General features: G+C 52.0%; 4 protein-coding genes across 9 annotated transcripts in view; 2 read left to right on the forward strand and 2 right to left on the reverse strand.

The window, feature by feature from the left end:
• Positions 1 to 7,344, reverse strand: part of ERI1 (exoribonuclease 1) — a 14,990-nt gene extending 7,646 nt beyond the window's left edge. The window contains exons 1-3 of one of the 2 annotated variants that reach the window (XM_029073897.2): positions 7,279 to 7,344; positions 2,532 to 2,710; positions 1,272 to 1,482 (exon numbers count right to left, since the gene is read on the reverse strand). In XM_029073897.2, the coding sequence (XP_028929730.1) occupies positions 1,272 to 1,482; positions 2,532 to 2,584 (264 nt within the window). In that variant the 5' untranslated portion in view covers positions 2,585 to 2,710; positions 7,279 to 7,344. Of the gene's footprint in view, positions 1 to 1,271; positions 1,483 to 2,531; positions 2,711 to 3,507; positions 3,526 to 7,278 lie in introns of those variants that run through there. The other variant, XM_029073898.2, reaches the window with a different exon arrangement.
• A 27,085-nt stretch (positions 7,345 to 34,429) lies between these two features.
• Positions 34,430 to 63,170, forward strand: MFHAS1 (malignant fibrous histiocytoma amplified sequence 1). 2 transcript variants are annotated; one of them, XR_003762404.2, is made up of 4 exons: positions 34,430 to 37,878; positions 57,693 to 57,819; positions 60,153 to 60,998; positions 61,387 to 63,170. XR_003762404.2 is itself a non-coding variant. In XM_029073456.2 (3 exons), the coding sequence occupies exons 1-3, from the start codon at positions 34,467 to 34,469 to the stop codon at positions 60,184 to 60,186; spliced, it is 3,573 nt and encodes a 1,190-aa protein (XP_028929289.1). In that variant the 5' UTR covers positions 34,430 to 34,466; the 3' UTR covers positions 60,187 to 63,170. The 2 variants fall into 2 exon arrangements, 1 of the variants encoding a protein (XP_028929289.1); XM_029073456.2 differs by having other exon boundaries at positions 60,153 to 63,170.
• Positions 63,171 to 67,916: 4,746 nt separating this feature from the next.
• On the forward strand, positions 67,917 to 104,764 carry LOC100077928 (low-density lipoprotein receptor-related protein 2-like). Of its 4 annotated transcripts, none has more exons than XM_039913366.1 (33): positions 67,917 to 68,149; positions 70,489 to 70,602; positions 71,385 to 71,504; positions 71,701 to 71,928; positions 72,442 to 72,555; positions 75,591 to 75,710; positions 76,314 to 76,439; positions 77,674 to 77,883; positions 79,963 to 80,131; positions 80,650 to 80,815; positions 81,361 to 81,586; positions 82,284 to 82,409; positions 83,884 to 84,102; positions 84,594 to 84,905; positions 86,119 to 86,334; positions 86,814 to 87,032; positions 87,325 to 87,540; positions 89,055 to 89,293; positions 90,109 to 90,238; positions 91,194 to 91,378; positions 92,470 to 92,656; positions 92,967 to 93,182; positions 93,988 to 94,168; positions 96,019 to 96,223; positions 96,336 to 96,500; positions 97,195 to 97,395; positions 98,174 to 98,720; positions 99,387 to 99,518; positions 100,192 to 100,302; positions 101,085 to 101,318; positions 102,465 to 102,951; positions 103,821 to 103,890; positions 104,683 to 104,764. In XM_039913366.1, exons 1-33 carry the CDS (start codon positions 68,056 to 68,058, stop codon positions 104,704 to 104,706), a joined length of 6,309 nt encoding a protein of 2,102 aa, XP_039769300.1. In that variant the 5' UTR covers positions 67,917 to 68,055; the 3' UTR covers positions 104,707 to 104,764. The 4 variants fall into 4 exon arrangements, with proteins under 4 accessions (XP_039769300.1, XP_028930167.1, XP_039769301.1 ...); XM_029074334.2 differs by having other exon boundaries at positions 103,821 to 103,935; positions 104,683 to 104,754; XM_039913367.1 differs by lacking the exon at positions 71,701 to 71,928 and having other exon boundaries at positions 103,821 to 103,935; positions 104,683 to 104,754.
• A 4,787-nt stretch (positions 104,765 to 109,551) lies between these two features.
• On the reverse strand, positions 109,552 to 111,235 carry CLDN23 (claudin 23). The gene has a single exon (XM_029073783.2). It carries the CDS (start codon positions 110,928 to 110,930, stop codon positions 110,055 to 110,057), a length of 876 nt encoding a protein of 291 aa, XP_028929616.1. The 5' UTR covers positions 110,931 to 111,235; the 3' UTR covers positions 109,552 to 110,054.
• Positions 111,236 to 130,186: the final 18,951 nt, after the last annotated feature.

The raw sequence follows: 130,186 nt of genomic DNA on the forward strand, positions 1-130,186 counted from the left end.
ATATGGCCACTTGACAACGCGATGAGGCATGACAGGAATTTGGGCCCACCCTGTGGCTCAAAAGGCTTCACACTAGCTTCAAATAGCTAAATGCGTTCAATTATTCAGTTTTCTAAGATGGTGACTGTGTCCAGTACGCTGTCGGCATTCGGCTAGGGACAAAACACCGGCGGGCTTTTACAAAGCAAAAATGCAAGAATTTACTCAATGGATTAATATTTTTTCTAAAGTGGCTCACTTAACATTTCCCTCCTTACTGACCTTTATATATCTAAACCGTTTAAGCAACTGAATCAATAAGGCGGCAGTTGGCCATCGTCAGGGAGAAACAATTATGTTCAGAAAGATTAGCTGAGGACGGCTGCAGCCTTTCCACAGATGACCCAGTTGCACAGAGAACAGATCTGCCAAAAAAAAGTTTACAATGTGCATTTCTCAAGAATGCCACTCGCCAGAGACCTCCCTAAAAAGGCACCCCCCACCACAGCGTGGGCTAGCGAGCTCGGGCTCCGTGCCAACATGTGGTGGGACTGACACTGTGGCTGGCCGTGTCACTCACTTTTCTGAGGTGATGGGGGTGGGAGGGGTGGGGGTCCGCTGTCCGGGAGCCGTGGCATCGGGACGGGAGACGTGAGATGTAAGGACCACAGGCTGAAGCAACACTTGGTTGAAGAGGGGACAGCACGCGTGCAAGGCCCCTTTCCCAGTACGTCGACTCAGCCCAGGCCGGACTCTTGCCATCGGACAAACTATGCTATAGTAAGTAGTGGGAAAATGAGGCGGTCGGTCCATAAAATCATAAAGTCACCTTTCTGGAGCCCCCACTAGAGGAATGGCAATATGCCCAGAGAAGTCTTCACTCCCACCCAGTGTCCCTTGGCCCGGTCGGGCCCTAGGGTCATTTTCAAGGCTGGCCCGGATTAGGGGACCGACTGCAGATGGCTCTGGTCTCCACCTCTCCAGAGGAAACAAACCAAGGTCCCAAGTCCACAGGGCCTGCTTCTCCAACTTGTCCTCTCAGTACTGCTGGAATCAGCAGGCGGGCATGAGCAGGGGGTTGGGGAAAGACACGTCTGGTGGCCACTGGGCCCTCTGCCTTTGGCCAGACAAGATCCATCAGACCTCCCTCAGCTCCTACAGAATGCACCCCATTGGCGGTGAGCAAGAGAGAAGCATTCCACTACTGGAGAAAAAATACCTCCTTGCATCAACGCTAGAGTGAAAGCACCGTGGGGATGAACATGGGGAAGACCCGGTGCCATTTCACTTACAATTTCTAGGGTGTGCGTATTTAAGAGGACAATAGGAAATTCGATGATTTCGTGGATGAACTCCGGGGGGTTGCCCTCTTCACAGGTGGCCTCGAAGTCAATGACACAGATGTAGTCGTAGTAATCGGCAGTGGGACTGTCCTCCTTTTGCATCAGCTTCTGCTTCTTGTAGTAGTTTTTTAGTCTCTTTTTCAGCACATCTTTTACTCCTCTAAAGAAAAATGGGACAAGAAGATTACTCTTCACTCACAGACATGGCTAATCACCACCATCTGAACTAAACATGCTGCTAGTCAGCCCAGGCTCAGACTGCCCTGAGAAAACGTCACCTCTAGACACCGAGAGGCAGTGGGTTCTCCAAGAGAGCTAGTGGGGTCTATCAGTGTGATCAGCAGGACAAAGCACAGGCTTAATCTGGCCCGCAGACGGTGCCGGGGGGAACTGCAGAGGAGAAGATAGAGCTCGATACTGATACAGGAGGTAGAGTCAAGAAATCCTCAAATAAGGAAAAAAGTAGTTTTTGTTTACATTTTCCAAATTGCTTGTAGATGATAACACACAAAAACTATTTTCTCTAGTATTGACTCCTATTCAAATCCAAAGCCTCTTTAACCTCAGCCTGAACCACCAAATATAGAATTGCTTATTTGCCTTCATCACTCCATGCCTTTCTCACAGATTAAAAGAGATAAGAATAATTCTGATGTGTTTGGGGATGCCAGAGATGATACAAGGAATCATGAACCTCTGGAAAAGGAAGATTCAGAAGCGACTTCTGTAGAAATACAAAAATCAAGCTAAATTGGCCAAAACACAGCTCTGTTGAATTCATGGCTGCCTTGAAATGTTTTCAGATGGGAGCTTCAGGCCAGAGAGCTAGTCCTTCTTTAGAAGACTTATGGGCCCTGTGTCCAGGCCCTTAGCCAACTGCAAAGTCCTCAGGCAAGATCAAGAATTAGTTAGCAGTAATGGGATTTACTGGGCTTCCACTGCATGCAGTGCACTGCACTAAATGTTTATCTTTACACAAGGAATAAAAAATTGCAGTGGCTCTAGGAAAAGTATGAATACAACACAGTATTTGGCAACCAACTACTACCAGTATGAATTTAGCTAAATAACATTGTTTGCAGGGGCAAATGCTGGAAGATCGCTCCAACAGTCTTCCGTTTTCTTTTCTTCTCTCTTCACTCAAAAATACCGGGACAGTCATTCTGGCTGCCTATATCTCCTAGCTGCTTAACTGTCGAAAAAACTTACCTGGTTTCAAGCTTAAATTCGGAAAGTTTAGCTCGCAGTTCTTCTTTGCTCATTCGATTAATGTGCCCGTTGGTAACAGCTATCTCTTTGTAAACTGGATCACTGAAGTCACTCGCGCCGGGGCTAATGGGCTCCTTTCCATTTGTTTCTCGGTCATCAAACTGGCAGCACTGTTTGCCCTGAGGATGAAAACATCGCAACAGGTGTAGATCTACAAGCCTGGAATGGGGGAAAAGTCAATGTCTGAACGACAGTTGACGGTGGAACCTGAACCTGTTTAAGATGGAGCGGTGCCACCTTCCTCCAGACGCTACAGCGTCAGAGCCGGAGGGGCTGCCGGAGCGACGTAGTCACCTGGGTCCTTGGCCTGCTGGCGGGGTGGGGAAGACCGGGCACCCGAGACTGGTGGCCAGCTGCTGGCACCAAGATGTACTTCCTTGCATTTAACTAAAATCTTTTCTGGGTCAGATTTCAGCCCGCTTCCTCTTCTGCACCGGGACAACAGCAGGCTGCCATTCTCCCTCAACAGAATCCCTTTCACGTTCTTTGAGCCTGAGTTCTCTCCTTTTTTCTAAATGATTTTTGTTAAGTACTTCCTTATTTGCCAGGCACTGTTATAAGTGCTGGGGTAGATACAAGATAATCAGTTTGGACACAGCCCATGTCCCACATGGAGCTCACGGTCTTAATTCCCATTATACAGATGAGGTAACTGAGGCACAGAGAAGTTAGGAGAGATGCCTAAGGTGACACAGCAGACAGGTGGCAGAGCTGGGATTAGACCCCAGGTCCTTCTGACTCCCAGAACCATGCTCTATCCAATAGGCCATGCTTCTCCTCTAGGCTAGACAGCCCCAGGTGGTTTATTTTTCCCTTTCCTCACAAGATCGTCGCAGTAATAACTGTGACATTAAATGCTTATGCTGTGCCAAGCACTGGGGTCAATACAATGCAGTCAGATGGGCCACAGTCTCACCATGGGCTCAGAGACGACGGAGGATGAAGAATAGGTATTCAGTCCCCATGGAACAGGTGAGGAAACTACAGTCCAGAGAAGTTAGTGACTTGCCCAAGGTCAAAGAGCGGAATCAGAACTCAGGTCTCCTGAATCTCAGCCCCCTGCTGCTTCCCACTCTTCTTCCAATATCCTTAGTCTTTTTGGCCCAACGCTGTGGCCAGTTCTTAGCACCGTGAAAGGGTGACTTCGCCCTGAAAGAGGTTAGAGATGAGCATTGGGCACTGTACTAGACACCAGGGAGAACACAACCGCAGCAAGACTCACAGTCCCCGCGAGACTGACCAATGGCCACAGCCTCTCCCAGCAGAGGATGCCTCCAGCCGGCTGGGGAGGACAGCGGGATGTGCCCTCGGCTTGTTTCTACAGTAGTGGCGATGGTCTGCGCTGAACCAAGCACACTCTCGCCTGTCTCCCTGCAACTGAGTGGGGAGCACGCATTTCAGGATGGTTGACTGAGGTTTAGGGGTGCTGGCTGTGACCACGGGACAGAACAGCTCTGTGCGGCAGTGGGCACTACTGGGCCCTTGTCTGTTTTTGATGCTCTGGACAAGTGTGGTGCCGATTTCTTTTGCTGAATGTATCCCAACAAGCCTTTCCCCACATGTCTCATTCCCAACCCCATCCCCTGGGATTCTGAGCTCCCTATATGCCAGGAATCCTGTCTGAATAATTTATGTGTTACTTGTTAGGTGATTACTAGGTGACAAGCACTGGACTAAGTACTGGGGCTCGAAAAGGAGATAATTGTCCACACAGTCAGCTCTGTGCTTTTCGGAGCACTTATTCCAGGGCCTTGACCTAAGTAATAAATGCTTCCAAATCACAAATAATACATATCCATGATAGTCTCACTGGACAAATGAGAGTACTTTTTGGAACTGGAGAAACTCTCATTCATACAGATTTACCTGTTCCCTCTGGCTAAATCAGAAGTGCTCACTGTAAAATGGATGCAAGGGACGCCACTGGCATAACAACTTTTTTTTAAACTGGTGACGTCGACAGAGCCTGCAAAAAGTACTTTCGTTATCACAGTGCCTGAAGAGGCATACGGATTGCCAGGGAAAGGTTCAAGGCGGGAATGCTAAGGCAACTCAGCCAAAGCAAACCTTAGCTCTCCCCCTTGCCGGGCAGCGAAGAATGCTTCTTGTCCCAGCCTGGCTCCCTTTGTGGGGGCTCCCCGGTTCCCCCTGCCTCTCTGCTCATGCTCCGCTCATCCTCCGGCCGGTGGATGATCTTGGATCTGGGGGCCTGGGTCAGGAGCCCCGCCAGCCCCGCCTCTGCTCCCCCTCTACCTAATGCAACCTGTCACTGGGGCTGAAGCTGGGTCTTGTCCCTCGCTGGACTGGATAGGGCAGGGCTGGCCACCCTGACCCCCCAGGGGCAGGCCCACCGGACCCCATCCTGACAACTGGCCCTGACAATCAGCCTGCCTGGGATGGCGGGGGGGGGGGGGGGGGGTGGGTGGGGTGTGTGTGTGTGTGTGTGTGGTGATGGGGAGATATGGGGGTGTGTGTGTGGAGTGTGTGTGTTGGGCAGGGACTGTCTCTATCTGTTGCCGAACTGTACACTCCAAACGCTTAGTACAGTGCTCTGCACATAGTAAGCCCTCAATAAATACTATTGAATGAAAAAAATACTGTTGAATGAATAGGGAGGGTGTGTGTGTGGGGGGGGTGTGTGTGTGCAGGGGGAGTCCGCCTGACATTCATTCATTCATTTGACCATATTTATTGAGCGCTTACTCTGTGCAGAGCACTCTAAGCGCTTGGGAAGCACAACTCAGCAATAGAGACAGTCCCTGCCCACACCGGGCTTACAGTCTAGAAGTGGGGAAACGGACATCAAAACAAGTAAGGAGGCATCAATATACATACATCGAATTATAGGCATAGGCACAGCAAAACAAGTAAGGAGGCATTGGTATAAATGAACGGAATTGTGGCGCTGTAGAGATATAGGCAAGTGCTGGAGGAAACGGAGCAGAGGGAGGGAGTTGGGGGGGGATGAGGAGGGGAAGGGGAGCAGAGGAAAAGGGAGGCTTAATGTGGGAAGGCCTCCTGGAGGAGGTGAGCCTTTAGAGAAGCAGTGTGGCTCAGTGGAAAGAGCCTGGGCTTGGGAGTCAGAGGTCATAGGTTCGAATCCCGGCTCTGCCACTTGTCAGCTGGGTGACTGTGGGCAAGTCACTTCATTCCTCTGGGCCTCAGTGACCTCATCTGTAAAATGGGGATGAAGACTGGGAGCCTCATGGGGGGCAACCTGATGACCCTGTATCTCCACCAGCGCTTGGAATAGTGCTCTGCACATAGTAAGCGCTTAAATACCAACATTATTATTGTTATTGTTACCTTGTATTAACCCCCGGGCGCTTAGAACAGCGCTCTGCACATAGTAAGCGCTTAAATACCAACATTATTATTGTTATTGTTACCTTGTATTAACCCCCGGGCGCTTAGAACAGTGCTTGGCATAGTAAGCGCTGCTCCCCACTTTCCGTCTGCTCCTCCCCCTCCTCTCAGCACTGTGCTCATTTGTCTATATTTTTATTACCCTATTTATTTGATTAATGAGGTGTCCATTCCCGCAGTGTGGCTCACTGGAAAGAGCTCGGGTTTGGGAGTCAGAGGTCATGGGTTTGAATCCCGGCTCTGCCACTTGTCAGCTGTGGGACTGTGGGCAAGTCACTTCTCTGTGCCTCAGTTCCCTCATCTGTAAAATGGGGATGAAGACTGTGAGCCTCACATGGGACAACCTGATGACCCTGTATCTCCCCCAGCGCTTAGAACAGTGCTCAGCACCTAGTAAGCGCTAAACAAATACCAACATTATTACTTTTCTGTGCCTCAGTTCCCTCATCTGTCAAATGGGGATGAAGATTGGGAGCCTCCCATGGGACAACCCGATGACCCGGGATCTCCCCCAGGACTTAGAACAGTGCTCAACACCTAGTAAGCGCTGAACAAATATTAACACGATTATTAATCTTGATGCTGTCTTGTTTTGCTCTGCTTTGCTGTCTGTCTCTCCCGTTTGGACCGTGAGCCCGTCGAGGGGCAGGGAGGGTCTCTCTCTCTCTGTGGCCCAGTTTTCCATTCCGAGCGCTTAGTGCAGTGCTCGGCACATAGCGAGCGGTGAGTAAATACTATTGAATGAATAAATATGAATCCTAAACAATCATAATAATGGGGATGGGGGGAGGGGGGGTGTGAGGGGGCGGAGGGATGGCGGGGGGATGGAGGGGTGGAGGGGGGATGGGGGGTGGAGGGGGGTTTGGAGGGGGTTTGGAGGGGGGATGGAGGGGGAGGATGGAGGGGGGGCGGGTGGAGGGGGGATGGGGGGATGGAGGGGGGGATGGAGGGGGGAGATGGGAGGGGATGGAGGGAAGAGATGGGAGGGGTGGAGGGGGGGAGATGGAGGGGGAAATGGAGGGGGGAGATGGGAGGGGGTGGAGGAGGAGAGACAGGGGATGGAAGGGGGGAGATGGGGGGGGTGGAGGGGAGGATGGAGGGGGATGGAGGGGGAGATGGAGGGGGGAGATGGAGGGGGGAGATGGAGGGGGAGATGGGAGGGGGTGGAGGAGGAGAGATAGAGAAGGGATGGAAGGGGGGAGATGGGGGGTGGAGAGGGGATGGAGGGGGGGAGATGGGAGGGGGTGGAAGGGGGGAGATGGGGGGAGGTGGAGGGAGGGGTGGAGGGGGGGTGGGGGGGAATGGAGGGTGGTGGGCTCACCCCGGCCTCCGGCGCGCGCTCCCCGCCGTCCCGCGTTGGCCGCCCCTCAGGCCCGCGCCCCTCAGGCCCCGCCCGCCGCTGGTTCTCCTTCTGGTCCGCCATGCCCGCCGCCCGGGGGGGGGGACGACGGGGGTGGGGGGACGGGGGCTCGGCTCCAGGGGCGCGAGACCAGCGCGAGACCCGCCCGCGCGCGCGCGCGCGCCTGACACTTCCGGAGGCGCGCGGGGCGGGGCCGCCCGGCGCAGGCGCCCAAAGCCTGGCCGCGCGACCCCGGGAACAGCGCGCGGGCTGTGGCGGGGGGGAGGGGGAGGGGCAGGACGGGACGGGACGGGACGGGACGGGACGGGACGGGACGCGCGGCGCCCGCTCGCAGCCTCCGTCATTCAGTCGTTCATTCATTCATTCATTCGTTCATTCATTCATTCATTCATTCGTTCATAATAATGATGTTGGTATTTGTTAAGCGCTTCCTATGTGCCGAGCCCTGGTCTAAGCGCTGGGGGAGAGCCAGGGTCATCAGGTGGTCCCCCGTGAGGCTCACGGTTAATCCCCATTTTAGTGGCAGAGCCGGGAGTCTGACCCCTCACCTCTGACTCCGAAGCCCGGGCTCTTTCCACTGAGCCACGCTGCTTCCCGTTCGTCCATTCGTTCATTCAATCGTGTTTATTGAGCCCTTCGTGGAAAGAGCCCGGGCTTTGGAGTCAGAGGTCATGGGTTCGAACCCCATCCCTGCCACTTGTCAGCCGTGTGACCGCGGGCGAGTCACTTCACTTCTCCGTGCCTCAGTTACCTCATCTGGAAAATGGGGATTAAGACGGTGAGCCCCACGTGGGACAACAAGATTCCCCCCTGTCTACCCCTGCGCTTAGAACAGTACCCTGCACCTAGTAAGCGCTCAACAAATACCAACGTTATTATTATCACAGATCCGAGCACAGACCGTCCCAGTAGTTGCATGCTGGAGCTGTCCCGCTAGTGGGGAAAGTTCCTCGAGGTGGGCAGGCCCAGGAGGAATCCTGAAAAGTAGCTGGATCCTAGAGGCGAAGACAACCACGGTGGCTGCCCCGGCAACTGCCTACCGGGTCATGGTGCGATGGCCCAGGCTTGGCCCTGCCTTAAGGTCACCTTGGCCACAAGGCTTTATTTGTGGAAACCTTTGCATGCGCATCACCATTTGCTGCTTCCCTGCCCACTTCCTCGCTCGTTGTACTCCAGGCCCCAGCCGGAACATATTGCTGAGATGAGAGATGAGATGAGGGATGAGAGAGTGAGGAGCCGCTGAACCACAGTGCTAGAGTCAATTCTTCCGTGCGGTGGCTCCTTGCTTAAGTTTTAGGATGGGGCCTCGTCCATCGTGCTCATCGTGGAAGTCCATCACCACTTGAGCTCTCACAGGATATACAGGCCAGGGAATTCTCCTAGAAAACTAGGATTCTCCTAGTGGTTTTCGTTCTCCTCTTGCCTTTGCAGTTGCTCTGCTAGTAGACAGTTGCCACCGTGCAAAGGGACCCTCACATCCAGTGGCAGGATGCCCTGGTCAGCAGCCCCCACCCCTGAAGCTGCTGCCGGTAGGGATCTCAGACCTGCCTCGAGGACACTGCTCAGGGAGCCAGGCCACAGGGGTTCAGTGTGCAGTGAAGGGGTTTGTTTAGACTGTGAGCCCCTCATTAGGCAGGGATTGTCTCTAACTGTTGCCGAATTGTACATTCCAAGCGCTTAGTACAGTGCTCTGAACATAGTAAGTGCTCAATAAATACTATTGAATGAGTGAACCGGACAGGACTGCGCTCTGGCTGGGCTCACAGTGACCCCCTCTCACAGGTCCCTCCCCCTCGTCCCTACTCCTTTCCTCTGCTCTACCCCCTCCCCGCCCCACAGCACTTGTGTATATAGATGTACATATTTATTATTTTATTATTCTATTTATTTTATTAATGATGTGTCTATATCAATAATTCTATTTATTTATTTTGATGCTATTGATTGATGCCGGTCTACTTGTTTTGTTGTCTGTCTCCCCTCTTCTAGACTGTGAGTCTGTTGTTGGGTAGGGATTGTCTCTATTTGTGGCCAAATTGTACTTTCCAAGCGCTTACTACAGTGCTCCGCACACAGTGAGGGCTCAGTAAATAGGTTTGAATGAATGAATGAAAGGTCCGGGACGGCAGCACTCCCAGCTGGCCCCGTGGGTCACCCCAGGCAACAATCAGCTACCAGGCTCCCCGACAGTCCCGCTTTGCTGGGCCAACAGCTGAGGAAGGCGAGCCCACGCAGGACCATCTGCAGTGATCTGGTCACAGAAAATTTCTTATCCAAAGCCTCTGAAAACGCTGCAGTCGGCCCGAGTCGGCTTAGTGTGGCCACTGGATGGCAGCGAATAACTCCGAGCTACATAATAATGTATTGTAAAGGAATAAACAGTATTCATTCATTCATTCGTTCAATAGTATTTATTGAGCGCTTACTATGTGCAGAGCACTGTACTAAGCGCTTGGAATGGACAATTCGGCAACAGATAGAGACAATCCCTGCCCAATGACAGGCTCACAGTCTAATCACAGACAAAGCAGAGCAAAACACAACGAAACAAAAACAAGAGGAACATTATCACGCTAAATAGAATCAAGGGGATGTACACCTCATTAACAAAATAAATAGAGTAATAAAGACATGGCATAATAGTACTAGTGGTGGTAACAGTAATAATAGGGTAAATTAGGTGTTTACACAGTACAGAGCACTGTACTAAATGCTGCAAAATAATACAGGTGGGAATTAGTAGGTAAGCCCCTTGTGGGCCAGAAATGTCTTTTTTTCTTTTGTATCGTACTCTCCCAAGAGTTTAGTAAAGCGCCCTCCACACAGTAAGTTCTCAGTAAAGAAGACTGAGTGAATGAATGAACTGAATGAATTAGACACAAACCCTGTCCCTTGATGTGGCAACATGGATGAAATAAATAAGTAATCCTAAATTAGGCCCAGGCAAATTTCCAGTCAATGGTATTTACTGAGCATGTAATAATAATAATAATGACGAAGGCATCTGTTAAGCATTTACTATGTGCCAAGCACTGTTCTAAGTGCTGGGGAGGATACGAGGTGATCAGGTTGTCCCACGTGGGTCTGCTTCAGACCCAGGGCCACGAAGTCTTGATCTGCCAGGGAATCTAATAATAATGTTGGTATTTGTTAAGCACTTACTATGTGCAGAGCACCATTCTAAACGCTGGGGTAGATACAGGGTAATCAGTTTGTCCCACATGAGGCTCACAGTCTTAATCCCCATTTTACAGATGAGGGAACTGAGGCCCAGAGAAGCGAAGTGACTTGCCCACAGTCACACAGCTGACAAGTGGCAGAGCTGGGATTCGAACCCATGAACTCTGGCTCCCAAGCCTGGGCTCTTTCCACTGCTTCTTTGTAAATAATAATGTTGGTATTTGTTAAGCGCTTACTATGTGCAGAGCACTGTTCTAAGCGCTGGGGTAGATACAGGGTCATCAGGTTGTCCCACATGAGGCTCACAGTCTTCATCCCTATTTTACAGATGGGGTAACGGAGGCACAGAGAACTGAAGTGACTTGCCCAAAGTCACCCAGCTGACAAGTGGCTGAGCCTGGATTTGAACCCATGACCTCTGACTCCCTAGCCCATGCTCTTTCCACTGAGCCACGCTGCTTCTCTAGGTGAAGAGCACTGTCCTAAGCACTAGGGAGAGTACAATAGTGTTGGTAGGCACATTCCCTGCCGATAAGAAGCTTAGTTTAAAAGAGGAGACAATCAAAACAAATTGTGGTTATGTACATAAGTGGTGTGGGACTGAGTGAGGGTGGGGTGAATATCAAGTGTGTAAAGTCCACAGCTCCAAATGCAAGGGTGACGCAGAAGAGAGAGGAAGGAGGGGAAATGAGGGCTTAGCCAGGAAGAGCCTCTTGAAAGAGATGTGATTTTTTAACAAGGTATTGAAGGTGGGGAGAGGGGTAGTCAGTGGCATAAAAAGGGGGAGGCAATTCCAGGCCAGAAGGAAGACATAATCAAGGGGTTGGTGACTAAATAAGTGAGGTTGAAGCGCATTCATTCATTCATTCATTCAATAGTATTTATTGAGCGCTTACGTGCATAGCACTGTACTAACCACTTGGAATGTACAATTCGGCAACAGTGAGTCAGATGGCATTAGAGGAGCAAAATGAGCATGATGGGTTGCAGTAGGAAATCAAATGGAAATGGGCAAGGTGAATGAGTGCTTTAAAACCATTGGTAAGGAATTTTTGAGGTGGATAATAATAATAATACTAATATGATATTTGTTAAGTGCTTTCTATGTGCCAGGCATTATACTAAGCACTGGGGTGAATATATGCAAATTAAGTTGCACACCAGTCCCTGTCTCACGTGGGGCTCGGAGTCTCAATCCCCATTTTACAGATGAGGTTATTGAGGCACAGAGAGGTGAAGTGACTTGCCCAACGTCACAGAACCAACACGTGATGGAGTCAGGATTAGAACCCTTGATCTTCTGATTATCAGTCCCGTGCTCTATCCACTACAGAGGAATAAACTCTGGAGGTTCTTGAGGAGTGGGGAGAGGTGGACCGAGTAGTTTATAAGAAAAATGTCCCAGACAACAAGGTGAAGTATGGACCGGAGTGGGGAGAGAAAGGAGGCAGGGAGGTCAGGAAGGAGGCTGATGCAGTAGTCAAGCTGGGGTATGTATGAAAAGTGCTTGGATCAGTGTAATAGCAGCTTGGAGGGAGGGGAAAGGGTAGATCTTAGCAATGTTGCGAAGCTAGATCTGACAAGCTTTGGTGGCAGATTGAATATGTGGGTTGATTAAGAGAGAGCTGAGGATAATGGCAAGGTAACGACTTGTGAGATAGGGTTAATGGTGTTGTCTACAATGATGGGAAAAGTGGCAGGATGCTGGGACTGGGAATGGCAGGGAAGATGGAGGAGTTCTGTTTTAGACATTTTTAGTTGAGGTGTTGCCAGGACATTCAGTAGAGATGCCCAGAAAGCAGGTGAAAATGAGTAGAAAGAGTGGTCAGGACTGGTAGTGCTTGGCACATAGTAAGCGCTTAACAAATACCAACCTCATTATTATTATTATTTTGGGGGGAATCATCCATGCAGAGCTGGCAGTTGAAACTGGGGTAGGGAGGCCAAGTTCTCTGAGAGAGTGGTTGGAGATAAGGAACAGAAGGGGACACAGAACTGACCCTTGAGGGATTCCCCCAGTTAGAGGGTGGGAGGCTGAGGAGGAGGCAACAGATGAAGGAACCAAGGCACAGAAAAGTTGAATGATTTTTCCAAAGTCAACCAGCAGATAGGTGGCGGAGCTGGAATTAGAACCCAGGTCCTCTGACTCCCAGGCCCATGCTCTTTTCACTAGGCTGCTCTGCTGACCTGGTTTAAGGGTACACTAATTCAAATAACTGAAGACTTGATCTTTACAGCTTTACAACTATGAAGCCGTTTGCCCTCATCTACCTCGTCAAAGGTTGGGGAGTAGGGGACGTTTTAAAAACAGGGAAACTCCTCACTATTGGCTTTGGGGCATGGAATCATCCTCCCCTTGTCCAGCTTCTCCTCACTGCTCTCCTATCACACATGACTGGATCCATGTCTAGATATCTGTATAAATAACCAAGTCTGTTGCTATGTGAGAGCTCAGCGTGGGGATCGCCGGGCCCCTCGCCTGTTCCGCTCCTCTGACAGGGAGACCTGGTTGTCCCCATGCCCCTTGGCTGCCCCAACAATGTCCCAGGGTCTCCTCCCTACCTCCCCTTCCCACCGGCCCGGGAGCTGGGTAGTCCCTCTAGGGCGGGTGGCGGGCGAGGTTGGGGGCCTGTCCCAACGTGATTGTGGCCCTTGTCTGCCTGACATGCCCCAGCTGTGCAGCTGTTGGGTACAGGGAAGAAGGCTGATGATGTCTTCCTCTCATTCCACACGTCCCAGTCCCATCGCAGGCCGGCCCAGCCCAGCCCAGCCTGGAGGGTTTGCTCTTCCTAGTCTTCCTCCCCGCACCCCCAGGGCCGTACCCTCCCCACCCTTCTCCCCTGCCCCCCCCCAGTGACCGCTGCCTCAGATGGTGGTTCTGAATGCCAAGCAATCCGCCAGCCTTCTCCGCCCAGGCGCCGGGAATTCTTTGGCTCTTCAGGCTCCTTGGAATTCCTTGGCCCTCCAAGCTTCCGAGGCATCTGTCCAAGACTCGACTCCCCTCCTTCGGTCTGCTCTCCCCTTGGCCCTGTCTGCCTCACTGGCCCCTATCCTTAATACTCGCCGGCTGACTCAGTCAAGAAGTGTGTGCACTCATGGGTCTAGGTCTGCCCAAGTCATCTATTTTGACAGTATTTTCACTATTGTCTCCCCCTCTCGGAGTGAGAAGTAGGGGGTGAGGAGCCAGGGAGGATGAGGAGAGAAGATGCAGAGCAGGGGTGAGAAGTGGTAATAAGGAGCAGGGTTGCGGAATAGGGGTACAGAATGAGGGTGAGGAGTGGGGAGGCTGAGTGGTGGTCCCAAGTTGGGGCAAGGAGGCAGGGTGAAGAGCAGGGGAGCAGAGTGGGGTGAAACAGGCTGAGAGTGTGGGAAGTCCCCAGCCCCAAACATCAGATGTTACATCTCCCCCAGAGCCAGTGCTCTATCGTCAGCCTGGTTCCTAGACCTCATACCTAACCTATTTCATTTCTGTCACCTACTTAAGGCCAGTCCAGGAGGGTTGAAATTCAGGCGAATGACCTTGTAATTTCTTTTCGATCTGTCTAAAACAAATGGAAGGAAGTTAGATCGATGGGGCCAGATGGCTTCAGCCGGGGGCCCAGGCTGGTTTTCCACTTTTGTCCTTTTTTCACATCTCTCATTTGTGGGAAGTGCAATAAAACCCAAATAAATTACCTTTCTCCCCCTCCCCTCCAGCTCTTCTCTGCCTGTGTTCATACCTTAGCCCTTCTCGCAGTAGGACAGTGTTTGAGCTGCTGAGAGAAGCTCTCTATTGTGGTATTGAACGGCCAAGCCCTGGACTAATCTCTCATCTCTCCAGAGGGATGGGATGACTCGCACCCTGACCCTGACCCTAACCCTAGCCAGGCTGAGATATGGGCTGAGCTGCAAGGGGATTCTGGCCCCAGCTGGGAGGCATAAGATAGCCAATTTTTTTTATGGTATTTGATAAGTGCTTTCTATGTGCCAGTCACTGTACTAAATGCTGGGTTAGACACAAGTTAGTCAGGTTGGACATAGTCCCTGTCCCACACAGGGCTCACAGTCTTAATCCCCATTTTACCGGTGAGGTAACTGAGGCATAGAGAAGTTAAATGACTTGCCCAAGGCTACATAGCAGATGAATGACAAAGCTGGAGTTGGAACCCAGTTCCTTCTGACTCCCAGGTTCATGCTCTTTCCCCTAAGTAATGTTGCTTCTCAATTTTCTTATATTTGTTAACCAGACTGCCAGCCCTTTGCGGGCTGGGACTGCACTTGGATTTGTAACTTTTATTGACCTGAGCTGAAGCACTATTTTAGAGGTGGCTTCAGGCAGTGACTTCTGGAGCTCAGCCCTCTGCCTTTCTGGCCCAATCCCTCCCTCCCTCCACCCACTCCCTCCAGGGCCAGGCGGGATCCAGGCTCCCCTAGTTAGGCTGCCTAGTCCAGCCGGGCCAGGTCACTAAGCACTTACATTGGCATGGAGAGAGTGTGGGGGGCCCAGGAGGAGACAGGCAGTTAGTCCTTTTGGCAGGTCTTGAAGAAGCCATCAAAGAGGCAACATTTGGGTCCTTTGGCCGCTGGCAAGGCACCCCCTTCCTAGGGCAGTCTGCCATCCACTGGCCCCTCCTGCCCGCCCCACCCACCCACCTACCTGCCAGTCCTCCCATCTGTCCCTCCTGAGCCGGGGCAGGGGCTGCAGGTGATGTAGCTTCCCTTCCCTGCTCTGGTGAGTCAAGAGGTTCCACGTTGGACCTCTTTCTATTGGAGGTGCTATCTTCCTTGATACAGATTTCCTCTCTCAATAGGGACATTGTCCTTTACTTTCCTAAGTGCTTAATATAATGCTCTGCACACAGTAAGAGCTCAGTAAAAACCACTGATTGATTGATTGATTGATTTAAACCAGAGGTCAGGAGTTTCTGCTTGATGCAGAGAGGAATGGACAATAGTTGGAGGTTTTTTAGGAGTAGGGAGACTTGCGCAGAATGATCTTTTAGAAAAACGTTCTGGGCAGCAGAGTGAAGCACGGACTGGAAAGGGCAGAGGCTGGAGACAGAGTGATCAGTGAGGAGGTTGATATAGAAATTGAGTCGGGATACGACAAGTGCCGGAACCAGCATGATGGCCATTTAGATGGAGAGGAGATGGCAGAGTCTGGATATGATGCTGTGGGAGAAAAATCAATGGGATTAGAGAAGCAGCGTGGCGCGGTGGAAAGAGCACGGGCTTTGGAGTCAGGGCTCATGAGTTTGAATCCCAGCTCTGCCACTTGTCAGCTGTGTGACTGTGGGCAAGTCACTTTATTTCTCTGTGCCTCAGTTCCCTCATCTGTAAAAAATGGGGATTAAGACTGTGAGCCCCACGTGGGACAACCTGATTCCCCTGTGTCTACCCCAGCGCTTAAAACAGTGCTCTGCACATAGTAAGCGCTTAACAAATACCAACATTATTATAACTGACTGACTACGTGGGTTGAAAGAGAGAGGAATAAAAATAGTGATCTTGTCTCCTCTGTTACAGTGCAAGCTCCTTGTGGGTAGGGGATGTGTCCTTTACTTGTTTTGAACTCCCCAGTGCATAGTTCAGTGTACTACCCCCAGAGGGTGTTCAGTAAAGGTTATTCCATCTAAGTTATTAATTTTGTGTCAAAGAAGATGCTACAGAGGGTGGCCAGCCCATGGCGAATAGGGTAGCCACTTTCTCCCTGGCTCCTGGCTCACTTAGAATGTTTATCCCCCCCATCAGAACTCAGAACAGAGTTGGTGAATCCTGTTACCCAGTCCCATCTCGAGTCATCCCAGAGAAAGTGGGAGCCACCGAGTGATTGGCCTGACAGGCTGACGGACTGGGGGAAAGCGTTGTAGGGCAGAGGGAGCGGAAGTAATGCCAATAATTACTTGGCAAATGAAATCACTGCATGTCCTAAGATGCTGGGAAGGATTATCATGGTCTTGGAAAATAAGAAAATAAATGAGAATAGGAAACCAGAGGCCAGCAAGACCCGGCCAGAGGAACCGGGAGGTTAGGCCCTTTGAAATAATCGGCCCTACTCAGGGTGACCTTTCTTGGCCATAGGCTATAAGGGGCTCCCTGGGTTCCCTCGTTATAGATTCCCCCTGTGGTCCGGGCCTCGTTGAGACCCCAAAGGGCCCAGTGACCCCTGACCCTCCCCCTCCCCCCACCCCCCGCCACCCCCGGGGGCCCCAGCAATGGGAAGGCTAGCAAATCGGGGGTTTTCTGCAGTAAGGGAATGTTGACTCAGTTCAGTGATTCTGTCGCAACCAAAACTCCCTGGCAGGGCCCGGCTATTTCGCAAGACCTGAAGCATTGTTTCAGGCAGCGTGGGCTTGTGGTGGCGGCAGCAGCAGCTGTGTTGCTGCCTGTCCCATGGCTTTCCCGGTTCTAAGCTGGGAAGTTCCACACCACAGAGAAAAGGCTCAGACCCTGACCGGAAGGTGCTGGTGTTCTAGAGGAGAAGAGACAGTGGCACCAAGACATAATCTGCCAGGTCCTTCAGGGGCCATATTGGGAGTTGGGTAGGTGGGGGGAGGGAGGAGGGAGGAAGAACAGGGGAGACAGAGGGGTGAGAGTGGTATTTAGGGTTAGGGAGATCTGGGTGGGCGGTTAGGATTAGAGAGATCTGGGGTAGGGGGTAGGGTTAGGGAGCAGTGTTGCCTAGTGGATAGATCCCAGGCCTGAGAGTCAGAGGGATATGGGTTCTAGTGCTGGCTTTGCCACTTGTCTGTAGGGTGACCTTGGTCAAATCACTTCTCTGTGCTTCAGGTACCTCATCTAAAAAATGGGGATTAAGACTGTGAGCCCCATGTGGGACATAGACTGTGTCCATCCTGATTAGCTCGTGCCCACTGTAACACTTAATTCGGTGCCCGGCACATAGTAAGCGCTTAACAGATGTCATGATTATTGGCAGTGTGGGGGGGAAACCGTAATGGGGTTCAGAGCTGAAGCTGGATGCAGGAGTGTAGGAGTTGAATAGAGCTTGGGACCCCTCTCCTGATCTGTCTATGCTTCCAGTCCTGAGCTCCAAGGGGTAGGGGGGGTGGAGGGTTGGGGGGCTCACTGGACATGAAGGGCTGTTTCCCCTGATCAAGTGGAAGTTTCTTGTGGGCAGGGAACTGTACTAGGCACTTAGAGAATGTGCCAGAGAAGTAGAGAGAGGCTGTGTGGCCTAATGAAAAGGGTACAGGGGTGGGAGTCAGGAGACCTGACTTTGAGTCTCAACTCTGCTACTGGCCTGCTGGGTGACCTGGGGAAAAATCACTTAACCACTTGGGACCTCAGTGTCATCACGTGTAAATTGAAGATAATAATGCCTGCCTTTTCCTCCCCTCACAAGGCTGTTGTGGGCACAGCAACATGATGAGTTGTGCAAAAGCACTTTGTGGATAAAAGGGCTCTATTGAAAACCCCAATATGTTGTTATTAAAGTACACATCCCCTCAAAGTGCTTACCCTCTAATGGAGGAAAGGGCAGATACAAATGGACCAAAAGGGAAGCAGAGATATAAATAATCAACACAAACGAATCAATAACAAGATAGATGCAGGAGTGCTAAGGAAATGGATGGGATCCTGGGGCTGGGATGCTGTGGCAGGGGACGAGGGGAGGAAGGGGGAGGGGGGAGGGGAGATCAATCAGACCACTTCCTGGACAGAATGGCCTTTCGGAAAGACTCTGGAGGAGGAGAGAGGGAAGAAGAGAGACTGGGAAGGAGGGAGGGAGGGAGAAACACATCTGAGGAGGACATACAGGAAGCATGCAGGAAGCAGGGAAGAGGACGGAGGTGAGTGAGGAGCCAAAACCCACAAGTTGAGAGCAAGGGACGGTTGAAGAGGTGAACTTCAGTGGAGCATCAAGAGTGGGAGTGGGACAGCAGAGTGGACAGGCAAGAGGCTGGAACAAAGAGCAGGAGTGGAGTTGGAGCGGGAGAGCAGAGCAGAGAGGTAAGCGAGTGAGCCGGGATCTAACGGGAGAGCAGAGCGAATAGACACGAGGGAGGGGCTGGTGGAGGAGTTGGTGTTTTACTCCAGAGGCAACGGGAAGTCTTGGGGAGGGCGCTATACAAAGCCGTTCAAGCAATTGGGTGTTCAGAGCCTGGGAGATCCGGGAGAAGGACTGAGCTGAGAGGGAGTGGGCTGTAGGGTGGTGAGGAAGGGGTGGTGCATCTCAAACCCAAGACCAAATGATCATCATCTCTAGCAAAGCAAAGACTGCCTTGAAGGCAGAGCTCCAAACAGACTGCATGGTCTGTGTGACCTATGTAGTCTGCGTGGGCTACAATCTGCGTGGGCTACATGAACTGTGTGGTCCGGTGGGTCTGTGTGTACTAGCTGGTCTGTGTGGTCTTCTTGGTTTGTGTGGTTAGAGTGGTCTGCCTGGCCTGCATGGTTTGTGTGGTTGGTGTGGTCAGCGTGGTTTGCTTGGTCTGAGTGGTCTGCATGCTTTCCCTGGTCTGCATACTCTGTCTGGTAGCATGGTCTGTGTGGACTACTTAGTCTGTGTGGTTGGTGTGGCCTCCCTGGTCTGCTCAGTCTGTGTGGTCCACTTGGTGTGCACGGTCTTTGTGATCATTCTGGTCTGCCTGGTCTTCGTGGTGGGTGGTCTGCCTGGTTTGCCTGGTCTGCGAGGTCGGCATTGTCTGCCTGATCCACGTGCATGGTTGGGGTGGTCGACCTGCTCTGCATGCTCTGTGTGGTTGGTGTAGTCTGCATGGTCTGACTAGTCTGTGTAGACTGCATGGTTGGGGGGGTCTGTGGGACATGGACTGTATCTAACCTGATTAGCATGTAGCTACCCCAGCACCTAGAACAGTGCCTGACACATAGTAAGCACTTAAGAAATACCATAAAAAAATGAGAATCACTCAGGGCGTTCTGTGAGGAGGACAGGCCCCGGGGGAATCTTGAGAGGGAGTTGGGAGTGGCCGAGACCACAGCAGTTACCAAGGTCCCAGCCGGCCGGGTTCTGGTGCTGTGGCCCAGCATGGTGCCTGGCTGTGGTCATGTGGCCATCTGTGAGTTTTGGAGGTGAAATCCTTCAGGTGGTTCTCCTGACCAGACAGAGGCTCACCCGTCCTTCCTGGAGGGAGGGCCTGTCCATACAACTGTCTAACCAACGTGGCCTTGATTTTGAGGGAAAGGAGGGTTTCCTTTCCCCTGCTGCTGTTTGGTGCCTATTGCAGCCTCCGTAGGCTTCCACAGCTTGTGGTGCTGCCATTTCAAGGACACAGTGGAGATCTCCAGCTGGCTACCATAAGCGGGGAAGCTGCTCAGGAAGTTACCCCTGACCCACTGAGATCCTTTTGAATTTTGATTCTTCCTGACTTCCCCCATCTTTTCCTTTATCACCTGGGCAGTTCTAAGGTCTGGATGGGAAAAGAAGAGCTTGATCGGAGTCCTACCGTGGCCCCTCTACCGCCAGCACTCTTGCCCAGATTCTCTGGTGTGTCTCCTTGGCCCCTTCCACCACCGGTGCCTGCGCTACCCTGAACTCGTAGGGTGTGGTGCACGGTGAACCAAGCAGAAGGGCAAGTCAAGGGGCGAGTGGTGGGGCAAGTGTGGTGAGGTAGAGTGGAGGGCAGGTGGTGGGGCGAGTGGCAGAGCAGAGTGGTGGGTGGAGGGGCCAGCCGGGGGGCAAGTGGCATTGAAGCTGACTTGGATCTCGTTGAGGCCCTGTCCCGCCTAGACTGAGCGTGCCCAACACCAAGCCATGACTAACTCACTGACAGGGCCCTAGCAGGGCCGAAAACCGGTCGAGCCGGTCTCCAGCTGGAGAACCACAGTCAGCTTGGACTTGGCTTTCCCTTTCCGCTGCCCAGATTTCCTAGCTCAAACTTCTGGAAGGCACCATGCCAGAGGCCCCAGTCCCTGGGGTGGGGAGGTAGGGGTGAAGAGAGAAGCCAGGGGTGGAGGGACAGAGAGAGAGAAGGGGGGGGGGAACAGGAGAGAAAGGATGGTGGTTCCTACCTCCCCCTCCTCCCTCCACGCTGCTCACTTGGCAAACATACTTGTAAACTCAGGTCATACTGACCTTCTGCATTCAGAAGACGATTCCTACTCTAGTCTAGAAGTAGAGATCTGGTTAGTCAATAAGGGGGATGAGTAGTCCAGGAGGGAACTTTGTTACTCGGCTCTGACTCTACTCTTTTTGTTTCCTCTGGGGAGATTTACTTTTCTTTGCAAACCTAGTTCTGGCCCACTTAGACCATCTGGTAGAAGATGTCCCAATTCTGAGACATTCCCAGAAGGGGAATTAAAGGGGTCCCTTTAATGAGCTTCCTCTGTCAAACACAACCAGCCTTTTGAGGGGAATCTGGACTGTGCATGTATTTTATTGAGTGCTCACTGGGAACAGAGCAATGAAGTAGGTGAACCGCAGAGGAAAGTGTCTTAGGCATGAGCCCGACCTCTAGAGAAAGACATTAAGGCCATAAGAAACAACCCATCCAGCCAGCATCGTGTCTCAGATGACAGGTCCAAAGGATGTTTCCAAGGAATCAAATGAAGTTTTGCGTCCTTGACATCCATCCTCCAAGTTAAGAAGGAGGGACTTTCTTTCCTTACCTTACCCTTTCTCTCCTTACCCTCTAGGAACTCCCTTCTTATCGTTCTTCATCCCAGCCAAAGATAGGCTAACTCAGAAGACAGTGCAAATCAGAATACTGTTATACAGACCCAAGTCTGTACAACACAAAACTTCAACTACAAAACTTCTTCATTCATTCATTCAACTGTATTTATTGAGTGCTTACTGTGTGCAGAGCACTGTACTAAGTGATCGGAAAGTACAATTCGGCAACAAATAGAGACGATCCCTGCTCAACAATGGGCTCACAGTCTAGAAGGGGGGAGACAGACTTCAAAACAAGTAAACAGGCATCAGTATAAATAAATAGAATTACAAATATATATACACATCATTAATAAAATTTCATCATCTTGAAAAACTCTTCCTTTCATCCAAAATAAATCTGTTCATCTGAGTATTTCTGAGGAAGCAATAAATGATTATGACTGGTGGACCTTGGAGAGATCGAATAATGTCTCTCTCATCTCTCTCCTCCTCAGAGCCGACATTGGTGGATGTCTGTAAATGCAGCCGACCCACCCAGCCAGAGCCAGAGAAGAGGCAGACCGAACAGAGGGTCGGCTGAGATAGTGGAAAGATCAGAAGGGATTCCCCAATTTTCCATCCATGGAGCTGAGGCACTGATCTCTGAAATCCATTAGGATTTTTACAGCTGGACACTCCTGAACGTGACTTGCCACCCAGGGAAATCCACAGGCATTTGCAAAATATGCCAGAAAGACTCTGGCCAGGTTTTTATGGTTCACTCCTGGCTCTGCTCTTCCTAGCAACAGCCTGGGAGAGAGCGGTTGCCAGGAAACCATTTTGAAAATGGACACCTAGCAACGCAAACTGCTGTTGTCCATCCTCCTCTGACACGTTCTTATGGAGGGAATTCCGCAATTGAAAATCTGGGTTCACAGTATGACATTCAGGGCGAAACCAAGGTGGAAAAGCTTGGTATCTTTATGTTCCACATGCACTGTTTTCTTAGAAATAAAACTGAGGTAATCACTCAAAATGGCCTGAGCAGCAGACAAACTGGGAAAGGTCACTGGGGAAGTTGGGAGCATTTTGTTGGTCCACTGGACTCAGGATTTGGTCGATCAATCAATTGATAATATTTATTGAGCACTTACGGTATGCAGTACACTGTATTAAGTCCTGGGAAGAGTATGGTCCAGAGTGCTGTGGGGAGGGTGATGAGGGGCTGAGGGGGAGCAGAGACATGTGGAGGTCAGTTTTGGAAACAGATCATTTCTCGGGGAGCTGAGCTCAACTGGCTCTGACCTTTGATTTCCTCAGGGCCTCTCACCAGAGCCCTTTGTGAGCGGTGTCTGACCTCCCTTCCGGCCTCCATTCATCAGTGAGACATGAGTCAGCTGTGGGGATGGATGAAGGGAATGGACTTCATGTCCACTCAACCCTGGAACCAGAGAAACAGAATGAGCAACTTGAAACCCAACTGAAAACTGGGCCCGATCTTATTGTGTCTACCTCAGGGTTTGGTCCAGCACTTGTGGCCTGGGCGAGTGGGTGAGGCCACCCCAGAGAGACCTGGCTGCCTCCCCTGCCTTGCTGCCCAATGGGGGTGGCTAGTGGAGAGTTAGGTTGGGGACTGGAGAGGGACACTGGATGTGGGCCCAAGGACAGAGACTGGACTAGGAGTTTGGAGGCCTGGGTGTTGTTCCTGGCTCTGCCTCTCCTTCCCTCTGCAACCTGAGGTGACTCCCTAAATCCATAATTAATTAAGCTCACTTACTGTTTGCAGAAGCAAGTCTGAAAGAGACACAGTCCTGCCCTTTGGGGAGCTCACCCACGCCAGGAAAAATCGCCTTGTCTGCACGGACAGAGATAGCAGCCGAGTGAGGTGTTACCCTGAAACACTTCAGTCAGGGTACAGCTGTTGCAATCATTGACCAATCCCTGGATTCCTCTTTTTCACTTACAGAGGGGCAGGGCAAGAGAGAAGGATCATGGCTGTAAAGGACTTTGAGAGCTCCCTGGGCAGGGATCGTGTCTACCACGTTTATGGTACTGGACTCTCCCAAGCGCTCAGTACAATGCTCTGCACAGAATAAGCACTAAATTTTCATCGTTGATTGATTGGTGAGGCTAGCGGAGGATTCAGAAGGGGGTGGTTTCGGGGATTTGGAGTTGTTGTGTGGGCCTGTGTGGAGCTGCGTGGATGGTGGCCGACCCCTTGCAGCCCCATCAGTCCTTCTGCTCTAGGCTGAGGAGCTGGTGTTGATGCCAATGAGCAGGCTGGCAACACCCAGTCAGGGAGGCTCCTCCACTGCTGATCCCTGTCAGCGGGTAGAGCCGGAGCTGGCAGTGCCACAGCTGGCCCAGCCAGTACTGGTCAGTCGATTACTAAGCAGTGTCTGAGCCCCGGGTGCCTGAGAAGTGACTCCTTATTCCATCTCAGCTGGAGTGGCTGTTCCCATGGGGATTTCTTGGGGATAGCAGAGGGATAGGAGGCAGAAGAGGCTGGGGAAAAGCAAAGTTGATGCCAAGGTTGCTTTTACTTGAAAAAAATGTAGATGGTAATGGGGGCGGGGCTAGGAGTGATGGTCTCTGGGAAGTCTGGCTATGACTGTTCACGCTTTTAACAGTTGGGATGGTGCCCAGAGCTTGCATGGGCCCAGTGCTTAGTTCAGTGCCCAGCTCTTGGCAGAGAGTATTAATAAATACAGTTACTACTTGTACATCGGCAGGGTCAAGAGATCTCAGAATGGTGGCAGACAGTGGGTGGTGGCCTGCTGAAGCCCCCAGCTCCCTACCTCTGGCCTTGTGCCCCCTCTCCCACCTCTTTCCCCCGCTCCACCCTAAGCAGGACAGGAGAATGTCTAAAAGGGCGTCAGCCTCTTGCTTTCTGTAGGGAGCAAACTCAAACCCTTTGCCACTCTTGTTTCAACCTGTGCTGTTCACGTGACTCCTGCTGTGATTCAGGACTTTACGACGGGGCTCCTGCCTTCGGCTAAGAGCTTTATATCCTTAGCTGCCGAATCAAGATTTGCAGTGACACACGGGGATTACCGGCACAGTTGCTGGAGCTGAAATCTAGCCGCTTAAATAAACCTTAGCCTAGCCAATGAAATGCTGTCTCATAATTTCAAAGAAAATGATGGAATTCTTTGAAGTAGGTTATTTTTCCCCTTATGTTCCTCAAAGCAAACTATCTGTGTTGTCTCAATTCACACACACATGCATTTGGGTGCACATACCCCCCCCCCCCCCCCCAAACACACACAACAGCAGAAAGAGAACATTAATTGTTCCCTCAAAATGAAGAGACAAATTTGAATAGTCCAGTCCAGTGCTACCTGACCTGGCATAAAGTCCCATTGTCGGATGGAATGGGACAACCTAAATTAATGCCTGAAAGGACAAAGGAGTCCGCAATTTCAAATTCTACCCCATTCCCAGAGATGGTTTTGAGACCTAACCTTTCCATGAAAGTCCCATCCAACTGTAGCCTGTAAACTCCTTGTGGGCAGGGAATGCGTCTACCAACCCTGCTGTATTGTACTCTCCCAGGGGCTTAGTACAGTGCTCTGCACATAATAAGCGCTCAATAAATATCATTGATTGATGAAATATTCCCCAGCATCTGACTGCACTGAGTCCCATTCTTGGATCACTTGCTTTAGATATCCCTTTTGGGCTCAATGATGCTTGGTCCACATGTATTCTGGTGCCAGGGTGTTGTGGTGACAAGGAGTGTGCATTCGAGAAAGTCGGAGATTTTCCAGTTAAACAAGGGTGGGCTGATCTCACCTCACTGGGATAGCCATGTTGCCGCATGGATTGGCAAAAACATCTATGTCTGGGAGAAAAATGGGCATCTCATATTTAAGAAGCCCCGTCTCCAAGCCCCTACAAAGCCACATACGAACTGTGTACCTTGCAGCTGAGCTTGAGGCCGTGAGAAGAGGTGGGGGCAATGGACCATCAGCCCATCCCCAGGATTGGCCCTCTGTAGGCTGAGCCAGAGGGGGAGAGTGGAAAGTGGGAGGAGAGTGGAGAGCAGAGAGAGAGAGAGAGAGAGTAAGGGAGAGCAGAGAGTGGGAAGGGAGTGAGGAAAGAGGAAAGGGGAAATCGGGGAGAGAGGGGAGAGTCGGGAGAGCGGGGAGAGTGGGGAAAGCAGAGAGTGGGGAGACGAGAGCCAGCAGAGCTGGGAGAGCAGAGAATGGGGAAAGTGGGGACAGAGGAGAAGAGGGAGAGTGGGGAGAGTGGGGAGAGAGAAGGGTGGGGAGAGGTCAGAGAGTAGGGAGAGTGGGGAGAGATGGAAGAGCGAGGAGAGTAGGAAGAGTGGGGAGAGCAGGAGCAAGTATGTGACGGTGGTCTGTCTTCCCAGAAAAGGTATCTCCAACTCTTCTGTTCCTGCCTGCCAGCCGAGGGCATGTTTCTCAGTCGCTTCCCCCACGCTCACCCTACAAGGTCGCTGCTACTCCCCTCGCCCAGCTCCCCAGGTGATCACTGCTGCTAGCTTTCTGCAACAGTATAAAAGAACAGAGATTGAGCCCAGTGGTTCAAGGGTCAGGAACTCTTTGGTCTAGACATGCTGGTTGCATAATGAGCCAGCCTTCAGTATTTCCAGAACAGAGTTCAATTCTCTCTGTGGACAGGTTTTCTTCCCTACGACCTTACGGCCCTATGGCATCACTGTTGTTTTTCTCTTAATCATAATTACAGCATCTGTTAAGCTCTGAGTCTGCACCAGGAGCGATACAAGATCATCAGCTCAGACCCAGTCGCTGCCCCACCCAGAGCTCACAGTCTAAGAGGGAGGGAGAGCAGGGATCTTATCCCCATTTTGCAGACAAGGAAACTGAAGACCAGGGAGGCCAAGTGACTTGGCCTCATTCGCTCTCACGGCTTTGACTACCATCTCTACGCAGATGACATGCAGATCTACATCTCTGCCCCTGTCCTCTCCCCCTCCCTTCAGGCTCGCATCTCCTCCTGCCTCCGGGACGTCTCCACCTGGATGTCGGCCCGCCACCTAAAACTCAACATGAGCAAGACTGAGCTCCTCATCTTCCCTCCCAAACCCGGTCCTCTCCCAGACTTCTCTATCACCGTGGATGGCACGACCATCCTTCCCGTCTCTCAGTCCCGCGATCTCGGTGTCATCCTTGACTCGTCCCTCTCATTCACCCCACACATCCTATCCGTTACCGAGACCTGCCGGTTTCACCTCTACAATATCGCCAAGATCCGCCCTTTCCTCTCCACCCAACAGCTACCTTACTATTACGGGCTCTCGTTATATCCCGGCTAGACTACTGTGTCAGCCTTCTCTCTGACCTCCCTTCCTCCTCTCTCGCCCCGCTCCAGTCTATTCTTCACTCCGCTGCCCGGCTCATCTTCCTGCAGAAACGATCTGGGCATGTCACTCCCCTTCTTAAACAACTCCAGTGGTTGCCTATCAACCTCCGCTCCAAACAAAAACTCCTCACTCTAGGCTTCAAGGCTCTCCATCACCTTGCCCCTTCCTACCTCTCCTCCCTTCTCTCTTTCTACCGCCCACCCCGCACGCTCCGCTCCTCTGCCGCCCACCTCCTCACCGTCCCTCGGTCTCGCCTATCCCGCGTCGACCCCTGGGTCACGTCCTCCCGCGGTCCTGGAACGCCCTCCCTCCTCACCTCCGCCAAACTGATTCTCTTTCCCTCTTCAAAACCCTACTTAAAACTCACCTCCTCCAAGAGGCGTTCCCAGACTGAGCTCCTCTTCTCCCTCTACTCCCTCTGCCATCCCCCCTTTACCTCTCTGCAGCTAAACCCTCATTTTCCCCTTTTCCCTCTGCTCCTCCACCTCTCCCTTCCCATCCCCACAGCACTGTACTCATCCGTTCAACTGTATATATTTTCGTTACCCTATTTATTTTGTTAATGAATTGTACATCGCCTTGATTCTATTTAGTTGCCATTGTTTTTACGAGATGTTCTTCCCCTTGACGCTGTTTATTGCCATCGTTCTTGTCTGTCCGTCTCCCCCGATTAGACTGTAAGCCCGTCAAACGGCAGGGACTGTCTCTATCTGTTGCCGACTTGTTCATCCCAAGCGCTTAGTACAGTGCTCTGCACATAGTAAGCGCTCAATAAATACTATTGAATGAATGAATGAATGACTTGCCCACAGTAATTCAGCAGCAGGCCATTGGCGGAATTAGGATTAGAACTCGGGTCTCTTCCCTCCCAGTCCTCTGCTCTTTTTTCCAGAATACACTGCCTTCACCAGGCTCGACCTCGCGGTTTGAGTTAAAACCTCTGATGGGAAACAGAAACTGAGAAAAAGTGGTCAAATCAAGCAGTGATGGGTAGGAAAAGCCTGAGGTCAGAGATGCCAAGAGAGGGATGAGAAGAGATGGGGTCAGGGGGTGGGGGAAAGAGAACTGAAGCATTCCCGGGGGCCAGCAAATAGTCCTGGAAAGGGAAGAAAGAGAAATGTAGAGAAGCAGCATGGCCTGGTGGAAAGAGCACAGGATGGGGAATCAGGAGATCTGGGTTCTAATCCCAACTCTCCCACTTAGTAATATTTATTGAGTGCTTACTATGCATAGAGCAGTGTACTATGCACTTGGGAGAGTATGATAGAACAATAACCAGACACGTTCCCTGCCCAAAGCGAGTTTACAGTCTAGTTGGTGGAAAAAAGCAGACAGCACGCCAGCTCACATCACCAGGAGAATTTTAGGTAGGGATCTGTGCAGTTCCCTGTCTGGATTTATGCTGCATGGGCCTAACTAAGGCCCATACCGAGCTGAGCCAAGGGGATCGAGGGGTGCCAGTCCCGAGGGGGCAGTGACCGCCCAGGGCGTTCTGGCTGTGGGGGTCTCCCTGTGTGTTTAATCCCTATAATCTGTAAACCCGACTGCAGCCTGGTCTCCTCAACTCCCTGCAGGAGTTTCCTCCCCATTGAGGGAACTTCCAAGAACCTTCAGAGATGGGAGCAGGTCCAGGTTCACTCTGGGGGACAGGGAACATGGTAGTTCATTCATTCATTTAATTCAATTGTGTTTATTAAGCGCTTACTGTGTGTGCAAAGCACTGTACTAAGCGCTTGGGAGAGTTTGCTATAAGAATAAATAGACACATTCCCTGCTGTGGTACTCCACCCCCCCAAAAACCTCTGTATCTCTCTGGGTCAGCCCTATTTGGGCAGTGAAAAATTGTGGGAGGAAGGGGAAGCATTGGAAGGGTAAGGGAAAAGAAGGATGAAAAAATGAAAATGATAAAGAAGCAGAACAACCCCTTCCTTCATTTCCTTCTCCCATCTGCCCCTTCATGCTCTCTTTTATGGATTAATAATTAAAAAGAGGGAATTTGAACCTCACCCTCAGCTCCACATCACCTATGTACCTACCTGTATTTTATTTTACAGTCTCCCACTCCAGACGACAAGCTCCTTGTGGGCAGGGAAAGTATCTGCCAACTTAGCTGCCGCATGACCTTAGGCAAATCACTTAACTGCTCTGTGCCTCAGTTTCTTCATCAGTAAAATGGAGATAAATACTTGTTCTCCCTCCCGCTTCCCTCTGGGCCTAGCATGGAACCAGGAACTGTGTCTGATCTCATTGTACTGTAGCTACCCCCTTGCTTAATATAGTGCTTAATAACTACTGCTGTTGTTATCATTATTATTATTATTGTTTTTAAAGCTTAATGGAGGCAGAAGCAAATGGAGAAATCTGAAGGGGGAGAAGTTGGCAGCCAGGGTTGAGAGAAACACCACCAGGCAATTCCCAAATGGGAACTCAGACTTGGCAAGACCAGAATCAGCCCAAAGGAGGCAACAGTAAGGGCGAACTCCTAAACCGCTAATTTTAGTCTCAAGATGGAAGACAAAGGGGAAAGAGATAGGGAGGAGATCCGTCTTTGGACAGTGAAACGCTCGACCCTGCAACTCTCAAATAACAACATTCCCTGGGCAATCCCCATCCCCCACCAGGACAAGGCAGCTTTGCCCTCCATTTGAGAGAGGAAACATTCAGGAAATTGAATTTCTTTTGCAGCATCCCCTTCCTCTTCCCGCCCGCTTGCCTCCCCACTGTCCATTTCACAGGCTCTCCACTTTGAATTTCTTTTGCAGCATCCCCTTCCTCTTCCCGCCCGCTTGCCTCCCCCCGTCCGTTTCACAGGCTCTCCACTTCTTCCTCCACCTCTTGCTACCGAATCCTAGGACCCATACAGGAAAGGGATCAGGCCATCTCCTCCAAGAGACCTTCCCAGACTAAGCCCCACTTTTCCTCATCTCTCACTCCCTTCTGCATAGCCCTGACTTGCTCCCTTTGCTCTTTCCCCCTCCCAGCGCCACAGCACTTATGTACATATCTGTAACTTTATTTATTTGCACTGATGTCTGTTCTCCGCCTCCTCCCAACCCCCATCGAGACTGTAAGATCACTGTGGGCAGGGAATGTCACTGTTTATTGTTACAATGTCCTTTCCCAAGCACTTAGTACAGTGCTCTGCACACAGTAAACGCTCAATAAATATGACTGAATGAGTGAATGAATGAATCAAGCATTCAGTACAGCGGACTGCCTACAGTAGGTGCTTAATAAGCGCTATTGGTGTTGATGACTGCCTCCTGGGGAATCACAAGGCTTCTTCCATCACAGTGTCCTCTGAATATCCTCTTCCCCCCAGCCTCACCCGACCCTGGCCTGGAGGAGCACAAACTGGCAACACCTCCATGGGCTGCTGCCCTCCAAAGGCTAACACAGGGAGGGAGGAAGGAAGAGTGTTCCCTTTTCCTGGAAGCTGGGCCTGGATGCCTGGGGACAAGCTGGATCACATGGATTATTGGGTATATTGTAACGATCATAATCATAGTAATTGCGGTACTTGTTTAGCGCTTACTATGTGCCAGGCACTATACTAGGCACTGGAGTAGATACAAGCCAGTCAGGTTGGACTTGGCCCCTGTCCCACATGGGGCTCACAGTCTTAATCCTCATTTTACAGATGAAGTAGCCAAGGCCCACGGTCACACAGCAGACAAGTGATGGAGCTGGGATTAGAACCCAGGTCATCCTGACTCCCGGACCCATGCTCCATCCACTAGGCCACCCTGCCTCCCAAGAGCTCGACCAAGAGCTTAGTACGGTGCTCTGCACACAGTAAGCACTCAGTAAATACAATTGATTGATTGATCGATCGATTGGTGGGGGGGTTTGGCTGGAAACTGGGAATTAGTGGGACAAGCAAGAAGCAGCTTGACCTAGTGGAAAGGGCACAGGCCTGGGAGTCAGAGCACCCGAGTTCTAATTCTGGCTCCACCACTTGTCCGGTGTGTGGCCTTGAGCAAGTGACTTAATTTCTCTATGTTTCAGTTACCTTATCTGTAAAATGTGAGCCCTGTGTGTGTCCAACTGATTAGCTTGCATCTACCCCAGCACTTAGTAAAGTGCCTGGCATATGGGACAAGCACACAATTAAGAATTCTCCATGTGACCCAGTGATAGCTAGAGCACATCTGCTCTGAGAAGCCCCCGAGAAGCAGTGTGGCCTAGAGGAAAGAGCAAGGGTCTTAGAGTCTGAGGACATGGGTTCTAATTCTGGCTCTGCCATTTGTCAGCTATGTGACTTTGGACAAGTCACTTCACATCTCTGGACCTCAGTTGCCTCATCTGCAAAATGGGAATTCCACACATGTTCTCCCTCCTACTCAGATCATGTGGCCTAGTGGATAGAACAAGGGTCTGGGAGTCAGGATGACCTGGGTTCTAATCCCGGCTCCCTCACTTGTGTACCATGTGACGGTGGGCCTTGGTTACACTCATCTGTAAAATGGGGATGAAGACTGTGAGCCCTATATGGGACAGGGACTATGTCCAACTTGACTGGCTTGTATTTATCCGCTCCAGTACTTCGACTGTGTCCAACCTAATAATCTTGTACCTATCCCAGAACCTAGTACAGTTCCTGGCACAGAGTAAGTTCTTAAAAAAACACCCCACAATTATTTTTATCTGTTTCAGGTTTTGTTTTTTTTAATGACATTTGTTATGCTCTTACTCTTTGCCAGGCACTGTACTAAGCACTGGGATAGATACAAGCTAATCAGGTTGAATACAGTCCATGTCCCATATGGGGCTCATAGTTTTAATCCCCATTATAGAGGTGAGGTAACTGAAGCACAGAGAAGTTAAGCGACTTCCCCAGGGTCATGTAACAGGTAAGTAAAAGAGCCGGGATTAGAACCCAGGTCCTCTGACTCCCAACCCCATGCTCAATCTGCTAGACCACACTGCCTCACAGGGAAAATCTGGGAGTGTAGCAACGGAGGCTCAGAGAATGCATGTTCTTTACCAGAGAGGCGAAAATTGGAGCTGAATGACCCACATTACCAGACTACACCACCCAAACACCACTACACTGTGAGCGTAAAACCAGCTATAGATGGACAATAAGCCCCGTTTATGTTTTCTTCAACACTAATCAAAATATTTTATTTTTGAAGTCAAATTGATAAATATTCTTCTTTAGAGAAATGGAATAAATAGTGCTGCCCAAAGGCTAGATTTTCAGTAGACTTTCCCCAAAGGAAAGGAACATAGTGCCATTGAGCCCCTTGCTCCCCTGCTCCACTGCAATGGCCTTATCCCCCTTCAGCCACTAGTTGGATAAAAAGTGACCCACATCACAGGGATTTTTAGCCAAAGGCCTCGGGGGCAGTAGCAAGCAAAGCTGTTTTAGAAGGCGGAAAAAGGAGATGAAAAGAAAATGTCTCATTTTAGAAGTTTTGAGGAAGGAAAAGTTGGGGACCAGAGTTCATTTGGAAAATGATATTCATATATTCAAATCAATGTCTGTCTCCCACTCTAGACCGTAAGGTCATGATGGGCTGAGAACATATCTGCTAATTCTGTTATATTGTACTTTCCTAAACACTTAGTACAGTGCTCTGCACATAGGAAGCTCTCAATAAATACAACTGATTGATTGGTTAATTGAAAGGTGACCTGTTTTTTAGAAGAGCGATTTGTTTGAACTCTGAGCCTAGCCCACCAGCCTCCCTTGTCTACCTCAGGGTAGAAAGTAATAGAATTTATGACATGCTCACTGTGAGCAGAGAACTCTACTAAGTATTGGGAAAGAGCACACAGGTGGGAGTAAGTCATGGAAAGGGAGCCAGGCAGCCCAGCAGCACATGGCCTAATGGATAGAGCATGGGCATGGGAGTCAGGAGGTCATGGGTTCTAATCCTAGCCCTGCCACTCGTCTGCTGTGTGACCTCGGGCAAGTCACTTGACTTCTTTGGGTCTCATTTACTTCCTCTGTAAAATGGGAATTGAGACTCTGAGCCCCTGCTGGGACAGGGACTGTGTCTAACTCATTTTGCTCCTGTCCACCCCAGCACTTTTAGTAAAATGCCTGGGACATGGTAAGTGTTTAACAAATACCATCATCATTATTAACTCAGTTAGTTAATCAATGAATGGTATTTATTGAGTGCATACCATGTGCAGAGCATTGTACTCAGGGCTTGGGAGAGTCCAGTAGAACAGAGTTAGTAGACAAGTTGCCTGCCCACGGGGAGTTTACAATCTAGAGGGGGAGGCAGACATTGAACTGAATTATGGAGATGTACGTGAGTGCTGTTGGGCTGAGGATGGGGGTGAATAACCTGTGACCTTGGGCAAGTCACTTAACTTTTCTGTGCCACAGTTACCTCATCTGTAAAAGGGGGATTGAGACTTTGAGCCCCATGTGAGACAACCTGATTACTTTATATCTACCCCAGTGCTTAGAACAGGGCTTGGCACATAGTAAGCGCTTAATGAATACCATCACCATCAGCATCAGATCCAGTGCATAGGCATCTCAGGAGAGAGAGAGAGAACAGGGGAAATGAGGACTTTATCGGGGAAGCCCTCCTGGAGGAAATGGGATTTTTTAAATAAGACTCTGAAAAATCCAGTCATTTCATTTCACTGGGCCTCAGTGAACTCATGTGTAAAATGGGGATGAAGACAGTGAGCCTAACGTGGCACAACCTGCGTCTCCCCCCAGCGCTTAGAACAGCGCTCTGCACATAGTAAGCGCTTAACAAATACCAATATTATTATTATTCTCTGTGCCTCAGTGATCTCAGCTATACAATGGGGATGAAGACAGTGAGCCTCTCGTGGGACAACGTGCGTCTCCCCCAGCTATTTATTTATTGCTATTTATTGCCATTGTTCTTGTCTGTCTCCCCCGATTAGACTGTAAGCCCCTCAAACGGCAGGGACTGTATCTGATGCCGACTTGTTCATTCCAAGCGCTTAGTACAGTGCTCTGCACATAGTAAGCGCTCAATAAATACTATTGAATGAATGGATGAATTATAACAGTGCTCCGCACGTAGTCAGCACTTAACAAATACCAACATTATTATTAATCTCTGGGCCTCGGTGACCTCAGCTATACAATGGGGATGAAGACAGTGAGCCTCACGTGGGACAACGTGCGTCTCCCCCAGCGCTTAGAGGAGCGCTCCGCACATAGTCAGCCCTTAACCAACACCAGCATTATTATTATTCCCTGGGCCTCAGTGACCTCAGCTATGCAATGGGGATGAAGACAGTGAGCCTCACGTGGGAGAACGTGCGTCTCCCCCAGCGCTTAGAGGAGCGCTCCGCACATAGTCAGCCCTTAACCAACACCAGCATTATTATTATTCCCTGGGCCTCAGTGACCTCAGCTATACAATGGGGATGAAGACAGTGAGCCTCACGTGGGAGAACGTGCGCCTGTCCCAGCGCTTAGGAGAGCGCTTCGCACCGAGGGAGCGCTCAAGGTAGAGCAGCAGCAGCAGCAGCAGCAGCATCACCCTGACGGCACACCCGGCTCCTGCCGCCCTCGGGTGGCGTGGGGCGCGGGCCGGGGGGCGCGCAGGATGGGCGAGGGGGAGGAGGAGGAGGGAGAGGGGGAGGAGGGAGAGGGGGAGGGGGCGGAGGCGGGGCTGCGGCTGCCGCGGGAGCGCGCGCGCGCGGGGGCGGGGCGGGGGCGCGCTCGGCGGTGGCGCGCTGGCGGGTGGCGCACCCCCTCCCCGGGGCTCCTCCGGCCGGGGCCGCTCCCCCCGCCGGGGCCGCTCCTCCCGCCGGCGCCGGGGCTCCCCTGCCGCCGGGGCTCCGGCCCCCATGGCGCGGGAGGACGGAGAAGCAGGGCCGCAGCGCCGGCGCCCGCCCAACGCCCATCCCCGCCCCGCCGCCGCCGCCGCCGCCTCCGCCTCCTCCTCCTCCCCCTCCCCGCCGCCGCCGCCGCCGCAGGAGCCCCGCCGAGGCCCGCGCTGAGGACCGGCCCCCGCCCCCGCCCCCGCCCCTGCCCTCCATCCCCCTCCATCCCCCTGCCCTCCCCCCCGGGCATGTAGCGGGGCCCGGGCCCGGGGTCCGGCGGCGATGGCCGGTCCGGACGGCGGGAACCTGCGGACCGCGCCGCTGTGGCGGGACGCCGCCCTGCGCGCCAGGAAGCTGCGGACCAACCTGCTCCAGCTCACCCTCGGCCCCGCCGGGGACCGCCCGGGGGACCGGCTCGGGGACCGCCCGGGGGACCGGCCCGGGGACCGACCCGGGGACCGTCCCGGGGACCGACCCGGGAACCGTCCGGGGGACCGTCCCGGTGACCGACCCGGGAACCATCCCAGGGACCGGCCAGGGGACCGACCCGGGGACCGTCCTGGTGACCGACCCGGCGACCGTCCGGGGGACCGTCCTGGCGACCGACCCGGAGACCGTCCTGGTGACCGACCCGGGAACCATCCCAGGGACCGTCCAGGGGACCGAGCCGGGGACCGTCCGGGGGACCATCCGCGTCCCGGAGACGGCCCCGGGGTCCGGGGACATCCCCCCGCCTCGCCCCGGCTCCCTCCGCCCGCCGCCCTCGGGGCCGTCGAGGTGCTGAACCTGGGCCACAACGGTCTGGAGTGGCTGCCCGAGGGTCTGGGGCCGGCCCTGGGCGGCCTGCGCGTCCTCAACCTGCGCAGGAACCGCCTCCCCCGCCTGCCCCCGGCGCTGGCCGAGCTCGGGGGCCACCTCACCGAGCTGGACCTCAGTCACAACCGGCTGAGCGGGCTGGGCGACGAGGCGGTCGGGGCCCTGGGCCAGCTGCGCAAGCTCTGCCTCGGCCACAACCAGCTGGCCGCCCTGCCCGCCCGGCTGGGCGCCCTGGTCCACCTGGAGGAGCTGGACCTCAGCTTCAACCGGCTGGCCGGCCTGCCGGACTCCCTGGCCTGCCTGCGGCGGCTGCGCACCCTGGACGTGGACCACAACCAGCTGACCGCCTTCCCCCGGCCGCTGCTGGCGCTGGCCGCCCTGGAGGAGCTGGACGTGTCCGGGAACCGGCTCGGCCGGCTGCCGGAGGAGATCGGGGCCCTGCGCGCCCTGAAGATCCTCTGGCTGAGCGGGGCCGAGCTGGCCGAACTCCCCGGCGGCTTCTGCGAGCTGGCCGGCCTGGAGAGCCTCATGCTGGACAACAACAGGCTGCGGGCGCTGCCGCCCCGCTTCAGCCTTCTGCACCGCCTCAAGACCCTCGACCTCTCCTCCAACCTCCTGGAGGAGTTCCCGGGGGCCCTGCTGCCCCTGGCCGGGCTGGAGGAGCTGTACCTGAGCCGCAACCGGCTCTCGGCCGTGCCCGCCCTGATCGCCGGCCTGGGCCGCCTGCTGGCCCTGTGGCTGGACCACAACCGCCTGCGCTACCTGCCCGACGCCATCGTGGAGCTGGCCGGCCTGGAGGAGCTGGTGCTGCAGGGCAACCAGATCGCCGTGCTGCCCGAGGACTTCGGCCAGCTGACCCGCGTGGGCCTGTGGAAGATCCGCGACAACCCCCTCATCCAGCCGCCCTACGAGGTCTGCATGAAGGGCATCCCCTACATCGCCGCCTACCAGAAGGAGCTGGCCCACTCGCGGCCGGCCGTGCAGCCGCGCCTCAAGCTGCTGCTCGTGGGCCGCAAGGCCGCCGGGAAGACCCTGCTGCGCCGCTGCCTCACCGAGGGCCCCGGGGAGCCCGACGGGGCGGGGCCCGGGCCCGACGGGCGCCCCCCGGCCCCTCCGCCGCCCCCGGCAGGCGGCGGGGGCATCGAGGTGACCAGCTGGGCGGCGGACGCGGCCCGGGGCCTGCACTTCGTCGTCTACGACCTGGCCGGGGACGACAGCTACGAGGTCATCCAGCCCTTCTTCCTCTCGCCGGGGGCCCTCTACCTGCTGGTGGTGGACCTGGCGGCCTACGAGCCGCGGGGCTTCCCCGCCGCCGTGGGCTCCTTCCTGCGGCGCGTGGGCGCCCGCGTGCCCCACGCCGTGGTCTGCATCGTGGGCACCCACGCCGACCTGTGCAGCGAGCGGGAGCTGGAGGAGAAGTGCCTGGACATCCACCGGCAGATCGCCCTGCAGGAGAAGCGGGACGCGGAGGGCCTGCGCCGCCGGGCCCGCAGCCTGGACGAGGCCCTGGCCCGGGACTTCGAGCTGCGCTGCGCCAGCCCCCGCGTGGCCTACTACGGCGTCTCCGACAAGAACCTGCGGCGCCGCAGGGCCCACGTCCAGTTCCTGCTGAACCACCGGCTGCAGATCCTGTCGCCGGTCCTGCCGGTCAGCTGCCGGGACCGCGGCCAGCTGCGCCGCCTGCGGGACAAGCTGCTGTCGGTGGCCGAGCACCGCGAGATCTTCCCCAACCTGCACCGGGTGCTGCCCCGCTCCTGGCAGGTGCTGGAGGAGCTGCACTTCCTGCCGCCGCAGGGCCGGCGCCTGTGGCTCAGCTGGTGGGACTCGGCGCGGCTGGGCCTGCAGGCGGGGCTGACCGAGGACCGGCTGCAGAGCGCCCTGTCCTACCTGCACGAGAGCGGCAAGCTGCTCTTCTTCGAGGACAGCCCGGCCCTCAAGGAGCACGTCTTCCACAACCTCACCCGCCTCATCGACATCCTCAACGTCTTCTTCCGGCGCGACGCCGCCCTCCTGCTACGCAAGCTGCTCCCCGGAGAGGCCGGCGGCGGCGGTGGCGGCGACGGCGGCGGCGGCGGCGAGACCTGGGACGGGGGTGACGACGGGGTGGAGGACGGGAGGGAAGCGGGTCCCGCCCTGCCGCCTCTGCCTGCCGCCGCCTCTCCCACCTCCTCCTCCTCCTCCTCCTCTTCCCGGGACCCGCTGCGGGCCGCCCAGCTGCGCCACTACGTGGAGGGCTTCCTGCTGCACGGACTGCTGCCGGCCCACGTCATCCGGCTGCTGCTCGAGCCCCACGTGCAGACGCCGCAGGACCTGCAGCTGCTTCTGGAGCTGCTGGAGAAGATGGGGCTCTGCTACTGCCTCAACAAGCCCAAGGGCCAGCCCCCGCCGGGCGGCGGCGCCGGCGCCTCCCCCGCCGCCTGGTACAAGTTCCCCTGCTACGTGCAGAACCGGGCGCCTCCCGCCGAGGCCTGGGTGACGGGCGCCGGCCCCGCCGGCCAGGCCTTCGTGGCCGAGCAGCTGCAGATCCGCTACAGCTTCCCCTTCGCCTCTCCGCCCGGCCTGTTCGCCCGCTACAGCGTCCAGATCAACAGCCACGTGGGGCAGCGGGCCGACGGCAAGTTCCAGATCTTCGCCTACCGGGGCAAGGTGCCCGTGGTGGTGAGCTACCGGCCGGCCCGGGGCGCCCTGCAGCCGGACACGCTGTCCATCGCCAGCCACGCCTCACTGCCGAACATCTGGACGGCCTGGCAGGCCATCACCCCCCTGCTGGAGGAGCTGAACGGGCTGCTTCAGGAGTGGCCCGGCCTCTACTACACCGTGCACATCCTCTGCTCTAAGTGCCTTAAGCGAGGCTCGCCCAATCCGCACGCTTTCCCAGGTAAGGCGGGGGCCGGGGGCCCCGGTGGGCTGGGGCGGGGGGCCCAGGGCGTCAGGACTGGAGGGGCCGTGGGAACTGGGGTGGGGGTGAGTGACCGAGAGAGAGGACTCTCCTGTTCCGGCGGGAAGCTCTGGGGCCCGGTCAGAGATGGGGCCCGGCACCCCCGGGCAGCCCATCCTGGCCGGCGTCCACAAGCTCAGAACCTCTCGGGTTGGCGGTGGTGGGGAGGGGCGGCAGCTGGCCCAGGCTGACGTTTCCCAGCCGCCCCTGGAGCTCGGAGTGGTTCCGAGGCTCGTCGGGCGGGGCAGCCCCCAAGCTCGGTCCCGGGGCCTGCACTTCTGTTGGCATCCTTCTAGCCCCCAGGGAGGGGGCATCCCGGACCTCTAGAACGGGGTTAAGAAGAACCAAGTTTTTCGGCCTAGGATTTCCAGCTCTTTCTTCCTTTTCACCACACTGTGAGGCAGGGAAATTCTCCCGGGTGCGAGAAGGGGGCCCCGAGCATAGGTGTCCACCTCTCGAGTGATATTCAGGAGGCTCCTTGGGGCCGCGGCTCTGGGTGCGCTGCCCCGGGGTTCGCGGCCTGGAAATCCACCTCCCACCGGTTGGGCCGTCTCTTGTTCCAGAGTCTGTGTTCCGGACCCCGGAGAGGGGTGTGGGCCAGCTGGGCGCAGGCCGCATTGTTGGCACAAAGACAGGAGCTCTCCGTGTCGGGGCGGCCGCTTCACCTGGCATCAGTCAGCCAGTCGGTCGGGGAGTAAGTACTGAGCGCCTGCTGCATGCGGGTCACTGTATCGAGAGCTTTGGAGCTGTACAGATTTAGTAGATGAGATCCCTGCCCTCTAGGGGCCTCAGGTCTAGCTGGAGAAGGAGATGCTAAAGTAATTTCCAACAGGAGGACTAGGGGAAAGGGGACCCGTCCTTGAGGGAGTGCTCGAGGAACGGGGCGCGGGAGATCGGGCAGCCATGCTCGGGGAGGTGAGTGCACCGGTGCTTGGGTGGCACGGAAGAGAAGGGGCCATTCTTGCAGAGAACTGCCCTATCGCAGGCCGCATCGATGTCGGCTTCTCTTTCCTGCCCACTCACCCTGACGGCTTCACCTTGCGTTTGTCAGAGGGGGAAAAAAGAGCGGGCCGAGCCTAGAGCCAATCGGACCCCAGAGCCTTTTCTGAGCTAACGCGCTCCTCCCCGACACCGAATGCAGTTGGCAGCGGTATCTGGGAGGAACTAGGTCCTGGTGTTCCGGATGGTCACCGCTTTCCGCTGCCCCAGATCCGGACTGGGTCATTCATGGATTGAAAAGAGCTCTGGGCTTTGGACCCAGGCTCCGGCCCCAGTTCCTGCGCTTCAGCTCCCATCTCCAGGCTTCGACCCCCATCCCCAGGGAGGGCCTCGCCGGCAACAAAGGTCGATGAGGGAGTCTAGAATTTGTTCTCGCCATGTTCCCGCCGCGGTGGCGGCTGCTGAGTATTTGTTTACCGTCCTGGGCGACTGAGTTCGACCAGAATGATTCACGGCTTGAAAAGCCTGCCCTGAACAAAGAAATCGCCCGTGGTGGGTACGAGATGTTTGTAATTGGCTTTACTGAAGAAAATACCCCAAGTTAATTCTTCACCAGGGAGCCAAGGCTGACACAATAACCTGCTTGTGTTATGGTAGAAAGGGGAGAGATGAACCGCTGAGCAAGCGGTCTCCTGCGCCCCAATCAGTCCATCCATCACTGGTTTTTGGTGAGCGCTTCCTGTGTGCGGCACCCTGTCCCGAGCATTTGGGAGAGGACAATACAGTGAGAAGAGACAGTCCCTGCCCTCGAAGAGCTCTCAGCCTAGCAGGGGGAGCTTACGGTCGTCAGGAGCACGCAGGATCGTTTGCAGTAAGCTTGGACTTCAGACTGTAGAAAGGGATCGGTTGTGGCTATTGCTTTGCTTTTTAAATGAGTGGCACCCGCCAGGGCGGAGAGGGTGAGCGTAGACTATAAACTTGTTGTGGGCGGGGAATGTGTCTCTTTATTTTTGCATTGTCCTCTCCCAAGTGCTTAGTACAGTGCTCCGCACACAGTAAGCGCTCAATAAATACTATTGAATGAATGAATGAATGAATGAATGAATGAATGAATGAGGAGAGTTTGGGACATCTCTCCGGGGACATATGTCGGTCTGTGGCTCAGGAGGAATGACGTGAGCTGAAAGACTGGCTGGGATGAAGAAATGCCAATCCCGTCACCGGTGTAGCCTAGAGAATTTAATCTCATTTGCTCATCTCTTTTGGTTTCTAATTTTGTTTGTTTTTTGCTGTTGGGTTAGATGGCTTTCAGTCGATCAGTAGTATTTATTGAGCACATACCTGTGCTGAGCACTGTACTAAACACTTGGAAGAGTACAGCAGGGATAAGAGACACGATCCCCGTCCTCAACAAGAAGCTCATGGTCTAGTGAAGGAGACAGACACTTGCTGACAGGAGGAAGGAAAAGAGGATGTGGACATGATATAGTGTTGAAGTAAAGTGTAAAAGTCATATTCAGAATGCCTTGCATATATCCGAGGGTTCAGAAATATTGAAGCGGTAGTTGGAGGAAGATAACCTGGGGGCTGGCCGGGAGGGGAGAAATTCATTAGGGAGGGCCTCCTGGAAGAGAAGTGATTTCAGAAGGGCTTTGAAGACGGGAGAGTCACTGTTGGCAGATGGGGGAAGGGCCTGAGCAAGAGATTGGACATGGAAGAGATGAGAAGGCCTAGGAAGTGGGTTGGCTTGAGAGGAACGAAGAGTGCAAACTGGTGTGTAATGGGAGAAGCGAGATGATCAGGTCCCTAAAGCCAACGATCAGGAGTTTCTGCTTGATGCAGAGACAGTGGAGAATACTTTAGCAGAGGCTTTATGGAATGAGAGCCAGTTGATTTCAACCTGGAGAAAAGAACAGCGCCGGTCCAGCGGGATATATTTTTGCCAGTCTCCCTGTCTCTCTGCCCCAGACACTCTTAAATAGTCATCTTGGACTGTTGGTGAATTAGCTCAAATGTTCCTCCTAAAACAGAGGGCCCGGACGGTTGGTTCTGCTTTTCCTGGGCCGAGGGTAGCAGACTGCCCGCCCGTCCCACCCCCATCTGCGTGAGCCGCCCTTGGACTGCAGACGGGCAATTTGCTCACATCCTGAAGCCCCTTGCAAGAGGTCCCCTGGTCTTCTGCCCTGTTTGACTCCTTCGATCCCAGCATTTCTCATTCTCCCCATGATGTACCTGGCCCTTCAGTGTCTCCCCTGTTCGTCTCTGGGGTACCAGAGTGGGAATTCTTGCGAGAGAAACGTTGATCTTTTCCTTCATTTTCTCTCTCACTTGGGTCGTCCTCATGTCATACTCTACGTGCCGGCCACTGAGCTTAGTGACTTTATTTCAGGCTGAGAAGAGAGGGCCGGGGCTCTTGGCTTTGGGTGGTTAGTCTTTCCAGGAGGAGATTACAAGAGGGATCTTGGATTTTCTTTCCTTTGTAAAAGCTGTATTTGGGAAAATGCTTTTCAGGCTCACTTCCCATGCCCGATTAAGTGTTGAAGCAGGGAGTCACCTAATAACTATGGTACTTGTTAAGTGCTTAGTATGTCTAGCAGTCTACTGAGCGCTAGAGTAAATTAAGTTAATCGGGTTGAACATAGTCCTTGTCTCACATTGGGCTCACAGTCTGAGGAAGAGGGAGGAGGATGATTTCATCCCCATTTTACAGATGAGGTAACTGAGGCACAAGGTCACATAGTGGATATGGGGCAGAGCTGGGATTAGAACCCAGGTCCCGACTCCCAGACCTGCTGTCTTTCCACTAGGCCTGACTGCTTCTCACTGAGGCCTGCTGTGGCTGCTGTTCATTGTTCAAGGGGTCCCTTGTGTCCAAGAAGACCTGTCTGGCAGCAAGCTCTGGGAATTCTCTTGGGGAAGGCACCAGGGACTGGGGGCGGGGGTGGCGATCCGTGTGTCAGTGGTGTGATTTGTTCACCTGGGTTTGTGATCGGATGGGTTGCCATGGCCTCTGTCCCCTGTCCGAGCCATCGCGCCATACTGCCTGCCTGGGGCTGGTCAGCCCCAGCCTCGGGCTGCCTGGACCGGCTTCCGGCCTACTCCGCCTTTCTGCTTTTGCCCTTTCTCTCTCTCCCCTGGGTAGGTGTCGGTCCTGGATCTAGTCTTTCTCCAGGAACCCAGCTCAGACGACCGAACAGACGGAGGGAGGGAGAAAGAAGGGGAAGTGCCAGATAGAAAACATAAGGAAAAGACTCCATCTCTCCAACTAGCTGCTTCTCCACAGTGTGTCTCTAAGATCGCATCAGAAGAAACTCCTCTGCGCCCCCATCTGCCCCGCATAAGGCACCTGGGAGTCTTTTCTGGAGCTTGTAAGAAAGAAGAGCTGGTTAGAAATGGATCTTGTCTTCCCAGTGATTTGTCAAGCCTGAAGATGAGAAGGCTCCTGTTTGGGTGCCAGCTCCAGCTGGCGCAGCCTGTGCACTCAGAGGGCCCCGGGACCAGAGCCCGGCTAATAGCGTGGCGTCCTGCTCACCCTCCTCCTTTATTCACTGCCCCAATTTCTGTTCAGTTGTCGTCCTACACCTCGGCTGCCAGTGGCACTGGCGTTTGGTAGGAGCAGCATGGTTTAGTGGATAGAGCATGGGCCTGGGGGTCAGGAGGTCATGAGTACTAATTCCACCTCTGCCATGTGTCTGCTCTGTGACCTTGGGCAAGTCGCTTAACTTCTCTGGGCCTCATTTGTAAAACAGGGATCAAGACTGTGAACCCTATGTGGGGCAGGGACTGTGTCCAACCGCATTATCGCGTATCTACCCCAGTGCTTGGAACAGTGCCTGGCATATAGTAAGTGCTTAACAAATACCATAATTATTATTATTATTGTTATTTGGTTGGGTTTTTTTGCATATTTGTTAAGCGCTTACTATATGTCAAGCACTTTTCTCAGCTCTGGGGTAGATGCAGATTAATCGGTTTGGACACAGTCATTCTGCCACGTGGGGCTCACAGTCTAATTAGGAGAGAGAACGGTATTGAATCCACATTTGACAGTTGAGGAAACTGAGGCCCAGAGAAGTGAAATGACTTGCCCAAGGATCACACAGCAGGCAAGTGGTGGAGCCGCGATTAGAACCAAGAACCTCCCACTCCCAGGCCCTGGCTCTTTCCCCTAGGCCATGCCGTCTTTCCGGCTCTGGGTATAGAGCCGAGGGGAGGGGGCGTAGGCTGCGGAACTCTTGCAGTTCCTTAGAAGCTTGCAGCTACAATAACGTTTGAATGGAACTACAAGGAAAACAGCAAGATTGAAAATACATGCTTTTTGTTTTACTCTGGGGTGTTAATAAGAGGAATTGTGGTATTTGCTAAGTGCTTACTATGTGTCAAGCACTGTACAAAGCTCTGGTGATTTTGTGAATTTCCAGGGCTAGAAGTCAAACATCATCTCTACCTTGAATGATGAAATTCTGAACCTTAGACAGGGTATTAGATGTTGTTTTCAGCTTCCAGATGGTTTAGTTTTGTTCTCTCTGTCCCACTCTTTCTTCTCCTTCTCCCTCTCTCCCTTATCTGCTCTGGCCCTTCTTTTCCTCAGTCTCTTCCTGTCGCCCACCTTCCCTATCTTGGTGCCATCAAGTTCAAGGATTGGCAAATAAGCCTGGTGAGGAAAGGTTCTGGGAATCTGAGTTTCCTGGGCCCGGAGGAGGAGAAGACCGAGTGAGGCATGACTTCTGATATGGTCCTTAATCTCAGATGCTGGGAAGCCGTCATTGCACAGCAGGGGCAGGAGAGGAGGACAAGGAGGAGGAGCAGCTGGTCTGGGTCTCGGGGAAAGGGAGAGCCGTGGAGATCTGACAGGAGGGAGCTGACGCTCCGGCTGGGAGCAGTTCCTCCTGCTAAATCCAAGGATGGGTCCCTCTTGCGGGTTGGAGAGTTCTCCTTTCCCAGAGATTGCTGTCTGTGAGTCTAGGACTGAGCCACATTCATCGTGAGTGGGGAAAGTTCAGCCCAGAGGGTGGGTGGAGCCATGGGCTCTGGGGGCCCGGGGTCTTCACTGGGAATTCCTGAGAAGTGGGAATGAGGAGAAAGATGATCTGTCCAGGACCCCTTCCTCCAATTGGTTGTTTTTGAAAGTATCCTCGTTGCCTATTTCGCTATCGGGTCACGCTGGCATTCTTTCTGTTTCTTAGCTTCCCGTGATGAGATCGGGTGTGCTGTGTGGTGGAGGTTCCTTTCCCTTTAATCATCACCATGTGAGCAGCCCCTTTCTCCTGAGGGGGCCTTTCCATGGTGCAATGGGAACAGAACCAAACTCTGAAACCGAGCTGGTCTGGCAGGGCCGGGGCTGGTGAAGGCAGGATAAGGGACTGGCCTGGCGGTAAGGCTGGCTTGGGCTTCTGTTTCCCAGGGGTTATCAACCAGATCCTCCCCCTTTTTATTACTTCGTGTTATTGGTGATCACAGTTTCTATTCTTGGTACAAGGATGATGAGCTCTGCATTGTCTGCATTATGGTGTGTGTGTGTGTGTGTGTGTGTGTGTGTGTGTGTGTGTGTCCATGTATGACGGTGAAGGTGTCGCAGGTTGGATCAGGGTTCTTTGTGTGTGTTTGTGTGTGTCTGCATATGATGGTGAAGGTGTCCCAGGCTGGACCAGGGTTCTCTTGAGAGTGACCCCTACTAACACTGCGGGAGAAAGACTAAGAACTGGAGAGTTGGAAGAGAGCAGGGGGGGTAGGCCTGAACCCAGGCCATTTCTGGAAATTTCTCTTTTCCTCTAATCTCCAGAGAAAACCTTCCAGCCTCCCTCTAATAAATAGTGAGAGCTCAAGTGTCTTACATAGGGGGAATGGGAGCACTGAAAATTTTATGATAATGCCTCAAAACCACACTCCAGACAAGAGACAGCGTGGCTCTAGTCAGAGGTCACGGGTTCTAATCCCAGCTCTGCCACTTGTCAGCTGTGTGACTGTGGGCAAGTCACTTAACTTCTCTGTGCCTCAGTTCCCTCATCTGTAAAATGGGAATTAAGACTGTGAGCCTCATGTGGGGCAACCTGATTACCCTGTATCTACCCCAGCGCTTAGAACAGTGCTCTGTACATAGTAAGCGCTTAACAAATACCAACATTATTATTTAGTGGATAGAGCATAGGCCTGGTGGGAGATAGAAGGATCAGGGTTCTAGTCCCCACTCTGCCACTTGTCTGCTGGGTAACTTGGGCAACTCACTTCACTTCTGGGTTTCAGTTACCTCATCTGTAAAATGGGGATTAATATTATGAGCACTACGTGGGACATGTACTGTGTCCAACATGATTAGCTTGTATCTACCCCAGCGCTTAGTACAATGCCTGACAGGGTACTATCTGACGAACAATTACTCTCCCCACCTTCAAAGCCTTATTGAAGGCACATCTCCAAAAAGCCTTCCCTGACTAAGCCCTCATTCCCTCTTTCCCACTTCATTCTATGTTGCCCTGACTTGCTCCCTTTATTCATCACCCCCACCCCAGCCCCAAAGCACTTACGTACATATCTGTAATTATTTATATTAACATCCGTCTCCCCCTTTAGACTGTATGCTCATTGTGGACAGGGATATTTTCTATTACATTGTTGTGTGGTCCTTCCCCAAACGCTTAGAACAGTGCCCTGCACACAGTAAGCACTCGATAAATACAATTGATTAATCGATTAGCACATATTAAGCACTTATTAAATATCGTTAAAAAAGAAATGCTAGAGTTTTTTCCTATTGTTTCTCTCTGCCTCCTCCCTTCCTTTCTGCCTCCTCTCTTCCCTCCCTGTTCCTCTTCCTTTGTCTCTTCTGTACCTCCTTTCTCTCCCTGGGGAATGTCCTAAAAGATGGGAAGGGAGTGAAGCCCTGAAACCTGCTTTAGTCATTGATGTCCAAGTGTCAATGAGTAATTTCTGATTCTCCTCCACTGCCCCCTCCCCCCACCCCAACCATCCACCCATAGGTTTATGACATGCATTCTGGGCCCAGAAGAAGAGAAATCTCCCAAATTTGAAGTTCAAATTCTTAAACAACTCCAGTGGTTGCCTATCGACCTCCGCTCCAAACAAAAACTCCTCACTCTAGGCTTCAAGGCTCTCCATCACCTTGCCCCTTCCTACCTCTCCTCCCTTCTCTCTTTCTACCGCCCACCCCGCACGCTCCGCTCCTCCGCCGCCCACCTCCTCACCGTCCCTCGGTCTCGCCTATCCCGCCGTGGACCCCTGGGTCACGTCCTCCCGCGGTCCTGGAACGCCCTCCCTCCTCACCTCCGCCAAACTGATTCTCTTTCCCTCTTCAAAACCCTACTTAAAAATCACCTCCTCCAAGAGGCGTTCCCAGACTGAGCTCCTCTTCCCCCTCTACTCCCTCTGCCATCCCCCCTTTACCTCTCCGCAGCTAAAGCCTCATTTTCCCCTTTTCCCTCCGCTCCTCCACCTCTCCCTTCCCATCCCCACAGCACTGTACTCGTGCGCTCAACTGTATATATTTTCGTTACCCTATTTATTTTGTTAATGAATTGTACATCGCCTTGATTCTATTTAGTTGCCATTGTTTTTACGAGATGTTCTTCCCCTTGACGCTGTTTATTGCCATCGTTCTTGTCTGTCCGTCTCCCCCGATTAGACTGTAAGCCCGTCAGACGGCAGGGACTGTCTCTATCTGTTGCCGACTTGTTCATCCCAAGCGCTTAGTACAGTGCTCTCCACATAGTAAGCGCTCAATAAATACTATTGAATGAATGAATGAATAGTTTTAGATCTGAGAAGCTTGTTTTTGCAGTGGAAACACAAAGACTCTTTTCCCTCTGCTGAAAGGCAGAAATGGCCAGATTTTTTTTCTCTGCCTTAAAAAATTATCCTCAGGCTCTAACGAATGGTGTGAAATCATGTGTGAAATTCCCTTTTGGCTGACCTTTGGAGCAGCTGAAAACACTGTTCTAATTGGGAAACGTTTGTGACCTTAGCTACTGTGTTCATTGCTGCATTCTTACCTTTCGGTCAAGTACTGAAGGTGGCTACATTAGAATTAGTAAATTTAAAAAAAGTCCCCTGGGAATTAAAAGATGTAAAAATTTAGTTTTGATTCTTTCGTTCATTAGTATGTGTTGAGAACCTTGCAGTGGACAGAGCACTGGTCTAGGTATTTGGAAGCATTCAAGGAGAGCGAAAGACACGGTCCCTGAGCTGATTTTGGAAACTCAGCTCAAACCTTAGCATGCCAAAGTCCTTTTCAATGTGCTCCAAAACACGTGCCTCATTTATTTTTTCTGCTGGCACCTCCTGTCTTTTGCCATATATATATATATATATATGCGTCTGGCAAAAAATCCAATTGTAAGGAATAGGAGAAATGGATGGACAGAAAGAGTTCCTTTTTTAAGGAAGGTGGGCGACTGCAGTCACACCTGTCTAAAAACAATCCACGTCCTCCAGGACTCCATACGCATTTGGAAGATGTTCTGAGAGTGGGTTTTTCCCAAGAGCTTCAGTGAAAAGGCTTTGGAAGAGAGAGTGAGTCCCCTGTCCCCTCCACGGCTGAAGATGGAGAAGGAACCTATGATGCTGGTTGAGGGGTGGAATGCGGTGTGGTGTATGTCTGCAGGCCGGGAGGGCAAGCACACAGCCCGGCCACCCTGTGCCGGAAGCCTGAATCCCCTCAGCTTTCCTAGAAGGCAGTAGTTCCTAAGTGGTTTTGAGCCAAGCTGAGAAGCCATTCGTCGGTCAGCAGGTTTCTACACCATAGGGACTTTCTATAGTGAAAGATTTATGTTTCCAGTCCGCCCGGCGGGATCGATGTCTCCCTCTGAACAGGCCCCGTTTTTCCCCCAGTGGAGGCATTCTTGGTTTCCAGTGTGACCATTATGAGATTTATTTAACCCTTAGTAGGGGCCAAACATTGGGCTAAGTGCTGAAATAAAAACAGATGAAGCAGAGCAGTCACAGTCCCTGTCCTGCTCAAGGCTTTCAGTTGAAAAAGCATGGACAGCCAGTGTTTTATTCCCATTTCACATTTCTGAAAACTGAGACACAGAGGGATTAAGTAACTTGCCCCAGGTCAGGCAGCAGGCCAGAGGCAGAGCGTGCATAGGCCTGGGAATCAGAGGACATGGGTTCTAATTCTGGTTCTGCTACTGGTCTGCTTTGTCACCATGAGCGAGTCACTTAACTTTTCTGGGACTCAGCTTCCTCATCTGTAAAATGGAATTCAGTGCCTGTTCTCTTCCCTCTCCTGCTTTTTTATAAATTGTACTTCATTCAGTCGTATTTTATTGAGTGTTTACTATGTGCAGAACATTGTACTAAGCACTTGGGAGAGTACAGTATAACAGTAAACAACATGTTTCCTGCTCACAACAAGCTTACTTATTAAGCGCTTCCTATGTGCCAAGTACTCTACCAAGTGCTTGGTTAAGTACAAGATAATTGGATGGGATGTTAATAATAATAATAATAATGGAATTTAAGTGCTTACTCTGTGCCAAGCACTGTCCTAAGTGCTGGGGTACATACAAGGTAATCAGGTTGTCCCAAATGGGGCTCACAGTCTTAATCTCCATTTTATAGATGAGTTAACTGAGGCACAGAGAAGTGAAGTAACTTGCCCAAGGTCACACAGCAGACAAGTGGCAGGGCCGGAATTAGAACCCACGTCCTCTGACTTCCAAGCCTGTGCTCTCTCCACTAAGCCTCGCTACTTCTCCAGTCCAGTCCCTGACCCACCTGGGACTCCCAGTCCAAGTAGGAAGGAGTAGGTTTTAATCCCCGTTTTGCAGATGGGGTATCTGAGGCACAGGAAACTTAAGTGAATTGCCCCTAGTCAAACAACAGACAAGTGATGGAACCATGATTAGAACCCATGTCCTCTGATGCCCAGGCCCATGCTTTTTATAACTAGGCCACACTGCTCTCTTACTACTTAAAAACTGCAGGCCACGCGTGGGACAGGAACTGTGTCCGGCCTGATTATCTTGTATCTATCCCTGCACGTAGTTCAGTGCTTGGCACATATTAAGCTCTTAAAAAATACCACAGTTATAAGGTTTACCGCCCTCGGTCCCTGTTCTTGAATGGGAGGAAGGTGGAGCTGTATTACTCCCCAGGTGGGTGCTTGGCTGGTCCAGGGGGTGGCCAGGGGTTGGGGCAGAGGGGGCGTGGACACTTGCTGCTCATCAGGTATGTGTGCTAATGTCAGTGATGGGGTCTGCCATAGCCCCGGACTAGTTATACCTGACTCCCAAGCCATTTCTGCCTGGGCAAAATGAATCCCGATCCTGCAGGTTCAGGTCCGGAGTGAAATCTTCTCCTCAAAACCTACACCTGACCCCTACAATTCCAGCCAGCATCTGGGAAGCTGGAGAGCGGGGAGCTGTCTCCCAAGTATCGGTGTCTAAAGTGTTAAATTGACCGGATTATTTTACTCTGGTTATTTGACATTTTGGCAGTGGAAGAAAGCGGGACTTGGGGAGTTCCCAGATCATTTCCCCAGGACTTTTATGGTGATTCCAGCACAAAATGTGGCCATTTCCTCCTCGGGGAAGAATTTTTAAAGCCCATAGCTGCTTGGTAGCTGCAGGGGAAACAGTCAAACCCCAGCAGCGAAATTCCTTTACTGATTCCAAATGTGGCTGTTTTCTTGGCAAGGTGGGGAGAGAGTAGCCAGGATGTGAGGGCTCGGAGGAGGCTGGGTTTTCTTATTCAGACTCTTAGGAAAACTCAGTTGCTTTTACTGCGGGCGTTGCTGTTTCGGTTTAATCCTGTTGTCAGCGTCCGGGCAGCCGGCTGCTGCCCCGAAGTTCAGCCTGGTCCACGCACACACACGCCGCCGAACGTTCAGAAACCAGACCAAACAAGGCAACGCTGCCCCAGCACTGAGAATGCAAACAAACGGCTGCGAGAGCAGACTCAGGGCGGCGGGACAGGCTGGCGTCGCAGCCCCACCCCCCGCCCCCACTCGATCGGAGGGTAGAGGCCCCCACCGGGGCTCCGGGGATCTCTTCTGTCTGTCACGTCATCTCTGGGGTGCCCTTGTAGAGCAATGGTGAGGCGGGCAGGGGATGCAGTCTCGGGGCCGAAACCCACTCGAGCTCGCATCAGGGGTGGCCCGGGGCCAGAATCGGGAGTGGGCAGCTTCCTCTGTCCCAGCTCCAGGCTCCGGGGGAAAATGCTGCTGCCTTCGGCCCCCCAGGAAGCCAGTGACGAGGGGCCGGGCTGTCGGTCTCACCCCAAGGCTGACGGAGTCCTCTTGGACTTGGGGGGCAAGCCTTAGCATGGCTGGCCTGGTGGAGATGAGGGCAGAACCCTCCAGCTTCGCCCTGCAGGCCGCAGACCCCAGGCCAAGGGCCAGGCCCCACCACTGACACCAAGAGAGATCAATAGCTGTAAGTGAGAGTCACTCACTTCCAATAGAACTTCAACCGGGAAGGCTTTTTTCCCCATCAGTCAGTAGTACTTACTGAGTGCTTACTCTGTAAAGGCATTGTACTGAGCACTTGGGACAGTTCGCTAGGGAATTCAGTGGGGTCTGGAGGACAGGGGTCTGGAGAACTGGGCTCCGTCCGGGCTCAGCGAGGCCATGGGCCCTCTCAGCTGCTCCCACAAAGGACACCCAGGCTCTGCTTCTGCCTCTGTGCCGGTTTGCTTGCGTGGCCTGTCCTGACCATGCCGATGATGTTCTCTGGAACCCTGATGTTACGCGTGGTTGGAGCCGGATTGCCCACTCACACGGCGCCCAGCACAGCCGCAGGGCAGGGATGTGGGGGGGGGGGGGGGCCCTGTGCTCCCTGGCTCCCCTAAAGGGCAGGGGATTGGATGCACCCTCCTCCGACCTTCCCTCAAGTACATGAAGCAGCCTCATTCATTCATTCAGTCATATTTATTGAGCGCTTACTGTTTGCAGAGCACTGTGTGAAGCTCTTGGGAGAATATGGCCTCCCACCTGCTCTATTCCATTCAATCCCTTGCTCCTCCTAACCATCCTGGAAGGTGAGTTATTAGTTAAGCTACCTGCAGAGTACTGGGATATCAGGACAGAGGCAACCCCTGTCCAACACGGGACTCGCAGTCCGAGAGGGAGGGAATGCAAGGATCTTTTCCCCATTTTACAGATGAGGAAAACCAAGGCTTGGTGAGGTTAAACAACTTGCCCGAGGCCACACAGCAAGCCAGAGGCAGAGCCAAGCCTAGCCCTGCTTCCTTCCCTCCCTCCACCTGCCCAGCCTCCTGGTTCCCAGTCTCATGCTCTTTCCTCTAGACCACACTTCCTCCACATGGATGGTGAGGAGACCCTGCACAAAGGGGTAGATCTATGCCCGAGGTTCCAGCCCAGGTGGGCGGCTCTGGACCTCGGTGACCAAGGGCAGCTTGCCCACATCCCTCCGGCTCCCTGGGACTTGGCAGCCGTCCAGGATGAGGGAGAGAGCGGACCGGGAGACTGGTGCCCTCAGGTGGCCTGCTGGTCTGAACTGTCCTGAGACCCCCCGCCCCCTTCCCGTGAGCCCATTCTGGGGCCGGACAGAGCCTTGCTGGGTTCCTTAGACCCGATGGTCAGCCAGGTTGTCGAAATGTTAATTTCTTCATGGCCATGACTGACCCATGACCCTGGGCGGTTCTCCTGTGCTGCATTTGCTTACGATCCTTCTCTCCACCAGACCCAGGGAGCATTGTGTTCCGGGGTCTGGAAATCAATAATGATAGTGATGATGATCACAAGAATAAGTGTGGTATGTATTAAGTACTTATTATGTGCCAAGCCCAGTACTGACTGCAGATATAAAATAATCAAGCTGATCACAGCCCCAGCCCCACAGAAGGTTCCCAGCCAAAGTGGGAATGAGAACAGGTTTTTACCATATCCCTCTTTTACAGACGAGATAACTGAGTCCCAGAGAAATTAAGTGACTCTCCATAGTTAGGGGGTGGCCCAAGGACCGCGGAACAGGAGCCCGCCAGCAGGCTTCCTCACTACACAGGCTGGGGAAGTAGGGAACCTGAAGAAGAGATTAATGTGTCACATGATCTTGAAACGATATCCTGAAAATCTCCAGCCACAGTTTGGAAGCAGGTCCCGTTGGGACAAGAAACTGTGCCCAGGCCCTTGTTCCTGTTCCTGCTGCTCCCAGGCGGAGCCGGATCTGGGGCCTGCGTGGCCCGCCCAAGCCAGTGTTTCCTGTGGGTCGTGACCGGTATGTGGGAGGCCAGGCGGGGGCGGGGGGGAGGGGGGGGCAGGCAAGCCACCCCGCTCTGATCAGGATTCAGGCAGGCTTTATTTCTGAAGTAAACCTGCTCAAGTGCAAGTCAAAAAATGACCTTTCGGGCAAAAGACAGCAAAGGCGTAATTTCCTGGTGTGACAAAATACTGCACTTTTAAGTGTGCACCTGGCAGCAGGGGGAAGCACCTGGGCTTTTATGGCTGCTTTGTTCCCAGAAGAAAAGGGGCAGTGTAGCTGAGGGGCCGGGTTGGGGGGCGGGCAGTGTTGTGCCTTGTCTTCTTTGGGCAAGTCAGCCACCTGCTTCTGGGCTTTGGTGTGGGGCCCATTGGCAGGCCAGTCCACCCTGTCCTGGGCTCTGGCATGGGGTTCTTAGGCAGGTTGGCCCATCCTGTCCCGGGCTGTGTCATGGGGTCTATGGGAGAGGGAAGCTGGAGCAGTAATCCTTAGAACCAGCCTCCTGGGGCCTGGTGTTGGGGGTCTCTGAACCACTTGGGCCGGGGGACCTTGGGGAGGCGCCAGCTGGGGACGGACTGCTGACATTGACAGTGGACCCCAGTGGAGCCAGAACGGGAAGCTCGGCTCCAGGTGACACGGTGGTTGTTCAGGAGTATGTGAGATTCCGGTTCCCTTATCGTTACAACATTTCTAACTGAGTGCTGGCAGAAAGCTAGATGAAGCTGGGCTATGTGAAGGGCAGTGAGGGAGACCATGTTGATCCAGAGGGATCTCTTTTCCCAGACCCTGGCCTGTGGCCCCCCATTTTCTGGGTCAGTTAAGGCACAGAGACTGAACCTGCACTGTAGACACTAGGCTGTAAATGTTGTGGGCTGGGGATATGTCTTTTTTATTGTTGTTTGAACTCTCCCAAGTGCTTAGTAAAGTGGCCTGGACACAGTAAGTGCTCAGTAAATACGATTGATTGAGCTCACCTGTTAGGACAAATTCAGCCTTAGAACAGTGCTTTGAACATAGTAAGCGCTTAACAAATACCATTATTATTATTCAACCCTCTCACTTTCCTTCCCACTCCGCCCAGTTAGTGCACACTCTCCTTCTTCTCTCCTTCACTCTCTCTCCTCTTCTCTCTTCCCAATGCCCCCCCCACTCCCTTTCCCCCACCTAAGACCCTACCTGCTCTAAACTGGCAAAGTCTGATGGCATGGGGGTGGGACTTTGTTCAGCATTGTTTTGGCAGACATAATTTTGGCTACATTCACACAGTTGTAAATTATGTTGCCAAAATAGTATGGCTTATTTCCCAGAGTTATGCAATCTTGTCATGAAAGACTCTATTTTAATGGGGAGGCAATCAAGTGGCAGTGTGGTGGTTGCTGTGAAAACACAAGGGCCTTTGAATGAACATTTCAAACATATATTGTGTGTATGCCTAGACAGAGTATGGATTTTGTCTGGAGAAGGAGAGAGTGTGTGTGTTTGTGTGTGTATGTGTGTGTAAAAGCATGTGATGAGATGTGGGTGCAGTTAGACTGTAGGTGGGGTGTGGAGAAGTGGTTGTGATGGTGATTTTGTTAAGCAGGTGGCTTGAGCAGGCAAGTACCAGTTGCTAGCCACGAAGCCCAGGTGAAGCTTGACTGGGCCCGAGGCCAGTGGCTGCAGGAAACTTTGGCCATCAAGGTATTTGGATATCCAGACTGTAAGCTCCTCTCCTGTTTGTGAGCTCCTTGTGGTTGGGAACGTGTCTACTTACTCTGTTATATCGTACCCTCCCAAGTGCATAGTATACTGCTCTGCACACAGTAAGCACTCAATAAGTAGGATTGATCGGAAATAGCCAAAGTGCAAGGGGAAGCACGCACTAAGGCAGCAGGAAGCAAAAATGCAGAAAAGTGAGGCATTTGGGTTCCAAGATGGTCCTACATTCTCACAAATGCAGAATTTAGGTTCAGGTTTAGCTGAGTTGTCGTTCCCAAAACAGCCCCCAAAATAGCAAGGAAAAAACTGTAGAGCCTACAAAGTCTTCAGGGCTGGGCATCTGCCCCCACAGTTTGGTTTTAGAATTGGAGCTGTGTTTTTCTTAGCACTAAGCAACTACTGCTGGCAGTCTGTAGCTGGATAGATCTTTTTAACATAGGGTTTTTAAGAGGCCTGTCTTAAGCAGCTTTGGTAAAATCCCCGCAAGTATATAGGTTCACAAATGTATTTTGAAGGTATTTATCTGCAGCAGTTGGGAACAGCAGGAGAAAATTCAGGCAGCATAGCTAGTGGCACACTCCAACTGTTTTTATGGACTAAGAGGCACCATCTGGATAGGAGGAATGTTATCCGGTGTTTCGGGAAAATGTTCTGTTCTGACAGAGAACCCCAAGGCAGTAGAATTGGCAGGGCAGTTCGCTACTTTGTGAAGTTACCCCTTTCCTGTGATCTGCCTTCACACGAGGAACCTCCAGAGCCCTCTGTGAGGTCAGAGGTGAGCCCAGTACCGGCTCCCTCTGAGGTCAGAGGTGAGGCAGGTCAGAAAGAGGTTCATCCCCTTTCTAGGGTGGAAATGGGTAGGAGCAAGCCCCTGTGATCACCGTCTTGACATATGCCCTAATGTGAGCTACTGATTGGCTGTCCTGTCCTCTCCCGTGCAGAAACGTTTCTGTGATCAGGAGCCATAAGGCAGAGCTTGGCAGAAGGGCTCTGCACATAGTAAACATTCAGTAAATACCATGGATTGATAGATGAGCCTGTTTAAGCCGACAGTCGTCGAGGCTCACTGTTGCTGAAAACATTGAGGGTTAATTAAGCCACATCCAACTGCAAACTCCTCAGGGCCCCTGGTCTGCTAAGTAGGGAAGCGGTGCGGTCCAGTGGAAAGAGCCTGGGCCTGGGAGTCAGAGGTTCTGGCGTCCAATCCCGGTACCGACACTTGCCCGCGGTGTGACATGGAGCTAGTCAATTCACTTCTCTGGGCCTCACTTATCTCATCTGCAAAATGGGGATTCAATACCTGTTCTCTTTCGTACTTAGACTGTGAGCCCCATGTGGGACCTGATTATCGTGTATCTACCCCAGATCTTAGAACTGTTCTTGGAACATGGTGAATGGTGAGCACTCACCGAATGCCATTATTACTATTATTATTAAAGCAATTTTGCTTATGTGGAAAATGAAATTTTGCTCTTTTCTTGTGTACGATAGTATAGCACCTGGCATATAGTAAGCGCTTAACAAATACCATAATTATTATTATGAGGATGATGGCATGTCCTGGTTTTCTCTAAGGAACATTTTCTTTGATGTGAGAAACCGGACTATCTGACCAGTACACTAATACACATTATAATACCAGTGTCATCACTCTCTCTCTCTCTCCCCGCCTCTTTGTAGCTCTCTCTCTCTCTCTCTCTCTCTCTCTCTCTGATGTTGGAGGCTGGACAGATGTCTTCTTGCTTGGCCGGTTCCCAACACTTGATCTGAGGCGCGGGAGCCCTGCGGCTCTGATCCGTCATTTGTGGAGTCAGGGTTGGGTGCCTACCTGGGAGAAGTGGGTACATCTTAGAAACTGAAGAATAGGAGAGAGGGACTGTCTTGGAAAAGCAAGGCTCTTACACCTGTCAGCTGTATGACCTTGGGCAAGTCATTTTACTTTTCTATGCCTCAGTTTCCTCATCCATAAAATACGGATTAAGATTGTGAGCCCCAGGTGGGACAGGGACTACGACCAACCTGATTAGCTTGCATTTACCCCAACGCTTAGAACAGTATCTGGAACATAGTAAGCGCTTAATAAATCCTGAGCTCATTGTGGGGAGGGAGTGTGTCTGTTTATTGCTGTATTGTACTCTCCCGAGCACTTAATATAGTGCTCTGTACACAGTAAGCACTCAATAAATGTGATCGAATGAATGAATGAAATACCATTTTTAAAAAAAGCAAAGAACAATATTACAACTAGAAAATAAACTGCTTTCGGTTGAAGGCAATATGGTAATGAGGGGTAAACTTTCAGCTGACCATGCCTACCGATGTGTGTGTGTGTGTATTTAGAGAGAGAGAGCGCGAGTACGCACACGAATGCAGGAACCACTGTCTCGGGCAGGTGAGCACATACACACACACCCCCCTTTATTGTGCTGTTTTTTGTTGTTTGTTGTTTTTTTATGTAACACTCTGCACTCTTTTTGCTTTGGCTTCTGTGTCTTACAGTCCTTAGAGAAGCAGCGTGGCTTAGTGGAAAGAACCCAGGCTTGGGAGTCAGAGATCGTGGGTTTTAATCTTGACCCCACCACTTGTCTGCTGTGTGACTTTGGGCAAGCCACTTCACTTCTCTGTGCCTCAGTGACCTCATCTGTAAAAATGCGGATCAAGACTGTGAGCCCCAAGCGGGACAACCTGATAACCTTGTTTCTATCCCAGTGCTTAGAACAGTGCTTGGCACATAGAGAGTGCTTAACAAATATCATTATTATTATTATTATTCATATTCAGCAGTTACTGTGTGCAAAACACTGTACTAAGCCAAAACTTTCACTCCAAGAACGCTGCCCTGGAGCTCTGTCAGAGGGGTTGGTGTTCAGGCCATAAAGCCAAGTGTGCAAGGAGGCTATTGCTCCTACTGCTGTTCCATTACCAAGCCCAAACTGGGGCAGGGGCACCCCTCTGCCCACTGGGCCCAGCAACAGGAATTGCATTTGGGGTGTCTTTCTGCTCATCTCTCTTGCATATACAGTCTCTCCTTTGCTTTGTGTCTTTCCCATTGTCTCTGGTTCTCTGCTGGCCCCAGACAAAAGAGGGTTGATGGAGGGAGGGAGGGGCAGGCCAGAGAGCAGGAGTTTTGGTCCCTGGGAAACCCTGCGATTCTTGAGTGAGGGAGACTGGGACAAACCGGCCCCGCACTTGGCACCCCCGACCCTGAAAGTCTCCGCTTGCTTCCTTCCATCAGTCAATCTGCCAATGGTGTGGGGAGCTGGGGCAGAGCGAGGAGTGTGAGCTGGGGCTGTGTGGGTGAAGGGGCGGATGGGTAAGCTGGACCTCTCGTTCCACCCAGCAAACTTGGGGAAAGGGAACCTCGCCCGACAGGCTTCATCCAGGACCAGGATTTCTTGCCAGACTTTGGGGATCTCTCTTCCCCGCGTGGCTTCCACTGGGTCTTTTCTTGTGGGAGATGAGTTCTCCAACTTTCTTCAGCTCTCAGCCAGGGCTTCTCACTAATGTCCACAGTTGCCGGCTCTGAGAACTGGCTTCTGCCCAGCTCGGCGGACAGGCGACGGCAGACATTTTCAGATCATCTCGTCGGCCCCCAAGGCCTCATTATGGACAGAGTCCTCCCCAGCTCGGGCTGCACCTGCCACTGGGTAGAGAAAGCTCCCTGGAGGCGGGCTGAAGAAAATGTCAGTCTGACAGGAGCGTAGCAGATGCCGCCCGCTTTGTCTGGAGTGGCCGGCCGGCCTTCCTGCTCCCTCCAGCGGGGCCCTCACCATGGCAACAAAGATGAGCGTCTCTGGGAAGGGGGGGCGGTGATCTCTGTTATTAGCTGACATCACCCTGCAAACTGTCAAGCTTGGGAGTTCAGCTGACGCCATTCTCCTCCACCTTGTGGATCTCACGGTCGTCTGCCTCTCCTTTCCCTCTCCCGTCCCATCGCAGGGGAGTTGCTGAGTCAGCCGAGGCCGGAGGGCGTGACCGAGATCATCTGCCCCAAGAACGGCAGCGAGCGCGTCAACGTAGCCCTGGTCTACCCGCCGACGCCGACCGCCATCAGCCCCTGTTCCAAGTGAGCTTTGAAAAGCGTGCTGACACCTTGGTGTGGCTCCCAAAGCCAAGAGAGCGGCAGGGTCGAACCCCCGTGGGGAGCTGGGAGCGAAGGGGCGCCAGCCCGGGCAGAGGCACCCTAGGAACTGGGGGGCAGCAGTGGCAGAGGTTGAGGATGAAGGTACAGTATGAGTATGACCTAGCATAGCCTGACTCTTGTCCCTTTCCAGCTTAAAGGAGTAGCCTCTGGTTCAGCACTGGGCCTGGCTAGCTCAGTCGGTAGAACGTGAGACTCTTAATCTCCGAGATGAGGGTTTGAGCCCCACAGTGGGCATCATTCTTTGAGAAGCAGCGTGGCCTAATGGAAGGAGCACAGGCCTACGAGTCAGAGGACCTGGGTTCTAATTCCGGCTCTGCCACTTGTTTGCTGGGTGACCATGGGCAAGTCACTTCACTTCTATGGGCTACCTCATCTGGAAAATGGGAATTAAGACTATGAGCTCTGTGGGGGACATGGACTGTGTCCAAATCTGATTCTCTTGCACCTAACCCAGCACTTAGTACAGTGCGTGGCAATCAATCAATCATACTAAGCGCTTGGGAGAGGACAGTACAACAGAATTAGTAGACATATTCCCTGCCCATAACAAGCTTGCAGCCTAGAGGAGGAGACGGACATTACTATAAGTAATTTCTAATATATTATTTAAAGATGCGTACATGGCACAGAGCAAGCACTTTACAAATACCATTAAAAACAAAAAAGGGGGATCCCCCTAGCTAATCACCATGGGGGCTGCTGGACTCCAGCCCCAAGCTGGCCCCGGCACCCACGGGAACATTTCGTGGTCGTGGGTTCTAATCCCGGCTCCACCATTTATCAGCTGTTTGACTTGGGGCAAGTCACTTGCCTCAGTTTCCTCATCTGTAAAATGGAGATTAAGACTTTGAGCCCACGTGGGACAACCTGAGTACCTTGAATCTCCCCCCAGCGCTTAGGCACATAGTGCTTAACAAATACCATTATTATTATTATTATGGTGTCCCTTCACTCTGGGCTCAGGTTCTGCCAGGATCCTTGTTGCAGGCTTCCAGAGAGAGGACAGGCTCATGGAGCTCCCCATGGAGGCGTTGTGCCTTTGGCCGGGGTAAGGACAGATGGACAAGATCTGCCATTGGGTGGAGTTTATAGGACAAGTAGTGGCTTTGCCTTTGGTGGACTCGGGGAACCCCATCCTTCCCTGTCCCTCTTCCTAGCTGATGTCTTCAAACTCGGTGTTTTCCCAGCTGTTCCCAAACCCAGAGTGGGCTCCCCCTCGGCCAGGGCCTAGGACATGGCCTCATTTACCTTCCTCTTTAAGTTAGGATATTCATTGGCTCTCAAAATAGCTGTCTGTTAGTGACTGGAGGCCCGGGGCACCACAGCGATGGCCCTTGGCCCAGATGAGCCCGGCATGGCCACTTTGGCCACCAGTGCCGGCCTGCTGAGCTTGATGGTATGGGACCACTCTCTGAACAGGAGCCCTGAGAGTCCCCAGTACCTTAGCAGCCACGTGACCCCAGCCCCCAGGATCCAGACTGGGCCATTGGAAGGGCGTGGAAGCCACCGGTTAGTGATCGCCAGAGGGCAGGGAACCCTCGCTGGCACACGGCACAGGGCTCTGCACAGAGTGGTAACCTGCGAACCTTCCACAGGGGCATGGTCAGCTGACCCCTTTCCTTGGCGTGGGGTCAGTGCTTAATAAATACCATCATCATCTTAATCAGATATTATTAGTAGAATTGTCATTGGCCCCATTCCCACCTGGCCCGTGGCTGCAGCACCCACCACTTCACCATATAGGGCCGAGCACATCCAGTACATGGTGACCGTTTGGGGGGCAGCCTAATAATAATGATAATAATAATTAATCCAGTGATGGGAAAGTGAGGGCAGAAGAGGCTTGGAGGCAGGGGGAGAAGTTGAGCCACACGGAGGAGAGACCAGTCAAGGCGACCACTGGAGTTTGAGCTCTGAGCAGATGGGGAACGGTAAGGAATGGGTGGTTACTGGGCCTGTAGAACCTCCCCCTAGCAGCAGCAGTTTGTGCTGAGCGTCCACTGGGAGCAGGGCACCAGCCTGTGTGTTGGAAGTACAGCAGAAGCGTAACATGCGTATCTTTCCCCATAGTAGGCTTACACTCTTAATGGGGAAATCAAAGAACAGGAAGCCTATGGTTCTACTATCTGAGATGTCTTAGGGCCAGGGGATCAGTAGGTTGCAGTGGGCTGGGGGGGTGGTGCTGCTGCCAAGGATCGGAGAGGTTACCCCATTTCTTGGGACTGATGAGCCGTTTTTCCCTTTTCTCCCCCCAGGAAGAACGTTGGCGAAAAGCACAGAAACCAGTGAGCCTTTGGTTGCTGCTGTGAAGTTCTGCCGAGAAGAGGGGATGCCAGAACTGGCTTGGAGGAGCAGGGGCACCAGGCGGGCACTAGGAATGGTTGAGGAGGAGGTGCCATTAAGTGCACTGCAGGCACCAGATGGGCTCTGTGGCCCTGCCCTGGCACCGGGAATAGCTAATGAGGGGGCACCATCATGGGCACAGGGTGGACTTTGGTCCTGCCTTGGCAAAAGGAATGGTGAATGAGAGCACCATCGTGGGCCCTGGGTGGGTTCTGTAGTCTCACCCTGGCATTGAGAATGGCTAATGAGGGGGCACCAGATGGGCCTTGTAACCCTACCCTGGCACCAGGAATGGTTACAGAGAGGTGTCATCTCGGGCATCAAGGGCACCAGGTGGTCTCTGTGGCCCCACTCTAGCACTGGGTGTGGTTGATGAGGGGACACCATCATGGGCATCGTGGGCACCAAGTGGGCTCTGTGGCCTCACCCTAGCACTGGGTGTGGTTAATGAGGGGGCACCATCGCAGGAATCAGGTGGGCTCCGTGACCCCCATCCTACCCCTGGGCATGGTTAATAAGGGAGTGCCATGGAGCACTCAGACAAGAGAAAGAGGCCCTGGCTTGTGAAGATTGCAGGGGAGCTGGGGAAGAGGGGGCGCAGCAAACACGGAGCCAACAGTGTCCACCCCTAGCCTCGGCCCCCGGCCCAGCCCGTTCCACTCCACCCTGGGTGGAAGAGCTGCTGGAGAAACAGGAAGGGCACGCGGCTTCTCAGGGATCGTGTTTGCTGGGCAGCACCACTAAAGCCATAGTTCAAGGTAGGCACCGGGCCGGCGCACCCGGATCAGATCGCAGTTTTCCGTTCACTGCGTGTGAGGAGAGAGGGCGGCCCTGACGCTCGTCGCTGTTCAGTAATGACTGTAAAATATGTATATGTTTATCTTTATTTTTATAATATGCAAATACATTTAAATTTATACAGGTTCAAGCTTTTAGCGTTAGTTAACACTGGGTGCAATATTCTGCATGAGAACCGTGCCAAGATGGGGCTGGTTTCTTGTCTCCTTCATTTTTTTTTTATCATTGAGGTTTTTCTTGTTTCTGGTGTCTTTTTGTTCGGTTGACCATCATGGCCGGCACTCCTCACGGCTGGCCCTCCTCTCGGCCGGCCCTCGCTGCCCTCTTGTGTTTCCACTCCTGGGTCAGGATCCACAAGTGCAGCCCCGGAGCAGAGAAGCAGAGAGTCGGAGCCTCTCGGACCGCTGTCTTCTGCCCACCTCTCACCCACCCACCCCCGCCGAGCCGGAACGGACCCCAGAGGAAATGGCCCCTCGCCTGGGGCCGAGACCCACCGTGGCCTGACGAAACAGCCGCTGCGGAGCCCGGAACTGAGACTGCCGCCCACCTGCCAAGGTGCTTCCAGGGCAACGCTCTTGCCCCCCGGGGCTGCCGGAGCCAGGCTTGGAGAAGGTGGGGAGAGGACTGAGGCCCAGAGAAGAGATCCTGACCACGAAGCTGTTCTCACTAGCAACGGGCTGGGGCCCGGCCAAGCGATGTCTCCCGATCTGTTTGTGGCGAGGGGTGCCGGCCTTCCTGCGCCCGAACCCACTGAACGTTGTGCGAGCCGGGGTCTCAAGGTGTTTGTCAGCTGGGAGCGATTTGCTACAGGACGAAGTACGGTCCTTGAACGCTAGCAGGGTCTCTCCTGCTCTGTTCCCTGTGGGCCGGTCAGCAGACGAACGTCTTGGTCTTCGTAATTGTGGAGGGCAGTTTTGTGCCACTCCAAAACCCCCAGGGCCTTGGGCAGCTCCTCCAGCCCCGCCTTTGGAGCTTCCAGAGAAGCTGGGAAGGGGAGCTCAGTGAAGAGACATACTGATTTCCATCCCGGCAGCACAATGTTTCGGGGAGCAAAAAAGACATTTCCCCCCACCACCCCCTGCTTCACCGGAGCGGAGATGGGAGCGTTGCAAAGCCCCGCGTCGCCGCCTGGTGGCAGGATGAGGAGCGGCACGTGGCGGCCGCCATTCAGTCTGCCTCAGTTTCTCCAAAGCACGTCTCCCGGAATGCTGCAGTCTCCACAGACTCTAGATGTCTGTCCCTCCTGGAGGCCTCCCCCTGCTATTTCAGACCATCCCAAGCAGCTTTTCTAGAACGTCGTCCTCCCCCGGGGGGTGGGGCAGGGCTCAGCCCGTAACCACCAGTGACCACGTTGAGCTCGTGCACCACACGTATTTTATCGGAGGAATCATCTGCTTTCCCCCCAGTTGCAGGCTTTGTCCCGATGTGTGATGGCTCCGGTTTGGGATTTGAATTAACTAGAAGACCACTGGATCTTGGTAATCCTCGTCCCCCACCCGTGTTTGTGGCTGTGGGATCAGATGAATGTTAAGCATGGTTGGGTTGCCGGGCTGTACCCGTGGGGGATTCGTGGTTCAAGGAGAAGGTCGTCGGGCTCCAGCAGAGATGGGAAAGCATCCAGAAAGCTCGGCTAACTGTGGGGGTGCCATCGCCCAAGCAGGAACTCCATCGCCACCTCAGCCTGTGGGAGCCATCGAGCCTCCGTCGCCTGTTTGGGGGTGGGGGGTCGCAGTGTCACTCCTCTAAGCAGAAGAGGGACCAGTCCAACCAAGCAATCCCCCTGCCTCACAGAACAGCTGTCCTCCATGCGATCCATGCGACCTTTGGCATCCACACCACTTCCTGGAATCATCAAAGTGCCGTCAGAATGAGTGTGATTGTGTTGTGTGTGCGTGTGTGTGTGTATGTCTGCCTCATCCCTCTGCAATCCACAGAGGTGGGGCCTGGCTCCTGTAGGATGGACCCTTATGTGTTGTATTTGTTCTTGGGTGGCTGGGGGAGATGGCGGATTCCCTCCCACCTGCGGTTTGTGAAGTGCAGTTGTGGTTGCCCATTCACTCTGCATAACCAGGCCAAGAGGAAGCCAGTTGTCACCAAAACAATCGAAATAAAAGCAGAAGGATGGATCCTCACCGTGTTGGCCGTTCTGATATTTCTTGTTTCCAGTTCTTGGTGCTCCCATCGCCTGGGCAGCACCGGCTGTCTGACTGCATGGATGGCTGCCTGGAGCGGGTGGACGCAGCAGAGGGTCTCCCTGGGGCTCTGTCCTCCAGTCATCTTCTGCCAGTCAATCGTATTTATTGAGAGCTTACCGTTGCAGAGACTGTACTAAGTGCTTGGGAGAGGACAATATAGCAGATACATTCTCTGCCTGAAATGAGCTTAGTCACAGGCTGCCCATTCCACAGCCCCACCTAGCTGCTCACAGCGCTCTAGTCCCCAGGACCTCACTGATCTGCCCACCAGAAACCTGTGCAAGGTGGGCCAGAGAGATGGGAGGAGACCCAGGGGGAGGACAGTGTTGCTAAAGCTGAAGGTCGATCACTTCCATCGGCCTGGATGCTCCATCTCAGTTTCCCCAGCAGCTCTTCCTCTTCCCACCATCTGACTCGGGGGATCCCTCAAGGTTCAGTTCTGGTTCAGAAGGGGTTCTGTTCTCCATCTTCACCGCCTACTCCCTCAGAGAACTCATTTTCTCCCACGGCTTCAACGACCATCTCAATGTGGATGATTCCAAAATTTACCTCTCCAGCCCTGACTTCTCCTTCTCTGGAGTCTCACATTTCCTCCTGCCTTCAGGACATCTTTATCGGGATGCTCCGCTGACACCTAAAACTAAACATGCAAAAGAACTCATCTTTCCACCCAAACTCTCATTCTCAGCCTTTCCCATCACTGTAGACAGAAACACCATCTTCCCTGTCTCCCAAGCCTGCAACTGGCATTATCCTCGAGAAGCAGCATGGTCTAGTGGTTAGAGCATGGGTCTGGGAGTCAGAAACGCCTGGGTTCTAATTCACCACTTTTCTGTGTGACCTTGGGCAAGTCGCTTCACTTCTCTGGACCTCAGTTACCTCATCTGTAAAATGGGGATTAAGTCTGTGAGCCCCCACTGGGACATGGACTGTGTCCAACCAGATCAGCTTGTATCTCCCGCAGCACTTAGTACAGTGCCTGGCAAATAGTAAGTGCTTTAAAAAGTACCATTAAAAAATGAAAGATAAATCTCTGTCATTCAACTCATAGTCCATCACCAGATCATCTTATCAATTCATCCTTCACAACATCCCTAACTAAACATCTCCAGCCAGACTGCTACCACATTAATCCAAGCACTTATCCTACCCTGCCTTATTACTGCGTCAGCCTCCTTGCTGGCCTCCCTACCTTCTGTCTTTCCCTGGATCCTTTTCCTATAAAACCGTTCAGTCCATGTTTCCCACTACTTAAGAACCTCCAATGATTACCAATCCACCTCTGGATCAAAAAGAAACACCACTGACTTTAAAGCAGTCAGTCACCTTGGCCCCCTCCTATTTCATCTCTCTGGTTTCCTACTACAACCCAGCCTGCACCCTTAGCTCCTTTAATGCCAACCTACTCAAGGTATCTCAGTCTTGTCTATGACCGGTTTACTCCTAAACGCTGGTCCCTTTACTCTCGAGAACCCAAGGACCTCCATACAATTCAATGATTTACTCAGGAATCTACCGTTTAATACAGTTATTGCTGTTATTGCTGTTGATAACCTCACCTACAACCCTTAAATTTTCCTGACCTCCTATGACTCCTCAATCTTCATCCTCCAGTCAGCAAATTTCTGTCCCCCCTTCCCAGCACATCCCCTTCTACCCCTCCATCCAATCCCTTCTGGACCCCATCCCTGTCATCTTGTCCCAGTGCCGCCCCTCATCCCCCTCCCCCTGCACCAGTCTCTGTCAGCTCCCTCCTATCCAACCCCTCCCCACCTCTTACACCGTCCCCTCCCTCAGCAACCCCCTCCCCGACATACACAGCCGTAGCCAAGCGTATCCTGTGGACCCCCCCTGCTCCATCATGGGAAAGCCCCCCTACCTCCTTGACCTGGCTCTGACCCTGTCGCTGCGCCTCCTTGCCATCACTGAAACATGGCTCTCCCCAGTTGACACCGTTAACCCTGCTGCTCTCTCTAGAGGGGACTTCATCTTCACCCAATCCCCCCGACTTAATGGGAAAGGAGGAGTTGGTGTCCTTTCTCCCCTTTGCTGCTTTTGCATCATTCCACCTCCCTCTTCCCTCTCTTTTCCTTCCTTTAAAGCCCATATCATCCACCTCTACCACCCACTCCAAATACAAGGCAAGGTCATCTCTGCCCCCTAAGCCCCGCCTCCAACTTTTGGAACCATTTTGATCCCCTTCTCACATTCCTTCTTTCTCCTTCCCAACACTGATACTTGGGGCCTTTACCATCTCTCCCTGGGACAAACAGCAGGGCTAAAAACTGACAAGAAGAGACTTTACTCCACTCACACTTCTGGTTTTAGGATCTGATCTACACATAACCCTGGGCATCCCCCACACCCTGCCAAAGCTCAGGGGATCAGGGAATTTCCCCCCCCCCCCCCAAGATAGTGCCATCTAGGGAAGAGAGCCCAGGACAGGGAGTCAGGAGACCCAAGCAAGTTAGAGTCCCACTTTGGTCCCGGGTCTCCTGTGTGGATAGGAGCAAGTCACAACCTCTCCAGGACTGAGTTTTCATCTCTGTAAAATGTGAATTAAGTGCATATTTCCCTCCCTCTCAGATTAGGAGTCTCATGTAGGACAGGAACTGTGTCTGATCTGGTTACTTTGGATGTTCCCAATGTTTAGGACAGTGCATGACACTGTTCTGATTGTGATAAAAGGCAGCCACGGTAGTCGCTTAGGTTTACAGAATACTGTAATTAACCAGCAACATTTAGCAGGATGCAGCCAGCAGCGGGCACGGGGACCTGGATTTTTAACCCTGTCCTGCTCGGGTCACATGGCTGTGATGGGTTAGTTAATAGCAGTGCAACCCAGACTCAATAAAAGAAAATGTCCCAAAACAGCTATCAAAGGATGGGGACGGGGGAGGCGGTTAGCTGTACCTCACAAGGGGGCGGGGAAAGAAAGACTGTCCCTCCTACAACCCCGGCCCCGCCCAGAACCCCCCTTCTTCCCCTTGCGCCCTAGTTCCGATCCATCCCGCACCCGCCTTGACCCCCTCCAAACCTGCGGTCTCCCCCACTTGCCGCCAGGGTTGGCCTTATTTTTTTTCAGCTCTGAACAAGAGTTGAGTTCACATTTGATTGCTTAGTACAGTGCTCTACACGCAGTAAGCGCTCAATAAGTAGGATTGATAGATTAAGAACACTTTTTTTATCATCAATGATATTTATTGAGTATTTCCAGTGCATTCATTTACTCATTCAATCGTATTTATTGAGCGCTTACTGTATGCAGAGCACTGTGCTAAGTGCTTGGAAAGTACAATTGGGCAACAAATGGAGACAACCCCTACCCAACATCAGGCTCAGAGCATTTACTAAGCGCTTGGGAGAATACAATAGAACAGAGTTGGTAGACATGTAGTAAATGCTGAGGTAGATACAAGATAATCAGGTTGGATACAATCTATGTCCCCTCTAGACCATGAGCTCGTTGTGGGCAGGAATGTGTCTGTTGTTATATTGTACTTTCCCAAGCGCTTAGTACATTAAGCGGTCAATAAATACGAATGCGTGAATGAATGAACAAACATGGGCCTTACAGTCTTCATCCCCATTTTATAGATGAGGTAACTGAGACACAAGATCAAGATGAGGATCAACTTCCCTGGGGGCATAACCGAGATACCCCCATAATAATGATGGTATTTATTAAGAGTTTATTATGTGCCAAGCACTGTTCTAAGCCCTGGGGTAGATACAAGCTAATCAGGTTGTCCCACGTGGGGCTCACAATCTTAATGAGCAGCAGTGTGGCTGGGTGGAAAGAGCATAGGCTTGGGGTTCAGAGGACGTGGGTTCTAATCCCAGCTCTGTCACTTATCAGCTGTGTGACTTTGGGCAAGTCACTTAATTTCTCTGTGCCTCAGTTACCTCCTCTGTAAAATGGGGATTAAGAATGTGAGCCCCACGTGGGACAACCTGATTACCTTGTATCTACCCCAGCGCTTAGAACAGAGCTTAACACATAGTAAGCGCTTAGCAAATACCATAATCTTTTGTGTAGAGAATAAGTGTGGTTTAGTGGAAAAAACACAGGCTTGGGAGTCAGAGGCCGCGGGTTCTAATCTCGGCTCCGCCACTTGTCAGCTGTGTGACTTTGAGCAAGTCAATTAACTTCTCTGTGCCTCAATTACCTCATCTGTAAAATGGGGATTAAGAATATGAGCCCCACGTGGGAGAACCCGATTACCTTGTATCTACCCCAGCGCTGAGAACAGTGCTTGGTACATAGTAAGCACTTAACAAATACCATCATTATTATTATTAATCCCCATTTTACAGATGAGGTGACTGAGGCACAGAGAAGTGAAGGGAGTTGCCCCAGGTCACACAGCAGACAAGTGGCGGAGTGAGAATTAGAACCCACGCCCGCTGCCTCCCAAGCCTGGGCTCTTGCCACTAAACCACAGCACTTTCCCGCCCTCCCCCCCCCCCTTCCATCATCATCATCATCATCAACAGCCGGGAGACCCAGGGCTTTGTCCGGCACCGCCCAATGAGGTCCGCCCAATGACCCCACAACGCCCCGCAACACCAAATGAATTGCACCCCTCCTGCCTGCCCAATAAACCCGCGTCTCCCCGCCCCGCCCAATCATCCCCGCCCAATGAGCCCCGGGTGCGGAGGATAAAAGCATCCTTAGGGTGGGGGGTTTCCTTCCCCGCGTGCCTCTTCTCTGGCCCGGTCTGGCCTCGCCTCTTCTCCTCTTCTTCCACCATCTCGGACCCCAGCAGCCACACCCTGCCCGGACCAGCTACCCTTCTCTACCCCCAAACCCGGGGCGGGCATGGGGCGCCCTGTGCTGCTGCAGCCGCTCCTACTGCCCGTCTTGTTGCCCATGGTCCTGGCAGCTCTGGGCAGCGGAGGGCCTCCTGCACCAGGTGAGGGGGTTGGCGAAGGAAGCTGGACGGTTCCTCTGCCGCGGTTTGTGCTTCCCGGGCACTCAACTGAGATCTCCAAATGCAGTACTGTGACATGGTCCTGAGCCTGGGTGTAGGTGGGGGTTGAGGGGAGGGGGCTCTTCAGGGTTTACTCTCCCTTCTCGGAGTGCTACTTCTGCCCAACTTTGCTGGGACCCTGACCAGTGACCGGGTGGGCAGTCAACCAGTGCTCCCTGCTGGGGGAAACCGGACTCTCCGTCGTGCCTACCCCTGGGCAGCCTGGACTAGAAGGGGGCTTCCCTGCATGGGATATTGATGGGCCAGAGGGGCATCTTATTGGGAATCAGTTGCCCTCATCTCTTTCCCACAGGGAAGGGAAGCAGGCACTGCATCCTGTGAACTGGTGTGGTGCTGGGGCTCAAGGCTTCAATGCGGTGGGGAGTCCCTGCTTTGAGAGTGGGCATGGGCATCTGGGAATGAGGCCCTGAACCTGCTCTGGCTGTGCCCAGGGGTGGCAGCCTAGATCCTGCCCATCTACCAGGCTGGAACTGGGAGGGAGAAGGGAAAATGTGGATTGAGGTGGGGGCCAGGCCCTCTCACAGGGTGGAATGAAGCCAGCAATATGTGACCTCACTGGTGCAGCTGCCCCCTCCTTCCCTCCAATCTCCCATGTGGCTCCCTTCTCCCTTTGAGCCCAGTCACATACCACCCCCTCCCGAGTGTGGTGTCAGAAGAGCAAGGGCAAGAGTTTCCCCTCCCCTACCCAGGTTTTTGCTCTGGAAGTTTAGCTGGAGAGAAATAGCTCTCAATAAGCAAGAGGACTGGTTAAGTACGTGTTGAGCCCTGAGAAATAGAAGCTTGAGCAACGTTGAGGTAGTGGAATTGTCCCTGGTTTCTAAGGTTACTGCCACCTGTGGGACTGGCCCTGCGACATAACCACAGTGCCTATGAAGATACCTCTGGCTGCTTGGGTGGGCTGGCTCAAACACAGAGTTGAGAAGAAAGGGATGTCCTTCTGTCAAGAGGTCCTGTGCTGGAGCTTTTTCTGCAGTAGGGGAGATAGTTTATGTTGTCATCCATACTCTCTCACCTGGTCCTCCTCTGCTCAGAGCCTGCACTATGGGATGGCTGGTAGGGAGAGCAGGATATATTGTCTGGTCCTAGAATGGTTATCTGAGACCACCACAGCAATTTCGAAGTGGTATCTACTGTGTGTGCTGAGCACTGTAGTAAGCACAACAGGTAGCTGCAGTATGGTACTAAGCACTTGAGTGAGTGCAATAGGTAGCAGCTGTGATCCCTGCCCTCAAGGAGCTGTAGCCTCCCCCACCTGCTAAATCATCATGGAGGTGACTGGTGGAATGGTTTAGGGAGAGATGGGGCTAATCCTGGAAGGTGTGGTCTTCCCAGATAGCAGGACCCTTTAAACACTTCCATACTTACCCCCACCCCCATAGCATTTAAATACTTATCCTTATGCACCTGTAACACATTAACGTCTCCCCCATTAGCTCTGTGGATAGGGATAGTGGCTATCGATTCTATTGCACTGTACTTTCTCCAATGCTTAGTTTAGTGCTCTACTCACAGAGTAGGGGTCATTGATTTCTCCCAGGAAGAAGTCTGGTCCAGATTGTGAGCCCATGATTGGGTAGGGATTGTCCCTATCTGTTGCCAAATTGTACTTTCCAAGTGCTTAGTACAGTCCTCTGCACACAGTAAGTGCTCAAATACGATTGAATGAATGAAAGGAAAATCTACACCAGTCTGGTATTGAAGGCTCATCCTGTAGAGAAACTGGCCATCCATTCTTTGCATGTGTAAGCCTCCAGCTGGCTACCTGCTGAAAACAAGTCATGTTTTAGCTTGTGACCTTTAGACCAGCTTGCAGGGTGTCATCTCTGGAGAGATGCAGCACTGACACCCTCTGGGAGGGTGACACCCTCTGGATCCATTTATCAGCTGTGTGACTTCGGGCCAGTCACTTAACTTCTCTGTGCCTCAGTTACCTCATTTATAAAATGGGGATTAAGATTGTGAGCCCCACATGGGACAACCTGATTAACTTGTATCTACTCAAGTGCTTAGAGCAGTGCTTGGCACATAGTAAGCTCTTAACAAATACCATCATCATTATTATTATTATTACTCTGCACCCAGCAGGCCCTCTAAATGCTACTGGTGAATTTCCCCAACTTGTCGCAGCTAAGTAAGCTGGCTAACAGCCTTTCTGCCTGCTGGATCAGGATCCCAAGGATTTCCCTAATGGGCTGCAGACTGTCCTTCTGTGGCCCGATAGGAACCAGCCCTGCTGCCCATGTCCCATCTCTATCTTTCAGATGAACGAGCCTGTAATGTCAGTCGGCAGGCCTCTTGTGGAAGACAATGCATTCCTCTGGCATGGTTGTGCAACGGAGAACAGGAGTGTCCTGAAGGGGTGGACGAGCAGTGTGGTGAGTCCTTGGAGAGAGCCATCTCTTCGTACCCTCCACTCTCTGGGAGCCCTTTCCTTTGTGCCTTGCGCCCCTACCAAAGCTGGGCTTGGTGCTTGACTACCACACTCAGAATATCATGCTACTTCTGCCTCCTCCCAGACCAACCCAAGGGGCAGGGCCAGCCAGCCTCCCTCTGCCCCAGCTGGAGCTCCTCTGGGCCAGAACACAGCTCTCACCTCGGGGGGGGTCCTGGAACGTGAGGGTGGTGAATGGTGGCCCACTGGATGACTGACCCCACCTCTTCCCCCAGGCCTTGAGTTCTGAGAGCTCAAAGGCGATTTAGATGATGAAAGACCTTCCTCAAGTTAACCATGAATCTCCCCTTCCTCTGTCCACTCTCCTTGGGGCCCACCTACCTTGACTGAGGGCCACCCTGAGCCATCTCTCAGAGACAGCATGGGGTCAAACTCACTTCGCTGTGGCTCAGACGACATTGCTAATGGTGAGGCAGCCTTTCCTGCACACTCACCCTCCCTTCCATCAGGCCTACTTGGCTGCAAGTGGCCCGGGACAGAGGCATCTCATGGCAGTGGACCCAAGCACACAAGAGCAAGCAGCTGCCTGGCAAAAAGCTGGACCTGACCTGGGGATGCCCCACTGGTTGCTTTTTTTTTTTTTAAACCTTAAAGATATGTTCATTCCTTGGCCACTTGCAGAGGGATATTCAAGGAATTAGACTAGGACTGAAACAAACTTTCCATGCCCACCCTGACCTTCTCAATCCCTGTCAACTTCTGCAGATGCAGCATGCCACGGTGACCCCCTTGCCTGGCAATGTGATGATGGGAAGTGTATTTCAGTGCACTGGGTCTGTGATGGTGTTGGCGATTGCCTAGATGGCTCAGACGAGATGGACTGCGGTAGGTACCGAGATCCGGAAACCTTCCTCTGCCCTAGCTCCTGGGGATGAATCTAGCCAAACCACACCCACATCCCAGACCTGGGCACTGGGGACCCTCATCCAGGACTCCAGTGGCAGTCACACCTTGCTCCCGGGGATGGTGTCAACACTCTGGTGGTGCCAGGAGTTGGAGTGACACTGGCCTTCTCTGTCAGTGTGTTCAGACCAGAAAGTCCAGTGCCCCGGGAGCTCCCAGTGCATCAATGCCTGGGAGATCTGCGACCTCCATGAGGATTGTGATGACGGATTGGACGAGGCTGATTGTGCCAAGGATCACTGCCAGCCCGGCCAGTGGCAGTGCAGAAATGGCATGTGTGTGATGGACTACTGGAAGTGTGACGGCGTGAACCACTGCGGGGATTCATCTGATGAGGATGTGTGTGGTATGTGTCCTTGGGGCTGGACCAGGGAGGGAGCCATGGCCTACCCAGGGAGTACAGAGACCACTGGGGAAGGTACCATGTGGCCATGGCACCTGGCTCCTGCCCTCAGCCTTCAAAGCACATCCACTTAAAGTGAGCTGAATTTCCTGGGACTGTGGGACAGCAACAAAGCCAAGTGGGGCCCATAACCCTCTGATTTGGGCTATACCTGACTTAGATGAGGAAATTGAGGCACAGAAGTTAAGTGGCTTGCCCTAGGTCACACAGGAGATGTGGCAGAGTTAGGATTAGAACCCAGGTCTTCTGACTACTAGGCCCATGCTCTAAGCAGGTGTTTTCCAGGTTAGAAGTAGACTGGTCATCCAACAGTAAGCCCTGCCTCAGCCTGAGGCTGTTATACTGGAACTCTGAAATTCCCTCCTTTTACATCCCAGAAGAGTTTACTGACAGGCTGCTCTCCGGATGGCCTCCTCCCCTGGGTGTGAGTCACTGACCACCTGTTCTCCTTCCCAGCCTTGTGTCCAGGCAACATGGTCAGGTGCGATGAGGGCAAATGTATCCTGGAGTCTCTGTTCTGCAGCGGAGTCACGGACTGTCTGGACGGCACAGACGAGCCAGTCACTTGTGGTGAGGAGCTCGCAGCTTGGGGGGGCGGGGAGGGGACACTGCCACACTAGCAGCTCATGGTATGTGGTGGGATGCTCACTGTCTTGGAGGGGACTACAGACTCGAGTGCTGCTGGTGCCCTGGGTACAAGAGCCTGCCTGCTAGCTGGTGGACTGGGACAAGCCCTCAAGCAGTGGAACTTTCTAAGCATCTACTACAAGTAGAGCACTGTCCCAACCAGTAGGGAGTGTGCAGTAGTTCCACATGATTCCTGTTTGGTTATGTCTAAGATTAAAGGGTCATGTGATACCAGTTGGTGGTATTTACTGAACACTTACTGTATGCAAAGCACTGTACTAAATGCTTGGAGTACAATTCAGGAGTTGGTAGACATTCCCTGCCCACCAGGAGTTTACAATGTAGCAGGGGAGGCCAACAGTAAAATAGAGAGGTACATACCTATGATATCCAGTGTATAGGTGATGCAGGAGGGAGTCGGTAAACTTCATTCATTCAATAGTATTTACTGAGCGCTTAAGTGCAGAGCACTGTACTAAGCGCTTGGAATGTACAAATCAGTAACAGTCCCTGCCCTTTGACGGGCTTACAGTCTAATCGGGGGAGATGGACAGACAAGAACAATAGCAATAAATCAAGGGGATGATCGAGGAAGGCCTCAGAGATGACATTAGTAAGCCTTTGAAAGTGGGGAAAGTGGTGGTCTGTTGGTTATGAAGGGGAAGGGAGTTATAGGTCTGGAGGACCTAGTTGCCTATGTAAGGGTTCGGTGTTGAGTTGCTTGTTGTGGGCAGGGAATGTCTGTCATACTGTATTCTTCCAAGGGCTTAGTACAGTGCTCTGCACACAATAAGCGCTCAAATACAACTGAAGATAGATGAGCTTGAGGTCCAGTGAGTAGGTTGGTGTTGGAGGAACAAAGTGTGCAGGCTCTGTTGCAGTGGAAAAGCAGTGAAGTTAGGGGATGAGCTGATGGAGTGTTTTTAAAAGTAATGGTAAGGATTTGGGTACAGGGTTGGATGGGCAACCCCTAGAGGCTCTTGAGTAATAAGGAGGCATGAATTGAATAGTCATCTGTCTTTTTTTTTATCCATGCAGAATAAACAAATTTATTTTTAGAAAAGTGATCTGGGGAGCAGAGTGAAGTAAGAACTGAAATGGGGAGAGATTAGAGACAGATCAGTGAGAAGGCTGCTACAGTAGTCAAGGCAGGATATGAAATGCTAGTATCTGTGTTGCAGCAGTTGGGATGAAGAGGAAAGGGGCAGACTTTTACCGATGTTCTGAAGGCTAAGTTTTGACTATACTGAATATGTGAATTGAGAGATGAGTTGAGGATAATGCAAAGATTTGGGCTTAAAGGACAGGAAGGATGGTGGTATTTATGGTATTGGGACAGATTCAGGAGGGTAGGGTTTGGGTGGGAAGAATTTTTTTGTTTTGGACATGTTAAATTTGAGGTGTCAGCAGGACATCCCAAAACATCCTATGGAGATGTCCTGAAGGCAGGAGGTAATGTGAGACTGCAGGGAAGGAGAAGTCAGGGCTGGAGAGAGAAATATGAGACTCACTTGTTTGATCACTGAAGTCATGGAAGCAAATGAATCCTCCAAAGGACTAGGTATAGATGGAGAATAATAGAGAACCCAGAACTAAGCCTTGAGGGGCTCCCATAGGGAGATGGTGAGTGGCTGAAAGAGCCAGCCCAAGAGACTGAGCAACCAGAGTGATAGAACCAGTAGAGGACAGTGTCTACAAAGCTAAGTTTGGATAATGTTTCCAGGAGAAGGGGGTGGTCTGCGGTATCAAAGGCAGCTGAGAGGCCAAAGGATTAGGATGGAGTTGAGACGATTGAATTTGGCAAAAAGGTCATTGGTGACCTAAGAATGTTTTCATGGAGTGAGCTGGTGGAAGCCAGATTTGGGGGGGGGGCGGGGGGGGTGGAAGGGTTAAGGAGAAATGGAGACAGTGGGTGTAGACAACTCACTCAAGGAGTTTGGAAAGGAATAGTAGGAGGGAGATGGGGCAATAATTGGAGAGCTATGGGATTAAGAGGGGTTTTTGGTTTTTTAGGATAAGGGAGACATGAGCTTGTTTGAAAGCCTGGGGTTGGGGGAGAATGTCACTGGAGAATAAACTAAGTTGAAGATGCTGGTCAGAGGGGAGGGTAAGTATTTTGATAAGCTGTGGAGGGGGAATATTTTGAGAGGATGTGGGGAGATCTCTTGAGATTTCTGGGAAAGGGGGATGGGAGGGACTAGAGAGCTACAGGGGAGATTCTAGGGAGATCAAGCCTGGTGATTTCAGTGTCCTCAAAGTACATGTTTAGGTCACTAGGGGCAAGAGATGGCAGAGGTCAGGACAACAAAGTGAGGAAGTTGAACATCTAAAGCAGCAGATGGGCAATGGGCACAGGAGTAAGGGAGAGAATGTTGCTGGGCAGAGTTAACAGGTGAGGATGAATGAAATGGATGAGGTTGGCCAGATGGTGGATTTCCACCAGCAGTGCTCATGCATAAGAGCAATGGCAATCTTTACCCGATCCAGGGCATTAGCGCAAAGTCTCTGCTGGTGCTGGCCCCCAGGAATAGCTAGATGTTAGCTAGGTTTAAGGAGTATGCATGTATATACACACACATACATGTACATACTTGTGTGGCTGAGTGGGTCTCATGTTCTCTTATTAGAGGATTCTGTGACTTGCACAAGAGGCATGTTCCATCTCAGGAGTGGGTCTCGGAGCCAGTAATCATAATCATAAATAATTGTGGCATTTGGTAAGCGCTTACTTTGTGCCAAGCACTGTTCTAAGCGCTAGGGTAGATACAAGGTAATCAGGTTGTCCCACTTGGGGCTCAGTCTTAATCCCCATTTTGCAGATGAGGTAATTGAGGCACAGAGAAGTTAAGTGATTTGTCCAAAAATCACACAGCTAAGTGATGGCGCTGGGATTAGAACCCACAACCTCTGACTCCCAAGCCAATGCTCTTTCCACTAAACCACACTGCAAATCATCTTACACGGTCTCCTTTGTCTAGGTAAAAACTGCTCTCAGAGCAATGGGGGCTGCATGGGACACTGCAACAATACAGACTGGGGTGTGCAGTGCTCCTGTGGGCCTGGGTGGCAGCTGCAAGCTGATGGACAGAGCTGTGTAGGTATGTCTGAATGCACCAGGATCTGGGGCTTTCCTGCCTGTGTGGGACAGCTGGCCAGTAGGCCCCTTAACCTCTGGGCCTTGGACTTTTCACTTCTACCATGGGAATACCCCTGCTCCTCTCTCTAAACCGGAGAATGTTGAAGTATGTGTCCTGCATTAGGTTTGGGAGGTTAGGTGTGTCCTGGGAAGCTGAGCCCTGTACCTGTGCTGTGTGTTATATTGGACACTCTGCCATCCAGAGGGTAGCCCAGACACTCTACTTCTTGTCCCTGTCCCCTCCAATCAACAATATTTATTCATTCAATCGTACTTACTGAGCACTTACTATATGCAGAGCACTGTACTAAGCTCTCGGGAGGGTACAATGCAACAGTTTTTGAACTAAAACATCTGCTTGCAGTGCTGTGGGGTTGACTTTATGTGCTCTTCCTTCCTCCCTTTCTCCCTCCATCCCACCCCCCCCACCACCTGTGCAATCCTGGACCATGGCCAAGAGAACCTGTCCCAAAATAACAGGCAGAGGGAAAAACAATGGGAGGCATGGGGAGGTGGTCTGCAGGGGTGGCTCACAGGGCCTAAAAGGGTCATCTCTCTTGCACAGATGTTGATGAGTGCTCCGCAGTGTACAGTCCCTGTGGCCAGCTGTGCCACAACAGTGTGGGCTCCTTCACCTGTGACTGTGTCGAAGGCTATCAGCTGCTCAGTGGCAGAGACTGCCAGGTAGCAGGTAAGCTGCCGGAACCCCGGACAGCCACATCCCTTTGAGCGATAGTGGAGGAGCTGGGAACCCCAACTCTGAACTGAGAAGATGTGCCCTGCCCATGGGAACCAGAGGGATGAAAGCCATTTGGGGTGGTGTGCTCTCCTGGTCCAGGAACCTACCCTGGCCATGGTCTCCAGAAAAAACATCTTAATGGGTTTTTTCACTGTTGCCTGCCTCATGACTTCCCTCTGATTAAGGAAAGCCCCAACTTTTCCCAGGATAAACTTCACCTCATTCCTGTGTGTGTTCGCAAGCAATATGTTACTCCCTAAGAGGAGGCAGTCTGACTCAAGTGGAGACACGAGCTAAAATTGACTGGTACCCTGCTGGTCCATCAGTGGTATTTAAGTGCTTACTTTGGTGAAGAACACCATACTAGCTGCTTGGGAGATTCCAATAGTGTACCTGAATATGGCCCCAGGGAGGGGAGAAGTAACTCTCCTGCTGGTGATGTGTTCTGAGTCCACACAAAACCAGCCCCATTTTATAGAACACAGCAAGAAGATTAGTGGTTTGTGGGTGAGGCCCAGGTGGCAGTTAAGTGGCAGCACACCTGCTGGCTCCCTTAACACAGCTCACTAGCTCAGGTGGGTGGATGACCCCCAGCCACTCCGCCTAACTTCCTACTCATGTTCTAGGCAAAACTTGTACCCAAAATGGGCACTCTGGCACCTCCCATCTAATATCCCATCTGACTGTCCCCCTCTAGACTGTGAGCTCGTTGTGGGCAGCAGTGTGTCTATTCTTATATTATACTCTCCTAATTGCTTTGCACACAGTAAGCACTCAATGAATGAATGAATGACTAGAAATCTGACTCACTAAGCCTGACCCTTCATCTCCTCTCTGGCTAACTTTTGCTTCTCTGGGATCCTGCCCACTCAACACCTAGAATGCTATCTAACTTAATGTCTTCCCCCTATAGACTGAGCTCCTTGTGGGCAAAGGTCATGCCTACCAATTTCATTATGTTTTATATTGGTTATGTATCCCTTAAGCAGCTTGATGCTCACTCCAGCCCACAATGTTTATGTAAATATTCTTAAACTCTTTCCCCTATCCCTAATCTATTATAATGTATGCCTTTCCCCCCACCTCCCTTCCCATATAAGCACTCAAATACTATTAATTGATTCTTCCACTCTGCCTATGTGTGCCAACTCCATCTTCCACCTGTTCCTCTTATGTCCTGCTGCAGACAATGCGACCAAGATTCTGGTAGCTGCAGATGAAGAGCTGGCTATCCTGGATATCCAGACTGGTGCTTACCAGTCCCTTGCGGCCACCAAAACCCATCCTGCTGCTGTGGCCTATGACCTCAAAAGGGGACTTTACTATTGGATTGACAAAGAAAAAATTGTGAATGTGTTTGTGCTTGGAAAAACTAACTCAATACCTCTCTACCCAGGTAAGCTGTTCTAGAGAAGCAGAGTGGTTTAGTGGAAAGAGCACGGGCTTTGGAGTCAGAGGTCACGGGTTCAAATCCCAGCTCGGCCACTTGTCAGCTGTGTGACTTTGGGCAAGTCACTTCACTTCTCGGTGCCTCAGTTCCCTCATCTGTAAAATGGGGATTAAGACTGTGAGCCCCACGTGGGACAACCAGATTCCCCTGTGTCTACCCCAGCGCTTAGAACAGTGCTCGGCACATAGTAAGCGCTTAACAAATACCAACATTATTATTATCAAGAGCACAAACTTGGCAGTCAGAGGACATGGGTTCTAATCCCGACTCCTCCACTTGTCTGCTGTGTGACCTTGGGCAAGCCACTTAATTTCTCTGTCCTGAGTTACCTCTTCTGTAAAATGGGGATTAAGACTGTAAACTCCACATGGGGCAACCTGATTACCTTGTATCTATCCCAGTTCTTAGAATAGTGCTTGGCATATAAGTGCTTAACAAATACCATCATTAATTAATCATCCCAGGCAAAGGCTCAACATCCAGAAAACTGGCTAATTTAAGCCTCTCTGAATTGTTTTAACCATTAATTATTATAGTATTTAGTGCTTAACTGTTTCAAGCACTGGGGCCAAGGAGGCAGCTGCTGATTTTTTTTTCTTTCTAACTTTTTTTTTTATGCTCTTAAGCCCCGTTCTGAGTGCTGGGGTAGATGCAAGTTAATCAAGTTGGACACAGTCCCTTTTTCATATAAAGCTCACAGTCTAGGATGGAGAAGAGGTTTAAAATCCCCATTTTACAGTTAAAGAAAGTGAGACATGGAAGTGAAGTGACCAAATTCACATTAGGTAAGTGGCAGAGCCAAGTCAGAATCCAGGTCCTCTGACACCCAGGCTTGTGCTTCTTCCACTAGGCTGTCCTCTTTCCCAGCAAGGCCTCCTGTGGCTTTGTTGAGCTCCTCCTCCACTGCCACAAATGCTGAATTGCACACATCTCCCCACTGCTCAAGCCTCCACTGGCTGCTCTTTACTCTGCATCATGCAGAAACTCCTCACCATCAGCTTGAGAGCATTTGATTAGCTCTCCCACCACACCCAGTCTGCATGCTTTGCTCCTCTCATACTAACATCCTCACTGTTCCTCCATCTTGTAACTCATGACCCCTTGCTCAATCCCTCTCCCTTCACATCTCCGCTTTCAATTTCTCCACTTTCAAAGCCCTTCTGAAATCCCATCTCCAAGAGGCCTTCCCCAGTTTCTCCCATCTCTCTACCCTATTTTCCCATTTTACTGCCTCTTTAGTATCACCTAAGCACTTGCGTTCTGATGCAATACTTAGCTACATTTCCTTAGTCTAATAATTCCCTCTACTTATATCTTATTTTAGTGTCTCCTCTGCTAGATTAATTCCTTGAGGATGGGAATTCTATTGTACTCTCCTAAGCATTTAATACAGTTCTCTAAACAAAGTGCTCAAATACCATTGGTGGATAAGGTGAACTCTAGGAGGCCAAAGACTTGAGCAAACCTGAGTCTAACACTAGTGTCCACTTTAACCTCTCTGATCAGTAAATCAATATCTGATTAGTGCATGCAGAGTATGGTACTAAGCACTCAGAGTACAACAGCCTTGGTAGAAACATTCCTGTCCACCAGGAGCTTTGAAGTCTAGAGAAAACTCTTCTTATTTTCCTTCCTCTTTGTCTCCTTCCCTGTACCTCCTAGCCCCGCTAGTGGGACAAGTCTTGATGTTCTTGCTTAATTGACCATGGGGTTAAACCTCTCAAAACCTAACTTATTCCCTAGTCTGGGAGTGCCACTCTTCTGAGGTCACCCTCCTAGATCTGGGTCTGTGATCAGGCACTAGGTCTAGAGGGGCCCCAGTGTCCATATTAGTGACTCTCTCCTCAGCAATGCAGCTCTTCCACACTCCCTGAATGGCAGGGAGGGGGGCAAGGTGTTTCCTTAATACATCTTAAAGGCCGAGCGCTGTGCTGAGCACTGGGATGGTTCCTTGAAGCATCCTGTCCTGGGGACTTGGGGAACCACATGGCTGTCTACAGTATCCAAGTTGCTCCTTGTCCACAGAACTTAAAAGTGTGAACAGCATCGCAGTGGACTGGTTCACGGGGCAGCTGTACTGGGCCAGCAGTGAGGCCAGAGTGATCTGGGCGGGGCTCCCGGATGGCCGGGGCTACGTCAAAATCCTGGAGAAGGATCTCACCCCTGAGCAACTAAATGTCTTTCCTGCCAAAAGGTAAGAGTTTCCCACATAAGCCTCTGTGTTTCCAGCTCTGTTTGGACCATGGGTGGGTGGCAGGGACTTCCTCACCTAACCACAGGCCTCTCCCCACCACAGAAGAAGTTGCTTCTGATATGGCAATGAGGCCAGACTTGTCTGCAATTTTCAGGATAATTTCAGCTCAGAGATGTGGGTGGAAATGAAGCCTGGGGGCAAAGCAGGAAGGACTGGTGTGGTCTGAGAGGCCATCTCCTCAGACACTGCCTAACAACTGCTACTGCTGGGTCAGGCCTGGACTGTTGGCTGGGTTTGGGTGGTAACCAGCACACTTCATCCAGAGGGTGGTCTACTTCTTGGGTTGGGGGATGGAAGGGCAGGTCAGTGTCAATCATTGACCACTTACTGCTAGCAGACCACTGTACTAAACACTTGGGAAATTACAGTATCAGACACATTCCCTGCCCATAACAAGCTCATGCATACATGCTTTGCCAGGCAGGGTTCTTGGGGTCACAGTAGGGCTCTCTCCCCAGGTACCTGTACTGGGTGAACCGCGAAAGAGGCAGAATGTGGATCGAGGCGGCTGGTATGGACGGGTCGGACCGGCATGTGCTGGCCGTGGTCACCATGGAGGAGCCCTTTGGCCTGACTCTCGACTACATCACGGGCCGGTTGTATTGGATCAGCGAGTATAAGGAGGTAGAAAAGGCTAAAAGACTGTCTCTGCTGGGCCATGCCAACAGCCTGGAAACTGAGCATTTGCAGGAAACCCCCCGCGCCCCCTTCCCCCATCCCCAAGCTCTTTTCTAGTTGTTGGTTCGGTGGTCTCCCTATCTGGTTGAGGCCATATCTGGAGTGGGTGTAGCATAATCAATGGTATTTGAGCATTTAATGTCTGCAGAGTACTGTACGAAGTACTTAAAATACAACAGAGTTGGTAGGCACATTTCCTGCCCATGAGTAATAAGGCTAGGAGGCAGAGCATAATCATGCTTTGCCCACTGTTTACTGCATGCACATACCAGCTTGTCCTATGTCAATATGTGGGTGGTGACCTCCCTATACCATGCATCATCTGTCCTGGTAGATCATAACTTCTAACTCCTCTCTTGCATCATGTCCAGACAACAGTTGTTCTAGCGGAACTGGGAGTGCCAAACTGAAATTAACAATTCCTTTCCCCCTGTGCTTTGGCAGTAAGTCACTGTGATTCCAGTGGCCACTGCTGACCCCTGACCCTTCAGTCCCTAGAGACAGTGAAAGTGGATGGTCGTGGACGCCACTCCTTTCCACAAATGCCGCTGGAAGAGCAGGACCCAGTGGGCCTGGCTGTGTTTGAAAACTGGGTCTTCTGGGCAGACAAGCTCCAGGTGCTGGGGGCCCCCCGCCGTGCCCTGGGGGAGCGGATGGTGCTGCTGAATGCCTCCATCTCCGCCTTGGCCGTGCTCCACAAGCTCCAGCAGCACCCAAGTGAGTCATCTGCTTCTTTCTTCTGGCAAGGTGGGCTGGCCATCTGGCTGCGCTGTGGGGAATTTGGGCTGGGCCACAGGGGAAGGGAGGGACTTGGTGTAGGATTTGTGGAAAGGGGCCTGCTCCCAAGGGAGCTGTGAAACCTGCCCAAAACACACAGGGGCAGTTGGCCAGTCCACCCAAGGGCAGACAGAGTTGGTTAAAGCAACCCTCCTGTGGTGTTGGGTAGCAGACCTGGTGACCACCAGCATTAGCCCCACTGGTCTGACCCACATAAGCAAGAAATGTCAAAGCTTGCCTTGACCTGGAGAAGCCCAACCTGGGCCAGATTCCAGCCCAAGTAACATTCCCAAGGGTTGCCTGGGGTGGGGGTGGCAGGGAGAAAAGTGTGTGACTGGCCTCCTCACTACTCACCTCCATGAGTTTGGAAGTTTGGCCTGGATGGGGCTGGCCTTAAAAGTGAGGCTAAACTTGTAGCCATTTTTCCAGGGCCCCCTGCTCCCTTTCCCAGGAATTTTGATCCTTAAGATTCTTCCTTTAGTTGAGAGGGAAAACTCCCCTGGAGCATAAGATCAAGTTGGGAGCAGCAAACACCCAGTCCCCTCCACAGAGGACCTGGTTCCCTGCCTCAGTCCTCTCACAGACTGCTGTGGAGGGGTCGGGCAGCTGGTCACTTGGACCTTCTCCTCCTAAGCAGACAGCCACCCAGTCTGTATGCCTGGGTCCTGCAGCCACCTGTGCCTCCTGTCGCCTATCCACCCACAAGGCTACAAGTGTGCCTGCCCTGAGGGCCTGTTCCTGTCACCAGCTGGCCAGTGCATTGGTGAGTGTGCCCCCTGTGATCCAGGTCTGTTCCAGACGGAGGCTCTGGGCTGTTGGACAGAGGCTGGGGTCCAACGTCTGCAACAAGAAGGATGGTGGGTGCATGCTCCTGCCACGTGTGTAGCTGGCAGGGGTGGGTGGTGGGCAGAGCCTGGAACAGATGGCAGCACAGATGACCAACAACTCTCCAAGTTCTTATCTTAAAGCTCTGCCCGGGGACAAAGTACTCAGATGGTGGGCAGGAGGCAGCCATCAGTTCCCCAGGAGAGGGACTTAGCTGATCTTCTGGTCTGCTTTCTGTTCCCAGTGAGAACTGTGGTAGGGGAGGACTCCCTGGGCAGCCTCCACTCAGAGAGCTGCCCCATTGGCAAGGAATCTTGTACTGCTTTTGCTGGCTGCCTACAAGGTGGAGCCAGGAGTCCCCACTTCTTCTGCAGTCAGGGTTCTATTGCTCACTGAGCATCCCCACCTAAAGAACAGCTTTAGGATGCTCTCATCTGTTTGTCCTGTAACACTGGAAGACATAACTCTCTAGGGAGCAGCCTGGTGGAAAGAGCACAAACCTGCAAGTTAGAGGACCTGGATTCTAATCTAATCTGCTAGTTGCCTGCTGTGACCTTGGGCAAGTTTCTTCTCTGAGTCTGTTTCCTCACTGGTAAAGTGGATTTAATACCTGTTCTTCCTCCTACTTAGTATGTGTACCTTATGAGGTTCATAGTTCATACTCAACCTGATTTATTCATTCAACTGTACAAACTTACTGTTGGTAAAGTGCTATGCTAAGTGTTGTTTAGGTTTAGTTACTTAGTGTTGGTATAAACAGGCACATTTGCTGTCCACAAGGAGGTTTCAATCTAGAATGGGAGACAGACATTAATATGAATAAATTAGAAATATGTAGATAAATGCTGTGGGACAGGGAGGGGTGATTAATAAAGGGAGCAAGTCAGGGTGATGCTGAAGGGGGTGAGAGAAAAGAAAATAGTCCTGTTCTACTGACTCTCACTCCCATAAGTTGTAGCAGTAACCACACTGAGAGCCTACTATGTGCAAAGCTTTGTACTAAATGCTGGGGTGTGGGGATAAACAACCCCTGGCCCATGTCCTAACACTGTCCTGGAGTGCCCTCCCTCCTCAAATCCACCAAACTAACTCTCTTCCCCTCTTCAAACCCTACTGAGAGCTCACCTCCTCCAAGAGGCCTTCCCAGACTGAGCCCCCCTTTCCCTCAGCACTGTGCTCACTTGTATATATTAATTCCCCTAGTTATTTTGTAAATGAGGTGTACTATTTATCTTGATGATGTGTTGCTGAATTGTACATTCCAAGTGCTTAGTACAGTACTTAGCACATAGTAAGTGCTCAATAAATACTACTGAATAAACAATTGATAACTAGGCACAGAATCCAGGGGCTCGCTGAATCTCAGAACCTGAGTCAAGTAGGCTCCTCTAGTTTCAACTTTTCCTTTGTAGAGCTGAAACTTGTCTTCTCCTCTGGCAAAAAAATCTTCTTGCTGAAAGTTGGCTTCTTGGGTATGACTGAAGAGAAGACTCTGCTCCAGGAACACCCAAAAACCATTTCTCTGTTGGACTATGACTGGAAGAGGGACACTGCTTACTGGATTGATGACTTTGGTCATCTCATGTACTCTACTGGTTCTTCAGGGAAGGAGATCCTGACTGACCACCCAGGTGAGTGAGGTCCCATGGGCAGTGGATGTGCACACACCTCCATCCCTAGACACACCATGTCCTTCCAAAAGTCTCAAGGCCAAATGTGGATATGGAGTCTTGGAGGAACTGAGGGATCTTGTTCTCAAGTCTGCCCAATCACATGCTGCCCCCATGGCTTCAACCCCTGCCCTGCTTCCCTAGGGACTCGGTGCTCTGCTGTGGCAAGGTCAAGGGGTTGGGACTTGATCCAGAAGGACAAGCTGCCATGATGGGTTCCAATCATCTGGGCTAGACCACTGGTGGCATCTCGGGGCCAGCCTGACAGAGGTTTGAGGCAGATGTTAGGAGGCCCATTCTGTACTGGGCTAGCAATAATCATGAAGGGGCCCAGAGAGCTGACGGGCAAAAGGGCAGGTGTCTTTCTCCCCTCCCCAGCTTTCTGAACCCTGGGATGTATGAGGGGCAGGGTGGGGAGGGGCACCGATGACGGGTTATACATCTTTCCACAGTGTGCTCAGCCAGCGTGGACATATCCACTGGGGACCTGTACTGGCTCCCATGTGACAGAAAAGCCATTCAGGTGACCAGAGCCACAGACCTGCAGACCAGGATGCTCTATCATTCCCGCAGTGGGGTTCTGCGTCTCCTCCTGGACTGGCCCAGGGGGTGGCTCTACTGGGTGGAGAGGGACAAGCCCCTCCAGGGGATGCAGCTGAATGGCCAGAATGTGCAGGAAATCTGGAATGGCACCTGGCAAGCAGACACTCCAATGGCCCTGGACATGAGGTCATCCAATATTCTCTGGACCACCGAGGACTCTGGTGAGAGGTCAAGGAGGTGGTGACTGCAGGCCAGGCTGAGCTGGAATTACTTACTTTCTCCCATTCTAGGGGAACTGAATCAGTCTTACCCTAGAGCAGCCCTTGGTATTCATGGAGAGGCTGGGCAACCCATCTCCCAGGGAGTTGGGGGCCTCACACACCATGACCTGTATACTACAGTCCTGGGCAGGGATGGATTTTGGGAGAAGGGTACAGAGAAGGAATGAGGCCCAAAGGAAGAGAGCATGTGCCTAGAACTCAATAGACCTGTGTTCTAATTGAGTTTCCTCCAGTTACTCGGAGCCTCAGTTTCCTCATCTGTAAAATGGGGATGAGAAAACTATTCTCCTTCCCTCTTAAACTGAACCCCATGTGGGAAAGGAAATTGTACAACATGATTTTTGTCTACCCCAGTGTTTAGTATGGGGCTTGCCACTTAAGTGCTTGACAAGTGTTGTTATTCTGACACCAATCATGTTAGTCTTTTCCCCAGAGGGCCAGTTTCCCATATGGGGTCTTCCAGACTCTGTTTTCCCCTTCTCTGCATCCCTCCCAATCAGCTGGAGTTAAGCTCTGGTCAAGGATGGGAAAATTGACCTCATCTCCTTCCTTCAAGTCTTCCAGAGAAGCTAGCAGAGCACTGACTATCCTTAGCTGCCCCATGCCAAACTCAGTGGGGCCCTAACAGTGACCTGCTAACTTTCTAATGGAATAACCTAATGATGGTCATTATGGATCAACCAACCACTAGCACTTATTGGGCACCCCCAGGTCAGAGCCCCATAAGAAACCCCAAGCAGAGCCCAATAGTTAATAGACCCAATCCTGGTACTCAAAGTGCTTACAATCTAGCAGGGGAAGCAGTGGTGGCTCTGTAGGGGATGGTGAGTGCTTGAACAATAGGATGCATCACTGGGTCGGGTCATGGGGGAGGGGACTAGAACCAAGTGAAAGGAGAAATTAGGGAAACCTTCCTGGAGACAGAACTCTCAGGAGGGCACTTTCCCAAGGTTCTCTAGTAAGATACCTCTGACTAAACTAATGTGGGCACAACGTAAAGCCAAAATAACTGTTGCTTAACAGTAGCAATGGAATTTATGGAGCCCTCTCTGGGTGCAGGGTACTAAGCGCCTGGAGGCATGTCAGTCATTCAAACCGGAGAGGGTGGGAAGGGGGTGCCAGAGGGAGGGAGCTCTAAGCCCACCATCCTCAGGCCTCCAGGTTCTGAGCCTTGCGAAACGCCGTGCTTCTGTCCTGGACAAGAGCTGGACTCACAAGCTCGCTGCAGCCTATGCCCCCTACCTGGTATCGGTGAACCAAAGTGCTCTCACGCTGTGGGACCGCCGCACCATGGTGCCGTTCTCTGCCCGGAAGGAGCCTGGCATCGGGACAGTTCTCGCCTGGCACTCTGCAGACCTACAGGCACCAGGTGGGTTCACCTCTGCTTTGTGCCCCTTTCCACTGTCCTCAGGGGATACTACAATGTCCGGGTAGCCTGTCCAGAAAACAATGGCGAGGATTCATCCATCTGGCAATGGGCACTTAACAAATGCTTACTGTGGGCTGAGAGAGTGAGGCTGAGTACCACCTATGTGTTGAGTTCTGTATTAAGCTCTTGGCAGAGTACAATAGCACAGGCTTTTCAGCTCCTGCACTCTCGTCTCCTGGGGCCCAAGCACTGTTAGCTGTGGTCTGCAGCAGTGCTCCAGGTCCACAAAGCTGGATCTCACGATGGCACTTCCTGCTCCGAGGTGCCGATGGTTGGGGTTTTGCGTGCTGCTTCCAAAAAAGGGAGAAGCCAAATGTCCGCCCGGCCGACTGGAAGGAGGGGACTGTCCCTCCCTGTGGTTCTGCCAATGTGCCTGGGACGTGGGGTCAGCGCTGACCGACTGCCTTCCTTTCCTGCAGCGGCAGAGGCCCGACAGCTGACAGCCTCGCAGCCCCCAGTGTCGTCCCCCCCATCATCCCTGCCGCCGCCACCACCACCACCCCTCTTCTGCCGTCGCTCCTTCTTCCTCTGCCACGATGGGAACGAGTGCGTCTCCCACGAGTTTCTCTGCGACGGGGAATGGGACTGCAGGGATGGCTCGGATGAGGAGAACTGCTCGGAGCTGTGCAGTGGCCCAGGTGGGGCCTGGTGGGGGCTTCCGAGCCATCGGCTGGTGGGGTGCAGGACACACATACCACCCCTTGGGCTGGAAGTTTGCATGGTGCCACTTCCGCTTTCCTTCTGTGGCATGGCCCGTCTTGTTCCCACTGGGACCCAGAGTGCCCCAAGAGGGTCAGGGTGTGCAGGGTTAAGCTTTGGGTCAAGGTGGGGGTCTGAGGTCGGGTGTGTTTGGGGGGGTGGTTGTAGAGAGAGATGGGGTCTTTCTCCTGGTTGTATATGTGTGCCCTCGCCTCTCCCTCCTCCTCCAAGGCATCTTCCAGTGCCTGAATGGCAACCAGTGCGTGGAGGAGCGCTACCGCTGCGATGGGGTGCAGCAGTGCCCCGACGGCTCGGATGAACACGATTGCTGGCAGCCCACGGAGGACTGCGCCCTGCGCTGCGACAACCACACTCACTGCGTCCCACGGAGCTGGCTGTGCGATGGCAGCCCCGACTGCAACGACTGGGCCGACGAACGAGAATGTGGTCAGCCTTCCGCATGGGCCTCGGGACCCTCTGGACGGGGAGAGTGGGTGGGAGGATGGTTGGCTGAAGAATGAGGTGTCTGGCGGCCCCTCTCCATGTGGCCCCACCAGGGCAAAGTATGCAGGTCAATCCATTTTTTTTTTTAAACGGTATTTAAGTGCTTACTATGTGCTAGGCACTCAGTAGGTAGATACAAGCTGAGTAGTGTGGCCTAGTGGTGTGACCTTGGGCAAGTCATTTCACTTCTCTGTGCCTGTTACCTTATCTTTAAGATGGGGATTGAGACTGTGAGCTCTAGGTGGGACGGGGACCATGTCCAACCTGATATCCTTGTCCATCCCAGTGTAATAAGGTACAGTGCCTGGCATGTAATAAGTGCTTAACAAATACTATCATTATTATTATGACCCTGAGAGTCAGAAGGACCTAGATTCTAATCCCAGCTCTGTTACTTTTCTGCTGTGACCTTCTCAGTGCCTCAATTACTTCATGGAGATTAAGACTGTGAGCCCCATTTGGGACGTGGACTGTGTCGAACCTGATGAGCTTGTATCTACTCCAGTGCTTAGTCCAGTGCCTGGTATATAAGCACTTAGCATACCTTACAAAAAAAGACTGGGAGAGTAGTGGTCTGTTAGATATGAAGTGGGAGGGAATCTGACACAGAAGGATGTGAGCAAGCGGTTACAGGTGAGAGATAAGATCAAGGCACTAAAGTGGTGTGATAGATGATTGGAGTGGGAGTAGGGATAGGTGTGGGTGAGGGGAGTTAATTGGTTTAAAACTGAACTCTCCCAAGTTCTTGGAACAGTGAGTGGTCTGCACACAGCATTCAAATACCATTGATTGCTGAGGTTGAGGAGTGGGGAGACAAGCACAGAACAACTCTGTAGAAAATTGATCCAGCTAGTAGAGAAGTATGGACTAGAGGCAGGGAGGCAAGGAGGCTGATGCAGTAGTCAAGGTGCGACATGACAAAGGCATGGACCCAGCATAGTGGCATCTCGGGTGGAGAGGAAGGGGTGGATCCTAGAGATATTGTGAAGGTAGAACTGATAAAATATGATGACTGACCGTAAATCGAAGGGGAGGGACTGTTTAGCATAATGCCAATAGCTCTGTCCATCCTGGAGACAGGAAGGATGGAGGGGAAAGAGGGTCTGGACAGAAAGATGGGGTCAGTGGGACATCCAAGTAGAGACCCTGAGATTGCGGAGAAGTGGGGTTAGTATTGGAGATCAGTTTGTGGGGTGGGTCTAGTGCTCAGGAGTGTGGTGGCCACCAAGGGATCCCAGGAATCTGGGCAGAGCCACCTTCTGCCATCCCCAGGAAGGCTTTCTCCATCCTTGATGTCTACTCTGGCCATCAGCATGGTGAGCGAGGCAAGGACCAAGTGGGCTCTGGGAGCAAGGACTTGGCTTAAGCTCATGTGCTCAGATGCTTTCTGGTAAACTGAGGTTCTCCCAAGCCCTAAAGGAATGGCGGGGGTTGGGGGGGACTCCCTCTCCCCACAGGCCACAAAGGCTGCAACCCCTTGGAGTTCCGTTGCACAAATGGCCAATGCATCTCACTGTCCCTGCGCTGTGATGGGGACCGGGACTGCGGGGACCACTCGGATGAGGAGGGCTGCCCGGTCCGGGGGCCGCACCAGTGCCGCCCAGGAGAGGGATCCTGCCGCTCCAGTGGGGAATGTGTGCTCAGTGCCTGGATTTGCGATGGGGACGTGGACTGCAGAGATGGCACCGATGAGCAGGTAGGTGGGGGCGCGGGTGAGCTAGTGGGTGGGGGCTTGGACTCCGTGGCCTTGGGAACTGCCCCCAAAGGCCAACACCTGGTCTGTCCCTTCTTCTGACACTCTACTAGTCCCTGGTGCCCTGGTCCCTGGCCTGGATAGAGTGCACTGAAATGCCCGTGAGTGAGGAGTTTTGAGTGACACTTGCAACAATCTTCTCCTTCCATCCCGAGTCTTAAAATGTTATTGATTTAACACTTGATGTGTGCCAATCATATTTATTGAGTACTGTATTAAACACTTGGGAGAGTACAATATAAGAATTGGTAAACATATTCTCTGCTCACAATGACCATAAAGTCTAGAGGAAGCTTAGCCTTAGTGCATACCAGATAACAGATCAAGTGCTGTGATAAGCACCAGGGTAGATACAAAATAATCAGTTAGGACACAGTCTGTCCCCCACATGTTGCTCATGGTCTAAGAGTGGGAGGAAGAATAGGTATTGAATCTCCACTTTTACAGAAGAGGAATCTGTTGCATGGAGAAATTAAGTGACTTGCCCAAGGTCATGCAGCAAGCAAATGGCAGAACCAGGAATAGAATCCAGGTCCTCTGAATCCCAGGCCTGTGTCATTTCTGCTAGGCTGGGCTGCTCCCCAAGTGAAGTGACTTGCTTTCTGTCCTCTTGCAGACCGGGGCGGAGCTGGGACTAGAACTTGGCTCTTGACCTCCCCATTAGGGCCGGCCATGCTGCCGCCTCCAGGCAGCCCAGTAGCAGTAGCAGCCGGTCCCCATGTGGCTTCCTCTGACAACTCTTTCCCTTTCCTCTTAAGGACTGCCCACCCAGGAAGGCAGTGTGCAAGTCAAAGCAGTGGCCTTGCCACAGTGGGGACGAGTGTGTGCCGGGCTTCTGGCGCTGTGATGCGGAGCTTGACTGCAAGGATGGCAGTGATGAGATTGACTGTGAGTAGGAGGGTCACCATGAGCAGCAGTGGCTGGGTGGCTCCTCCCTCAATCCCTAGTGGCCCGGCACAGCTGGGCAGTGGTCAGGGTGCCTAGCCCGTCACCAAGACCACCTGGGGCACGGGGCCCAGGTCTCCAACACCAAGAGGACTTGGTTCCAGACAGACCTGCCCGTGGTGAGCAGCCCTGCCCAATGGGAGGACAGAACAGCAGGGCAAAGATGTGGCTGGACGGAATGGGGCTGGACTAGTAAACAGGGGCACCCATTCCCTGCAGAGTGCTTCAGTGAGTGCTTGGGAGAGTACAAGAGTTAGACACAATCCGTGCCTTTCAGGAGCTTACATTCTGCAGTGTGCAGAGTACTCACTAAGTCCTTGGGAAAGTACAGTAGTTAGACGTGATCACTGCCCTCAAGAAACTTAATCTGCAATATTCAGAGTACTGTACTAAGCACTTGGGACAGTACAGTAGTTAGACCCGAGCTCTGCCCAAGGAGCTCACGGTCTCCGCTTGCTCCACCATGCTCTATAAACTGGCTGAAGTCCTTAATGTTGACCAAAGAGTGCAGACCATTCACCCAGCATCCTGTGAACAGCTAATCGGGATGTAAATCACCCAAACAATCCTGTTTGCAATGGGTCTTGCTCTACCCACCATTCTGGTTGAACCAGGGGCATGGATTGCAAGGGTGAGACCCCGCTCTCCTTCCTCCCCAAGGAACCCCTGGCCCAGCTCAAACTGCCCCCCTTCTCTCCTACCTCTATTTCCTCTCCTGCATGCCATAGCCTCCTCCCAAAACTCAGGAAGACTAGCAAAGGGATAAGATCTAAACGTGAAACCGGTTTTGCTCTGTAAAATGCCCATCTTAGGTGGCTGGTAGCTGTCCTGGCCGGCCTTAGCTGCTGTTTGAATGTAGAGATGGAGAACAGAGCGTGCGCCTCCCCTCTCCCTCCAGGTGACCCTCGCCACTGCTCCTGGGGCGAGTTCCAATGTGGCTCCTTGACCTGCCTGGCTACCAGCCGTGTCTGTGATGGACATCCGGACTGCACTGATGGGACTGATGAGGGTGGGCAGTGTGCATCACCGGCCTGCAGCGATGCCCACTGCTCCCACACCTGTTTCCAGACTCCCAGCGGGCCAGTGAGTCCAGCAGATGTGTGGGGGTGGAGGAGGGGAGAGACTCCTTGGCCACATGTGCCCAGAGTGAAATTCATTGCCCAAGCACAAACTGAAATGTACAATTGGGGCCCGGCTGATTGGTAGCATTTATCGACCATTTACTGTGTGCATAGCGCTGTAGTGAGTGCTCAGGAGAATCTGATAACTGTGATATTAAGAACCTTCTATTTGCTGGGTAGATCTGATGGTCTCTGTCCCACAAGGGGCTCAGTAGTCTAAGGGAGAGGGAGGACAGGTATTGAATCCACATTTTACAGATGTGGAAACTGGGACACAGAAACTTAAGTGAGAACTCACCCAAAGTCACACAGCAGGCAAGTGACAGAATTACAACCCAGATCCTCTGACTCCCAGGCCTAAGCTCTTTCTGCTAAGCCATGCTGCTTCTCTCCCTGCCCTTGGGGAGCTTACAACCGTGTGGGCAGATCATACCAAATGCATGGGAGAATAGTCAGTGGACTCGATCTCTGCCCTCAAGGAGTTTGCAATCTAGCAGGGGAGATGGACATTGCAATAGAGAAGCAACATGGTTTAGCAGATAGAGTGCTGGCCCAGGAGTCGGAAGGACCTGGATTCTAATCTTGGCTCTGCCACTTGTCTGTTGTATTATCTTGGGTAAATCTCTTCACTTCTCGGTGCTTCAGTTACCTCAGCTGTAAAATGGGGATCGAGACTGAACCCCATGTGTCCAACCCAATTAGCTTGTATCTACCCCAGTGCTGAGAACAATGCTTGACACATAGTAAGTGCTCCACTATATAGATTAGGAAAGAATGGGCTCCTTGAAGGTAAAGAGCAGCCCCCTAATTCCTCTGGGCACTGCTTCCTGATCTCTCCAAACTCACCTCCCTCCCAGCCTTCTGGACCTGTGGACATGGGCAGGCTGGATTGTACTCAGACCATCTCCTATGGGTGGTGGTGTGGGGAGAGTGGGGCAGGGATGGTAATTTTTGCTTCCCTGGGGTTTGTAGTGATGGAGCACCTCTGAACTGCAGAATGGAGGCTTAAACAGTCCCTGCTGACTTTCCCTCCCCCATCCTCACTCCCTTCAGCGTTGTGCTTGCCCAGCGGGCTTCAAGCTGAGCAGCAGTGGCCGCTCTTGCCGAGATGTCAATGAGTGTGAAGAACTGGAACCCAGACCCTGTGCCCAGACCTGCATCAACAGCGAGGGGGCTTACAGTTGCGCGTGCCACCCCGGCTACCAGCTGGAGCAGGATGGGCAGAAGTGCAAAGTGACTGGTGAGACGGGAGAGGAAGAGGAAGAAGAGGGTAGTGATTGGGGTTGGGGGAGGGGACAGTCTCCTCTTCTTCCCAAACTGAACCATCCCTGCTTCCTTAAAGCAGGATAATCACTGGGTGATGGATGCCCCTATAGATACCAGGCTAAAGCAACCTCCATCCCAAATCACTGTGTCTGCTCAAGTCTTTCCGCTTAGGGCAGGACTAAGCACTGGCCTGCTGGCCGGTGGACATACACAGACACATGTACGCGATCCCCTTGGTGGCCCGTCCTCAGAGCGAGCCCAGTGAGGGCCCGTCTTCTCTGCAGGCTCGGAGCCGGTCCTCCTGGTCGCGGTGCAGTTCAGCCTGCTGCAGCTTGGGCTGAGGAGTCGGCGGGAGGAGGTTCTGCTGCGTGACAACCACCAGAACGTCTTTGCCGTGGACTATGACTTGGAGGGCCGGAAGGTGTTCTGGACAGACCTCAAATTGGAAGCCATCAAGTGGATCAGCCTGGACACAAAGAAGAGTGGAACTGTAGTCAAGGGTCAGTGTCGGCTCTGGGCAGTACTCTACTGGCCCACTATTGGTATTGAGTACTTACTGTAAGAAGAATGCTATATTAAATTTTTGGGAGAGTACAGTACAAGAGAGTAGATAAACAATAGAGTAGGCACTTGTCAGAGATGCCCTCAGACTGTAGAAGTCCACTTGGTGCCAAGGCACTTGTTCACAGTGTGGTTTCCAGAGGGCTGAGCTTCCCCTCCCAGGTATGTAAAATCTGTCCTCTGATCCAGATCACAAGTGCAAAGCTCCTGACTCCTGAGTACTCTTATATCTGACCCATAGGAAGTGCTTAATGGGTCACTGCTTTTGTTTAATCTTTCCTTATGTTTGTGACCAGTCCCTATTTCTCACACCTCTGCCTCATCTTGCTGATTGTGAGTCCTTTGCAGGCAGGGACCCTTGTTTAATGGTCATTTGTGTATCTTTCCAGTGCTTAGAATAGAGTTCTGCATACAGGAGCTACAGTACCATTCTTCCTCCTCCTCCTCCTCCTCCTCCTCCCCCGCTTCCCATTCTCCATCCGAGTTATGGGGGTAGGGGCAAGGTGGTGATGGTGCTGGGCCATTCCCATAGGAACCAAAGTGGAATAGCTGAATTATCTTCTCCACTGGCCTGTCCCTGGCCGCCTAACCTGCCCCACATTACCAGTCACCTCACCCAAAGCCCCTGGGGTCTAGACTGCAAGCTCTTTGTGTCCAGGGAATGTATCTACCAACTCTGTTGTATTTTCCTAAGCGCTTAGTACAGTGATCCACACTCACTAAATACCACCAATTTACCTTCAGGCACGAAGCCAGACTGTATCGCCACCGACTGGGTAGGGAGAAACCTCTACTGGACAGAGGGCCAGGCTGGCCGCATCCTCGCCAACCCGCTGCAAGCTACCTGGAGGGGCAAGACAGAGTATACGGTGGTCCTGGATGGGCTGCACCAGCCCCGAGCTCTGGCTGTGGCACCGCGCAGCGGGTAAGACTGGGAGACACAATCTGCTTGAGCTGCTCCGTCCCAGCTCTACCCTTCCCAGAAGACTACAACCCCACTGTAATAATGGTGATGATGGTACTTGTTTAGTGTTTACTGTGTGCCAAATACCATTCTAAGCATGGGGGTGGATACAAGATAATTGGGTTGGACACAGTCTCTGTCCCATATGGTACTCACAATCTAAATGGGAAAGAGTATTAATCATATTTATGGAGCACTTATGTGCAGAACATTGTACTAAGCACTTGGGAGAGTACACTACAACAGAATTAGCACTTATTTCCTGCCCATAATGAGCTTAGTCTAGAGGGGGAGACAGACCATATGAACAGATAACTGATAACATAAAAATATGTACATAAGTGTGGTGGGGTGAGTAGGACTTAATCCCCAGTTTGCAGATGAGGAAACTGAGGCACAGAGATTTGAAGTGACTTGCCCAAAGCCACACAGCAGACCAATGGAGGAGCTGGGATTAGAACCCAGATCCTCTGACTCCCAGGCTGGTGCTCGTTCCCCTAGACCATGCTGCTTCTCTAACAGCCTTGCTTGCCACTCACTGTTTCATAAGACCTGCCCAACTCTGGCAGCTTAGCCTCTCATTTGCTGCTTCAGGTAAGAACTGTCTCTTGGGAACCGACCCCATAGTACTGGAACAGTCAAGTTCACTCTCTAAGGACAAGACTGTTCCTCTGTTCGGTGACAATAATGATGATGGTATTTCTTAAGCACTTACAATGTTCCAAACACTGTTCTAAGGGCTGGGGTAGTTCTACATGGGGCTCAGTCTTTATCCCCATTTTATAGATGAGGTATGAGGCACAGAGAAGTGAAGTGACTTGCCCAAAGTCACACAACCGATAAGTGGCAGAACTGGGATTAGAACCCATGACCTGACTCCCAAGCCTGTGCTCTTTCCACTAAGCCATGCTGCTTCTCCCTCCCTGTCCTAAGGTTCTCTTTTTAGTCTGGGGGATGGAGGAGTGTCACTGATGAATCTCCCTGACCTGCCCAGGCCAAGGGCCCCAGCTTCTGGGCCCGCCACAAGAATCAGTTAAAACAATCAATCATATTTACTGAACGCTTACTGTGTGCAGAGCACTGTAACAAGTGCTTGGGAGAGGACAGTGTAAGAGTTAATAGACACATTCCCTCCCCACAATGAGCTTAGTCTTGAGGGGGAGACAGACATTAATATAAACTCTAAGTGTAAACCAGTCCTTTCCACTCTCAGAAACCCTGACGTTTCAGTTGCCTTCACTGCAGTCTCCCCTTGCTAGGAACCTCAGGTGCCAAGTACCCTCTGCCTTGCCCGGCACCAAGCAGTCATGTCCTTCACCCCTGTCTCTCAGCCAAGACACCAGTGGGGGAGAACTCTTTAGTTACCTGGAGTTCCTAACAGGCTGCTAGGAGTCAGTGAACTCCATGACTTGAAGCAAGTGATGGTGGCCCTCCTCTCCTACAGTCTTGCCCAACATCCCCACCCTATTAGACATCTGATGACATCCCACAATCTGGGGCCCAGTCATCTCTTCCCCTGCCTACCAAAAAAAAACTGGTGGCTTCTGCTGAGTACCTTCTGTGTGTGGAGTGCTGTACTAAGCACCTGGGAGACAGTACAGTAGAGCTAGTAAGCCCAATCCCTGCCCTCAGGCAGATGACAGTTTGTCTGCAGGTCTCCTAAGGGAGGAGGATGTATTTCCAGCACCTCCTGAGTGACTGTAAAGGGCAGAGAGTGTCTGACAGCCTCCCGGGGTGGAAATCACCAGACTGCTCCACCTAGAGGCAGGACCACAGGCACAGACGTTGTGTTAACTGTTGCATTCCCACAGGCTGATGTTCTGGTCTGAAACTGGCAGCGGTGATGCACAGATCAAACAAGCTGGGCTGGATGGCAGCGGCACCAAGGTCCTCATTAGCCAAGGCCTTGGCTGGCCCATCGACCTGGCCCTGGACCCCTCCAGCTGGAAGATATTCTGGGCCGATGAAAAGCTGCACTCCATTGGCTCTGTTAGTCTGGATGGCACTGGCATCCGGGTCAGTCCCTTTCCCTTCCTCTCTCCCTCCCTCCTCTCTTCCCCTCCTTCCCTGTGCCTGGGGTTCCTCTCCCTGATGGCCTGGTGCTCTTCTGCTCCCCTTCCTCCTCCAGGTGCTCCAACTGGACCAAATCCAGAGCCCTTATTCGCTCACCGTGTTTGAAAATGAAATCTACTGGTCAGACATGAAGGCACGAGCTGTGCAGCGGGTCAGAAGCCTGACTGGCAAGAACAGGACAGTCCTCCTCAAGCGGCACGGACAGCCTTATGGCCTGAAGGTCTCTCTCCCTATTCCTGGCCTGGTTCCCATCTGGGGCTTCCTGAACTGACCACTTGAAGACCCTCTTGAAATTCCACCCTCCCTACCAACCTCCTGTATCCCCATCCTGTAGCCAATGGCCTTCTCCAGCCCCTGGGCTCTCACCCACCCTCAGTCCTCTAGACTCTGTCCCTTCAGTTATTTACTCTGAACACACTGTTTGAATATTGCTTGGCCCACCTCCCTCTTTAACGTGAAGCTCTTTGTGGACAGGAAATGTCTCATGTTTCTGTTTTACTTTACCAAGTGCTCAGTACAGATCCCAGCCTCTGACTAAAAAATCATATTCAGGTCTGACTGAAACAAGTCATATTCAGTTCTTCAGAGTCCCTCCCTCCCATGCTCTGCTCCATTTCCCCTTCTACTTGAGCTCAATTACTTTTTAGCTGTTATCTTCAACTCCCATGACCTATACTGAGTGCCCATTGGGTGCAAGGCATTGTACTGAGTACTTGGAAAAGAAAGGAAGCAAACATGTTCCTGACCCACTAGGAGCTCCTCCTCCCGATTCAGCTGGGACATCTGGATAGCCTCTTTTGAGGGTGGGAGATTCTGCTGTTTCTCCCCTCCCTCCCCCCTGCCCACCCCTTTTGCTTCTCTTGATGGTCTCCTGCTCCTCTCCATGGCCCACTAATATCTGTGTTTCAACCCAGATCATGCATGAAGTTCTTCAGCCCAAGTCCCCCAACCCCTGCCTGGACCTGGGCTGCTCACACATGTGCCTGCTCAGTCCCCGGGCCCAGGGTTCCTGTCACTGCCCTGTGGGGCTACTGCTGGCTGCCGATGGGTTACACTGCATCTCGCTGAAGGAGTCAGCCTTCCTGTTCCTTGTCTCCTCGTCCTTAGTGACTCAGGTACTGCTGCCCGGGCAGGCAGGGATGGGGCTTGGTCTGCTCTGAGCCTTGGCTTCAGGCATCCCCTGCCCTGGGGTGGGAACAGAGTGGCCAGGGGAGAGGTGACCCAAACCAGACCCTTATCACTTCCCAGGGAAAACCCAGACCATGAGCAGAACCAACTAAGTCTTATCCTAGAGTGGGGAGGAGACTCACTGACTTGGCAGGCATGGGGACAGGGGCATACCATACTGGGTCAGAGCCCAGCAAAACCTCCCTCTGGAGAAGAATGGTCAGGATCCTGTCACCGCTGTCCAGTCTGGCCCTCCAGGACCAGGCAGAGCACAGAGCACTGACTTATGTGACGAGCTCCCTGTGGCCCTCATTCCTGCTCCACTGCTGGTGATTTAAGGTTAGTCCTGGCACAGCTGGCACTCCTCCCAGCTGGCAGCTTTCTGCTGTGGCCTTGCTTGCATTCAAGCAGCTTGTGGAACTATTGTTATTACTACTATGATGTGCTTACTGTGTGTCTGGTGTTGGGAGAGATGCAGGATAATCAGGCTGAGCTCCCTCCCTGTTCCACCCAGTACTCTCCACCTAAGAGAAAGAGAGAAAATAGGTGTCATCTCACTTTTGCAGAATGTCTATGGCCAAGGTCACCTAGTGGGCAGGGGAGAGCTGGGACTAGAACCTAGATCTCCTGTCTCCAAGCTCTTCCCACTAGGCCAGGCTGCCTGTACTGGAATCTGGGGTCAATGAGATGCCATGGGCCCAAGGCTAACTCATGTCTCCCGCCCAGGTGTACCTGAAGAAGCTGAAGCCTGTGGCAGGCCAGGAGACTGTCCCCGAGCACCGGGTCCTCCCGTTCACAGAGCTGAACCGGCTGGTGACAGTCGACTACGAGGTGAAGCAGCAGGTCCTCTACTTCTCAGACTGGAGCAGCGGTGCCATCCGCCTGCTGAGGCTGAGCGAGTCGGCACGGAAGCTGGCATGGGAGACGGTGGTGACGGTAGAGGGCACCATCGTAGCGCTGGCCCTGGATTGGCTGAGTGGCAATGTGTACTGGATTGACGGCACCCAGCCGCATATCAGCGTTGGCCGGCCTGGGGCCCAGTCCGGCCTGCCGGTGGTCTGGAAGGGCCTGACCTGTCCGTCTGAACTCGTGCTCCACCCACCCACTGCTCGCATGTGCTTCGTCGAAGGGGGCAGCCCCCAGGCCCCCAACCCCCGGATTGAATGCTGCGCCATGGACGGGAGCCGCAGGGAGGTACTGTGGCAGAGAGCCCAGGTGCCCGTGGGCCTGTCCTTCGCCGAGTCCGGCACACGCCTCTTCTGGGCTGATAGCGGTGAGTCAGCGCTGCCGTAGCGGCTCTGTTCTGGGGGTCAAACACCAGGCTGGAGTCACCTCTGGCTGACACATGCACACCACACACACACAGATGCATATGTGCATAAGCCATCTTGCATTCTTAAGTAACATCACTGACAGTGACACTCCTCAAGGTGTATGTGTGGCTGAAAAACTGAAGGAAGATACCCAGGCCCACCACAGTGTGTGCTCACACATACTTTGTCCCCTTGTGTAGGTTGCTTGTCATACATGACACTGTCTCTGCTTTTGCCTCTCTGTACTAGGAATAGTCTTAACAGTTATTAAGCACTCACTATGTGTATCCCACTGTTCTAAAGGCTGAATTCCTGGGCCCAGGAATGATGGGGGTCGCGGGGGAGGTTGTTTGTGGTGGGTGGGAGGGGTGTCCTGGGAGCTTGGGTTACAGGCAAAGTGGCTGTGATAAGGAGGCCATAAGCCAATCCCCCCCACCTCGATCTTGACACAGCTTCCATCCAAGCTCTTGGGTCTGGACCCCAACGGCTTGAACTGGTGTGTGAGAACAAACCTCAGGAGGAAGACATCCTTCACCCCAAGCTGTAATGCTGCAGAAAGCCCCCTGTCAGGTGGGCTGTCACCTGCTATGGCCCCAGCTAAGGGCACCTAACCTCTCATCCTCCAGGAAGAGGAGTTATAGAGAGCGTTCAACGAGATGGCACTGGCTACCGCGTGGACCGTCAAGGACTACGGGGCCTGCAGCTCTTCACCGTCGGGGAGGGCATGATGTTCTGGACCATGGCTGACATTGACGGTGGTATGTGGTGGCATGGTCTGGGGCCCCAGGCACATGCATGTCCTTAACTTTGTTTCCTTGAAGGCACCAGACCTCTCACCCTAGGGATGTGAGAGGTCTGGATACTGGACAGCATCCTAAACAGATACACAGCTGTTTCCTTATCAAGGTTTGCATCCCTTGGGCCTCCAAATCAGGCTATGACCCAAAGCAGCTTCTGACATGACCCCTGACTTCTATGCATTTACTGCTGTTCCTAGGACCCTGATTCAAATCTAGCTCTGGGCAAGGAAGCAGTGTTTGGCTGAAAACTTTGTTCCCCAGTGGGTTGGGGATAAGGTGTGGGAAAAGCAGGACTGGAACCAGACCCCAAAATACTCACTTGGCTTTCTCTAAGGGGTCTGAAACACAACTCTGTTCCAATGGTCACTACTAAGCTAGAGAATCTCAAGTCAGACGGACTAGCGGGACCCCTCAGTACGTGAGTAGACTTAGCACACAATGGATCATCACTGGGAACTGTGCCATCTGTTGGCAAAATCCCTGGAGTTGTGGCTAAGACCCTGCCAACAGGCGAACAGGAATTGCTGAGCCGAAAACCTGCTGGATCTCCCTTTCCTGGGAATGACCAGCCTTGGTGTGTTTATCATGGAGCAGCTGACAAAGTTTGTTCTTGGTCTTCCCCCGCCTCTAGGCCAGAAAACTAAAGTCTGGTATAGCAAGATGGGGCGATCAGAAGACTGGTGGTTCCAGGTGGACCAGAAGATTGTGGCTTTGAAAACTTACAGCGCATTCAGCCAGCAGGGTGAGTTAACTGGGGAGAAGAAAATCAGGGTTTGAGGGGCAGGTGAGAGCCTCCGTGCTCTGGCACTGGGCAGCCGGCACCAGATCCTCCCATTAGGGGTAGGGGCTTCTCTAACTGCTCCCCCAGTCAAGCGCTGCTGGTGATCTGGTCCACTTCTGCCACCCCACTAGATGCTCCAGTGGATTCCCTTTTAGGGACCTCAGGGCCTCAATGGTCCAGGTGGCACCTAAAGCCACTAGACTGTCACATACAGGGCTCATAGTCTAAGGGGGAGGGAGAGGAGAACTTTAATCCCATTTTACAGAGGAAATCTAAAGGCCAGAGAGGTTCAGTAATTTGCCCAAAGCCACACAGCTGGCAAGTGGTCCAGCCAGAACTAGAAGCCTGGTTTTCTGACACCCAGACCTGTGTTCATACCACTGGGCCCTATTGCCTCCCCTTCACTTTCTGGAGGGGTCTGTTGGCCTTCATCTTCTCCCCCTACACCTCCTCCCATCCCCACACCTGCACTCTGACATCTGGGAGCAAGACACTGTCCAGTTCAAATGTGCTGGCTGGACTTCTGGAAGCCATCTTTGAGGGATAGTGTTTATCTTCTCAGCAGGTGGCTGTTCTGGTGTCTGAGGGCTCCAGTGACTGAGTGAGCAGACTTAGCCATACAGCCCTCCCATCAGGGAGGTGACTTCCTCCACCCACTCCATGGGAGGAGCAGCACTGGGGTCCCAGGTGGTGACCAGCCACGTGGGGCAGCAGCAGATCCTGGTCTCCCCTTCCATTTGCAGGCAGGAATGCCTGCTCCAAGGACAACGGGGGCTGTAGCTACATCTGCCTGCCCAACCCTGAGGGGAAGACCTGCAAGTGCCCCGCTGGCTACTACGTGACTGGGGTTAGCTGTGCAAAAGCGGTCCAGTGCCCAGCTCCCTCCCAACCCTGCAAGGATGGACGCACGTGTGTCTCCCCCAGCCAAATGTGCAATGGTCAGGCCGACTGCCCGGATGGGTCTGATGAGACAAACTGTGAGTACCCCTCTTCCCCTCCCTTAGTCGGGTGCTAATAGCGAGACCAGAGATTCTGGGCTGGGGTTAACATGGATCTCCCTTGAGGAAGCAGCCCAGCTGCTGGCCTGCTGTTGGATTGGGTTGCGTTGCTTCCCCCCATCTTGTGTGTCTGGTGTCCCTCCAACCGTAATAGTAATTGTGATATTTGCCAAGCACTAGGGTAGATACAATACAATCAGATCAAACAGTCCCTGGTACACACTGGACTCATGGTCTAACAGGGAGGGAGGACAGGTATCTAAGTCCCCTTTTTACAGGTAAGGAAACTGAGGCATAAAGGAGTGAAGGGACTTACCCTAAGGGCCCACAACAGGCAAATGGCAGAGCTAGAATTGGAAACCACCTCAGCTTTGGGCCTAGCCTAAGTCTGAGTGCAAGGGTCCAAGGTCACTCCTAGTAGGAAACTGACCGTTCTCTTTATCACCCCCTAGTGAATTGTGCCGGGGGCTCTGGGAAAGCCCAGGCTAGGACTCTGAGCCTCTGCGGGGTCAAGATGGCCAATCTCAGCTGACTCCTTCCTCCTCAAAAATCAGCCTCTTTCTTGCCACCAGAGCTTGCCCTTGTGGGTCCTGGGGTAACCCCTCACTGAAAGCCTCCCAGCCTATCGGAGCTCAGCTTGCTGTGGCAACCCATGCCTCATTCAGCCAGGCTCCACTCTGCAGCTGGCCTTCACTGTCCTGACCACCCAGCACTGCCTCAGCAGTGTGCAAACCCATGTTGTTGGACTTTACATTATCTCAAAATATCATCCTCCTAATAGAGATGGTGTCCAATAATTAACCAGTTGTATTTCTGCACCTACTCTGTGTGCAGAATACTATACTTGATGCTTGGGTGATTCACTGAGGTTAGTAGACTTGAGAAATTTGGAAAGAGACCAAATCACCCCGTTAGTGGAAGCTTCTCCTGGGCAGAAACTTTAACACTTGCAAATCTTGTACTTCCCAAGAGTTCAGTCAAAGCTCTGGCAGCCATAGCAGCTCAGGAACACTCTCACTCCAGGCTGAGCAGACTCTAAAGGACTCTGCCTCTTGGATTCCAGCAGATCCTGGGGTGCAGCAGTGGTGGGGGCTGCCATGCTGAGTCTGGGATTTTCTTCCACAGGCCTGTACTCAGGGAGCCCCAGTTCAACAGCAGCCCCTCTTGGTGAGCTGGAGACCGGAAAAAGAGCAACACCAGCGTCCGTCCCAGTGACTCCCAGGAGATGGGCCAAGACAGGCACCTTCCGTCCCACAGCAACCAAATACAGTGCAGGACGGGCCCCAACCACGCTGTCCCGTGGAGTTATCCAGACACTGGCAGGGCCATCCACCAAGGATTCCTCTGGGTGGGGGGGTGCCGGAGAGGTGGGGCACCCACCCTGCAGCAGTGAAGCCTGCAGTGGGAGAGGGATCTGTGTGATGGAGGGGCAGCACAGGAAATGCAACTGTGAGCTGGGCTACAGTGGGGATTTCTGTGAGGAAGAGGTGGCGACGGCAGCAGCCAGACCACAGCCTGGACACGTAGTCCTGGGCATCATTGTAGCCTTGTCTGTCCTTGCCATCATCGGGGGACCTCTTCTCTACATCAGAAGGCAAAACCAACTCAAACGGTGAGTCTGTCCTGGGTGGAGAGTCGAGACTTAAGTTCTCTGGAACTCTGGCAGCACTCCACATCTAGGGCTGACCTGGGACCCCTCGAGTCCAGGTTTTTGAGGGCCCTTCTGGCTAGATGAACACGTTCATGAACATCTGGCCTCTAGCTTGAGCAGCTCAGCCCCCAACCCCAGCAAGCCTCCACTCAACCATGCTTCTTTGCCTTCTCTCACCATGGGTAGTTGAATCTTTCACATGGTTAGTTGTCCGAATTAGTTACTGATGCACTTGCAGGGCCCTTTACCTTTGCTCTCTCAAGACTACTGCTGTAGCCAATCCATTACTTCACCCCATCCTTCCCAGTGGATCTGGAAGTAGAAGCAGTGCTCAACGCCTTCTTCTCCCCCCCCCCCCAACAACACACACACACACACACACACACACCCCACACCACACCCCCCATCTTCCCTGAAAGATGCTCAGCCCTCCAATTTGGTCCCAGTGCCCAATCCAGCAATGCTGTGAGATCCCACCCCATGTGGCTCAGCTCCCCCAGCCTCCGCTCTCTTCCTTGAACTTTACTTGCCCACTAGCTTGGAGGCTTGGGAGCTATGCTAATTCAGGGGCAAGCACCATCAACCCCAGAGGGCTGTTCCAATTCACCCAGACCCTGGATGCAGCCTCTCTACAGAAAGAGGGAAAACCTCTGAGGCTTGTCTCCAGACAGGGGTCGGCTAGAGTGGCGGAATAATTGAACAAACCACAACTGCTTAGCCCTATGGTTTGTTAAACTCTGGTCCCACAGAGTCCAAACCCCCTGAACCTAAGTTGAGGTAGTAGATCATCCCTCCCTGCTGCCTATTAACTCTGCCTCCTTTGAATCTAGAACATCAAGCACCGGGTCCTCCAGAATCCTGACCAACTACAGGATCAGTGAACAGGAAGAAGAGACCCTTGTGAGTAGTGAAACGTTTGTCAATGAAGCCTATGATGAAAAACAGGTGCGTAAAGGTTTGAGCTGGTGGGAGAGAGGGAGAGAGGAGACCCACTGGTCCCAGGATGCAGTTCTGAGTCTGCCCGGCCCACTGACTGGGCCAGCAATTGGTGGAAATGGAGCTGAGACCATGAGAATGGTAAACTCCTTGAGGGCAGGGCAGTATTTTAGCTCTCGTGCCCACCTTGTCCTGATGCCCTTGGGGATTTTCAGGTGTCCTGGGCACTGGACTCTTCACTGCAGGGTGATGGGGTTTGAGGATATCTTGGGCAAAAAGGAGTGAGGACCTTCAGGGCTTCCACATCAGTACAAGTCCCTGCCTTCCAGCCTCTTGGCCAGTGATGGCTGAAGGGGAAGTGATTTTATTGCACACACTAGCCAGGAGTCCCAAGTCCTGCCCTCTGCCCCTGACCTTTGCAAACCTCACACTGACCCCTCTCTCCTCTTAGGGTGAGTGGGAAGGGAGGAGAGAACCGGTCTAAAGTTGACAGGGAAATGAAATCCCCACCTCTATTGCTAAAGAAACCAGGTGGGCACCTGTCAGACATACGGAGCTGGGCTATGGGCAGTTGCTGCCCACTTTTTGGTCACCTTAACAACTTCTGGGTGATTCACAGCTCCCAAGGGGGCTTCCCCCTGGAAACAGGGAGAGTGGGCAAGCAAGCTGGAGAGGGGAGCAGAAGCAGTGTTTTGTGGAGACATAACACACGTGTGCGTGCAGGTGAATTAATGGCATCCCTCTGTCTCCCAACAGGAGCTGACAGGAGCTGTGTCCTAAATAGCTCAACCTGGAATTCAATATTTCAATAAAACAAATGCATAGATCTGTGTCTGCCTCCTCAGTGAGTGAAGAGCCAAAGCTGAGCACAGAGCTTTTGGCTCAGTTTGCCATGGGCAGGGGGAGATGGATGGGGGATTTGGGAGTGGGTGACTGGAGCTCTGCATGAACAGTTCAGGACCAGCTGGTGGCATCTTGTGCCCTAGGCTTGCTTGGTGAGGCTAAAGCTGGTTGGTGAGAAGCATGGACACTGCCAGTACCAGTGGGACTTTACTGATCAAGTCACTGATCACCCACACACTCACCCTGTGGGAGGCAAACCCACTGCAGCTCTAGCACAAAGGTCCCAGGTCTGCACCCCACCCTCTGCACCTACTAACTATGCCTATCCCAGTGGGCAAGGGGAAACAGATGTGTTCACAGCACATTGGCTGTTTGCTGGCAGCTTCTTTCAGTGAGTCAAGCTTGCCCCCTCCTTCCTTTTCTTTGCTTCTCACCTTCTACAACTGAGCCCACACACTTTATTCCTCTACTGCTAACCTCTCAGTGCGCCTCGATCTTGTCTGTCTTTCCATCGATTCCTCACCCACATACTGCCTCTGGCCTGGAACACTCTCCCTCCTCAAATCCAACAATTAGTCTCTGCCCCGCCAACCCCTTAAAGCCTATTAAAGCCATGTGCACATTTTCTCCAAGAGGACTTCCCAGACTAAGCTCCTCTATTCTTCCATTCCCTTCTGAGTAGCCCTGACTTACTCCCTTGGTTCCTGTTCCCTTGGTTCTCCTGAGCCACTATCTCAGCCCCACAGCACTTATGTACATATTTATAATTTATTTGTATTGATATCTGTCTTCCCCAATCTAGACTACAAACTTGTTATGGGCAGAGATTGTGTATGTTTATTGTGGTACTGTACTCGCCCAAGTGCTCTGGGCAGAGCACTGTACTAAGTGCTCAAATACTATTGAAGGAATGAGGTGACTTGCCCAAAGCTTCATAGCATACAAGTGGAAGAGCTGGACTTAGAATCCAGGTCCTTCTGACTCCCAGGCTGGTGCTCTGTCCACTTGACCAAGCTGGTTGAGTGCTTATCGGGTGCAGAGCACTCTACTAAGCATTTAAGCTCTTGCCAGAGAGGCCAAGGGCAGCACCAAGAAGCTGCATTGTCATTGGACATTTGATTTCCACAAGAGCAATTTTCAAATTTGGCCTTGTTGTCAGTGGTAATAATAATGTTGGTATCTGTTAAGCGCTTACTATGGGCCGAGCACTGTTCTAAGCGCTGGGGTAGACACAGGGGAATCAGGTTCTCCCATGTGGGGCTCACAGTTTTAATCCCCATTTTACAGATGAGGTAACTGAGGCATCGAGAAGTGAAGTGACTTGCCCAAAGTCACACAGCTGATGAGTGGCCGAGCTGGGATTCGAACCCGTGACCTCTGACTCCAAAGCCCATGCGCTTTCCACTGAGCCATGCTGCTTCTCAGTGGTGTGAGATCAAGGGTGCAGGGATGCTGCTGGCACATACAATGACTTTTATATTGTTTGAATACCTACTCTTTCCAGGAGGGAGAGCCCCAGACTCCAAACCTGGCCCTGGCACACCTGCAGATACTACTCTGCCTAATACCTCTCTAGGCTTTCCCTAACTAATGGTTCTTCTCTTGCCCTCCCACCACCCCCTGTCAAGACAGCATTTCCACATCTTCCCCCCACACCTCACCCTGTCCCGCTAACTCCCATGTAGCCTAAATGTATCTTTAAACTCTACTCCCCTGCTAGATTGTAAGCTCTTAATTCTATTTTACACTTCCAGGTGCTCAGTATAGTGCTCTGTACCTACTATGGATTGACCCTTGCAAGTGAGAAGCAGAATGGCTTTGTGGAATGAGCACAGACCTGGGTCTCAGAGAACATAGGTTTTAATCCTGACTCTACCAATTGTCTCCTGTATGACCTTGAACAAGTCACTTAACTCCCCTGTGACTCCATTATCCAATCAGTTGTATTTGAGGGCTTACCATGTGCACAGCACTGTACTCTAAACGTGGGGGTGAGTACATCTTTAAAATGGGGATTGACTGAGAACCCTATGTGGGACGGGCTGTGATCAACCACATTATCTTGTATCTACCCCACCATTTAGTACAGTATCTGGCATATAGTATAGCTTAGAACTGTGCTCTGCACATAGTAAGTGCTTAACAAATACCAACATTATTATAGCATTTAAATACTATAAAAGAGTGGAATGTGCTTTCTAGTCAAGGAGGTGAGAAGGATGTGGTTAAAGTGGATATACATGAACAATAGTCAAGTCTTTTGTGAGAGGTAAAGTACAGAACTCCCATGGCTCGGGTGAGGAGGGGTTGTGTGCACCGATCTGCTCTGAGGCTCTCCCTTCACGCTAGACACTCCCAATGATGCCTTATTGTCTGACAAATGAAGGCTTGTCCTTCCTAACAGACAAATACAATAAAGCCAACTTCCTGTTTGGATACTCCACTCCTGTTGTGGTTCCTGGAGCTCTGACTAGGATTTGGGGCCTTAGAATTCTGATTATGGGGGTGACTTTTACTTCTTGAAGGGGGAGAGGGCGCTACATCTGCACCCTGCAAATGAGACGGGTTAGGGTAAAGGAGTGACAGCTTGTGGGCTGAATGGTTGTGACGCCATTGTCAATGGCTATGGGCTGGGGAGTTGGCAGATTTCCCACAGATGGCTCGCTCTCATGGAGCAAAGAGCAGTTCTTGGCCCAACACAGGAGGAGGAAGCAGGAGAGGGCGGGAGCCAGTAAAGGTCCCCTGGGGGCAGCAGGGAGGGAGGTGGCCTAGGTAAGCCATAAACCATTTCCTGTCCAAGATGGGAGGGCTGAGTTGGGAGATTGGTGCCACTGGGATCTACAGCCCACTCCGGGTTGTAGAATAGTCTGTCCTGCTCTCCCCAGGCAGACCAGGCCCCTGAGCTCTTGGAAACCATATGTGTGTCTGCTGTGCCCTGCAAGCAATCAATCAGCAGGAAGATCTCTGTGGCTGGAGCCCCAGGCCCTCTCTATTCAGTGTTCGAGAAGGTGACCTCTCCTTTCAGATTGCAGGCCAGAACTGTCTCTTGGGGTGGGTGGTGTCTGTATGCTGATCCTGCCCTGCTCACAGATGGCGGTGTTTAGATCAGGTATAAAGTTACATCAGGGTTTGCACTAGGCAAAGTTCTGGTTGTGCTGGGGCGCATTATTGCTCATGTTTCTGTGTCTGAGTTCCTGCTGCCCTCGCTGACCACCAGCACGAGTCTTCAGCTAGTAAAGACCTTGGACATGGCCTGGGTCCTGTCCTCTGTGGGCCTGGGCTCTGGGAAAGACAGGTCATGACTATCATTGACTGGATTGGGACCAGTGAGCTTGACAAAAAAGAAGGTGATATTATTGATCCTATACCCTGTTCCATTGCAGGATCGGTTCCCCAGGCCCTGCCTGGGTCGGGCTGGGTCAGGTTGAGCCCACTGTGATGCGTGACCAGCCCGGGCAGATCTCGCCGCCCTCAGAACCTCATGTTCCAGGGAGGTGCCCCCATGGCTTAAATGGCACCCACGATCACAGCCTTCCCTGCATCTGCGGGCTTCCATTCTTCACAGAAAGGGGCAAGAGATTGGAAAGCCCAACTATCCCAGGAAGGGAAGGTGGGAGACTGTGAGCCCCATGTGGGATAGGGAAGGTAAGCTTGCTGTGAGCAAGGAACCTGCCTACCAACTCAGTTGTAATAATAATAATGAATAATTATGGTGCTTATTAAGTGTTTTCTATGTGCTGAGCACCGTTCTAAGTGCTGGGGTATCTACAAGGTTATCTGTTTGGACACAGTTCCTGACTCGCATGGGGCTCATGGCATAGGTAGGAAGGAGTAGGATTTAATCTCCATGTTTCCAGATGAGGAAACTGAGGCACAGAGAAGTGAAGTGACTTGCTCAAGGTCAAACTTTCATTCATTCATTCATTCATATTTAATGAGCACTTACTGTGTGCAAAGCACTGTACTTAGCACTTGGGAGAATACAGTACAACAACGGACATAGTCTCTGCCCACAGTGAGCTACAGGGAGAAGGTAAGTGACTGAGCTAGGATTAGAAAACAGGACCTCTGACTCCCAGACCCTTGTGCTTTCCACTAGATTATGCTGCTTCTCTCCCAAGTGCTTATTATACTGCTCTGCACACAGTAAGTGCTCAATAAATACCGAATATATATCTGCAGACATCTGTAATTTATCTATTATATTTAGACTGTGAGCTTGTAGTGGGCAGGAATGTGTCTGTCTGTTGTTTTAGTGTACTCTTCCAAGCACTTAGTACAGTGCTTTGCACACAGTAAGCACTCAATAAATACAACTGAGAGAGTGAATAACTGTGAGCTCCATGTGGGACAGACTCTGTGTCCAACCTGATAAACTTGTATCTAACCCACCGCTTAGAAGAGCATGTGACACCTAGTAAGCATTTTAATACTATGATTATTATTAATTATGAAGGAAGGGGGTCCGGGAGGTGGGAGGGAGCCAATCCAACCAGGCACTTGTCCCCCTCCCTCAAGCCAGATGGACCCTCTAACCGCCCGGCCAAACACGTAGATAAGCAGCATGGCATAGAGCAGGGGCCTAGGAGACAGAAAGTCATGGGTTGAGATCACAGCTCCATCACGTGACCTTGGGCAAGTCACTTCACTTTTCAGTTACCTCATCTGTAAAATGGGAATTGGGACCGTGAGCTCCACGTGGGCCAGGGACTGTCCAACGATTGGCTTGTATCCACCCCAGTGCTTAGGACAGTGCTTGGCACATAGTAAGCGCTTAACAAATACCGTTATCATCATTTTTATTATTAAAAGCCCGACAGGTACTCGGCACATAGGTTTAAGGCAGCATCTGATCGAGTTAGATGCCAAGTTGGAGAAATCCACTGTTCAGTCACCAGAAGGCAATCCTGCAGCCATGTCATCGCTTCCTGTCTCTTTTCCATTCATTCATTCATCCAATAGTACTGAGCGCTTACTATGTGCAGAGCACTGTACTAAGCGCTTGGAATGTACAATTCGGCAACAGATAGAGACAATCCCTGCCCGATAACGGGCTCACAGTGTAAACGGGGAAGCACAAATCTTCAAAATGGAAAAAACGATGGCCAAAAAGACAAGTCCAACCCTGCGCTCCCCGTCCGTGTCGGATGGCTCGGAACCGGACCGACCCGGCCTCGGCAGACCCAAGGTGTCCGTCCACCGGTCCGGTCCGGGGCCTCCGGCAGCAGCCGGGCCGGCCGGATGGTCCGACGGAGGGAAGGTGGCCGGGCCGGGGACGCCGGGGTCTACAGGTCGGAGTCACAGGGGAGAGAGGAGGGGGCGCGCCGGTCAGGGCCTCGGCCGTCACCCTTGACGGCCTCGCCGTCCAGCACGTCCAGCGGGTTGGTGTAGGCCCGGGGCGGGGCGGGCATCCTGAAGCCGACCTTGGGACGGGAGGCCTTCTGGTCGGCGGGGCCGGGCCGGCCGACGGGCAAGGGGTGGTTCCGGCCGGAGTACGCGTTGTTCGCAGAGGGCTGGGCCCGGGGCCACCCCGGGGCCTCGCCACCGGCCGCGCCCCGGGCCGGGCCGGGCAGTGGGGCTCTGAGGCTTGGGCGCCGACACTTCTCGCAGCAGCGGGCGAGGCTGAGCGCCAGGGAGAAGCCCCCCAGGATCAGCAGGCAGCTGCCCAGGTAGCCCAGCACCAGGCTGTAGCCGACCCCCACGGTCAGCGGGCCCGGCGGGAGGGGCAGCACGGCCCCGTCCCTTAGGACGTGGCTGTACCAGGCTACGGGGACCAGGCCCAGTAGGCCCGAGGCCGCGAGCAGTAACCCCGCGACGCCCGCCAGCGCCCAGTGCGGCCGGTCCCTCCAGCATCGCACGCCCAGGGTGGCGACCAGCAGCCCGCCCAGCGTAGCCACCAGGGAGGTGACCGTGAGCGCCCGGGCCGCCCGCACCGGCGCCGCCGAGAAGTAGGCCCACTCGTCCGGGACCTGGCACTGGCGCTCCCGGCTGCTGCCCTCCAGGCAGATGGTCCACAGCCCCTGGTACATCACCGTGTCCACCGGCTTGTCCAAGAAGCCGGACAGCTGGCGCCAGCCGGGGGCCAGCGTGCCGGTCAGCGTGAAGAGCAGGCCGCAGGGGGCCAGCACCAGCCCCAGGATCATCGCCGTCGGGGTCCTCATGGCGGGTCAGGGGGCAGAGAGGCCGGACGGCCGCTGGGTTAGGGTCCGGCCTCCGCTCAGGTCTCCGCCCTCGGCCCGGCGGCCCCCGGCCCGCTGACCCCCGGCCCGCTGTCCGGCTCTCTGGGCGCCGAGGGCCAGGCCCCGCGGGCCCCGGCTCCCATCCCCAACGCGGGGGTCTGGGTCGGGCCGGTCCAGCGACGGGTGGGACCGGTCCTGCCGGCAGCCCGGCTCTGGCCGGCCGTGTCCGCCGTCCCTCCGGAGCCCGGGAGCTCCCTCCGGACGGCCGCCAGCGAAACCAGCTCCCGGGCGGGGCCGATCGAAACTAGGACCGTGCATGACCCGAGAGGCAGAGGCCCAGCCCCAGGAGGCGGGGGGAGGGGGAGGGGGAGAGGGAAAGGGGAGGGAGGAGGAGGAAGGGGGGGGTTGACAGGGTCATCCAGAAAGGGGGAGGGGCCGGCAGGTGCACGCAGGAGTGGGGAGGGGCCGGCAGGTGCACGCAGGAAGGCAGAGGGAGGGCCCGCAGGGACACCCAGGAGCGGGGAGGGGACGGGGTTAGGCATTCTTTCATTCATTCAGTAGTATTTATTGAGGGCTTACTCTGTGCAGAGCACTGTACTAAGCGCTTGGAAAGTACAATAGAGCAATAGACACCATCCCTGCCCACAACGGACTCAGAGTCTAGAAGGGGGGAGTTGGACATCTACACCACTAAACAGGCATCGATATAAATAAATAGAATTATAGATACATGCGCAGTGTATGGCCCATAGCAAGCGCTTAAATACCATTATCATTATTATATACATAAGTGCTTTGAGGCAGGGAGTGGGGGAAGAGCAAAGGGAGCAAGACAGGGTGACGCGGAAGGGAGGGGGAACGCTGGCGGAGACCAAACCCCCCGTGTCGTGGGGCTGCTGGGGACATCTTTGCTGAGCGCTCCCCGGGATTCCCCCTCCCCCCCCGGTTTGTGCGGGTCAGGGGTCCAGGTCCGCCGGGCTCTGGCTTCCTGCCACCACACGACGCTGGTGTTGGGAGGGAGCCGAAGTTCTAGGCCAGTGCGGCCTTGCTGACAAACCAGAAAATCGCAACTTTCCCAGGAAACGCTCGGTTCATTTCTGACACCACGGTCAGCCGCTCTAGTCTCGGGGACTGAAGTTTGGAAACTGAAAAGTTGGGCGAGGAGAGGTGACCACCCGTGAAACCGGGCATTTGGTGTGGGGGGGGGGGGTGTGTATGTGGGGGGCTACCGAAGGTGTGGTACTACGGATATGAGAGGTTGAAAGCCAAATTTAGGGAGGCAGCATTGCCTAGTGGAATGAGCAAGGAGCAGCGAATAATGAGAACTGGGTTCCAGTTCCAGCACTGTGCCTGACTTTGGTGTGATCTTGGACACGTCACTTAACCTTTTTGGGTCCCTTTTTCCTTATCTGTAAAATGGTAATAATAATATTTGCTAAACTAGACTGTAAACTCGTTAGGGGCAGGGAATGTATCCCTATACTGTTGTGTTGTACTCTCCTAAACACTTAGTAGAGTGCTCTGCGCAAAGTAAGAGCTCAATAAATATAATTAACAGAATGATTCGGCACTGTACTAAGCTCTGGGGTAGACACAAGATAAACAGCTCCCTCTTGGGGCTCACTATCTGTGAAGGAGGGAGAACAGGTATTGACTTTCCATTAATGCAGATGAGGGAACAGAGGCACAGAGACCTTAAGCGACTTGCCCAAAGTCACACACCAGGTACATGATGGGGCTGGGATTAGATCCCAGGATAAAATAACTGTACTCCCTCATGGGTGGCGCCAGCACAGAGTGAGAATAAAAAGTGCCTTTGGCAGGTGCTCAGGTGCTCAGTAAATACCACTGTTTGTTGCATCTATGACCTGTGAATACTTATTGAGAGCCCGCTTGGTACGGTGCACTGTACTCACCGCTTGGGACTACTGAAGTGACCTGTTCCCGGCCACAATGAGCTTCCTCTCCAACATTAAGGTCCCTATCTAGGAGCAAGTGTCTGTAATCAAGAACCCTTAGTTCTCCCAGAGAATGGCAGGGAGTGAGTGGTGTTCCTGCTAAAGCTCATGCTGGGGTGCTCACTGCCATGTGCAAGCGAGAACCATCCCTTCGACACTGCAGTTTGGGGAGCCTGGCCAGGCTGGTGTTGTCGGCAAAGGCCCCGGCCTGACCCCTTGCCAGTGTTCTGGCTGCTCAAGCAGAGAAAACCCACACTCAGGCAGGGCTGGGTGGACCTGGACTGCTGGGTCAAACAGAAAACAAAATGTAAAATCTCGTTGTGGGGCGTGGTGTGGGGGGGGCTTGGTGCCGGTGGAGGTGGGGGGTAGGAGACGGTGTAGCAGCAGAAAGCTGTTACTCCATGACTTCCAGGTCTCCTAGGGAACAGCTGTGAAGAAAAGGACCCCGATGCAGAGGTTGAGAGGAAACTTCGCTTGAGATTAAGTTCTTACCTCTCTCTCCACCCTCCTGCCTTCAATGACCAATCAATCAATCATATTTATTTAGTGCTTACTGAGTGCAGAGCACTGTACTAAGTGCCTGGGAGAGTACAATATGACAGACTTGGTAGATAATTTCCATGTCTCCCCCATTAAGAGAGAAGCAGTGTTGCCTAGGGGAAAGAGCGGACCCTGGGATTCAGAGGACCTTCGTTCTAATCCAGGCTCTGCCACATGTCTGCTTTGTGACCTTGAGCAAGTCATTTAACTTCTCTGTGCCTCAGTTAGCTCATCTGTAAAGTGGAGATTAAATCCTACTCCCTCTTACTTAGACTTGTCGCCCCATGTGGGACAGGGGCTGTGTCCAACCTGATTAACTTCTATCAACCCCAGCACCTAGTACAGTGCTTGGGACATAGTAAGCACCTAACCCCCTCTATGCTGTAAACTTGGGGCGGGGAATGGGTCTACCAATTCTGCTGACCTGTACTCTCCCAAGTGCTTAGTACAGTGCTCTGCATATAGTGAGTACTCAATAAAAACCATTGATGATGATTATGATGAACAAGTAAATTATTACTAAGAGTGCAAACTGCTTGTGGGCTGGGAATAGGTTACATATATAGCCTCTATTGACCAAGCACTTAGTGCAGTGTGTGCAACACCCAGTAGATGATCAAACAAAACAACCACTATTTGAGAATCAGACCAGAAATGCTGGGAAGACCATAAACCCTGAGAAACGTTTCCTTTATTGGCATTTTCAAAGGGAACAGTTAGAGGAAGATAGGGGCAATGTGATTTCAACCCCCACTCTGCAGGTGTGCTTTCGCTTGGCATGAGAATGTTTGGTTGGCTGAATCAGTTTTGTCAGTTACCTGTTTTACCTGTTCAGTTTCATTGGTTACCTGTTTTACCTGTTGCCACAATTCAGTTTACCTTGACCTCTAGACTGTAAGCTCCTTGTGGATTGGGTCTACCAACTCCGTTGTATTGTTTTCTCCCGGATGCTCAGTTCAGTGTTCTTCACACAGGAAGTGCTCAATCAATTCCTTTCATTAATTGAGGGTTGGTGTGGAGGGCCCTCTGGAAATAGGCCTGGTTCATCTTCCCTCCACTCAAAACCGTGTTTAGGTCCATAGCAGCAGTAGTCTGTCCTTCCCCCAGAGGCTCCACGGGGCAGCTGACCAGAAAGGGGGTGGGGGAGTAGGGGAGTCACCCCATTAATCTCCAGTTCAGTGGATGGAACTATGGGTAACCTGGAGTGGGCTGACTTCTCTAAATGTCTACAGAAAAGACATTTTCCAAAGAGGTAAAGAGAAAATCCCAGTTCTGTGGGAGCACATGGAGAGGAAAGGAGAAGTTGGGGCCTCCAGTAAGCTATGCACTCGGTGCTTGTTTCTATGATGACCACAAAAAAAGCCCAGAGCATTGGTTGGGGGGTTGGTGGGTGAAGGGAGGGTTAATCTTTTAAAACACTGAGCCCACAGGAAACAGCAACGGGCGGGCAGCCATGGAATGGGGTGGGTTCACCACTACAACCAGGTAACCCTTCACTCTGGCAGGAAGCTTGCTGCCCCAGTCTTGGCAAGGGATAAGAGCTGGCTCAAAGGCCACTGTCCAGCTCAGGAGTGGGGCCATAAGTCCCCTTCCCTGGTCCCCAGCCCCTGTCCTGTCATGGGTGGGTGGGGGTGGGTTGGGCTGCCGGTGGTGTCCGCCCCCGTCAACAGTAGCTGTCAGGAGGTGGGTTTTTGACCCACCAGGAGCCTCGCCGGTGCTGGGAAAAATGGTAAACCTTTTCAGCCCTTCCATGCTGCATGTCTGATGCCATGGTGAAAGGTCCCAAGCAGTCCTCTCACTCATTCATTCAGTCATATTTATCGAACACTTACAGTGTGTAAAACACTGTACTAAGCACTTGAGAAAGTTCAGTATAATAATAAAAAGACATATTTTTACAGTGAGTGGTGGAAGAGAGTCTGCTCCCAACCCGCCTCGATGACCCCATCCTCCGGCCAGAACTCCCATCAGCCCGTGCTCCAGTTGAGAGGATGGGCAGCCATGATAGCGTGGGGTGGTCTGTACTGTTGGGACTTCAGGAAGGCCACGGCCATGTCTTTGGCTGTGGCTTCAACCGTGACTGTTGGACTCTAAGCCACGAGGAATCCCAAACTCTGCTCCTCTAGATGCAGTGCTCCAGTCCTCTTGTTGTAGATATAGTTATTCTTATCTCTTATATTGTCTTTGTATTTTTACTGTTTAATCTTTCCTGACCCATCTGTCTCCCGACTCTTGCTCTCTATTATTCTCAAATTGGGAGCTCCTTGAGGGTCAGAGACTGGGTCTCATTCTCACAGGTATATTTTTTCCCAGCGCTCAGTACAGTGCTCAGCAGGCAGTAGGCACTGAAAAGGTGGAGAAGCAACATGGCTTTGTGGAAAGAGTCCTGGCCTGGGATTCAAAAGACCTGCGTTCTAATCCTGGATCTGCCATATATCTGATGTGTGGGGTTGGGAAAGTCACTTAACTTCACTGAGCCTCAGTTACTTCATTTGTAAGATAATAATAATAATGATAATGTTGGTATTTGATAAGTGTTTATTATGTGCAGAGCACTGTTCTAAGCACTGGGCTAGATACAGGATAAACAGGTTGTCCCATGTGAGGCTCACAGTCTTAATCCCCCTTTTACAGATGAGGTAACTGAGGCACAGAGAAGTTAAGTGACTTGCCTACAGTCACACAGCTGACAAGCGGCAGAGCTGGGATTCGAACCCATGACCTCTGACTCCCAAGCCTGTGCTCTTTCCACTGAGCCACATTGCTTCTCTAAAGGGACTATAAGATGTGAGCCCCATGTGAGACAGGGACTGTGTCCAACCTGATTTAGTACAGTGCCTGCCACATAGTAAGTGCTTAACAAATACCATAAAATAATATCACTTGTCGGCTGTGTGACCTTGAGTGAGCCATTTAACTTCTCTGTGCCCCAGTTACCTCATCTGTAAAATGGGGATTAAGACTGTGAGCCACACGTGGGACAACCTGATTACTTTGTCTCCCACAGTGCTTTGAACAGTGCTTGGCACATAGTAAGTGCCTAATACCATTATTATTATTATTATCATCATTATTATTACTACTATTAATCTTACCTCCTGGCTTATCTTAATCTTAATCTTAGCTCCTGGCTGGCCCGCAGATTTATTTAGAGAAGCAGCATGGCTCAGTGGAAAGAGCACGGGCTTTGGAGGCAGAGGTCTTGAGTTCGAGTCCCAGCTCTGCCACTTGTCAGCTGTGTGACTGTGGGCAAGTCACTTCACTTCTCTGTGCCTCAGTTCCCTCATCTGTAAAATGGGGATGAAGATTGTGAGCCCCACGTGGGACAACCTGATTCCCCCGTGTCCACCCCAGCGTTTAGAACAGTGCTCTGCACATAGTAGGAAGCAGCGTGGCTCAGTGGAAAGAGCATGGGCTTTGGAGTCAGAGGTCATGGGTTCGAATCCCAGCTCGGCCACTTGTCAGCTGTGTGACTTTGGGCAAGTCACTTAACTTCTCTGTGCCCCAGTTACCTCATCTGTAAAATGGGGATGAAGACTGTGAGCCCCACGTGGGACAACCTGATTCCCCCTGTGTCTACCCCAGCGCTTAGAACAATGCTCGGCACATAGTAAGCGCTTAACAAATACCAACATTATTATTATAGTAAGCGCATAACAAATGCCAACATTATTATTATTATTATTATTATTATTATTATTATTATTATTATTACCAGAGGCTAGGTGTCCTCACTTGGTGCCATTCCAGCCCTGTCCAGCAGGTGTCAGCAGAGTCCAGGAAGCAAGTCCCGCTGAGGCAGAGCTAGCTGGGAACGCTTGGCCCTGGTATGTACTGTGTGCTAAACGCTGCCGCAAACCCAGAACAATTAGGTCAGACACTGATCTTTGACAACAGAAGCGGTCCCCCAGGGCTGCCGGCCAGGTCAGGGGTTAGAGCTGCACACAGTGCCGGGCTGAACTGCGTCCTGGCCCTTCTTGGCCCCAGCTGACCGGCCCTGGCAGGCCCAAAATCTGTCAGACGCCGAGTCTGACCCAGCCGGGACCCTCATTTTTAAACGTGAACCTCTGTGGCAGGAGGGAGGGGTTATTTGATCAATCAATTAATCAATCAATAACATTTTTATGGGGTTAATTAAGTGCTTACTATGTGCCTGGCCCCTCTGAGGGTCATACCTGGAGAGTTTCCAGTAGTCTACCAGTCTCGGCTACGAGAAGGAGAGTTAAGCATGAGGCATACCCATTGCATTCCTGGCTTGGGCAGTGGTTAGCCAGTGGAAAGCAATCTGCTACAAGTCAAAACTCACCTGTGTTGGGCAGCAGCATGGGAGAGAGTTGAGGGCAGAGACTCAAGTTTCCTGCCTAGACCAAGTCAACGGTAAACCACTTTATTTTTACCAAGAAAACTCTATGGATACATTACCAGAACTGGTGCAGATGGAGGTGGGGCATTCTGGGAGAGATGTGTCCATGGAGTCGCTATGGGTCAGAAATGACTCAACGGCGAAAAACAAAACAATGTGTCAGGCACTGTCCTAAGCATTGGGGTAGATAATCAGGTTGGATACAGTCTCTGTCCCACATGGGACTCATTTTCCTAATCCCTGTTTTACAGATGAGGTAACTGAGGCCCAGAGAAGTGATGACTTGCCCAAGTTCACCCCACAGGCAAGTGGCAGAGCAGGGATTAGAACCCAGGTCCTTCTGACTCCCAGGCCCATGCTGTATCCGCTAGGCCACATAAACACTTGAGAGAGTGCAATACAATAGAATTACTTGACACGGTCCCTACCCGTAATTCATTCATTTATTTATTCAATCGTATTTACTGAGCGCTTACTGTTTGCGGAGCACTCTACTAATCTCTTGGGAAAGTATAATGTAATGATAAACAGTGACATTCCCTTTCCACAGTGATCTTACAGTATGAGGGGGAGGGGGACAGACATCAATACAAATGAATAAAATTAGTCAATAACATGTTTGCTAATGGCTTAATGAAGTAGACCTAAAGTCCTGACTGATGATTAACTTGCTGTGTGTGTCTTTGTGAGAGTCAGAGATAGTGAGTATAGCAGACTGTCCTTCCCTCTACTCCTGGTTCCCTCTGTCTCCTTAAAATCTTTGTAATAATGATGATGGTATTATCATGTACTTACTATGTGTCAAGCACTGTTCTAAGTGCTGGGGTAGATACAAGCGAATCAGGTTGGACACAGTCCCTGTCCCATCTGGAGCTCACAGTTTTAATCCCCATTATAGAGATGAGGTAATTGAGGCCCAGAGAAGTGAAGTGACTTGCCCGAGGTCACATAGACAGGTGGAAGAGCAGGGATTAGAACTCAGGTCCTTCTGACTCCAAGGCCCATGTTCTATCCACTAGGACATGCTGCTTCTCTACATGGTCTCTTATGTATGAAGGGGGGAGGGAGTTCCAGGCCAGACTAAGGATGTGGTTGGGGTTAAGGGAAAGTCATGGCTATCAGATCAGTAGATGGGTAGATCGATGGAACAAGGTTCCTCAGAGAACAACAGATCCTGCCCTGGGGCTGACCCTCTGCATGCCTCCAAAACAGGTCATAGATCAAAAGTCAGGAGGAGAGCTCTGCTGAGGGTTATCTCTGTTCTGGGAGCCTTAGCTAGATGACTGGGAAGATTATGTTGTAGGGTATTAGAGGTTGTCAGACCCTCCATGTCAGAAACCAAGATCTATCCAGGGCAGGGTGGATTGGCTCTGAAATGTTTCCCAGAAAATCCTACTGTAGATCCAGAGGAGGAGAAGGTAGAGAGGCAGTGAGGCCTGGGAGTCAGGAGACACAGGTTCCAGGCCCAGCTTAGCCACTGGCCTGCTGTATGACCTCAGACAAGTGACTTAGCCTCTCTGGGCCTCAGTCTCCATATCTGTAAAATGAGAATAAGATCGCTGCCCTCCCTTTCTCCCTCTCACACTATGGGTCCTGGTGTGGGACAGGAACCATAGCCTATCAGTCTATCTAGTATCAACCCCTGTCCTTAGCATGGGGCTTGGCACCTAACTTTCATAGCCATAGTTCCAGAAAAGATGGGGGTGAGAGAGAGCTAATCCATCAGTGGCATTTATTGAGTGCTTAATGTGTGCAAAACACTGTACTATGCTCTTGGGAGAGTACAATAAAACAGAAATGGTAAACACGTACCCTGCCCACAAAGATCTTGTAGTTTAGTGAAAAGAATGAAACCTTTCTCTTACCTTTCCTCTTGTTTTCTGACCTTCATGCCTCTGCTCAGGGCTCTGAGAAAGGCCGACAGGGCCTCTGGAGCTGAACAAGTTGTGGGTGGATTTGATACCCCTGAAAACAGGCATGCCATGACACTGTTGTCTTCTGGGCTTCAGAGTCTGCCTGTTCTGAAACCTTCTAATAGCAGCTTCCCCCCAACACCGATAAAAATGGTCTTGCCCATAACTGAAGGAGGGTCTGGGAGCTGCTTTCCCATGGTAGACCTGCCCCCTGGCCTGTTTGGGGAAGGTGGGGCTTGGAGCCTCACATCGATCTGTTGGCTCAGGGGGCTAGATGTGATATCGCTTGGCTGGGGGTCAAGTTGTGATGTCACTTGGCTGGGTTCTGCAGCACTCTATCTGCTCTTGGTGGTGAAGATGGCACCAGGTGATGCCATGGTAACTCCCTGGTTACTTAGGGGTGGTGCGGCTCCAGCAGACATTCCCCAACTGTGGGCAAACTGTTCCCCCTGCCTTGGGGAGTTCTGGGTCGGTCTTTGAGGGGACCTCGCTCACCGGACACTGACCCTTCTGTTAGTGCTATGGCTGGCAGACGGGCAGACACTCTGGAGGATAGCGATTGGCTGTACCTCATGCCCTTGGGGAAGCGAGGAAAGGGGGGATGGGGAGGTAATCAGACCCCTGTCAGAATTCTGTCCCTCAGCATGAGTGGCATGGGCCTCCCAGGAGAAGAAGTCCTTTCTGACAAAGGAACAATAAATACCCCTGTCTCCTGTGGGCCCTTACCCTGGATGCTGCTTTCTTCTAGACAGTCCAGGGGTCACCCTGAGTCACCATTGATCTGGTTTCCATTAAGGGGCTCATTGGATAAGTGATTTGGGCAGCAAGGATTATTAATAGCCTCCTGAGTTCCTAGCCCTGTGGGCCTGGTGCTTGTGGGGCAGGACAACAGCCGGATTAAACAATGGTGGTCCCTGGTGCTCAGCAACCCAGTCCGAGTAGTGGCGCCTGGAACATGGGCAATAATGGACTCACTAACAAATGCCACAATTATTATTATCATTATTATGATTTTCATGGACGCCCTTGAAGCCAGTGCAAGTTCCAGGTTCAGAGGGCAGACAGCTGGAGGTTGTGGTCCAGGTTGAATAGCTTCATCCTTCCTTAGCTATTGCCTCCTGTCCAGCCTCTTTCACCTTCCCTTTCTGCCACCGTGGACAGAGAGACTATGTTTTGCCTTGGGAGGGGCCATGTCTGAGTTTCATTAATCCCTGTCCAGTCTGTTACTGGTTTGCCCTGATTTAGCCCTCATTTTTCCTACTCACCCCCCTCTCTGTGTCACCTATGCACTCACATCTGTGCCCCTTAAGAACTTGCTATTTCCCCCAACCTCAGCCCCACAGTGCTTACATACATATCCGTACACACTGCCATTTCTCCTATCTATAATTTATTTTAATGTCTGTCTCTCCCATTTAGACTGTAAGCTGTTTGAGGGCAGGGATCTTGTCTATCAACATTATTGGACTGTACTTTCCCAAGTGCTTCGTACAGTGCTCTGCACACAGTAAGTGCTTAATAGATACCTTTGATTGAGTACTGAACGTATGGGGTTCTCATGGATGAGTGGTGCTATAACAGATATGTTAATGAGGACTTTTGCTTCTTTTGTACTTTCCCAAGCACTTAGTGTGGGTGCACAACCCTCAGTGGGTGCCCAGTACCTACCTCCACCACCGCTAATCAGTGAGGGGTCAATACATACCTACCTCCACTTTTTTTTTGTATGATATTTGTTAAGCAATTACTATGTGCCAGCCCTTGCTCTAAGTGCTAGGCTGGACACAAGCTATACAGGTTGGATACAGTCCCTGTCCCACATGGGGCTCATAGTCTTAATCCCCACTTTACAGATAAAGTAACTGAGGCACAGAGAACTGAAGTGACTCGCCCAGGATCACATAGCAGAGAATAATAATAATAATTGAAGTATTTAAGTGCTTTCTATGTGCCAGATATCATACTAAGCTCTGGGGTGAATTCAAGCAAATGGAGTTGGACAGAGTCCCTGTCCCACATGGGGCTCACAGAGAAGTGGAGTAGCTGGAATTAGAATCTGAGTCCTTCTGACACCCAGGCCCATGCTCTCTCCATTAGGCCCCGCTGCTTCTTTTGTCCACTGCCATCACTCAATCTGTGCCCAGTACATACCTCCCATTGCCACTACTCAGAGGGCGCTCAGTGCATTCCTCAACTGCCACTAGTCAATGAGTGCTTAGTAAATACAGCTTCTGTTGGTTCAGTGCCATATTCTTTGGGCACAATACCTAGTGGAGGTTATATTATTGCCATTATAGCTGTCCCCCCAAGCTTTATCCAACCTCTCGATCCTGTTATTGTCATTTGTCCCTTAGATGCTCTCTGAGACCTGACCCTTTACCCTTGTCAGCGGTGTTGCCAGGCCTCCCAAGCAGAACATGTCTGACCTTCTGTGGAGAACCACCAGCTGGAGAAGCCAGCAAGGAACCGAGGAGCCTTCAAGGACTTCTTTGGATCAAGTAAGACCTTCCATCATGTTAAATGTCTGTTAGGGGACTCATGCTGTGCTCATTTTGAGAGCAGAAAAAACCCTTCCACTCCTAGCCTGGATGGCTTTAACATCGTTGGTGTTATTCTGGGGGGTTTAACATTGGCAGGGCTCACTGAGGGAATCTGATATCAGTAATGTTTCTTGAGAGAGTTTGACATCAGTGGTGATCATTGTAGGGCGATGATGACGGTGGTATTCTTGAGAGAGGTTTGACATAGATGGTGTCATTTGAGGGGTTTTACATCAACAGTCTACTTCCGGGAGTTTGACAAGTGTGGTGATCACTGTAAGGGATTGAAGTAGATGGCGTTTCTTGGAGAGGTTTGCCATCGGTGTTCTTCCCCTTGACACTGTTTAGTGCCATTGTTCTTGTCTGTCCTTCTCCCCCGATTAGACTGTAAGCCCGTCAAACGGCAGGGACTGTCTCTATCTGTTGCCGACTTGTTCATCCCAAGCGCTTAGTACAGTGCTCTGCACATAGTAAGCGCTCAATAAATACTATTGAATGAATGAATGAATCGGTGGTGATCATTGTAAGGGGTTGATGTCGATGGTGTTACTTGGAGAGTTTTGACCTTGGTGGTGTTCACTGAGGGGGTTTGACAATGGGCATGTTCTCTACTCCTTCCTGCTGCCTAATTACCATTTGCCATTTGCCAGATCTCCGCTGCGTAAATCCTGCCTCCACCACCTCAGTCACCCCCTGCCACCCCCTGAACTGTGGTCACCTCCTCCTGGCAGGGAGGAAAATTTGCAGCTGCCATTTTCCCTAATTACTGCAGACCATAGGCTACCCCTCTGTCTGTAAGGGTTAGAGCAAATTATTGCAAACAATTAGCATTATTGTCTGTTCGATTGGTAGAAGAAATGGAGTCAGTTCCATTAAAGCCACTCAAGCTTTCTCCCATTTCACAGCACATGAAGTCCCATGGATACGGATCAAGACTGTGTGCATTTTCAAGCCTCATCATGTAGGAATTTGACCAAAGGTCTCGGATCTTCTTTTTTCTTAGATTAGAACAGAGTGGGAAAATATTCCCCAACCCAGACTCTCATCTTATCACCAAGATAATGAGAGCTTCAAGAAGTGCTTTTAAATATCAGAAAATGTTTTCTGAAGAAATCAACGCCCAGCTCCAGGCTTTTGTGGGAAAGGGAAAGACAGTGATTAAGAGAAAGCTCATATCCTAAATGGCTGCAAATCAAAGGAGCAGAAGACAAAGAAAAGAAGAGCATTAGAAGAGGAAATGAAATGTCTGTAATCTATCACCGCTGGGCATGGCACTGAAGCCAGGCAGAATCATCCTGGCCCCCAGCCCTATAGCCCATCCGACTGCATGAATATCTGGGTATGTGCTGCCTGGCATGCACAGAATATGTGTGTGGCTGCTCGTGTTCTGCACTGCACAGCTAAGATTTTTAGGAAGAGTACCAGTGAGCCCTCTGAACAAGTTATGCTGAAATGCTTTCAGAGCCCTGAAAGCCCAACAGGAAAGATCACGGGCTCGGGAGTCAGAGGTCGTGGGTTCTAATCCCGGCTCTGCCGCTTGTCAGCTGTGTCACCTTGGGCAAGTCACTTAACTTCTCTGTGCCTCAGTGACCTCATCTGTAAAATGAGGATGGAGACTGTGAGCCCTACATGGGACAACCTGATGACCTTGTATCTACCCCAGTGTTTAGAACAGTGCTTGGCTCATAGTAAGCGCTGAACAAATACCAACATTATTATTATAATTATTATTTACTGAGCCCTAAAAACACGTTTTAAAGAAGCCGGCAACTTGTGATCCAATTGAGTAAATAGGACAGATTATGTGCCATTTACATTCTAGAGAAATGTTCAATTGGAAGTCACTTGTTCACCCTCAAACTCAGCTGTGCCAAGTGGTTGAAGAAGCTTCAACAATTAATCAATCGTATTTATTGAGTGCTTACTGTGAGCAGAGCACTGTACTAAGCGCTTGGGCAAGTACAGTATAACAGGGTCGGTATACATGTTCTCTGCCCACCACGAGTTTACAGTCTGAGGGGGAGACAGACATTAACATAAATAAACTGAATTATCTATATGTACATGAGTGCCGGGGGCTGAGGGAGGCTTGAATCAAGGGTGCAATTTCTAGCGTAAGGATAACATAGAAGGGAGTGGGAGAAGAGGAAATGAGGGCTTAGTTGGGGAAGGCCTTTTGGAGGAGATGTGCTTGAATGTTGGGAAACCTGTGTTCTGGCCCACTGCAGCGTCACCAGCTCTCAATCAATGGCATTTATTGAGCACTTACTGTATGCAGAGCACTGTGCTAAGTTTTTGGGAGAGGACAATACAAAGAAGTTGGTATAGACGACCCCTACACCCCAAGGAACTTTAAGACTAGAGGGAGAGACACACATTAAAATAAATTTCAGAGGGATACATACATTAGTGCTGTGGGGCTGTGGGAATGGAGAATAGCAAAGTGCATAAGGAAAACAAACCTAAGTGCACAGATGCTGTAAGAGGGAGGGCTAAGACAGGAAAGTGAGGACTTATTCAGAGAAGGCTTCTTGGAAGAGAAGTGTTTTAGGAGGCTTTGAAGATGGGGAGAGTGGGGCTCTGTCCTTGAAGATCGGGGGAGTTCCGATCTAGAGGAAGGAGGGGGCAAGTGGTCCTCGCAACTTCCCTGCATCCTGAGAATGTTCAGCCCAGATAAATCAAATCACCTTAAGAAAATGAACACTCATCCTGAGGCCCCCTTTCCACAATGTAGAAAACCCTTTACTCTCTGTTTGGCTATGACATGCATTTTCTTCCCACAGTTTGGATAGAACTTTGCCGAGCACTGTACTAAACACTTGGGAGAGTACAGTGGAATTAGTAGATATGATCCCTGCCCTCAAGGAGTTTACAGTCTCATCTACCTAGACCCTAGGTAGAATAAATTGGAATAAATAAAATTGGAGAAGCAGCGTGGCTCAGTGGAAAGAGCATGGGCTTTGGAGTCAGGGCTCATGAGTTCGAAGCTGCCACTTGTCGGCTGGGTGACTGTGGGCAAGTCACTTAACTTCTCTGTGGCTCAGTTCCCTCACCTGTAAAATGGGGATTAAGACTGTGAGCCCCATGTGGGACAACCTGATTCCCCTATGTCTACCCCAGCGCTTAGAACAGTTCTCGGCACATAGTAAGCGCTTAACAAATACCAACATTATTATTATTATTATTAAATTACGGACAGAAAAAATCAATAAGGTGTTAAGAAAGGTTCGTAATCAATTAATCAATGGTTTTCATTGAGCAATTACTGTGTGCAGAGCACTGTACTAAGCACTTGAGGGAATACAGTATAACAGAGTTGGTAGACATGTTCCCTGCCCACAACAAGCCTACAGTTTAGAGGGTAAGACAGACATAAGTCCTATGGGAGTATGGGGTTAAGGATCCAGGTCCTTAGGGGATGTGAAAGAGCTGAATTACCAGTTGGGGGAGAACATAGGGTGGGGAAATTAGAAATTAATCAGGGAAGATCTCCTGGAGGAGGCTTAGAAGATGGGGAGAGCAGTGGTCTGCCAGAGGTGACCTGGGAGGGAGTTCCAGGCAGGAGGGAAGGGGTGAGCAAGAGGGGAGAAAGAAGAGTGAGGCATAATGAGTCCATTGACTTGAGAGGAACAAAGATTATGAGCTGGGATGCAGTGGGAGAAGAGAGAGGTAACTAGAAGGGGAAGAGCTGATTAAGTGCTTTAAAGCCAATGGTCGGGAGTTTCTGCTTGATGCAGGGAGAAGTGGGGAACCACTGGAGGATTTTGAGAAGTGTAGAGATGTGTGCAGAACCTCATTTTAGAAAAATGATCTGGGCAGCCGAACGAAGAGGGGAGAGAGTGGAGGCAAGGAGGCCAGTGAGGAGGCTGATCCCATTTCTACTTCTAACACTACTACTTTTAATAATTGAGTAGCAGGTGAAGCCTGCAGTAGTGTTTTCAGGCTGTGGTTCAAGCCATCAAGAGATCTGAAGGTTGCTGATGTCCATGACAGAACTCTCAACGTGCTGAGGTGGCCATGGAAGAACATCTAATGTGCTCAGATGGATGGGATCTGGTGAGAGGCCGGTAGGCCCTGAGACTATTTCTGCCTTTGCCAAGGGCTTGCTGTGTAATCTTTAGCAAATCATCTACCAACTCTGTGCATCAGTGGCTTGGAAAAGGCATCATGGAAGCCCTGAGACCCAGGGCTTTCGCTGTCCTAAAACAGGGTCAGCAGTGCACCTGATCATGCTGGAGGCTCCTTTCTCCACTTCCCTAGGAAAATTCCCAAGAAAATGCCACAGACATGGAGACAATGGGGGATGGGGTGGGTAGGGAGGTCATTTAAGGGAAATTTCCCTTTATGTTGGATCAGCCATCTGACTGAGCTGGGGTGGGGGGAACATGTCTCCCAACTCTGTTATACTGTACAATGCTCTGCACACAGTAAATGCTCAATAAATATGATTGATTGATTGATTGACTGACAGGCTGACCACCTGCCACCCAACCAAGCAGTGGACCATCCGACGGCCTGATGGACTGGTGGACTGATGGACTGTCTGACCAGCTCTTCCCACTTCTCACTGACTGCTCTTTCCCCTCTGGATCCACAGGGTTGTATTGATCACCCCTTGGGAGAGGTGACTGAGTTCACTGGTCAGCGGCACTGTGGTTGGTCATTCAGTCAGTTAATTGTATTTATTGAGCACTTACTGTGTGCAGAGAACTGTACTAAGCACTTGGGAGGGTGCAGTAGAACAATAACAAACACACCCTGCTCACAGTGAGCTTACAGTCTAGAGGGGGAGGCAGACATTATTATAAATAACTAAATTACAAATATGTACCTGGCCCATGCCCTCCAGCTCCATGGAAGAGGAGGAAAGCCTGGCGCCCCAGGGGTACGGCAGCTATCATTTAGACTCCCTGAGTCTGAGGAAAGAGCTTCCATGAGTGTGACCTTGCTTAAACCACCCCTACCCCGGTCCCGTACTCTCCTAGCCCCCCCCCCCGGCCCCCCATCCTCCATAATGAATATTCAGCCTGTATCCTTTACCCGGTCTACTGAACAAGACTCTTCCTGTTTTCCCTGTGAAAGCTTAGCTTTTGTCCAGGGTAGAGGAGATTGTGCGAGAGAGCTCGCAGCTGGGAATTCCTGTTTAGCTCTTGTTGGCCCTGACCCTGAACCTGACCCCAGGGCCCCAACCCGTCAACCAGTCCCCAAGGGAAGAGCTGGCCGCCGAAAGCATTTCCTCTAGGCCAAGGAGGGAGGGAAAAAGGTGGAGATTGACTCGTTCTCTTCTCCTCTACAGCCAAGTCCAGATGACAAAGTTGGACTGTTGGGAGGTGGTCAGAGGTCAGGTCAAGGGGTCAGAGGTCCTGGTTGGATAGTTCCCTTCTTCATTATTCATTCATTCATTCATTCAATAGTATTTATTGAGCGCTTACTATGTGCAGAGCACTGTACTAAGCGCTTGGGATGAACAAGTCAGCAACAGATAGAGACAGTCCCTGCCGTTTGACGGGCTTACAGTCTAATCGGGGGAGACGGACAGACAAGAACTATGGCACTAAACAGCGTCAAGGGGAAGAACATCTCGTAAAAACAATGGCAACTAAATAGAATCAAGGCGATGTACAATTCATTAACAAAATAAATAGGGTAACGAAAATATATACAGTTGAGCGGACGAGTACAGTGCTGTGGTGATGGGAAGGGAGAGGTGGAGGAGCAGAGGGAAAAGGGGAAAGTGAGGCTTTAGCTGCAGAGAGGTAAAGGGGGGATGGCAGAGGGAGTAGAGGGGGAATTATCCATTCCTACCACTGGGTTTTTCCATATATGAGGCCAGTAAGCATAGTGAAGCACTGAAAGAGGTACTGAGTTGGACAGTAAGTGGAGCACTGAGAGGAGCACCGAGCAGAGCACTGAGTAAGGCAGTGAATGGGGCAGTGGGTTGAGCACTGAGAAGAGCACTGGGTGGGTCACTGGATTGTGCACACAATTTCTTGGCCCGCTGGAAGCTTGACGTTGTGAGGAAGTGTGACTTGCCCTTACCAATACAGGCATTGTGAATGGTAGAAAGAATAGAAAGAACACGAGTCTGGAAGTCAGAAGACCTGGATTCCACTCCTGGCTCCACCTCTGACAGACAATAAATCGTGAGCACTTGCTGTGTGCAGAGCACACTGACCTACTGTGTGACCCTTGGCAAGTCACTTAACTTGTCTCTGTCTCAGTTTCTTCATCTGTTAAATGGGAATTAGATACTTGTTCTACCTCCCTCTTAGACTGCGAGCCCCATGCGAAATAGAGGTTTTTGTCTGATGTCTGACATAATTATCTTGTATCTATCCCAACACTTAGCATGGTGCTTGGCACAGAGTAACACTTAACAAATTCCACAATTATTATTATTCCCATTGTTATTAAGAGTACCAATAATAATAATAATAACCTAGACCCAAATCCTTGGGGGTCACTCCAACCACCTGTTCCCCTTGCTCCAGAGTAGCTGAGTCATCTCCAATGGCCCGTGAGCATGGGGCATCACTTCTGAGACGTGGGATGCATCATCAAGGGCCGAAGTGGCAAAGTGAGGCTGTGGCTCAGAATAAAGGCCCCGGAGATAAGGATGTCTGGTACCGTGTCTATTATGGGACTGTCACTGTGGGACAAAGCCAGTTGCCTGGCTGCCCTGTGGACAAGGGAAGGGGAAGGTCCACCTTTCTAACGTTCCTCTCCCCACCACCCCAACCGTACTCCCGAAGGTGACTGCCTCCCTCACCTGGAGCTGGTCTCAGGTGTCCCGAGATTCTACCCTGGTAGCCGTGGGACCACTTCACAAGGGTCCACTCCTGCAGTCAGACCTCCTCCCGTCAACCTCGTTCTTGGAAAAAGAATCTATCCACCAGAGTCATCTGATCCCCCAGCCTGGCGGCGGGAGTGAAGGCGACTCTGTTCACAGGAGGCCCTTGGCTATGTGTGTGATGACCCACAATGCACTGCATTGTGCTTCTGCCTCAGAGAACAAAGTGCTCTCAATTGAGAGCTTTACAATGAAGGGAAAATGGATGCTAACATTTCTGACCCACTGATCTCTACTGGTGCACACAGCTTTGAGAGTTGCTTCTTTACTGGAGTTTCAGCTTTTCCTTCTGTGAGGAGATATCTGAATTGTGCAGTGTGTTTGTCAGTGCGGAGAGTGTGGAGGGGGGCAGAGCTGGTGGAGGGGAAAGTAAGTTTTCAGTCCTGAGGGTAAATTGAGAGGGCTGTGTTTTCATGGGGTTGTTTTGTGCTGTTGTCTCAGACGGCCATGGACTGGAGTCAGTGGAAGGAAGAAACCTGAAGCTACAGGCTAGCGTTGGTTCTTGTTGTGGATGCAGGGCTGGTTCTGTTCATTGGTGTGTTGTGGGGTCCTTGAGATGGCACTGGGAGAGCTCTCCTTGGCCTCCTCCAGCAAGCTCTCCTGTGGTCTTTCTGACTGCCTCTCTGGAGGTCTCTGTCTCTCTGACAGTCTCTCCAGTGGTCTCTCTGATTACCTCTCTAGCGATCTCTCTGCCTCTCCAGAAAGGTCCCTGGGGGTCTCTTTGTCTCTCAGGCAGTCTCTCTGGCAGTATCTCTGAACAGTCTCTCTGACTGTCTCTCTAGTGGCCTCTCCAGTGGTCTCTCCTACTGTTCATCCAATTGTTTGTTTCTCTCCAGCAAGCTCTCCAGTGGTCTCCCTGACTGTTTCTTTGGCAATCTGTCTAGTGGCAATCGGTCTTTGTGGCAATCTCTCTAGTGGTCTTTCTGACTATCTCTGGCTAATTTCTCTATCCCTTTGGTGGTCTCTCCAGCAATCTCTCTCCAGCAGTCTCTCGGACTATCTCTCTTGTGTTCAGTGAACCTAGAAGGACAACCAGGAAGTCAGGTAGGTACTGCTTGTTGGGAAGCCATGTTC

This window comes from Ornithorhynchus anatinus, chromosome 10, assembly GCF_004115215.2.
Source record: "Ornithorhynchus anatinus isolate Pmale09 chromosome 10, mOrnAna1.pri.v4, whole genome shotgun sequence".
Taxonomy (NCBI): Eukaryota; Metazoa; Chordata; class Mammalia; order Monotremata; family Ornithorhynchidae; genus Ornithorhynchus; species Ornithorhynchus anatinus.

What these genes read in the sequence shown, in the direction of transcription:
- MFHAS1 (XM_029073456.2), top strand. Translation starts at nt 34,467, where the DNA reads ATGGCCGGTCCGGACGGCGGGAACCTGCGGACCGCGCCGCTGTGGCGG. An exon ending in CAATCCGCACGCTTTCCCAG is followed by an intron (nt 37,879 to 57,692) that starts GTAAGGCGGGGG and finishes GTCCCATCGCAG; the next exon opens with GGGAGTTGCTGAGTCAGCCG. An exon ending in GCCATCAGCCCCTGTTCCAA is followed by an intron (nt 57,820 to 60,152) that starts GTGAGCTTTGAA and finishes TTCTCCCCCCAG; the next exon opens with GAAGAACGTTGGCGAAAAGC.
- LOC100077928 (XM_029074334.2), top strand. Translation starts at nt 68,056, where the DNA reads ATGGGGCGCCCTGTGCTGCTGCAGCCGCTCCTACTGCCCGTCTTGTTG. An exon ending in AGACGAGCCAGTCACTTGTG is followed by an intron (nt 72,556 to 75,590) that starts GTGAGGAGCTCG and finishes TCCTTTGTCTAG; the next exon opens with GTAAAAACTGCTCTCAGAGC. An exon ending in TGATGGACAGAGCTGTGTAG is followed by an intron (nt 75,711 to 76,313) that starts GTATGTCTGAAT and finishes TCTCTTGCACAG; the next exon opens with ATGTTGATGAGTGCTCCGCA.
- CLDN23 (XM_029073783.2), bottom strand. Translation starts at nt 110,930, where the DNA reads ATGAGGACCCCGACGGCGATGATCCTGGGGCTGGTGCTGGCCCCCTGC.